General features: G+C 48.2%; 2 protein-coding genes across 2 annotated transcripts; both read right to left on the bottom strand.

Annotated features, from left to right (window-relative positions):
- Positions 1-94,493: 94,493 nt before the first annotated feature.
- LOC144491338 (uncharacterized) lies at positions 94,494-99,633 on the bottom strand. The gene is made up of 3 exons (XM_078209006.1): positions 99,166-99,633; positions 96,662-96,754; positions 94,494-95,743 (listed from the first exon to the last, which is right to left on the bottom strand). The coding sequence occupies exons 1-3, from the start codon at positions 99,434-99,436 to the stop codon at positions 95,454-95,456; spliced, it is 654 nt and encodes a 217-aa protein (XP_078065132.1). The 5' UTR covers positions 99,437-99,633; the 3' UTR covers positions 94,494-95,453.
- An 8,177-nt stretch (positions 99,634-107,810) lies between these two features.
- hat1 (histone acetyltransferase 1) lies at positions 107,811-143,853 on the bottom strand. The gene is made up of 11 exons (XM_078209008.1): positions 143,715-143,853; positions 138,632-138,703; positions 138,381-138,456; positions 134,751-134,871; positions 133,527-133,706; positions 120,300-120,421; positions 119,421-119,525; positions 118,914-119,020; positions 116,963-117,114; positions 110,384-110,500; positions 107,811-108,615 (listed from the first exon to the last, which is right to left on the bottom strand). Exons 1-11 carry the CDS (start codon positions 143,719-143,721, stop codon positions 108,451-108,453), a joined length of 1,224 nt encoding a protein of 407 aa, XP_078065134.1. The 5' UTR covers positions 143,722-143,853; the 3' UTR covers positions 107,811-108,450.
- Between the last annotated feature and the right edge of the window lie 326 nt (positions 143,854-144,179).

The following is a 144,179-nucleotide window of genomic DNA, read 5'->3' as shown; positions in this document are numbered from 1 at the left end:
TGTTCTTGCTGTCGAGGGAGTGCAGCGAAGGTTTACCAGGCTGATTCCGGGGATGGCGGGATTGATGTATGAGGAGAGATTAAGTAGGTTAGGATTGTTTTCGCTGGAGTTCAGACGAATGCGGGAGGAACTCATCGAGACTTATAAAATTCTAACAGGACGAGACAGGGTAGATGCAGGGAGGATGTTCCCGATGGTGGGGGAGTCCTGAACCAGGGGTCACAGTCTGAGGATTCAGGGTAGACCATTTAGGACGGAGATGAGGAGACATTTCTTCACCCAAGGAGTGGTGAGCCTGTGGAATTCATTACCACAGGAAGTAGTTGATGCCAAAACATTGAATGTATTCAAGGGGCGGTTCGATATAGCACTTGGGGCGAATGGATCAAAGGTTCTGGAGAAAAAGCAGGATTAGGCTATGGAGTTGGACGATCAGCCATGATTGTAATGAATGGTGGAGCAGGCTCGAAGGGCCGAATGGCCTCCTCCTGCTCCTGTCTCTGTCACTGTCTCTCTTTCTCTCTGACTCTCTCTCTCTCTGACAGTCTCTCTCTCTCTCTGACTGTGTGTCTCTTTCTCTTTCTCTACCGCTGACTGTCTCCCTCTCTCTGGCCAATTCTCTCCTTCTATCCCTATCACGGTCTCTGTGTCTATGCCTCTATAGAGTGAGATGCTCTTTCGGAGCGTTGGTGCAGACTCGATGGGCTGAATGGCCTCTTTCTGCACTGCAGTGAATCTGTGGTTCTGGGGCTATACGGTCTTCACCTCTGTCATTCTGCTTGGAATTCCCAACGAGTGACCAGACTCTGTCTCCAGATCTCAGACATAACCTTACCTTTCACTAGTTTAACCAGGTGTTGTCTGTTAATCTTTCCATCTTATTTATGATCTCAGATATTTCCACCTGATCAGCAATCCCGCAACTCATATTTCCAATCCTCTCCAATCAACTGCAAACCCGACTCCTAAGGATCAATCTGGTGACTCTTCCCCACACCTCTTCCGGGAATGAACTTCTCGCCTGAGTCTCATTGTCCAGAATGGGACATAGTCCTCAAGCTGTGGTCTATCCAGAACTCAATCCCTGCTCCCCCGGGCTTGTACCCTACTGTCCTGACTATGGAGTTCAACATTCATAGAATCAGAGAATCTCTACATTGCAGACGAAGGCCTTTCGGCCCATCGAGCCTGAACCGACAACAATCCCATTCAGACCCTATCCCTATCGTATTTTCCCTACTATTCCCCCGACACTCGGGGACAATTTAGCATGGCCAATCCTCCTAAGCTGCAGAACTTTGGGTACCAATGGGTAATTCTGCATGGCCAATTCATCTAAGCAGCATATCTTTGCACATTGGGCAAATGAGTAGGACCCAGTACTCACTATTCTGCAAAACTTTGGACATAAGGGGCAATTTAGCATGGCCAATCCACCGAACCTGCACCTCTTTGGACATTGAAGGGCAGTTTAGCATGGCCAATCCATCGAACCTGCACCTCTTTGGACATTGAGTTGCAGTTTTGCATGGCCAATCCACCAAAATTGCACATTTTTGGGCACAAAGGAGCAATTTAACACGGCCAATCCACCTAACGGGATATTTCCTGGGCACTAAGGGGCAATTTAGCATGGCCAATCCACCTAACCTGCACATCTTTGGGCACTAAGGGGCAATTTAGCATGGCCAATCCACCTAACCTGCACATCTTTGGGCACTAAGGGGCAATTTAGCATGGCCAATCCACCTAACCTGCACATCTTTGGGCACTAAGGGGCAATTTAGCATGGCCAATCCACCTAACCTGCATATTGCATCAACCCCCAAGCTATCGAGTTGTTCGTTTGAAGATAGACAGGGGTAAGGACATGAAAAAAAGGGAAAGATATTTAATTATAAGAATCAATCAAACTGAGAATTTGGGAGAAGGGATCAGCAATGTGAGAGAGAAAGACAGGTGACAGAGAATACACTGAGTCAGCATTACTCTCTGTGCGACAGAATCTACCTGGTGTCTGGCACCTGATAAAACATTTACCTGTTTCTAGCTGGGAGAGTGTTCAATGTTCTCGAGTCCTTCTCCGTGATGCTGGATACTGGTCCAATGTTCCCAGCTCCCGGTGACTGGTGTTCCAGCCCAATGGTGTTCGGAACAGACACAGCACTCCACACAACTTTCAGAAGTTGGGGAGCATTTATATCTCAGATTAAGTGGTGAAACGTCAGGAAGTGTTGGTAAAAGATGTCAGAGGAATGGATCAGGCAGAGTCAGAGTTGCAGATGGGCAGAAATGGAAACCTACCTGAGGGTAGAGTTGAGCTGATATTCGCTCAGATAGACGGACAGCGAATGAACAGGTTCGGATTTGCATCCAAGCGCAATGATAATAAAATCACAATGATAGTCGTATAAACCCGAATGGCAAAGACAATATTCGACAGCTAGCTGGACACAGGAAACCCACATCACAAAACGTCCCACACGTAGATATATGGACAATTACAAACTCGATCCCAATACGTGGAACAAAACAACTTCTAAAATCCCAAATGGGGAATTATCTGCCATCGAGTGATTTTGATATTTGGGGAGAATAGAGTCAAGTTCCTTTTGGACAAGTGAGGGTGACACAAAGTCACCACCTCCATCCATGTCTCCAACAGTGACTTCATCTGCAGTATTTGCAATTGGTTATGCAAATCGAGACTTGACTTAAAGTCACACTTGAGATGAATCATAGAATCCCTACAGTTGGGCGTGCAGCTACAACAATCCCACCCAGGCCCTATCCATGTAACCCCACGCATTTAGCCTCGTAACCCTGAGGGCAATTTAGCAAGGCCAATCTTCCTAACCTGCACATCATTGGGCACGAAGGGGCAATTTAGCATGGCAATCAAGCTAACCAGCACATTGCATCAACCTCCAAAGTATCAAGCTGTTCGTGCCAAGATACAGTAAGAAGTCTCACAATACCAGGTTAAAGTCCAACAAACGCGTTTGCTACAAATAAACCTGTTGGACTTTAACCTGGTGTTGTGAGACTTCTTACTGTGTTTACCCCAGTCCAACGCCGGCATCTCCACATCAGTGCAAAGATAGTCAGGGATAAGGATGGGAGAGAACAAAGAACAATACAGCATAGGAACAGGCCCTTCGGCCCTCCAAGCCTGCGCCGCTCATGTGCCCAACTAGACCATTCGTTTGTATCCCTCTATTCCCAGTCTATTCATGTGGCTATCGATATAAGTCTTTAAACGATCCCAGCGTGTCCGCCTCAATCAACTTGCTTGGCAGTGCATTCCAGGCCTCCACCACCCTCTGTGTAAAAAACGTCCCCCTGACATCTATGTTGAACCTTGCCCCCCTCACCTTGAACCTGTGACCCCTTGTGTTTGTCACCTCAGAGCAGGGAAAATGCTTCCCGCCGTTCGCCCTATCCATGCCCCTCATAATTTTATACACCTCGATTAGGTCGCCCCTCATCCTCCGTCTTTCCAGGGAGAACAGCCCCAGTTTACCCAATCTCTCCTCATAGCTAAGACCCTCCATACCAGGCAACATCCTGGTAAACCTTCTCTGTACTCTCTCCAAAGCCTCCACGTCCTTCTGGTAGTGCGGCGACCAGAACTGGACGCAGTATTCCAAATGTGGCCTAACCAACGTTCTATACAGCTGCAACATCATATGCCAACTTTTATATTCTATGCCCCGTCCAATAAAGTAAGAAGTTTAACAACACCAGGTTAAAGTCCAACAGGTTTATTTGGTAGCAAAAGCCACACAAGCTTTCGAGGCTCTGAGCCCCTTCTTCAGGTGAGTGGGAATTCTGTTCACAAACAGAACTTATAAGACACAGACTCAATTTACATGAATAATGGTTGGAATGCGAATACTTACAACTAATCCAGTCTTTAAGAAACAAAACAATGGGAGTGGAGAGAGCATCAAGACAGGCTAAAAAGATGTGTATTGTCTCCAGACAAGACAGCCAGTGAAACTCTGCAGGTCCACGCAACTGTGGGAGTTACAAATAGTGTGACATAAATTCTGATTCTAGGATCGCATGATAAAGACTCAGGAGGACTCATGGTGAACAATCACTGAAACAACTCTATGATGACATCAACAAGTTCCATCCCACCATCAGGCTCACCATAGACTACTCTCCGGAATCGGTTGCATTCTTGGACACGCGCATCTCCATTAAGGACGGTCACCTCAGCACCTCACTGTACCGCAAGCCCACGGATAACCTCACGATGCTCCACTTCTCCAGCTTCCACCCTAAACACGTTAAAGAAGCCATCCCCTACGGACAAGCCCTCCGTATACACAGGATCTGCTCGGATGAGGAGGATCGCAACAGACACCTCCAGACGCTGAAAGATGCCCTCATAAGAACAGGATATGGCGCTAGACTCATTGATCAACAGTTCCAACGCGCCACAGCGAAAAACCGCACCGACCTCCTCAGAAGACAAACACGGGACACAGTGGACAGAGTACCCTTCGTTGTCCAGTACTTCCCCGGAGCGGAGAAGCTACGGCATCTCCTCCGGAGCCTTCAACATGTCATTGATGAAGACGAACATCTCGCCAAGGCCATCCCCACACCCCCACTTCTTGCCTTCAAACAACCGCACAACCTCAAACAGACCATTGTCCGCAGCAAACTACCCAGCCTTCAGGAGAACAGTGACCAAGACACCACACAACCCTGCCACAGCAACCTCTGCAAGACGTGCCGGATCATCGACACAGATGCCATCATCTCACGTGAGAACACCATCCACCAGGTACACGGTACATACTCTTGCAACTCGGCCAACGTTGTCTACCTGATACGCTGCAAGAAAGGATGTCCCGAGGCATGGTACATTGGGGAAACTATGCAGACGCTGCGACAACGGATGAATGAACACCGCTCGACAATCACCAGGCAAGACTGTTCTCTTCCTGTTGGGGAGCACTTCAGCGGTCACGGGCATTCGGCCTCTGATATTCGGGTAAGCGTTCTCCAAGGCGGCCTTCGCGACACACGACAGCGCAGAGTCGCGGAGCAGAAACTGATAGCCAGGTTCCGCACACACAAGGACGGCCTCAACCGGGATATTGGGTTTATGTCACACTATTTCACATAAATATTTCTGCTTTTTTCCTCCTGAGTCTTTATCATGCGATCCTAGAATCAGAATTTATGTCACACTATTTGTAACTCCCACAGTTGCGTGGACCTGCAGAGTTTCACTGGCTGTCTTGTCTGGAGACAATACACATCTTTTTAGCCTGTCTTGATGCTCTCTCCACTCCCATTGTTTTGTTTCTTAAAGACTGGATTAGTTGTAAGTATTCGCATTCCAACCATTATTCATGTAAATTGAGTCTGTGTCTTATAAGTTCTGTTTGTGAACAGAATTCCCACTCACCTGAAGAAGGGGCTCAGAGCCTCGAAAGCTTGTGTGGCTTTTGCTACCAAATAAACCTGTTGGACTTTAACCTGGTGTTGTTAAACTTCTTACTGTGTTTACCCCAGTCCAACGCCGGCATCTCCACATCATGCCGTCCAATAAAGGCAAGCATGCCATATGCCTTGTTCACCATCCTCTCCACCTGTGCTGCCACCTTTAAGGATCTGTGGACTTGTACACCCAGGTCCCTCTGTGTGTCTATACTCCTGATGGTTCTACCATTTATTGTATATCTCCCCCTTACATTAGATCTACCGAAATGAATCACTTCGCATTTATCTGGATTAAATTCCATACGCCATTTCTCCGCCCAATGTTCCAGCCTATCTATATCCTGCTGTATTCTCTGACAATGTTTATCACTATCCACAACTCCAGCAATCACAAACAGCAGAGGTCCCAGTACAGAGCCCTGCGGAACACCACTAGTAACAGACCTCCAACCGGAAAAGGACCCCTCCACTGCTACCCTCTGTCTTCTATGGTTAAGTTAATGCTCCACCCATCTAACTAGCTCACCTTTTATCCCGTGAGATTTAACCTTTTGCACCAGCCTGCCATGAGGGACCTTGTCAAACGCTTTACTAAAATCCATATAGACGACATCCACGGCCCTTCCCGCGTCAATTGTTTTTGTCACCTCCTCAAAAAACTCAACCAAATTTGTGAGGCATGACCTCCCTCGTGCAAAACCATGCTATCTATCGCTCATGAGATTATTCAGTTCTAAATGCGCATATATCCTATCTGTAAGGATCTTCTCCAACAATTTCCCTACCACGGACGTCATGCTCACCAGCTCAAAAATACCCTGCTATCCTTGCTACCCTTCTTAAATGACGGGACCACATTTGCTATCCTCCAATCCTCTGGGACCTCACCTGTGTTCAGTGAAGAGAAAAACATTTCTGTTAGAGGCCCAGCAATTTCATCTCTTGCCTCCCTGAGGAGTCTAGGATAGATGCCATCTGGCCCCGGGGAATTTGTCTGTCTGAATGTTTCCTAAAAAACCTAACACTTCCTCCCTTGTAATTGAGATTTTTTCTAACGGGTCAACACATCTCTCTGAGACGATACCAGTCAACATGTCCCTCTCCTTCGTGAATACTGATGCAAAGTATCCGATTAGGATCTCACCTATTTCCTTTGGTTCTAAGCATAATTCCCCTCCTTTGTCCCCGAGAGGTCCGATTCTCTCCCAAGCAACCCTCTTGTTCCTAACCTATTTATAAACTGCCTTAGGATTCTCCTTAATCCTGTCTGCCAAGGACATTTCATGACCCCTTTTTGCCCTTCTAATTCCCTGTTTGAGTTCTTTTCTACTTTCTCTGTATTCCTCCAGTCCTCCATCTGTTTTTAGCTGCCTGGACCTCATGTATGCCTCTTTTTTTTTTTGATCAGACCCACAATTTCACTGGTTATCCACGGCTCTCGAATCCTACCTTTCCTATCCTTCCTCTTTACAGGCACATGCCTGTCCTGCAGTCCTATCAACTGCTCCTTAAAAGACTCCCACATGCCAGATGTGGATTTACCCTCGAACAGTTTCTCCCAATCAACAACCATCAAATCCTGTCTAATCCGACTGTAGTTAGCCTTCCCCCAATTCAGCACCTTACCCATAGGACAACACTCATCTTTTTCCATTACTATCCTAAAGTTTACAGAATTGTGGTCACTATTTGCCACATGTTTCCCCACTGAAACTTTGGTGACCTGGCCGGGCTCATTCCCCAATACTAGGTCCCGTATAGCCCCCTCTCTAGTTGGACTGTCAACATATTGTTCCAAGGAACCTTCCTGTACGCATTTTATAAACTCTTCCCAGTCCAGGCCCCCAGCCCTAAGCGATTTCCAGTCTATACAAGGGAAATTAAAGTCTCCCACTACAACAACCCTATTTTTTCTGCACCAGTCCAGAATCTCCTTACATATCCGTTCCTCAACTTCCCGTGGGCTGCTGGGAGGCCTGTAGTATACCCCCAGCATAGTGACTGCGCCCTTCCTATTTCTGAGCTCCACCCACAGTGACTCGTTACCTGACCCTTCCATATTGCCCACCCTCTGTACCGCTGTAATATGCTCCCTAACCAGCAGTGCTACTCCCCCACCTCTCCTCGCCCCTCCTCTGTCTCGCCTAAAACACTTATACTCCGGAATATTCAGCTGCCAGTCCTGTCCTTCTTTTAACCAGGTCTCCGTCACTGCAACCACATCCAAGTTCCGTGCAAGCATTAAGGCTCTAAGCTCGTCTGTCTTGCCCGTGCCACTCCTTGCATTGAGGCAGATGCACTCCAGACCTCCAGGCCCACTGCGGTCATCCTCCCCCAGAATGCCCTTCCTCTTAGGTAGCCTTGTCTTGGCCCCAACCTCGTCCCCAGCCTCTATGCTTATTGACCTATTGTTCTGATCCCCACCCGCCTGCCACATTAGTTTAAACCCACCCGAACCACACTAGCAAAACTCCCAGCTAGGATATTCGTGCCCTTCCAATTTAGGTGTAACCCATCCTTCTTGTACAGGTGCCATCCTCTCTTGAAGACTTCCCAGTGATCCACGGATTTGAAGCCCTCCCTCCTGCAGCAGTCCTTTAGCCACGCGTTCAGCTGTACAATCTCCCTGTTCCTAGCCTCACTAGCACGTGGCACCGGGAGTAGTCCAGAGATCGCTATCCTGGAGAGTTTGGACATTTAAAATAATGAGAGAGATTTATTGGTAAGGATTAATCAAACTGAGAATCTGGAAGATGGGATCAGCAATGTGAGAGAGAAAGAATGCACTGTCTCAGCATTGCTCTCTATGCTACAGAATCTACCTGGTGTCTGGCACCCGATAAAACATTTACCTGTTGCTAGCTGGGAGAGTGTTCAATGTTCCCGCATCCTTCTCCATGATGCTGGATAGTGATCCAATGTTCCCAGCTCCCGGTGACTTGCTCTCTCTCTCTGTCTTTGACTGTCCCTCTCTCTGTCTCTGACTGTCTCCCTCTCTCTGGCCATTTCTCTTCTACTATCTCTATCACTATCTCTGTGTCTATGTCTCTATATGGATGGGATGCTCTTTTGGAGCATCGGTACAGAATCAATGGGCTGAATGGCCTCTCTCTGCATTGCTGGGGTTCTGTTGTCCTGGAGTTATACTATCTTCACCTCTGTCACCTCTTGGAATTCCCAACGAGTGACCAGACTCTGTCTCCAGATCTCAGACGTAACCTTACCTTTCTCTACTTTAACCATGTGTTGTCTGTTAATCTTTCCATGTTATTTATGATCTCAGATATTTCCATCTGATCAGCAATTGTGCAGTTGCATCAGTGTCTAAACATATTTTAGAATTCCGCAATCATAGAAACCAAGCTTTTAATGTTTCATTGGCTACAATTATTCCAGTGGCCAAGGAAATTGCTTCCTTTTTAAAAATTCTGATATTTCTCATTACCATGAATCCAATTCATTGACAACCGTAATAATCATTTGCTGTCACCTGTGCTGGTAATCTGTTCCAATTCTTTACCACCCTTTTTCATGAAAAAGTTCCTCCTTCAATTTTCCATTTAAAATGTTCATTGTAAACATATTAGAATTTTTTTTGCAAGAGCCCACTTTTTAAGTATAGGTATTTTGTGGAGCTGCATCAGTGTGTAAACATATTTTAAAATTCCACAATCATAGAAACGAAGCTTTTAATGTTTCATCGGCTACAATTATTCAAGTAGCCAAGGAAATTGCTTCCTTTTTAAAAATTCTGATATTTTGATGGAATTAGTGAAGCATAATGACCTGACATTCCATTAAAAATGCAGGTAATGGATTCAGGCCTAAGTAAATACTTGAGCAGAGTTCTGAAATCTAAGTTTGGGGTATTTAGTTGTTGGTCCGACACAATTCTTAAGTCCTGCCATCGACTCAGCTGACTCATCTATTTTCCTGATTATTTTGGTGCTTTTTTTTCAGTTCTGCCCGAAGATTATTCTCAATCTTTGCCTGAAAAGTTGACATATTTTGTATTGTTTCTGCCACCATGTCTCAGCAATTTAAGTGCAGTTAAGTTCGAACAGAGTGCTGAAGGAGAGTCGTTTAATTCTACACCAGTAGCAGGCCCAAGCAAACCTCCAAAAAAGAAAGTTTGTCGACAATATATGGATAGCTATCTGAGTTTCGGTTTCACATGGACTGGAGGTGAAAACGTACCTCGGCCTATGTGTTTGATCTGTGGTGAGAAGCTTTCCAATTCCAATATGGTCCCAAGCAAGATGAAAAGACATCTGTTGTCAAAACATGGAAATCTGGCAAACAAGGATGTTCAATATTTTGAAAGGCTTTTGGAACAGCAGAAATGCCAACGATCATATTTCTAAAAACGAATGACAGTCTCAGATAAGATGCAGATTGTATCTTACCAAGTGGCTGAATTGATTGCTCAACAGTCAAAACCACATACAATAGCTGAAAAATGGATCCAGCCTGCCTGCAGCTTGATTGTGAAAACTTTGTTTGGTGATGATGCTGAGCGAGAAGTTATGGAAATTCCTTTGTCTGATAATACAATTCGCAGAAGAACAGTTGATATGTCAGCTAATATTGAGAAGCGTGTTTCCGAAAGTATGAAGAATTCTAAATTTGCCATTCATGTTGATGAATCGACCGACATTAGAGGAAAAGAACAGTTGCTTGCCTATATCAGATTCATTCACAATGACGAAATAATCACACAGTTTCTATTTTGCAAGGAACTTGAAAAATATACCAGAGGACAAGATATTTTCCAAACCTTGTCTGAGTATTTGGAAAAAGTTGAGATTTCATGGGATTCTTGTATTGGAATTTGTACGGATGGAGCGCCATGTATGATAGGGAATGTGAGAGGCTTGGTGGCACTCATCAAACAGAAAAATCCAGATGTAATATCAACTCACTGTTTTTTACACAGAGAGGCATTAATCACCAAGACCCTTGTAGCTGATTTGAATTTGGTTCTAGATCAGACTGTGCGCATTGTGAACTTCATCAAAGCAAAACCACTAAAGGCGCGGTTATTTGCTCAACTCTGCAAAGACATGGAATCAAAACATCAAATCCTAATTCTGCACTCGGAGGTTCGCTGGATATCCCGCGGAAAAGTTTTAAATCGGGTGTTGGAACTGAAGAACGAATTAAGAGAATTCTTGGCACAAGAAGGGAACCCATTGTACCACCAACTGGATGACAGTGACTGGTGTGCAAAGCTGGCATATTTGGCCGATATCTTTTCCCGGCTGAATGTGCTCAATGCCAGTATGCAAGGCCGCGATGACAATATCCTCACAACTACAGACAAACTAACTGCATTCAAAAAAAAGCTTCAGCTCTGGCTCGGAAGAGCGATGCAACATAACCTCGAAATGTTCCCACTGGGAAAAAGGTTTAAAACGAGCAATGAATTGTGCGGCCTCAGACAGGAACATCTTGCAACACTGGTAGAAAAGATTGATCATTACTTCCCATCATTGTCTGCAGAAAATTCGAATGGGTTAGAGACCCCTTTGCGAATTCCAGCTGTTCAGGTCTGACATTGGATGAGGAGGAGGAAATGGCCTGCATTTCGAGTGATTGCACCTTGAAAATGAAACACGGGAGTATGCCACTGGACTCTTTTTGTATATACAACCAGAAACAGTATCCACGCATCTCTTCAAGAGCATTAGCTATTCTTCTACAGTTCTCCACGACACATTGTTGTGAACAGGGATTTTCAGCTCTGACAAATACCAAAGACCAGAAAAGAGAAAAGCTTCATTGTGTTGATGAGGAGATGAGAGTTTGTTTGTCTCAAATTAGACCTAATATAAATGAGATTACCCGACAAAAACAAGCTCACACCTCTCATTGAGTTTGTATACTTACTTAAGGTTACATCTGTCAGAGGCTCGTCTATAAGTATATTTTGGGAATGAATCATGCTTTTATGTAGCTGCATTGTTTTATACTTTCTGGATGTCCCATGATCATCTTATAAAGTGGTTGTGTTCTATGTTATGAATCAATCACTGCTAGGAGTTGTTTTCTTTTTGTTTTTGAATGTATTTCTTATCAATAAAAAATCTGGTGTGGCGTGAGCAAATTTTTATTCCGAAAGTGCGACCCAGTGAAAAAGTTTTGGGAACCACTGTACTAAACTACACACAGGTTCAGTCACCAGAAGTCATTCCAGTTCCAATGACTTCTGCTGCAAAGTATACATGTGTGGATGTAACAAAGTGTTATAATGTAACCAATGATAACATTGGTTATATGCAGTGAGGGTCAGCTGACCAGGTAGACAATGTAACCAATGGCAAAATGTGATGGTCAGCTGGCCTGGTGTAAATAGAAAGTAGATGGGAATTGTGGGGAGGTTCTGTGGCCTGAGTGTTGGTGTAATGAAGTTTCTTTATTAAACTTTTTCTTTGACTTACTTTCTGAAGTTTGTTCTTTTATTGCTTGCAACAGAAGCCTCTTACTGTCGGATGAACACTAAGGACATGATCAGGTCTGGCTGTGATGATGAAATAGCCTCCTGCCATTCATACAAGAATAGCAGTTTGCAGGGTAAGACTTTCGGAATCCAAGGAACCCTACGTCTGTAACAGTCTGCACATTTTGGGAAGGGGGAGGTTTCACACAGGGAAAAGCTGGAAAAAATAAATTTTGGACTATTCACTGGAAGCACAGATGATTCATTGAGACAATAAGAAATGGAGAATCATTGCACAGGTTATAGGAATCAAATATATCCCAGATCGCTTTAATTTGCATCAAAGGAAAGATTGGAGTTATGATCTCAGTGGAGAGGAGTAACTTTTAAAAATAAATTTGAACGCCAGTAATTGAAAGAATTACCTCACAAGGCTTCACATTTTAAACAAAAAAAAATTACTGTACAAGTACTAGGCAAAGCAAGTTTTACGAACTTAAAGAATAAGTGTTTACAAAATTGGTGTTAAGGCCCAACATCTCAACAGGACACTCCCCATTTTACTTTTATTTATTTCTATCCAAGAATTCCCCATTACTTCACAGCACCCTGCGGGTTCCTTCACTTCTTCTGGGACCAAACCAAGGAATACCACAGCAATCAGGAATTCATCTTGAATTGACTCAGTGAACCCGAGTTATGAGATTTCTTGGGGTCCTTCCACAAGACAACCCTCCAATTTTCTTTTGAGCACCTGACAATTATGGACTCCTCAGTTCAAGCATGAACTTCACTCGTAATTCCTGAGCAGTGACTCCACATCAGAAAATACTCTTGGCTCCTGATATTCCCCTGCTCCTGTTCCATGCACCAGGTACAAACTGTCTGTTTCAAAACTTCTTCCAAGGTGACTGTCTGTTTTTGTGTGAAATCACAGAGATAAAAACTAAAAACGAAATAAATACTTTTCTGTAACTATCCCCATGACAACATAGCATATTTAGGATGCCCCAGATAGAAATTTAAACGAATTAACTTACAACTTTAAACCTGCCCTTTGATTTGAAAAATGTATACTTTCGTACCCTTGGCTTTCAAACCCTTCTCTGATCTGGGGAAATATGAATAATGTATACCTATAATAGGGATATCTGCAATCCTACCAGACTCACTGGTTCCATTACAAAGCTAAGACAGGACAGAGTTGATGAAGAATCTAACGAGTCATGTTACACTCAAAACATTAACTCTGTTTCCCACTCCACAGATGCTGATCCTGCTGAGTTTTACCAGCATTTTCTGTTTTTCTTTCAATTCTACCACTAACTGGGTACAAAGACAAAAGGGACACCATTATTCTGCTAGTTAAGTCCGAAACAGAAGCCTGTACAAAACAAGGAAAAACACACGATCAGCGCTGGCCACGTTCAGACAAATGATCATTAAAAGCTAAACAAGCCCGCTAATTGAGATAGTGTTGCATATTGATATTTTCCTTGTCATCAAGTTCCGTAGTCAGTTGAACCAAAATGAGTTTCGATTACATTCTTTACTCTGTGTATTCATTAATTTCGACAAAATAAAGTAACCGTTTATTTGTATTTCCTCTCATTCCACTAAGTGTTTCTGTCAATCGTGGAAAAGGTTGGAGAAATGCACACTATGCATGCGAAAGAAACATATCCAATTGTGGGATGGTTCAGCGAACTGTGCGATTGCAAGATATTTCCAGTCAGTTTCACAGTCAATCATTCACAAAAGTAAATGTCACTACAATCACAATACACTAAAAGTACTGTTCAACTCCACTCACAGGCAGCTTCCCTCATCATCCTTCTTTTAAAATCACTTTTACATATTTACAGAGCTATGGAAAATAGCAGGTTATCAACAAAAATGACGATACCCACAGGGCCAGCCAACCTGATCCCCAGCACTGATTCACCAAAATACAAATAGCCGCATCTACATGTGCACATTATGCTGCACCACTTCACCTGTTTCAGTAGCTATCAGAATTTAGATAGACATGGTAGAGCACTACTAAGTGCTTTCTGCTAATTATAGTCTGCTGGTTATTAATTAAATGGAGAGCCATTCCTGGATGAAGCATTACTGTTTGCTGAAAAACAAAAGTTGAGAAATAAGTGCAATATTTTAAAGGTGTCCCAATTTCTCTCCCAAAACTTCCTGGTTTTCTTTTGAGAGTCAGTTACATCTGACTTGTTGAATAGGGCTTGGGATGCTGGGAGGTGAGTTCTGCTGACGTATCAGCCAAAAAAAGGTGTAATATTTTTTGAATTATCCAGCAACATGAATTAACAGATATCAAACATAGAAACATGTGTAAGCAGTTCTGTAGTTCCCAATAGAGTGTGACGAAGTAGATGCCGAGGTTAAAATCAAAGAGGCATTAAAACATTTTTTAAAACTGTTCGAATTTAGTAGATATTGTGAGGTGAACGCAAATTCTGTCAATTCTATCTCAGAGAGGTGGTTAAGTTTTAGGGAAGGGTTGCTTAGATGTGACATGCAGGTTTAATACTTTGATAATAACATACAAAAGATTTGAAACTGATGTATTTCATACTCAATGGGCAAAAACTTATAATCTGCAGATTCAGAAATCAACATTTGTTGGAAAGCAGAATACTGGAATAACTATAAATGCACTATTATATTTTTATGTTTGGAAATATGATGCTTGAAGTAACTTAAAGGCTACTGAAAGTCTGGTTTATTATAGAATTGTAGCTTCCATCTTAAATGGAGAGATTTGTAGCGCATACAGTCAAAATTATTCTTCACATCCAGACATCTGCAATGTCATCAAACAGCTACCATTACTTTACTACCAGAGCACTTCAGTAAATGCAACCGACCTTCCTTTAGGAAGAAGTAGCTTTTGTAAATTTTGAATTTGAAATTTGAATAGCAAAATGACAGTGGGGGATTCACTGATGGTTACACCATTGAATGTCAAGGGAGGGTGGTTAGAGTGTCTCTTATGAGTGATGGTCATTGCCTGGCATTTATGTGGCGCAAATGTTATTTGCCACTTGTCAGCCCAAGCCTGGATATTGTCCAGATCTTGTTGCATTTGAACAATGACTGCTTCAGTATCTGAGGAGTGGCGAATGGTGCTGAACATTGTGCAATCATCAGCGAACATCCCCACTTCTGACCTTATGATGGAAGGAAGGTCATTGATGAAGCAGCTGAAGATTGTTGGGCCTCGGAAGCTACCCTGAGGGACTCCTGCACAGATGTCGTGGAGCTGAGATGACTGACCCTCCACAACCACAACCATCTTCCTATGTACCAGGTATGACTCCAACCAGCGGAGTGTTTGCCCCCTGATACCCATTGATTCCAGTTTCGCTCGGGCTCCTTGGTGCCTTAATCGGTCGAATGCAGCCTTGATGTCAAATGCTGTCATTCTCACCTCACCTCTGGAATTCAACTCTTTTGTCCATGTTTGAACCAAGGCTGCAGTGGGCTCAAGATCTTTTCCAAGTGCTTTTCCATGATATTCTTTTGTTTGCTATTTTCATACAGATGTTAACCTCTGCATGGACCCAGGAATGTCTTCTTGTCGTCTAGTATTTCTGGGCTGATGTCTCTTTGGCGATTCCATGAAAAACAACGTATGAACATTTATCTTCCCTAGTCCTTACTTCTCTCTTAAAGATGATTTCTGCATATTTTCTCAGGGATTCTCCTCATTTAATAAATAGCCGGTGATGCCCGGATGCCGTAAATTAATTTTGAAAAACAGATTGGTGGAAGCCCCATTAACACATGTATCGGGGTATTGTCTAATGCTCTGTGGGGCAGGAGTATTTTGGAGGATATGCCCCGCATTTGCCTTATCTGGTATCCAATGTGCTTGATGTGCAAGGCAAAATATTCACACATCTGCATGCAGCTGGGCTCTGTCGCCACTTGCACTTTCCAGTAGAGGTCACTAGGTCATGAAAGGCTGAAGGATAACTGGTTGATTTCATTCCCAGTTCAGTGAAACTGAGGTCAATTTTCAAGCTTCTAACCTTTTAGACCTTGAAATCTCTGTAACCTTTTAAACCCATATACAAAACTGTCTGAAAAGCGGGGTAAATTTTTCATATTTTATCTTCTCTCATGCTTAGAAGCTTTGCAGCAGGAGATTTCTTCAGGATGTGTCTGATAAATATACCCTCCTTTTCTCCACTTTTAATACTGAAACCAGTCGCACCTACTTCAGCCACTGTGTTCACCAGCACTTCCACAACCTGTTCTTCCTGGAAAGAAACATGGGGGAAATACAAATCCCGGTGAATGGTGCAGATTCTGTGAACATTGCATTAAGTTGATCTTTCTCTACACCCTAGCTATGACTGTAACACTACATTCTGCACTCTCTCCTTTCCTTCTCTATGAACGATATGCTTTGTCTGTATAGCGCGCAAGAAACAATACTTTTCACTGTACATAGAACATAGGACATTACAGCGCAGTACAGGCCCTTCAGCCTTCGATGTTGCGCCGACCAGTGAAACCAATCTAAAGCCCCTCTAATCTACACTATTCCAATATCATCCATATGTTTATCCAATAACCATTTGAATGCTCTTAATGTTGACGAGTCCACTACTGCTGCAGGCAGGGCATTCCACGCACTTACTACTCTCTGAGTAAAGAACCTACCTCTGACATATGTCCTATATCTCTTACCCCTCAATTTTCAGCTATGTCCCCTCGTGTTAGCCATCACCATTCGAGGAAAAAGGCTCTCACTATCCACCCTATCTAATCCTCTGATCATCTTGTATGCCTCTATTAAGTCACCTCTTAACCTTCTTCTCTCTAACGAAAACAACCTCAAATCCCTCAGCCTTTCCTCATACGATTTTCCCACCATACCAGGCAACATCCTGGTAAATCTCCTCTGCACCCTTTCCAACACTTCCACATCTTTCCTATAATGCGGCGACCAGAACTGTACACAATATTCCAAGTGGGGCCGCACCAGAGTTTTGTACAGTTGCAGCATGACGTCATGGCTCCGAAACTCAATCCCTCTACCAATAAAAGCTCACACACCGTAAGCCTTCTTAACAACCCTATCAACCTGGGTGCCAAATTTCAGGGATCTATGCACATGGACACCCAGACCTCTCTGTTCATCCACACTACCAAGTATCTTACCATTAGCCCAGTACTCTGTATTCCTGTTACTCCTTCCAAAGTATGCTAACACATGTGGCAGTAATAAATCAAATCAAATCACTTTAGCTGCTCTCTTCCTTTATACGTACTTATAGAGGCTCTTACTGTTTTTACACTTCTTGCTGGATTACATTCCATTATAATTTCTCGCTTTTTAAAATTCATCCTTTGCTGATTTCTAAAATGTTCCCAATCATCTGACCTCCCACTAACCTTCGCAAAATTGTTTGCCTCTTCTTCCAATTTGACATCATCCTTGCTGAGTGCCTTGGATGGCACATCCTTCTAAATGAGTCTTTCTTTCACAATGGAATATATATTTGTAGAGTTGTGAAGTATCTTATTAAGTGTCTGCTACTGCTTCTCTACAATCTTATCTTTTAAAATATTTCCCATTCCACTTTAGTTAACTCTGTCTTCATGCCTTTGTAATTACATTTATTTAAGTTTATGAAATTACACTAGTTTCAGACCCAAGTTCCTCACCCTCAAGTTGAAGGTGAAATTCTATCATACTATCATGCTCATCACAGTGGGAGACAATTTGTGCACAGCATGCTTATATTCTTGCCCAGGGGATCATTTACTACGAGATCATTAATTAATTCTGTCTCATTACACATTGCTGGCTAACTCCAGAATGTATTGTTCAAAGAAATTGTCCCAAATATGAACTTTGTGTTCTGTCAATCATTATCTTCTCAATAGTAATTTCTAGTGCCCTCGGTCAGATTTTCTAATTACAACTGAATATATGGTGTGCAAATTCTATCATAATATTCTAAGAGCTAAATTAAAGGGTACATTGGAAAAATATGATAAAAGGATACCGTGTCACCAAGCGGAATTTATGGCTTGGACTTTTTCCATGAGCTTCAACTTTCTTCGCAAGCTTATTGTGACACTTTATCAAATGATTTTTGGAAGTCCACGTACGCTACGTCATCAACCACACTACCTCATCCATCTTCTATATTGCTACATCCAAAAACTCAATCAAGTTAGTTAATAACAATCTGCCTTTAATAAATCTATGTTTGCTTTCCTTATTTATGCCACACTTCTCCGTGAGACTGTTATTATTGTTTTGTGATTTTATCTGTGATACTGCCAGAGAAGTGGGCAGATGCATTTGGCACAGTAGCATAGCACTGCATTTACAAAATAATTGAATCTTCACCATTTTCATTACTAAATATGAGATAGAATGGTAGGATTTGTAACAAGTTGTGTCGTGTTCTGGAGCAGCCAGGGTTGACAGGTAAGAATAAAAGCAAATTACAGGAGATGCTGGAATCTGAAACCAAAAGAGAAAATAATGGAAAATCTCAGCAGTGTCTGACATCATCTGCAAGGAGAGAAAAGAGCTGACGTTTCGAGTCCAGAGGACCCTTTGTCAAAGCTCAAAGGGTCAAAGATGACCCTTTGTCAAAACTCAAAGGATGACAAAGGGTCATCTGGACTGGAAACGTCAGCTCTTTCCTCTCCTTACAGATGCTGCCAGACTTGCTGAGATTTTCCAGCATTTTCTCTTTTGACAGGTAAGATGATGTTCATTTCAGTTTGGGCTGTATTCTGCATTTACCTGTGACAACTGGGTGAAAATCATTAATAACCAGTGTGGAGAATTATGAATACTATTGATTTCATATCAAAGCTCAATCTGGAAATCACAAATTTGTCAGCCACTGAGATGGTTATGTTGGGTAAACACCAGCTGAACGATTAAATTCATTTCAATCAAATGTCTTATATTATCTCTATGCTTTTAATCCTTTTCCTGAATAGAAATACTTCCGTAAGGAACTCACGGGCACACTGATCAATGAAACTATTGTATTTAGTGAAATCTTGTACATTGTGAGTGAGATCTCCATCTCATGGAGCTGCCTCCGTCTTTGATTTTGGAAGAGTTTAAACCTGTGTTTTTTAACCTCTGTAGAGAATAAAGACACAAAGTCAACTTTAAATACTTAAACACAATTTCCTTTATTCTATAGCTACTTGAACAACAGTAAATACTTGTAATACATAAACCAAATACTCGTTATCTGTTACTTAACTTAAGTTTGATTTCCACATGCAATTAAAACCTGGCCAGGATTTTGTTGTTCAATGGAATCAGTTACTTGTTCTCTTCTCCTTCCAGATGTTGTCTCTCCTTGTGAGCTTGATTCCCGGATTCTCCACACTGCCTTTCCGAACAAGGTATTTGTGTTAGCGGAGTTAAAATTCCAAAAGTTCCTTGGTAACCAGCCAATTAATTGATCAGGACCCCAATTGCATCGTTGGATTAGGGCAATCATATCCAACCAGAATAGCATCACTGGTCACTTCAGGCCTCATCATCTCAGTGCGTATTGTTTGCATTCCAATGCCCATATAAGGAAGAGTGTCTCCTAAAAGTCTGTACAGACCTCATCCCTGCCAAGGACAAGCAGTTGAATCTGACACCTTCTGTCCTTTGTTAAATTCCAGTTTGGCCACAAGAAAATCCAGCATAGTGAAAAAACAACTTTAACCAAAATGTCAGGTTTGCTTGATTGAAGATCTTTCAGTATATTAAAAGTTAAAACTCCATTAAGCCACAGCAGCAATCAGAATAGATCTCTTTAACTCCAATTCACTGTGTTCTGTCGTTGTAGCCAACTTGTTGTCCACTCTGGTGCTTCTCCTCTTACTCCACTTGCTCTGAGATTACTCATGTCTCTGTTAAGTGTTAACTTACTTCAGAAATTTAGAAACCCAAGGTATCTGACACGAATCATATTAATCTCATCTATTGTTCCAGATTATTGCTCAAATAATTCAACAAAATTTGTCAAGAATTATGTTAATTTTGGAATATGTGCTAAGTACTCTTTATCACAGCCTGTGTTACTTGATTTTCTTTACTCTTTTGGAGTTGGTTCAATTATTCATGTTCAGACTGTTGAGGTTGTGACTGGATGATTGGTCTTTGGAATTTTGTTTATTTCCTGATTTAAACACAATAACAACATAAACCATCTATTGCTTTCCAATCCTGTGGTTAACTTCTGATGACCAGGTGGCTAAGAAGGCAGACATGACAGTTGTCTTTATTAGCCAAGGTGTACAAAATAGGAGAAGGGAGGTTCTGATGGAGCAGTATAAAACCCTCATTAAGCCTCAGCCAGAGTACTGTGAGGAGTTCCGGTGGCCTCACGAGAAGATGGATGTGATTGCTCTGCAAGGGACGGAAGAGGGATTCACCGGGATGTTTCCTGGGCTGGAGTGTTTCTGCAGTGAAGACAGGCTGGTGAGGCTGGGGTTCCTTTCTTCAGAACAGTGAAAGTGGAGCGTGGACGTCATTGTCGTGTACAAAATAGTTAGGGACAAAGATACGAGAGTTAAGAAGAAACTTTTTCCCCTTAGCAGAGGGGTCAATATCCGGGCTGCATAGAATTAAGGCAAGGAGCAGCGGATTCAGAGGGGATTTGAGGGGAAAATTAACCTTCCATAGTCATGTCAGGAATTGTGCTGGCCCATGGGCGGCACGGTATCACAGTGGTTAGCACTGCTGCTTCACAGCTCCAGGGTCCCGGGTTCGATTCCCGGCTCGGGTCACTGTCTGTGTGGAGTTTGCACATTCTCCTCGTGTCTGCGTGGGTTTCCTCCGGGTGCTCCGGTTTCCTCCCAAAGTCCAAAGATGTGCGGGTTAGGTTGATTGGCCGGGTTAAAAAATTGCCCCTTTGAGTCCTGGGATGTGTAGGTTAGAGAGATTAGTGGGTAAAATATGTGGGGGTAGGGCCTGGGTGGGATTGTGGTCGGTGCAGACTCGATGGGCCGAATGGCCTCCTTCTGCACTGGAGGGTTTCTATGATTTCTATGATTTCTATGATTTCTATGGGTTATCACACTGTCCTTTGACACTGCGGGAGTGGGTATAGTGGGTCATCGCACTGTCCTTGCACCCTCTGGATTTGGGTACAGCGGGTTATCACACTGTCCTTTCACACTCTGGACTGGGTACAGTGGGTTATCACACTGTCCTTTCACACTCTGGGACTGGGTACAGTGGGTTATCACACTGTCCTTTCACACTCTGGGACTGGGTACAGTGGGTTATCACACTGTCCTTTCACACTCTGGACTGGGTACAGTGGGTTATCACACTGTCCTTTCACACTCTGGGACTGGGTACAGTGGGTTATCACACTGCCCTTCCACACTCTGGGACAGGGTACAGGGCATTATCACCCTGTTCTTGCACACTCTCGGCCTTGGTACAGTGTGTTATCAAACTGTCCTTTTGCACTCTGGGGCGGGTTACGGTGTTTTATCACACTGCTCTTCCACACTCTGGGGCTGGGTGGTATGCTGGGTGGTATACTGGGTTATCACACTCTCCTATCACATCTGGGGAAGGATACAGTGGGTGATAACACTGTCCTTTCGCACTCCGGGACCTGGTACGGTGGTTTAACACACTGTCCATTCACACTCTGGGACTGGGTACAGTGGGTTATCACACTGTCCATTCACACTCTGGGACTGGGTACAGTGGGTTATCGCACTGTCCATTCACACTCTGGGACTGGGTACAGTGGGTTCTCACACTGTCCTTTCACACTCTGGGACTGGGTACAGTGGGTTATCGCACTGTCCATTCACACTCTGGGACTGGGTACAGTGGGTTATCACACTGTCCTTTCACACTCTGGGACTGGGTACAGTGGGTTATCACACTGTCCCTTCACACTCTGGGACTGGGTACAGTGGGTTATCACACTGTCCCTTCACACTCTGGGACTGGGTACAGTGGGTTATCACACTGTCCTTTCACACTCTGGGACTGGGTACAGTGGGTTATCACACTGTCCCTTCACACTCTGGGACTGGGTACAGTGGGTTATCACACTGTCCTTTCACACTCTGGGACTGGGTACAGTGGGTTATCACACTGTCCTTTCACACTCTGGGACTGGGTACAGTGGGTTATTACACTGTCCTTTCACACTCTGGGACTGGGGACAGTGGTTAATCACACTGTCCTTTCACACTCTGGGACTGGGTACAGTGGGTTATCACACTGTCCTTTCACACTCTGGGACTGGGTACAGTGGGTTATCACACTGTCCTTTCACACTCTGGGACTGGGTACAGTGGGTTATTACACTGTCCTTTCACACTCTGGGACTGGGTACAGTGGGTTATTACACTGTCCTTTCACACTCTGGGACTGGGGACAGTGGTTAATCACACTGTCCTTTCACACTCTGGGACTGGGTACAGTGGGTTATCACACTGTCCTTTCACACTCTGGGACTGGGTACAGTGGGTTATCACACTGTCCTTTCTCACTCTGGGACTGGGTACAGTGGGTTATCACACTGTCCTTTCACACTCTGGGACTGGGTACAGTGGGTTATCACACTATCCTTTCACACTCTGGGACTGGGTACAGTGGGTTATCACACTGTCCTTTCACACTCTGGGACTGGGTACAGTGGGTTATCACACTGTCCTTTCACACTCTGGGACTGGGTACAGTGGGTTATCACACTATCCTTTCACACTCTGGGACTGGATACAGTGGGTTAATCACACTGTCCTTTCACACTCTGGGACTTGGTACAGTGGGTTATCACACTGTCCTTTCACACTCTGGGACTGGGTACAGTGGGTTATCACACTGTCCTTTCACACTCTGGGACTCGGAACAGTGGGTTATTACACTGTCCTTTCACACTCTGGGACTTGGTACAGTGGGTTATCACACTGTCCTTTCACACTCTGGGACTGGGTACAGTGGGTTATTACACTGTCCTTTCACACTCTGGGACTGGGGACAGTGGTTAATCACACTGTCCTTTCACACTCTGGGACTGGGTACAGTGGGTTATCACACTGTCCTTTCACACTCTGGGACTGGGTACAGTGGGTTATCACACTGTCCTTTCACACTCTGGGACTGGGTACAGTGGGTTATTACACTGTCCTTTCACACTCTGGGACTGGGTACAGTGGGTTATTACACTGTCCTTTCACACTCTGGGACTGGGGACAGTGGTTAATCACACTGTCCTTTCACACTCTGGGACTGGGTACAGTGGGTTATCACACTGTCCTTTCACACTCTGGGACTGGGTACAGTGGGTTATCACACTGTCCTTTCTCACTCTGGGACTGGGTACAGTGGGTTATCACACTGTCCTTTCACACTCTGGGACTGGGTACAGTGGGTTATCACACTATCCTTTCACACTCTGGGACTGGGTACAGTGGGTTATCACACTGTCCTTTCACACTCTGGGACTGGGTACAGTGGGTTATCACACTGTCCTTTCACACTCTGGGACTGGGTACAGTGGGTTATCACACTATCCTTTCACACTCTGGGACTGGATACAGTGGGTTAATCACACTGTCCTTTCACACTCTGGGACTTGGTACAGTGGGTTATCACACTGTCCTTTCACACTCTGGGACTGGATACAGTGGGTTATCACACCGTCCTTTCACACTCTGGGACTCGGAACAGTGGGTTATTACACTGTCCTTTCACACTCTGGGACTTGGTACAGTGGGTTATCACACTGTCCTTTCACACTCTGGGACTGGGTACAGTGGGTTATTACACTGTCCTTTCACACTCTGGGACTGGGGACAGTGGTTAATCACACTGTCCCTTCACACTCTGGGACTGGGTACAGTGGGTTATCACACTGTCCTTTCACACTCTGGGACTGGGTACAGTGGGTTATCACACTGTCCTTTCACACTCTGGGACTGGGTACAGTGAGTTATCACACTGTCCTTTCACACTCTGGGACTGGGTACAGTGGGTTATCACACTGTCCTTTCACACTCTGGGACTGGGTACAGTGGGTTATCACACTGTCCTTTCACACTCTGGGACTGGGTACAGTGGGTTATTACACTGTCCTTTCACACTCTGGGACTGGGTACAGTGGCTTATCACACTGTCCTTTCACACTCTGGGACTGGGTACAGTGGGTTCTCACACTGTCCTTTCACACTCTGGGACTGGGTACAGTGGGTTATCACACTGTCCTTTCACACTCTGGGACTGGATACAGTGGGTTATCACACTGTCCTTTCACACTCTGGGACTCGGAACAGTGGGTTATCACACTGTCCTTTCACACTCTGGGACTGGGTACAGTGGGTTATTACACTGTCCTTTCACACTCTGGGACTGGGGACAGTGGTTAATCACACTGTCCTTTCACACTCTGGGACTGGGTACAGTGGGTTATCACACTGTCCTTTCACACTCTGGGACTGGGTACAGTGGGTTATCACACTGTCCTTTCACACTCTGGGACTGGGTACAGTGGGTTATCACACTGTCCTTTCACACTCTGGGACTGGGTACAGTGGGTTATCACACTGTCCTTTCACACTCTGGGACTGGGTACAGTGGGTTATCACACTGTCCTTTCACACTCTGGGACTGGGCACAGTGGGTTATCACACTGTCCTTTCACACTCTGGGACTGGGTACAGTGGGTTATTACACTGTCCTTTCACACTCTGGGACTGGGTACAGTGGCTTATCACACTGTCCTTTCACACTCTGGGACTGGGTACAGTGGGTTCTCACACTGTCCTTTCACACTCTGGGACTGGGTACAGTGGGTTATCACACTGTCCTTTCACACTCTGGGACTGAATACAGTGGGTTATCACACTGTCCTTTCACACTCTGGGACTCGGAACAGTGGGTTATCACACTGTCCTTTCACACTCTGGGACTGGGTACAGTGGGTTATTACACTGTCCTTTCACACTCTGGGACTGGGGACAGTGGTTAATCACACTGTCCTTTCACACTCTGGGACTGGGTACAGTGGGTTATCACACTGTCCTTTCACACTCTGGGACTGGGTACAGTGGGTTATCACACTATCCTTTCACACTCTGGGACTGGGTACAGTGGGTTATCACACTGTCCTTTCACACTCTGGGACTGGGTACAGTGGGTTATCACACTGTCCTTTCACACTCTGGGACTGGGTACAGTGGGTTATCACGCTATCCTTTCACACTCTGGGACTGGATACAGTGGGTTAATCACACTGTCCTTTCACACTCTGGGACTTGGTACAGTGGGTTATCACACTGTCCTTTCACACTCTGGGACTGGATACAGTGGGTTATCACACCGTCCTTTCACACTCTGGGACTCGGAACAGTGGGTTATTACACTGTCCTTTCACACTCTGGGACTTGGTACAGTGGGTTATCACACTGTCCTTTCACACTCTGGGACTGGGTACAGTGGGTTATTACACTGTCCTTTCACACTCTGGGACTGGGGACAGTGGTTAATCACACTGTCCTTTCACACTCTGGGACTGGGTACAGTGGGTTCTCACACTGTCCTTTCACACTCTGGGACTGGGTACAGTGGGTTATCACACTGTCCTTTCACACTCTGGGACTGGATACAGTGGGTTAATCACACTGTCCTTTCACACTCTGGGACTTGGTACAGTGGGTTATCACACTGTCCTTTCACACTCTGGGACTGGGTACAGTGGGTTATCACACTGTCCTTTCACACTCTGGGACTGGGTACAGTGGGTTATCACACTGTCCTTTCACACTCTGGGACTGGGTACAGTGGGTTCTCACACTGTCCTTTCACACTCTGGGACTGGGTACAGTGGGTTATCACACTGTCCTTTCACACTCTGGGACTGGATACAGTGGGTTAATCACACTGTCCTTTCACACTCTGGGACTTGGTACAGTGGGTTATCACACTGTCCTTTCACACTCTGGGACTGGATACAGTGGGTTATCACACTGTCCTTTCACACTCTGGGACTTGGTACAGTGGGTTATCACACTGTCCTTTCACACTCTGGGACTGGGTACAGTGGGTTATCACACTGTCCTTTCACAGTCTGGGACTGGGTACAGTGGGTTATCACACTGTCCTTTCACACTCTGGGACTGGGTACAGTGGGTTATCACACTGTCCTTTCACACTCTGGGACAGGGTACAGGGCATTATCACCCTATTCTTGCACACTCTAGGCCTTGGTACAGTGTGTTATCACACTGTCCTTTTGCACTCTGGGGCGGGTTACGGTGTTTTATCACACTGCTCTTCCACACTCTGGGGCTGGGTGGTATACTGGGTTATCACACTATCCTATCGCATCAGGGGAAGGATACAGTGGGTTATCAGACTGTCCTTTCACACTCTGGGACTGGGTACTGTGGGTTATCACACTGTCCTCTCACACTCTGGGACTGGGTACAGTGGGTTATCACACTGTCCTTTCACACTCTGGGACTGGGTACAGTGGGTTATCACACTGTCCTTTCGCACTCCGGGAGTGGGTACTGTGGGTTATCACACTGTCCTTTCACACTCTGGGACTGGGTACAGTGCGTTATCACACTGTCCTCTCACACTCTGGGACTGGGTACAGTGGGTTATCACACTGTCCTTTCACACTCTGGGACTGGGTACAGTGCGTTATCACACTGTCCTTTCGCACTCCGGGAGTGGGTACTGTGGGTTATCACAGTGTCCTTTCACACTCTGGGACTGGATACAGTGGGTTATCACACCGTCCTTTCACACTCTGGGACTGGGTACAGTGGGTTATCACACTGTCCTTTCACATTCTGGGACTGGGTACAGTGGGTTATCACACTGTCCTTCCATTCTCTGGGACTGGGTACAGTGCGTTATCACACTGTCCTTTCGCACTCCGGGAGTGGGTACTGTGGGTTATCACACCGTCCTTTCACACTCTGGGACTGGATACAGTGGGTTATCACACTGTCCTTTCACACTCTGGGACTGGGTACAGTGGGTTATCACACTGTCCTTCCATTCTCTGGGACTGGGTTCCGTGGGTTATCACACTGTCCTTTCACACTCTGGGACTGGGCACAGTGGGTTATCACACTGTCCTTTCACACTCTGGGACGGGGTACGGTGGGTTATCACACTGTCCTTTCACACTGCGGGATTGGGTATAGTTGGTCATCGCACTGTCCTTCCACCCTCTGGAGCTGGGTCGAGTGGGTATCACACTGTCCTTTCACACTCTGGAACTGGGTACAGTGGGTTATCACACTGTCCCTTTACACTCTGGGACTGCGTACAGTGGGTTATCACACTGTCCTTTCACACTCTGGGACTGGGTACAGTGGGTTATCACACTGTCCTCTCACACTCTGGGACTGGATACAGTGGGTTATCACACTGTCGTTTCAAACTCTGGGACTTGGTACAGTGGGTTATCACACTGTCCTTTCACACACTGGGACTGGGTACAGCGGGTTGTCACACTGTCCTTTCACACACTGGGACTGGTACAGTGGGTTATCACAGTGTCCTTTCACACGCTGGGACTGGGTACAGTGGGTTATCACACTGTCCTTTCATGCTCTGGGACTGGATGCAGTGGGTTATCACACTGTCCTTTCACACCTTGGGACTGGGTACAGTGGGTTATCACACTGTCCCTTTACACTCTGGGACTGGGTACAGTGGGTTATCACACTGTCCTTTCACACTCTGGGACTGGGTACAGTGGGTTATCACACTGTCCTCTCACACTCTGGGACTGGGTACAGTGGGTTATCACACTGTCCTTTCACACTCTGGGACTGGGTACAGTGGGTTATCACACTGTCGTTTCATACTCTGGGACTTGGTACAGTGGGTTATCACACTGTCCTTCCACACACTGGGACTGGGTACAGCGGGTTGTCACACTGTCCTTTCACACACTGGGACTGGTACAGTGGGTTATCGCACTGTCCTTACACACACTGGGACTGGGTACAGTGGGTTATCACACTGTCCTTTCACACTCTGGGACTGGGTACAGTGGGTTATCACACTGTCCTTTCACACTCTGGGACTGGGTACAGTGGGTTATCGCACTGTCCTTTCACACTCTGGGACTAGGTACAGTGGGTTATCACACTGTCCTTTCACACTCTGGGACTGGGTACAGTGCGTTATCACACTGTCATTTCACACTCTGGGACAGGTTACAGTGGGTTATCACACTGTCCTCTCACACTCTGGGACTGGATACAGTGGGTTATCACACTGTCCTTTCACACTCTGGGACTGGGTACAGTGGGTTCTCACACTGTCCTTTCACACTCTGGGACTGGGTACAGTGGGTTATCACACTGTCCTTTCACACTCTGGGACTGGATACAGTGGGTTAATCACACTGTCCTTTCACACTCTGGGACTTGGTACAGTGGGTTATCACACTGTCCTTTCACACTCTGGGACTGGATACAGTGGGTTATCACACTGTCCTTTCACACTCTGGGACTTGGTACAGTGGGTTATCACACTGTCCTTTCACACTCTGGGACTGGGTACAGTGGGTTATCACACTGTCCTTTCACAGTCTGGGACTGGGTACAGTGGGTTATCACACTGTCCTTTCACACTCTGGGACTGGGTACAGTGGGTTATCACACTGTCCTTTCACACTCTGGGACAGGGTACAGGGCATTATCACCCTATTCTTGCACACTCTAGGCCTTGGTACAGTGTGTTATCACACTGTCCTTTTGCACTCTGGGGCGGGTTACGGTGTTTTATCACACTGCTCTTCCACACTCTGGGGCTGGGTGGTATACTGGGTTATCACACTATCCTATCGCATCAGGGGAAGGATACAGTGGGTTATCAGACTGTCCTTTCACACTCTGGGACTGGGTACTGTGGGTTATCACACTGTCTTCTCACACTCTGGGACTGGGTACAGTGGGTTATCACACTGTCCTTTCACACTCTGGGACTGGGTACAGTGGGTTATCACACTGTCCTTTCGCACTCCGGGAGTGGGTACTGTGGGTTATCACACTGTCCTTTCACACTCTGGGACTGGGTACAGTGCGTTATCACACTGTCCTCTCACACTCTGGGACTGGGTACAGTGGGTTATCACACTGTCCTTTCACACTCTGGGACTGGATACAGTGGGTTATCACACTGTCCTTTCACACTCTGGGACTGGGTACAGTGCGTTATCACACTGTCATTTCACACTCTGGGACAGGTTACAGTGGGTTATCACACTGTCCTCTCACACTCTCGGACTGGATACAGTGGGTTATCACACTGTCCTTTCACACTCTGGGACTGGGTACAGTGGGTTATCACACTGTCCTTCCATTCTCTGGGACTGGGTTCCGTGGGTTATCACACTGTCCTTTCACACTCTGGGACTGGGCACAGTGGGTTATCACACTGTCCTTTCACACTCTGGGACTGGGTACGGTGGGTTATCACACTGTCCTTTCACACTGCGGGATTGGGTACAGTGGGTTATCACACTGTCCTTACACACTCTGGAGCTGGGTCGAGTGGGTATCACACTGTCCTTTCACACTCTGGGACTGGGTACAGTGGGTTATCACACTGTCCTCTCACACTCTGGGACTGGGTACAGTGGGTTATCACACTGTCCCTTTACACTCTGGGACTGGGTACAGTGGGTTATCACACTGTCCTTTCACACTCTGGGACTGGGTACAGTGGGTTATCACACTGTCCTTTCACACTCTGGGACTGGGTACAGTGGGTTATCACACTGTCCTTTCACACTCTGGGACTGGGTACAGTGGGTTATCACACTGTCCTTTCACACTCTGGGACTGGGTACAGTGGGTTATCACACTGTCCTTTCACACTCTGGGACTGGGTACAGTGGGTTATCACACTGTCCTCTCACACTCTGGGACTGGGTACAGTGGGTTATCACACTGTCGTTTCAAACTCTGGGACTTGGTACAGTGGGTTATCACACTGTCCTTTCACACACTGGGACTGGGTACAGCGGGTTGTCACACTGTCCTTTCACACACTGGGACTGGTACAGTGGGTTATCAGACTGTCCTTTCACACGCTGGGACTGGGTACAGTGGGTTATCACACTGTCCTTTCATGCTCTGGGACTGGATGCAGTGGGTTATCACACTGTCCTTTCACACCTTGGGACTGGGTACAGTGGGTTATCGCACTGTCCCTTTACACTCTGGGACTGGGTACAGTGGGTTATCACACTGTCCTTTCACACTCTGGGACTGGGTACAGTGGGTTATCACACTGTCCTCTCACACTCTGGGACTGGGTACAGTGGGTTATCACACTGTCCTTTCACACTCTGGGACTGGGTACAGTGGGTTATCACACTGTCGTTTCAAACTCTGGGACTTGGTACAGTGGGTTATCACACTGTCCTTTCACACACTGGGACTGGGTACAGCGGGTTGTCACACTGTCCTTTCACACACTGGGACTGGTACAGTGGGTTATCGCACTGTCCTTACACACTCTGGGACTGGGTACAGTGGGTTATCACACTGACTTTTCACCCTCTGGGACTGGGTACAGTGCGTTATCACACTGTCATTTCACACTCTGGGACAGGGTACAGTGGGTTATCACACTGTCCTCTCACACTCTGGGACTGGGTACAGTGGGTTATCACACTGTTCATTCACATTCTGGGACTGGGTGCAGTGGGTTATCACACTGTCCTTTCACATTCTGGGACTGGGTACAGTGGGTTATCACACTGTCCTTTCACACTCGGGAATGGGTACAGTGGATTATCACACTGTCTTTTCACACTCTGGGACGGGGTAACATGGGTTATCACACTGTCCTTTCACACTCTGGGACTGGGCACAGTGTGTTATCACACTGTCCTTTCACACTCTGGGACTGGGTGCAGTGGGGTATCACACTGTCCTTTCACACTCTGGGACTGGGTACAGTGGATTATCACACTGTCTTTTCACACTCTGGGACGGGGTAACATGGGTTATCACACTGTCCTTTCACACTCTGGGACTGGGTACAGTGGGTTATCACACTGTCCTTTCACACTCTGGGACTGGGTACAGTGGGTTCTCACACTGTCCTTTCACACTCTGGGACTGGGTACAGTGGGTTATCACACTGTCCATTCACACTCTGGGACTGGGTACAGTGGGTTATCACACTGTCCTTTCACACTCTGGGACTGGGTACAGTGGTTTATCACACTGTCCTTTCACACTCTGGGACTGGGTACAGTGGGTTATCACACTGTCCATTCACACTCTGGGACTGGGTACAGTGGGTTCTCACACTGTCCTTTCACACTCTGGGACTGGGTACAGTGGGTTATCACACTGTCCTTTCACACTCTGGGACTGGGTGCAGTGAGTTATCACACTGTCCTTTCACACTCTGGGACTGGGTACAGTGGGTTATCACACTGTCCTTTCACACTCTGGGACTGGGTACAGTGGGTTCTCACACTGTCCTTTCACACTCTGGGACTGGGTACAGTGGGTTCTCACACTGTCCTTTCACACTCTGGGACTGGGTACAGTGGGTTATCACACTGTCCTTTCACACTCTGGGACTGGGTACAGTGGGTTATCACACTGTCCTTTCACACTCTGGGACTGGGTACAGTGGGTTCTCACACTGTCCTTTCACACTCTGGGACTGGGTACAGTGGGTTCTCACACTGTCCTTTCACACTCTGGGACTGGGTACAGTGGGTTATCACACTGTCCTTTCACACTCTGGGACTGGGTACAGTGGGTTCTCACACTGTCCTTTCACACTCTGGGACTGGGTACAATGGTTTATCACACTGTCCTTTCACACTCTGGGACTGGGTACAGTGGGTTAGCACACTGTCCTTTCACACTCTGGGACTGGATGGTACAGTGGGTTATCACACTGTCCTTTCACACTCTGGGACTGGATACAGTGGTTTTTCACACTGTCCTTTCACACACTGGGACTGGGTACAGTGGGAGATCACACTGTCCCCTCACACTCTGGGACTGGGTACAGTGGGTGATCACACTGTCCTTTCACTCACTGGGACTGGGTATAGTGGGTTATCACACTGTCCTTTTACACTCTGGGACTGGGTACAGTGGGTTATCACACTGTCCTTTCACACTCTGGGACTGGGTACAGTGGGTTATCACACTGTCGTTTCACACTCTGGGACAGGGGACAGTGGGTTATCACACTGTCCTTTCACTCACTGGGACTGTGTATAGTGGGTTATCACACTGTCCTTTTACACTCTGGGACTGGGTGGTACAGTGGGTTATCACACTGTCCTTTCACACTCTGGGACTGGGTACAGTGCGTTATCACACTGTCCTTTCACACTCTGGGACTGGGTACAGTGGGTTATCACACTGTCCTTTTACACTCTGGGACTGGGTGGTACAGTGGGTTATCACACTGTCCTTTCACACTCTGGGACTGGGTACAGTGCGTTATCACACTGTCCTTTCACACTCTGGGACTGGGTACAGTGGGTTATCACACTGTCCTTTCACACTCTGGGACTGGGTACATTGGGTTATCACACTGTCCTTTCACACTCTGGGACTGGGTACAGTGGGTTATCACACTGTCCTTTCACACTCTGGGACTGGGTACATTGGGTTATCACACTGTCCTTTCACACTCTGGGACTGGGTACAGTGGGTTATCACACTGTCCTTTCACACTCTGGGACTGGGTACAGTGGGTTATCACACTGTCCTTTCAAACTCTTCGACTGGGTATAGTGGGTTATCACACTGTCCTTTCACACTCTGGGACTGGGTACAGTGGGTTATCACACTGTCCTTTCACACTCTGGGACTGGGTACAGTGCGTTATCACACTGTCCTTTCACACTCAGGGACTGGGTACAGTGCGTTATCACACTGTCCTTTCACACTCTGGGACTGGGTACAGTGGGATATCACACTCACTTTCCACACTCTGGGACAGGGTACAGTGGGTTATCACACTGTCCTTTCACACTCTGGGACAGGGTACAGGGCATTATCACCCTGTTCTTGCACACTCTAGGCCTTGGTACAGTGTGTTATCACACTGACCTTTTGCACTCTGGGACAGGGTACAGGGCATTATCACCCTGTTCTTGCACACTCTAGGCCTTGGTACAGTGTGTTATCACACTGTCCTTTTGCACTCTGGGGCGGGTTACGGTGTTTTATCACACTGCTCTTCCACACTCTGGGGCTGGGTGGTATACTGGGTTATCACATTATCCGATCACATCAGAGGAAGGATACAGTGGGTGATAACACTGTCCTTTCGCACTCCGGGACTGGGTACTGTGGGTTATCAGACTGTCCTTTCACACTCTGGGACTGGGTACAGTGGGTTATCACACTGTCCTTTCACACTCTGGGACTGGGTACTGTGGGTTATCAGACTGTCCTTTCACACTCTGGGACTGGGTACAGTGGGTTATCACACTGTCCTTTCACACTCTGGGACTGGGTACAGTGGGGTATCACACTGTCCTTTCACACTCTGGGACTGGGTGGTACAGTGGGTTATCACACTGTCCTTTCACACTCTGGGACTGTGTACAGTGGGTTATCACACTGTCCTTTCACACTCTGGGACTGGGTACAGTGGGTTATCACACTGTCCTTTCACACTCTGGGACTGGGTACAGTGGGTTATCACACTGTCCTTTCACACTCTGGGACTGGGTACAGTGGGTTATCACACTGTCCTTTCACACTCTGGGACTGGGTACAGTGCGTTATCACACTGTCCTTTCGCACTCCGGGAGTGGGTACAGTGGGTTATCACACTGTCCTTTCACACACTGGGACTGGGTACAGTGCGTTATCACACTGTCCTTTCGCACTCCGGGAGTGGGTACAGTGGGTTATCACACTGTCCTTTCACATTCTGGGACTGGGTACAGTGGGTTATCACACTGTCCTTTCACACTCTGGGACTGGGTACAGTGGGTTATCACACTGTCCTTTCACACTCTAGGACAGGGTACAGTGGGTTATCACACTGTCCTTTCACACTCTGGGACTGGGTACAGTGGGTTATCACACTGTCCTTTCACACTCTGGGACTGGGTACAGTGGGTTATCACACTGTCCTTTCACACTCTGGGACTGGGTACAGTGGGTTCTCACACTGTCCTTTCACACTCTGGGACTGGGTACAGTGGGTTCTCACACTGTCCTTTCACACTCTGGGACTGGGTACAGTGGGTTATCACACTGTCCTTTCACACTCTGGGACTGGGTACAGTGGGTTATCACACTGTCCTTTCACACTCTGGGACTGGGTACAGTGGGTTCTCACACTGTCCTTTCACACTCTGGGACTGGGTACAGTGGGTTATCACACTGTCCATTCACACTCTGGGACTGGGTACAGTGGGTTATCACACTGTCCTTTCACACTCTGGGACTGGGTACAGTGGTTTATCACACTGTCCTTTCACACTCTGGGACTGGGTACAGTGGGTTATCACACTGTCCATTCACACTCTGGGACTGGGTACAGTGGGTTCTCACACTGTCCTTTCACACTCTGGGACTGGGTACAGTGGGTTATCACACTGTCCTTTCACACTCTGGGACTGGGTGCAGTGAGTTATCACACTGTCCTTTCACACTCTGGGACTGGGTACAGTGGGTTATCACACTGTCCTTTCACACTCTGGGACTGGGTACAGTGGGTTCTCACACTGTCCTTTCACACTCTGGGACTGGGTACAGTGGGTTCTCACACTGTCCTTTCACACTCTGGGACTGGGTACAGTGGGTTATCACACTGTCCTTTCACACTCTGGGACTGGGTACAGTGGGTTATCACACTGTCCTTTCACACTCTGGGACTGGGTACAGTGGGTTCTCACACTGTCCTTTCACACTCTGGGACTGGGTACAGTGGGTTCTCACACTGTCCTTTCACACTCTGGGACTGGGTACAGTGGGTTATCACACTGTCCTTTCACACTCTGGGACTGGGTACAGTGGGTTCTCACACTGTCCTTTCACACTCTGGGACTGGGTACAATGGTTTATCACACTGTCCTTTCACACTCTGGGACTGGGTACAGTGGGTTAGCACACTGTCCTTTCACACTCTGGGACTGGATGGTACAGTGGGTTATCACACTGTCCTTTCACACTCTGGGACTGGATACAGTGGTTTTTCACACTGTCCTTTCACACACTGGGACTGGGTACAGTGGGAGATCACACTGTCCCCTCACACTCTGGGACTGGGTACAGTGGGTGATCACACTGTCCTTTCACTCACTGGGACTGGGTATAGTGGGTTATCACACTGTCCTTTTACACTCTGGGACTGGGTACAGTGGGTTATCACACTGTCCTTTCACACTCTGGGACTGGGTACAGTGGGTTATCACACTGTCGTTTCACACTCTGGGACAGGGGACAGTGGGTTATCACACTGTCCTTTCACTCACTGGGACTGTGTATAGTGGGTTATCACACTGTCCTTTTACACTCTGGGACTGGGTGGTACAGTGGGTTATCACACTGTCCTTTCACACTCTGGGACTGGGTACAGTGCGTTATCACACTGTCCTTTCACACTCTGGGACTGGGTACAGTGGGTTATCACACTGTCCTTTTACACTCTGGGACTGGGTGGTACAGTGGGTTATCACACTGTCCTTTCACACTCTGGGACTGGGTACAGTGCGTTATCACACTGTCCTTTCACACTCTGGGACTGGGTACAGTGGGTTATCACACTGTCCTTTCACACTCTGGGACTGGGTACATTGGGTTATCACACTGTCCTTTCACACTCTGGGACTGGGTACAGTGGGTTATCACACTGTCCTTTCACACTCTGGGACTGGGTACATTGGGTTATCACACTGTCCTTTCACACTCTGGGACTGGGTACAGTGGGTTATCACACTGTCCTTTCACACTCTGGGACTGGGTACAGTGGGTTATCACACTGTCCTTTCAAACTCTTCGACTGGGTATAGTGGGTTATCACACTGTCCTTTCACTCACTGGGACTGGGTACAGTGGGTTATCACACTGTCCTTTCACACTCAGGGACTGGGTACAGTGCGTTATCACACTGTCCTTTCACACTCTGGGACTGGGTACAGTGGGATATCACACTCACTTTCCACACTCTGGGACAGGGTACAGTGGGTTATCACACTGTCCTTTCACACTCTGGGACAGGGTACAGGGCATTATCACCCTGTTCTTGCACACTCTAGGCCTTGGTACAGTGTGTTATCACACTGACCTTTTGCACTCTGGGACAGGGTACAGGGCATTATCACCCTGTTCTTGCACACTCTAGGCCTTGGTACAGTGTGTTATCACACTGTCCTTTTGCACTCTGGGGCGGGTTACGGTGTTTTATCACACTGCTCTTCCACACTCTGGGGCTGGGTGGTATACTGGGTTATCACATTATCCGATCACATCAGAGGAAGGATACAGTGGGTGATAACACTGTCCTTTCGCACTCCGGGACTGGGTACTGTGGGTTATCAGACTGTCCTTTCACACTCTGGGACTGGGTACAGTGGGTTATCACACTGTCCTTTCACACTCTGGGACTGGGTACTGTGGGTTATCAGACTGTCCTTTCACACTCTGGGACTGGGTACAGTGGGTTATCACACTGTCCTTTCACACTCTGGGACTGGGTACAGTGGGGTATCACACTGTCCTTTCACACTCTGGGACTGGGTGGTACAGTGGGTTATCACACTGTCCTTTCACACTCTGGGACTGTGTACAGTGGGTTATCACACTGTCCTTTCACACTCTGGGACTGGGTACAGTGGGTTATCACACTGTCCTTTCACACTCTGGGACTGGGTACAGTGGGTTATCACACTGTCCTTTCACACTCTGGGACTGGGTACAGTGGGTTATCACACTGTCCTTTCACACTCTGGGACTGGGTACAGTGGGTTATCACACTGTCCTTTCACACTCTGGGACTGGGTACAGTGCGTTATCACACTGTCCTTTCGCACTCCGGGAGTGGGTACAGTGGGTTATCACACTGTCCTTTCACACACTGGGACTGGGTACAGTGCGTTATCACACTGTCCTTTCGCACTCCGGGAGTGGGTACAGTGGGTTATCACACTGTCCTTTCACATTCTGGGACTGGGTACAGTGGGTTATCACACTGTCCTTTCACACTCTGGGACTGGGTACAGTGGGTTATCACACTGTCCTTTCACACTCTAGGACAGGGTACAGTGGGTTATCACACTGTCCTTTCACACTCTGGGACTGGGTACAGTGGGTTATCACACTGTCCTTTCACACTCTGGGACTGGGTACAGTGGGTTATCACACTGTCCTTTCACACTCTGGGACTGGGTACAGTGGGTTATCACACTGTCCTTTCACACTCTGGGACTGGGTACAGTGGGTTATCGCACTGTCCTTTCACACTCTGGGACTGGGTACAGTGGATTATCACACTGTCCTTTCACACTCTGGGACTGGGTACAGTGGGTTATCACACTGTCCTTTCACACTCTGGGACTGGGTACGGTGGGTTATCACACTGCCCTTTCACACTCTGGGACTGGGTACAGTGGATTATCACACTGTCCTTTCACACTCTGGGACTGGGTACAGTGGGTTATCACACTGTCCTTTCACACTCTGGGACTGCGCACAGTGCGTTATCACTCTGTCCTTTCACACTCTGGGACTGGGTACAGTGGGTTATCACACTGTCCGTTCACTCACTGGGACTGGGTATCGTGGGTTATCACACTGTCCTTTCACACTCTGGGACTGGGTACAGTGGGTTATCACACTGTCCTTTCACACTCTGGGACTGGGCATAGTGGGTTATCACACTGTCCTTTCACACTCTGGGACTGGGTACAGTGGGTTATCACACTGTCCTTTCACACTCTGGGACTGGGCATAGTGGGTTATCACACTGTCCTTTCACACTCTGGGACTGGGTACAGTGGGTTATCACACTGTCCTTTCACACTCTGGGGCTGGGTACAGTGGCTTATCACACTGTCCGTTCACTCACTGGGCTGGGTATAGTGGGTTATCACACTGTCCTTTCACACTCTGGGGCTGGGTACAGTGGGTTATCACACTGTCCATTCACACTCTGGGACTGGGTACAGTGGGTTATCACACTGTCCTTTCACACTCTGGGTCTGGGTACAGTGGGTTATCACACTGTCCTTTCACATTCTGGGACTGGGCACAGTGGGTTATCACACTGTCCTTTCACACTCTGGGACCTGGTACAGTGGGTGATCACACTGTCCTTTCACACTCTTTGACTGGGTACAGTGGGTTTTCACACTGTCCTTTCACACTCTGGGACTGGGTACAGTGGGTTATCACACTGTCCTTTCTCACTCTGGGACTGGATACAGTGGGTTATCACACTGTCCTTTCACACTCTGGGACTGGGTACAGTGGATTATCACACTGTCCTTTCACACTCTGGGAATGGGTACAGTGGGTTTTCACACTGTCCTTTCACACTCTGGGACTGGGTACAGTGGGTTATCACACTGTCCTTTCACACTCTTCGACTGGGTACTGTGGGTTATCACACTGTCCATTCACACTCTGGGACTGTGTACATTGGGTGATCACACTGTCCATTCACACTCTGGGACTGGGTACAGTGGGTTATCACACACAGACACTTCCCACACTCTGGGACTGGGTACAGTGGGTTATCACACTGTCCTTGCACACTCTGGGTCTGGGTATAGTGGGTTATCGCACTGTCCTTACACCCTCTGGAGCTGGGTGCATTGGGTGAGAGCACTGTCCTTGCACGCTCTGGGACAGGGTACAGTGGGTTATACCACTGTCCTTGCCCTCTCTGGTACTGGACACAGTGTGTTATCGCACTGTCCTTTCACACTCTGGGACAGGGTACAGGGCATTATCACCCTGTTCTTGCACACTGTAGGCTTTGGTACAGTGTGTTATCACACTGTCCTTTTGCACTCTGGGGCGGGTTACGGTGTTTTATCACACTGCTCTTCCACACTCTGGGGCTGGGTGGTTTACTGGGTTATCACACTATCCTATCACATCAGAGGAAGGATACAGTGGGTGATAACACAGTCCTTTCGCACTCCGGGACTGGGTACTGTGGGTTATCAGACTGTCCTTTCACACTTGGGACTGGGTACAGTGGGTTCTCACATTGTCCTTTCACACTCTGGGACTGCGTACAGTGGGTTATCACACTGTCCTTTCATGCTCTGGGACTGGATACAGTGGGTTATCACACTGTCGTTTCAAACTCTGGGACTTGGTACAGTGGGTTATCACACTGTCCTCTCACACGTTGGGACTGGGTACAGTGGGTTATCACACTGTCCCTTTACACTCTGGGACTGGGTACAGTGGGTTATCACACTGTCCTTTCACACTCTGGGACTGGGTACAGTGGGTTATCACACTGTCCTTTCACACTCTGGGACTGGGTGGTACAGTGGGTTATCACACTGTCGTTTCAAACTCTGGGACTTGGTACAGTGGGTTATCACACTGTCCTTTCACACTCTGGGACTGGGTACAGTGGGTTATCACACTGTCCCTTTACACTCTGGGACTGGGTACAGTGGGTTATCTCACTGTCCTTTCACACTCTGGGACTGGGTACAGTGGGTTATCACACTGTCGTTTCAAACTCTGGGACTTGGTACAGTGGGTTATCACACTGTCCTTTCACACTCTGGGACTGGGTACAGTGGGTTATCACACTGTCCTTTCACACTCTGGGACTGGTTACAGTGGGTTATCACACTGTCCTTTCACACACTGGAACTGGGTACAGAGGGTTATCACACTGTCCTTACACACACTGGGACTGGGTACTTGGGGTTATCACACTGACCTTTCACCCTCTGGGACTGGGTACAGTCGGTTATCACACTGTCCTTTCACACTCTGGGACTGGGTACAGTGGGTTTTCACACTGTTCTTTCACATTCTGGGACTGGGTACAGTGGGTTATCACACTGTCCTTTCACACTCTGGGACTGGGTACAGTGGGTTATCACACTGTCCTTTCACACTCTGGGACTGGGTACAGTGGGTTATCACACAGTCCTTTCACATTCTGGGACTGTGTACAGTGGGTTATCGCACTGTCCTTTCACACTCTGGGACGGGGTAACATGAGTTATCACACTGTCCTTTCACACACTGGGACTGGGTACAGTGGGTTATCACACTGTCCTTTCACACTCTGGGACTGGGTACTGTGGGCTATCACACTGTCCTTTCACACTCAGGGACTGGGTACAGTGGGTTATCACACTGTCCTTTCACACTCAGGGACTGGGTACAGTGGGTTATCACACTGACCTTTCACCCTCTGGGACTGGGTACAGTGGGTTATCACACTGTCCTTTCACACTCTGGGACTGGGTACAGTGTGTTATCACACTGTCCTTTCACACTGTGGGACTGGGTACAGTGGGTTATCACACTGTCCTTTCACACTCTGGGACTGGGTACAGTGGGTTATCACACTGTTCTTTCACATTCTGGGACTGGGTGCAGTGGGTTATCACACTGTCCTTTCACACTCTGGGACTGGATACAGTGGGTTATCGCACCGTCCTTTCACACTCTGGGACTGGGTACAGTGGGTTATCGCACTGTCCTTTCACACTCTGGGACTGGGTACAGTGGGTTATCACACTGTCCTTTCACATTCTGGGACTGGGGTACAGTGGGTTATCACACTGACCTTTCACACTCTGGGACTGGGTACAGTGGATTATCACACTATCTTTTCACACTCTGGGACGGGGTAAGATGGGTTATCACACTGTCCTTTCACACTCTGGGACTGGGTACAGTGGGTTAACACACTGTCCTTTCACAATCTGGGACTGGGTACAGTGGGTTATCATCCTGTTCTTTCACATTCTGGGACTGGGTACAGTGGGTCATCACACTGTCCTTTCACATTCTGGTGCTGAGTACTTGGGGTTATCACAGTGTCCTTTCACACTCTGGAACGGGATAACATGGGTTATCAAACTGTCCTTTGACACTGCGGGACTGGGTATAGTGGGTCATCGCACTGTCCTTGCACCCTCTGGATTTGGGTACTGTGGGTTATCACACTGTCCTTTCACACTCTGGGACTGGGTACTGTGGGTTATCACACTGTCCTTTCACACTCTGGGACTGGGTACAGTGGGTTATCACACTGTCCTTTCACACTCTGGGACTGGGTACAGTGGGTTATCACACTGTCCTTTCACACTCTGGGACTGGGTACAGTGGGTTATCACACTGTCCTTTCACACTCTGGGACTGGGTACAGTGGGTTATCACACTGTCCTTTCACACTCTGGGACTGGATACAGTGGGTTACCACACTGTCCTTTCACACTCTAGGACAGGGTACAGTGTGTTATCACACTGTCCTTTCACACTCTAGGACAGGGTACAGTGGGTTATCACACTGTCCTTTCACACTCTGGGACTGGGTACAGTGGGTTGTCACACTGTCCTTTCACACTCTGGGACTGGGTACAGTGGGTGATCACACTGTCCCTTCACACTCTGGGACTGGGTACAGTGGGTTATCACACCGTCGTTTCACACTCTGGGACTCGGTACAGTGGGTTATCACACTGTTAGCGCGAGTGAACAGATACCACACCACTCGCACCCAGAGCCAAGATTGATAGCAGCACAGTTTATTATAGTGTTTTACGTCGACGGAGGTACAATCAGGACACAGACAAGACAGTCCCGAAAAGTACTCTGCTTGCCTGCCAAAACGGAGTACAGTTATAGTAACGATCTGTTTTGATATGTAAATGGTTTGTGAGTGGTTTCCTGATATAATCATCCTGTTTCAATAGGTTTGTGGGTGTGGAGTTTGATGTGTAAATGGTTTTCTTTTATAGTTATCCCGTTAATGGGTTTTCTGGTCTAGAGTTTTAATATGTAAAGTTTGGTTTAAGAGTGTGATAATTGCTTTATGTCTCTGAATTCCTTTGGACAATGGGTGTTTGATGGGATGTCAGGAAGTTTTCCAGGTCTCATGGTATTTTCTGAATAGCATATTGATGCGAGTTCCTGAGTCTTTGTCAACCTGGTTTCTGTGTTTAAAAGATGTCTGCTTGCCTTACTCACACCTTTCTTGCTGAATGCTGTCCTGTTTTGCTTCATTTATCGAGTTATAGTTTAAGAAATATTCTAATCCTAATACCCACAAAATTTATGCCCGCCTACAGTCCCCCCTGTCGGTCAAAAGTGAATTTTTGTTGTTTATTTCCTTTTCACTTTTCTAACCGATCTTTCTCCCCTTTATTATATTTTGTGTCCGGTGCTTCCTGCCTCCGTACGCTGCAGTCGTACAGTTTAGGGAAGTCCCGGAGTTTGTCAAATCATGTGTAGGCGGGAGTAATCATCCCGCTTGGTTACCTGCCCCATCATACCAATTGTTCTAACTAAGTTCTTATGTGCTTTCATTCTCTTCCGCTGGCGGTAGGTGTAACATGTAGCCAATCCCCAGGAAAGGGCTAAGATGAGTTGGATGACCACCAGTGTGTGCGATGTAATTCGGACCCAGGGGTGGATGTTTACATTTAGACCCCAGTCCCACACCTTCTGTACCCATGTTTGACTTCGTAACGCCGTCTCGGTATCTTGTTCCAAGGTTTTGATGTGTGACTGTAACCGGTGGTATAATCGGACGGAGTGTCCTACTTTAAGTCGGAGCTCCCTTAGGACTTCGGTCAGGTGTGGGATGGGGGCTTGCTCGGGTTCTTGGTAGTCTCTTAGGTTGTCTTTTAGGGGGTCTGTGGCATTAAAGGCTATGGTCTGCCTATTTCGGATATTGGTGATGTGAGCTTGACCTATAGTGACTGGCTTGCGAGGGGTAAAACAGAAGTTAGGGTCGGGGATTGGGCATGTTAATCCGTTATATGTGAATGATGTACGTGTGGTGGCTACACAGTATCTACCCCGCCCCCCGTATCCTGCCCGGGCGAAATGTGGGTCTACGGGTATAATCTCTAAGGTGCAGTCCTGTGTTCGGTTAAACCCACATTCTGCTGCCTCTCCCTGTCTCAGTGGGTGAGGACAGATGGTGACCTCTCCCCTCTGCTTGCACCCTGCGAGAGAAACACTGGACATTATGCCATGTTTGGAGATGGCCATGTTTTCGGTTATGTGGTAGCGGAGGGAAGCATTGCCCCTAACAACACCAATATTTTCAATTCGGAAGATGGGGAATGGTCCAGCGTCCTGTGTGACCGTTGGAATTAGCAGAACCATTCCTATCCCGGTGCCCTCAGTAACCTCGCAGTCGGGGATTACTGGATATACTCGTGTCATCCCCTTCAGGGTCCGGTCATCCAGCACCCCCTTCTGATCTGCGAGTTGCGCTAGTTGGGCGCTGTCGATCCAATCAGGCACTTCCCCCCTGTGTACCTGGTCCAAATTGTGTCGTATTTGTGCCACCATCCACTGACCATATGCATGGCATAACTGTCCCTGTTGTACCCGGGCAGTGTCTTCCCTTTCCCTGTCTATGAGGCGATTGATAGTTCGGGCATGTGCTTCTAACACTGCAATCCCATCTAGTTGGATATGGGCGCCCGCTTCCCCTAAGAATGCTTGTTCCACCTGCTGGTCTAATGACCGCTGTAATATGTTTTTCATTACCCCTTTCAGCTGTTCAATTTTACTGTTGAGGCCCTGGATGTCAATGGAGTTAATCATTGTGTCTCCTGTATTCAGCCCTGTGAGCATATCATTGATAATACCCCGTTTGCTTCGGTATGTGTTGGTGTTTATGTTTCCCCTGTAGTGTGTGGCCCCCATTGCGTCAATGGCCCGTTTTATGGTCTCTCTCTCTAACATCTGATACAAGTTCTGTACCCGTTCTGAGCAATGCCTGGGTACCTGGATTCCTGAAATGTCGATCAGGACAGGTACCACCTCATGTTTTACGTTGTCGTACACAATTTCCCCCTCGTTCCACAATACCAGTCCTCCCTCCGGTCCCCTGCTTTGCAAGGGACAGGGTAAGATTTCGGGCCTTGTGGTCGTGGGGGCCCGCGTTGGAAGCGGTGCAAAACATACATACAATGAGACTGCGGGAGCCTCAACAAGTCCGTAATAGCCGCAAATGTCCATGTTTGAATTCAAAGTGTCCTGTGGTCGGGCCTCTTGTGGGTTGTCGGGGAGGGCGCAGAGAGTCCCAAAAACGCACTGGTCTCTGTTCTGGAGGTCCCGCTGTTGAATGCATGTTCGGAGTCCTTCTAAAGTGCAAGTGAAGCAGATCTCGTTGATACCCGGGTAAACTTGTAGCCATGCGTTAAGATAAGTTCTACTGTTCATAGGGTCCGGTCCAGCTGGCACACAGAGTGCCTCGGATGTGTTGAAGGCTACCCCGTGGAATCGCGGGTAGATGGGGTGTTCTTCGGGTGCCACACTCGTCAGGAAGGTCGCCGCGAGGATCATCCTCCAAGTGGTCCACATGGTTCTGGAGAGGGGTTGGGGGAGGATATATAAAACCTGGTGGCCGCCAGTCGTTAGGTTCATATTAGGTGATGAACTTGTCTTACTTATCTTATTCTTATTTCTATCTACATATATACATTCATGCCTCGGTTGGCATATAGTTCCTTTAGTGTTGGAAAATAAAGGTTGTTATTTCGATTTCCGCTGTAAGGACAAAGATGGTTAAGGGCCAATACGTGGAGTGGACGGAGCATCCTCTGTCCTTTCAGTCAGTCTGCTCTGTCCTCTTTCCCCGTGGTGATAGGATTTTAATTGCGACCAATGTTTCCATCGGCCTTTTCCTTTCACATCGACACACGCACATGTATCGCTGGTAAGGATAACCTCGTGGGGTCCCATCCATTTCGGTGCAAACCCGGGTCGGTCTGGGGCAATCCGAATCAAAACCCTATCCCCTACTCGAGGGAGGGTGGGGGTATGACTGACATTTTCCTTTTTAGCCTGGTCTCTAATGGCTTGCTGGTCCCTGGCTGTGTGGTGCAGGTCTCGGAGTTGTGAATCTAAGTGTTGCACATATCGTTTGAGCTTGTCCCGGAGGGGTGTCATTTCTTCCCCTCCCACGGCGATGTTTTCGGGGAGTCGCATTGCTCTCCCGGTCATTAGTTCGAACGGGGTGAGCCCTATGGTTCGACCTGGGGTGGCCCGTAGGCGCATCAGGATACAGGGAAGGACATCTACCCACCCCTGACCTGTTTCTGCGATAGTTTTTGCTATCGTGTTCTTGAGGGTGCGATTCATTCTCTCTACCATTCCAGCACTCTGGGGGTGGTATGGTATATGGAACCGCTGTCGGATCCCTAAGGTTTTACATGCGTGTTTCATTACCTTGCCTGTGAAGTGTGTCCCCCCGCTGCGGTAATGAATCCGCGCCTATTCCATGCTATCATATAGTCGTGAACCACCCCGAACGCATATTGACTGTCCGTGTATATGTTTACCCTTTTGTCCCTTCCTGCGCTAAGGGCCTTTGTTAATGCTATAAGCTCGGCCACTTGAGCAGAGGTCTCCCCCCTTTTACCAATCGCTGGATAGGTTCTGCTATGGATGCAAACTGATCGATGAAATTCCGACAGTAATTAAAGAGTCCCATTACCCTACGCACCCCCCTAACTGTGTTCGGACGGGTCATGTTGGCAATTGCTGTTTTTCGGTCCGTGGGAAGGGTTTTCTTTCCCTGACTTATGTAATGCCCCAGATATCGGACCTCTGGTTTTGCGAGTTGTGCTTTGGTTGGGTTAACCTTAAATCCTGCTGTTTGTAAGCCCCGCAGGATTACTGACAGGGCTCCCAAATGCCCCGTCGGGTTAGTGGAGGCGATCAAGATGTCATCCACATATTGGAGAAAAGCGCTCTCATAGGGGGATAAGTTACAATTTTCGAGGGCTTTGCTCATAACCCGGTGGAATATGTCGGGGCTATTGTGGAATCCCTGGGGGAGACGGGTCCAGGTGTACTGTCTACCTCCACAGGTGAAGGCAAACTTCTCCTGGGAGTCCGGGTGGAGTGGAATTGACCAGAATCCGTTTGCTATGTCTAGCACGGAGAAGATACAATATTCAGGTCGCAGTCCGTTAAATATAGTGGCCGGGCTCGCAACGATAGGGTGTTCCTTTGGGGTGACCTTATTCAGGGCGGTATAGTCGATGGTTAGTCGGTAGTTCCCGTCTGGCTTACGGACGGGCCACATCGGGGAATTTGTGTGGGACACGGTGGGTCTCAGGATGCCCCGTTTAACCAAAGCCTGGACGATTGTTTCGGTTGCCTGTAACGCCTCGGGTTTTATGGGATATTGTTTATGAGGGGCATGGGCTGGTCCTTGTATTTGTAAAGGAAGGATTGTGACGAGACCGCAGTCTTGCTTGCCTGTAGCCCAGACCCGGGGTAGTGCTTGACATAAGAGTCCCACTAGTCCCTCCTTCTTCCAGTCTCGGGCCGTCGGAGCCGGAGCCCCCATGCCTATGGCTGCTACGTTCTTATTAGGGACCCAGTATCCTTGGATCCCGCTCTTGTGTTCTCTCCTTGCCGTCCACAGCAGGCGCTTATTGAAAGCGTCCACCACTGCTCCTAACTCTCCCAGGAGGTCTATTCCCAAAATTGTCCCTTCTTCATTTGGGCCCACCCAGAAGTGTACGGGGAGTATGATCCCCTCTACCTCAAGTAACACTGCTTCGCTCTGATATGCTATAGTCCTATCCCCCCCTATTCCTACTACTACTATGGAACGGTGGGTGGTGGGTAGTGCCATGTTGGTGAGGGATATCGAAGCCCCCGTATCTATTAATATTTTGCATCGCCGGCCCCCTAACGATGCATTCACCCAGATACGGGGGTCCGTTCCCGGGGCGGGGGCCGATGCCACTCATGCAAATTTTTGTGCCGCCAAGGTTTGTATAATGTCCAGCAGCTGCTGGTGGCTGAGGTGCGCTGGGTCCGAAACCACCTCATTCTCCCTTATATCTGGGGCGCTTGCCGGGGTTTTCTCCAGTCTCTTCGGGGGCGCTCTCTCTCTCCTTGGGATCCTTCTGTCTTTGCAGGTAGATTCGGTGTGTCCGATTCTGCCGCACTTATTACATGTATTAGGAGGGTGCGGGATTATAGCTCGGCATTCCCTTTTGAAATGGCCTAATTCCCCGCACCTGTAGCAATTTCCTCCTTCAGTTCCTACCGCTGATATCCCTGCTCTGGCTCCCTGTGTTTTCCTTTGCTGGTTGTCTACAGTGACAGCCCAGTTTTCTAATTCATTGAAGGTGTTAAAGTTTACCAATCCTGTCTTTAGGATAGCTTGGTGTGCTGGGCTCAGCCCATCCCTATATAACCGGAGGAATGCCGGGTTCTGTCTATCTGCATCTGGCATTCCTCCGTGGGCTACAAAGGCATCGAATTTTCGTCGCCCGTATTCCTGAGCCCCTTCCTCCTTTTTCTGCGTTACTCCTACTATTACACTCCAACTCACGGGGACCTCCCCCATGGTCAGGATGATATCGTTTTTAAAGCCTGTCAGAGCCTGTTCCTGCTCCCGGCGGCTCCCGTCTAGGTCTGCACACCAAGTCCCATTCTGGTGTTCTGCCCGGAGCCGAGCCCAGTGATTCTCGGGCATCTTGGCTCTTACTAACCCTGCTATATCTCGGTTGTGTAAGTTGTGGCACAGTTGCATCCCTTTCATCTTTTGCCAAAAAATTACGTTACTGTGCCTGGGCTGCAGGGTTGGGAGCTTTTCTAGTAATTTCATAGTGTCCCCTGGCGAGAGTGACACATAAGTCATTTTAATTTGGGCCTGCCTTCCTCGCCCGTCTCTCCCTTGTCCCCCTGGGATACATTCGATCTTAAGAGGTGCTGCTTTGGCGTTTGGGGGATCGGTGGTTACCGGGGGACTCCCCCCTGTTTTAATCATGCTTTTAATTAGGTTCTTGTTTTTATCTGCTAGATAGCGGGTGAGGGACCCTTCCGGCCCCCATTCAAAAATGGTCTCAATGCTATCCATGTCGAATCTCTTATCTAAGATCAGTGGTGTACTAATCCTGGTTTGGTGCTTCCCACAGATACTTGTGTAGGTATCCCTGGGGTTCCTGGTTTGGTGTTTCCACTGTCAGTACCTTTAAACCTTCAGCAGTAACACGCAGAGCCCGTCCTGCATGTAACGGGGAGATCACCGCTCACAGAGACAGGGGGGGCTCTGACCACGACTACAGGGGCCGGGGGCCACTCTTTCCTGACCAAATCCTACCGCTAAATCAATCCACAGAGGCTCGCCGTTTCCCTATCTCCCCGGGAATCACCCTGACCTGGGTGCGGACAAGCGTGGGATTGACCGCAGGTAGGAGTTCCCCCGGCGTGTAGCCGTTCTTTGGCGCTACCAGAGGTCTCCTGCTTGTAGTGCCCGAAGCACTCACAGAGGCTCCAGACTTAGTAGCGCCCGGACATGTAGCAGACTCCTCGCGGATCTGTTTCCAGTGGCCCAGACTTTCGCGCCTGCAGAGGTCCTACCCGACTTGCAGCGCCCGGACTTAAACCGAACTTCGTGAGTCCGCGTTCATTGGCCCTAACCCTGGACGTCCTCCCGGCCTCCCGGCCACTTAACCCTTGTCTTCCTTAGGTACCTTTTGGGTCAGCTAATGTCTGGTCGGGTCCGCTGTCAGGGATACACGGAATGCAACAGTACACAATCAATTACAATTCGCGACCCCGCTCACCCGCCCAAAGAAGAACCTACCCCGCTGTGCAGCTCTCGATCGGGCTCTGTTCACAAGTTCAGATCGCGGCAGCCGTGGAACACCGCTGGCACTGGGAATTCCCGCGGACTTTAAATGAGTAAAGATACTCACCCAGTGTTTGAGAGGCGATGTTCCAGCGGCGGTCACGATCCCGGACGAGCCCCCAATTGTTAGCGCGAGTGAACAGATACCACACCACTCGCACCCAGAGCCAAGATTGATAGCAGCACAGTTTATTATAGTGTTTTACGTCGACGGAGGTACAATCAGGACACAGACAAGACAGTCCCGAAAAGTACTCTGCTTGCCTGCCAAAACGGAGTACAGTTATAGTAACGATCTGTTTTGATATGTAAATGGTTTGTGAGTGGTTTCCTGATATAATCATCCTGTTTCAATAGGTTTGTGGGTGTGGAGTTTGATGTGTAAATGGTTTTCTTTTATAGTTATCCCGTTAATGGGTTTTCTGGTCTAGAGTTTTAATATGTAAAGTTTGGTTTAAGAGTGTGATAATTGCTTTATGTCTCTGAATTCCTTTGGACAATGGGTGTTTGATGGGATGTCAGGAAGTTTTCCAGGTCTCAAGATATTTTCTGAATAGCATATTGATGCGAGTTCCTGAGTCTTTGTCAACCTGGTTTCTGTGTTTAAAATATGTCTGCTTACCTTACTCACACCTTTCTGGCTGAATGCTGTCCTGTTTTGCTTCATTTATCGAGTTACAGTTTAAGAAATATTCTAATCCTAATACCCACAAAATTTATGCCCGCCTACACTGTCCTTTCACACTCTGGGACTGGGTACAGTGGGTTATCTCACTGTCCTTTCACACTCTGGTACTGGCTACATGGGTTATCACACTGTCCTTTCAAACGCTGGGGCTGGGTACAGTGGGTTATCACACTGTCCTTTCACACTCCAGGACTGGGTACAGTGGGTTATCACACTGTCCTTTCACACTCTGGGACTGGGTACAGTGGGTTATCACACTGTCCTTTCAAACTCTGGGACTGGGTACAGTGGGTTATCACACTGTCCTTTCACACTCCTGGACTGGGTACAGTGGGTTATCACACTGTCCTTTCACACTCTGGGACTGAGTACAGTGGGTTATCACACTGTCCTTTCACACTCTGGGACTGGGTACAGTGGGTTATCACACTGTCCGTTCACACCCCTGGGACTGAGTACAGTGTGTAATCACACTGTCCTTTCACACTCTGGTACTGGGTACAGTGGGTTATCACACTGTCCTTTCACACTCTGGGACTGGGTACAGTGGGTTATCACACTGTCCTTTCACACTCTGGGACTGGGTGGTACAGTGGGTTATCACACTGTCCTTTCACACTCTGGGACTGGGTACAGTGGGTTATCACACTGTCCTTTCACACTCTGGGACTGGGTACAGTGGGTTATCACACTGTCCTTTCACACTCTGGGACTGGGTACAGTGGGTTATCACACTGTCCTTTCACGCTCTGGTACTGGCTACATGGGTTATCACACTGTCCCTTCACACTCTGGGACTGGGTACAGTGGGTTATCACACTGTCCTTTCAAACTCTGGGACTGGGTACAGTGGGTTATCACACTGTCCTTTCACTCACTGGGACTGTGTACAGTGGATTATCACACTGTCCTTTCACACTCTGGGACTGGGTACAGTGGGTTATCACACTGTCCTTTCACATTCTGGGACTGGGCACAGTGTGTAATCACACTGTCCTATCACACTCTGGGACTGGGTACAGTGGGTTATCACACTGTCCTTTCACACTCTGGGACAGGGTACAGTGGGTTATCACACTGTCCTATCACACTCTGGGACTGGGTACAGTGGGTTATCACACTGTCCTTTCACACTCTGGGACAGGGTACAGTGGGTTATCACACTGTCCTTTCACACTCTGGGACTGGGTACAGTGGGTTATCACACTGTCCTTTCACACTCTGGGGCTGGGTACAGTGGGTTATCACACTGTCCTTTCACACTCTGGGACTGGGTACAGTGGGTTATCACACTGTCCTTTCACACTCTGGGACTGAGTACAGTGGGTTATCACACTGTCCGTTCACACTCTGGGACTGGGTACAGTGGGTTATCACACTGTCCTTTCACACTCTGGGACTGGGTACAGTGGGTTATCACACTGTCCTTTCACACTCTGGTACTGGCTACATGGGTTATCACACTGTCCCTTCACACTCTGGGACTGGGTACAGTGGGTTATAACACTGTCCTTTCACACACTGGGAATAGGTACAGAGGGTTATAACACTGTCCTTTCACACTCTGGGACTGGGTACAGTGAGTTATCACACTGTCCTTTCACACTCTGAGACTGGATACAGTGGGTGATCACGCTGTCCTATCACACTCTGGGACTGGTTACAGTTGGTTATCACACTGTCCTTTCACACTCTGGGACTGGGCACAGTTGGTTATCACACTGTCCTTTCACACTCTGGGACTGGGTCCAGTGAGTTATCAAACTGTCCTTTCACACTCTGGGACTGGGTACAGTGGGTTATCACACTGTCCTTTCGCACTCTGGGACTGGGTACAGTGGGTTATCACACTGTCCTTTCACACTCCGGGGCTGGATACAGTGGGTTATCACACTGTCCTTACACACTCCGGGACAGGGTACAGTGGATTATCACACTGTCCTTTCACACTCTGGGGCTGGATACAGTGGGTTATCACACTGTCCTTACACACTCCGGGACTGGGTACAGTGGGTTATCACCCCGTCCCTTCACACTCTAGGACTGGGTACAGTGGGTTATCACACTGTCCTTTCACACTCTGGACTGGGTACAGTGGGTTATCACACTGTCCTTTCACACTCTGGACTGGGTAACTTGGGTTATAACACTGTCCTTTCACACTCTGGGACTGTGTACGGTGGGTTATCACACTGTCCTTTCACACACTGGGAATAGGTACAGAGGGTTATCACACTTTCCTTTCACACTCTGGGACTGGGTACAGTGAGTTATCACACTGCCCTTTCACACTCTGGGACTGGGTGCAGCGGGTTATCACACTGTCCTTTCACACTCTGAGACTGGATACAGTGGGTGATCACGCTGTCCTTTCACACTCTGGGACTGGCTACAGTTGGTTATCACACTGTCCTTCCACACTCTGTGACTCGGTACAGTGGGTTATCACACTTTCCCTTCACACTCTAGTGCTGGGTACAGTGGGTTATCACACCATCCTTTCACACTCGGGGACTCGGTCGAGTGGGTTATCACACTGTCCTTTCACACTCTGGGACTCGGTACAGTGCGTTATCACACTGTCCTTTCACACTCTGGGACTGGGTACAGTGGGTTATCGCACTGTCCTTTCACACTCTGGGACTGGGTACAGTGGGTTATCACACTGTCCTTTCACACTCTGGGACTCGGTACAGTGGGTTATCACACTGTCCCATCACACTCTGGGACTGCGTATAGTCGGGTATCACACTGTCCTTTCACACTCTGGGACTGGATACAGTGTTTATCACACTCACTTTCCACACTTTGGGACTGGGTAGAGTGGGTTATCATTCCGTCTTTTCACACTCTATGACTCGGTACAGTGGGTTATCACACTGTCCTTTCACACTCTGGGACTGGGTACAGTGTGTTATCACGCTGTCCTATCACACTCTAGTACTGGGTACAGTGGGTTATCACACTTTCCCTTCACACTCTAGGACTGGGTACAGTGGGTTATCACACTGTCCTTTCACACTCTGGGACTCGGTAGAGTGGGTTATCACACTGTCCTTTCACACTCTGGGACTGGGTACAGTGTGTTATCACGCTGTCCTATCACACTCTAGTACTTGGTACAGTGGGTTATCACACTGTCCCTTCACAGTCTCGGACTGGGTACAGTGCGTTATCACACTGTCCTTTCACCCTCTGCGACTCGGTAGAGTGGGTTATCACACTGTCCTTTCGCACTCTGGGACTGGGTGCAGTGGGTTATCACACTGTCCTTTCACACTCTGGGACTCGGAATAGTGGGTTATCACATTGTCCTTTCACACTCTGGGACTGGGTACAGTGGGTTATCACACTGTCCTTTCACACTGTGGGACTGGGTACAGTGGGTTATCACACTGTCCTTTCACACTGTGGGACCGGGCACAGTGGGTTATCACATTGTCCTTTCACACTCTGGGACTGGGTACAGTGGGTTATCACACTGTCCTTTCACACTGTGGGACCGGGCACAGTGGGTTATCGCACTGTCCTTTCACACTCTGGGACTGGGTACAGTGGGTTATCACACTGTCCTTTCACACTGTGGGACTGGGTACAGTGGGTTATCACACTGTCCTTTCACACTGTGGGACCGGGCACAGTGGGTTATCACATTGTCCTTTCACACTCTGGGACTGGGTACAGTGGGTTATCACATTGTCCTTTCACACTCTGGGACTGGGTACAGTGGGTTATCACACTGTCCTTTCACACTCTGGGACTGGGTACAGTGGGTTATCACACTGTCCTTTCACACTCTGGGACTGGATACCGTGGGTTATCACACTGTCCTTTCACACTCTGGGACTGGGTACAGTGGGTTATCACACTGTCCTTTCACACTCTGGGTCTGGGTACAGTGGGTTATCACACTGTCCTTTCTCACTCTGGGACTGGGTACAGTGGGTTATCACACTGTCCTTTCACACTCTGGGACTGGGTACAGTGGGTTATCACACTGTCCTTTCACACTCTGGGACTGGGTACAGTGGGTTATCACACTGTCCTTTCACACTCTGGGACTGGGTACAGTGGGTTATCACACTGTCCTTTCACACTCTGGACTGGGTCCAGTGGGTTATCACACTGTCCTTTCACACTGTGGGACCGGGCACAGTGGGTTATCACACTGTCCTTTCACTCACTGGGACTGTGTACAGTGGATTATCACACTGTCCTTTCACATTCTGGGACTGGGCACAGTGTGTAATCACACTGTCCTATCACACTCTGGGACTGGGTACAGTGGGTTATCACACTGTCCTTTCACACTCTGGGACTGGGTACAGTGGGTTATCACACTGTCCTTTCACACTCTGGGACTGGGTACAGTGGGTTATCACACTGTCCTTTCACACTCTTGGGCTGGGTACAGTGGGTTATCACACTGTCCTTTCACAGTCTGGGACTGGGTACAGTGGGTTATCACACTGTCCTTTCACACTCTGGGACTGGGTACAGTGGGTTATCACACTGTCCTTTCACACTCTGGGACTGAGTACAGTGGGTTATCACACTGTCCTTTCACACTCTGGGACTGGGTACAGTGGGTTATCACACTGTCCTTTCACACTCTGGGACTGGGTACAGTGGGTTATCACACTGTCCTTTCACACTCTGGTACTGGCTACATGGGTTATCACACTGTCCCTTCACACTCTGGGACTGGGTACAGTGGGTTATCACACTGTCCTTTCAAACTCTGGGACTGGGTACAGTGGGTTATCACACTGTCCTTTCACACTCCTGGACTGGGTACAGTGAGTTATCACACTGTCCTTTCACACTCTGGGACTGAGTACAGTGGGTTATCACACTGTCCTTTCACACTCTGGGACTGGGTACAGTGGGTTATCACACTGTCCTTTCACACTCTGGGACTGGGTACAGTGGGTTATCTCACTGTCCTTTCACACTCTGGTACTGGCTACATGGGTTATCACACTGTCCTTTCAAACTCTGGGACTGGGTACAGTGGGTTATCACACTGTCCTTTCACACTCCTGGACTGGGTACAGTGGGTTATCACACTGTCCTTTCACACTCTGGGACTGGGTACAGTGTGTTATCACACTGTCCTTTCAAACTCTGGGACTGGGTACAGTGGGTTATCACACTGTCCTTTCACACTCCTGGACTGGGTACAGTGGGTTATCACACTGTCCTTTCACACTCTGGGACTGAGTACAGTGTGTTATCACACTGTCCTTTCACACTCTGGGACTGGGTACAGTGGGTTATCACACTGTCCTTTCACACTATGGGACTGGGTGGTACAGTGGGTTATCACACTGTCCTTTCACACTCTGGGACTGGGCACAGTGGGTTATCAAACTGCCCTTTCACACCCTGGGAATGGGTAGAGTGGGTTATCACACTGTCCTTTCAAACTCTGGGACATGGTAGAGTGGGTTATCACACTGTCCTTACACACTCCGGGACTGGGTACAGTGGGTTATCACACTGTCCTTTCACACTCTGGGACTGAGTACAGTGTGTTAACACACAGTCCTTTCACACTCTGGGACTGGCTGCAGTGGGTTATCACACTGTCCCTTCACACTCGGGGACTGCGTACAGTGGGTTATCACACTGTCCTTTCACACTCTTGGACTGGGTACAGTGGGTTATCACACTGTCCTTTCACACTCTGGGACTGGGTACAGTGGGTTATCACACTGTCCTTTCACACTCTGGGGCTGGATACAGATGGTTATCACACTGTCCTTTCACACTCTGGGACTGGGTACAGTGAGTTATCACACTGTCCTTTCACACTCTGGGACTCGGTACACTGGGTTATCACACAGTCCTTTCACCCTCTGGGATTGGGTGGTACAGTGGGTTATCACACTGTCCTTTCTCAAACTGGGACTGGGTACAGTGGGTTATCACACTGTCCTTTCACACTCTGGGACTGGGTACAGTGGGTTATCACACTGTCCTTTCACACTCTGGGACTGGGTACAGTGGGTTATCACACTGTCCTTTCACACTCTGGGACTGGGTACAGTGGGTTATCACACTGTCCTTTCACACTCTGGGGCTGGATACAGTGGGTTATCACACTGTCCTTACACACTCCGGGACTGGGTACAGTGTGCTTTCACACTGTCCTTTCACACTCTGGGGCTGGATACAGTGGGTTATCACACTGTCCTTACACACTCCGGGACTGGGTACAGTGGGTTATCACCCCGTCCCTTCACACTCTAGGACTGGGTACAGTGGGTTATCACACTGTCCTTTCACAGTCTGGGACTGGGTGCATTGGGTTATCACACTGTCCTTTCACACTCTGGACTGGGTCCAGTGGGTTATCACACTGTCCTTTCACACTCTTGGAGTGGATACAGTGAGTTATCACACTGTTTTATCACACTCTGGCACTGGGTACAGTGGGTGATCACACTGTCCCTTCACACTCTGGGACTGGGTACAGTGGGTTATCACACTGTCCCTTTCACACTCTGGGACTGGGTACAGTGGGTTATCACACTGTCCTTTCACACTCTGGGACTGGATACAGTGTTTATCACACTCACTTTCCACACTTTGGGACTGGGTAGAGTGGGTTATCATACCGTCTTTTCACACTCTATGACTCGGTACAGTGGGTTATCACACTGTTCTTTCACACTCTGGGACTGGGTACAGTGTGTTATCACGCTGTCCTATCACACTCGAGTACTGGGTACAGTGGGTTATCACACTGTCCCTTCACACTCTAGGACTGGGTACAGTGGGTTATCACACTGTCCTTTCACACTCTGGGACTCGGTAGAGTGGGTTATCACACTGTCCTTTCACACTCTGGGACTGGGTACAGTGTGTTATCACGCTGTCCTATCACACTCTAGTACTGGGTACAGTGGGTTATCACACTGTCCTTTCACACTCTGGGACTGAGTACAGTGTGTTAACACACAGTCCTTTCACACTCTGGGACTGGCTGCAGTGGGTTATCACACTGTCCCTTCACACTCGGGGACTGCGTACAGTGGGTTATCACACTGTCCTTTCTCACTCTTGGACTGGGTACAGTGGGTTATCACACTGTCCTTTCACACTCTGGGACTGGGTACAGTGGGTTATCACACTGTCCTTTCACACTCTGGGGCTGGATACAGTGGGTTATCACACTGTCCTTACACACTCCGGGACTGGGTACAGTGGGTTATCACACTGTCCTTTCACACTCTGGGGCTGGATACAGATGGTTATCACACTGTCCTTTCACACTCTGGGACTGGGTACAGTGAGTTATCACACTGTCCTTTCACACTCTGGGACTCGGTACACTGGGTTATCACACAGTCCTTTCACCCTCTGGGATTGGGTGGTACAGTGGGTTATCACACTGTCCTTTCTCAAACTGGGACTGGGTACAGTGGGTTATCACACTGTCCTTTCACACTCTGGGACTGGGTACAGTGGGTTATCACACTGTCCTTTCACACTCTGGATTTGGGTACTGTGGGTTATCACACTGTCCTTTCACACTCTGGGACTGGGTACAGTGGGTTATCACACTGTCCTTTCACACTCTGGGACTGGGTACAGTGGGTTATCACACTGTCCTTTCACACTCTGGGACTGGGTACAGTGGGTTATCACACTGTCCTTTCACACTCTGGGACTGGGTACAGTGGGTTATCACACTGTCCTTTCACACTCTGGGACTGGATACAGTGGGTTACCACACTGTCCTTTCACACTCTAGGACAGGGTACAGTGTGTTATCACACTGTCCTTTCACACTCTAGGACAGGGTACAGTGGGTTATCACACTGTCCTTTCACACTCTGGGACTGGGTACAGTGGGTTGTCACACTGTCCTTTCACACTCTGGGACTGGGTACAGTGGGTGATCACACTGTCCCTTCACACTCTGGGACTGGGTACAGTGGGTTATCACACCGTCGTTTCACACTCTGGGACTCGGTACAGTGGGTTATCACACTGTTAGCGCGAGTGAACAGATACCACACCACTCGCACCCAGAGCCAAGATTGATAGCAGCACAGTTTATTATAGTGTTTTACGTCGACGGAGGTACAATCAGGACACAGACAAGACAGTCCCGAAAAGTACTCTGCTTGCCTGCCAAAACGGAGTACAGTTATAGTAACGATCTGTTTTGATATGTAAATGGTTTGTGAGTGGTTTCCTGATATAATCATCCTGTTTCAATAGGTTTGTGGGTGTGGAGTTTGATGTGTAAATGGTTTTCTTTTATAGTTATCCCGTTAATGGGTTTTCTGGTCTAGAGTTTTAATATGTAAAGTTTGGTTTAAGAGTGTGATAATTGCTTTATGTCTCTGAATTCCTTTGGACAATGGGTGTTTGATGGGATGTCAGGAAGTTTTCCAGGTCTCAAGATATTTTCTGAATAGCATATTGATGCGAGTTCCTGAGTCTTTGTCAACCTGGTTTCTGTGTTTAAAATATGTCTGCTTACCTTACTCACACCTTTCTGGCTGAATGCTGTCCTGTTTTGCTTCATTTATCGAGTTACAGTTTAAGAAATATTCTAATCCTAATACCCACAAAATTTATGCCCGCCTACACTGTCCTTTCACACTCTGGGACTGGGTACAGTGGGTTATCTCACTGTCCTTTCACACTCTGGTACTGGCTACATGGGTTATCACACTGTCCTTTCAAACGCTGGGGCTGGGTACAGTGGGTTATCACACTGTCCTTTCACACTCCAGGACTGGGTACAGTGGGTTATCACACTGTCCTTTCACACTCTGGGACTGGGTACAGTGGGTTATCACACTGTCCTTTCAAACTCTGGGACTGGGTACAGTGGGTTATCACACTGTCCTTTCACACTCCTGGACTGGGTACAGTGGGTTATCACACTGTCCTTTCACACTCTGGGACTGAGTACAGTGGGTTATCACACTGTCCTTTCACACTCTGGGACTGGGTACAGTGGGTTATCACACTGTCCGTTCACACCCCTGGGACTGAGTACAGTGTGTAATCACACTGTCCTTTCACACTCTGGTACTGGGTACAGTGGGTTATCACACTGTCCTTTCACACTCTGGGACTGGGTACAGTGGGTTATCACACTGTCCTTTCACACTCTGGGACTGGGTGGTACAGTGGGTTATCACACTGTCCTTTCACACTCTGGGACTGGGTACAGTGGGTTATCACACTGTCCTTTCACACTCTGGGACTGGGTACAGTGGGTTATCACACTGTCCTTTCACACTCTGGGACTGGGTACAGTGGGTTATCACACTGTCCTTTCACGCTCTGGTACTGGCTACATGGGTTATCACACTGTCCCTTCACACTCTGGGACTGGGTACAGTGGGTTATCACACTGTCCTTTCAAACTCTGGGACTGGGTACAGTGGGTTATCACACTGTCCTTTCACTCACTGGGACTGTGTACAGTGGATTATCACACTGTCCTTTCACACTCTGGGACTGGGTACAGTGGGTTATCACACTGTCCTTTCACATTCTGGGACTGGGCACAGTGTGTAATCACACTGTCCTATCACACTCTGGGACTGGGTACAGTGGGTTATCACACTGTCCTTTCACACTCTGGGACAGGGTACAGTGGGTTATCACACTGTCCTTTCACACTCTGGGACTGGGTACAGTGGGTTATCACACTGTCCTTTCACACTCTGGGGCTGGGTACAGTGGGTTATCACACTGTCCTTTCACACTCTGGGACTGGGTACAGTGGGTTATCACACTGTCCTTTCACACTCTGGGACTGAGTACAGTGGGTTATCACACTGTCCGTTCACACTCTGGGACTGGGTACAGTGGGTTATCACACTGTCCTTTCACACTCTGGGACTGGGTACAGTGGGTTATCACACTGTCCTTTCACACTCTGGTACTGGCTACATGGGTTATCACACTGTCCCTTCACACTCTGGGACTGGGTACAGTGGGTTATAACACTGTCCTTTCACACACTGGGAATAGGTACAGAGGGTTATAACACTGTCCTTTCACACTCTGGGACTGGGTACAGTGAGTTATCACACTGTCCTTTCACACTCTGAGACTGGATACAGTGGGTGATCACGCTGTCCTATCACACTCTGGGACTGGTTACAGTTGGTTATCACACTGTCCTTTCACACTCTGGGACTGGGCACAGTTGGTTATCACACTGTCCTTTCACACTCTGGGACTGGGTCCAGTGAGTTATCAAACTGTCCTTTCACACTCTGGGACTGGGTACAGTGGGTTATCACACTGTCCTTTCGCACTCTGGGACTGGGTACAGTGGGTTATCACACTGTCCTTTCACACTCCGGGGCTGGATACAGTGGGTTATCACACTGTCCTTACACACTCCGGGACAGGGTACAGTGGATTATCACACTGTCCTTTCACACTCTGGGGCTGGATACAGTGGGTTATCACACTGTCCTTACACACTCCGGGACTGGGTACAGTGGGTTATCACCCCGTCCCTTCACACTCTAGGACTGGGTACAGTGGGTTATCACACTGTCCTTTCACACTCTGGACTGGGTACAGTGGGTTATCACACTGTCCTTTCACACTCTGGACTGGGTAACTTGGGTTATAACACTGTCCTTTCACACTCTGGGACTGTGTACGGTGGGTTATCACACTGTCCTTTCACACACTGGGAATAGGTACAGAGGGTTATCACACTTTCCTTTCACACTCTGGGACTGGGTACAGTGAGTTATCACACTGCCCTTTCACACTCTGGGACTGGGTGCAGCGGGTTATCACACTGTCCTTTCACACTCTGAGACTGGATACAGTGGGTGATCACGCTGTCCTTTCACACTCTGGGACTGGCTACAGTTGGTTATCACACTGTCCTTCCACACTCTGTGACTCGGTACAGTGGGTTATCACACTTTCCCTTCACACTCTAGTGCTGGGTACAGTGGGTTATCACACCATCCTTTCACACTCGGGGACTCGGTCGAGTGGGTTATCACACTGTCCTTTCACACTCTGGGACTCGGTACAGTGCGTTATCACACTGTCCTTTCACACTCTGGGACTGGGTACAGTGGGTTATCGCACTGTCCTTTCACACTCTGGGACTGGGTACAGTGGGTTATCACACTGTCCTTTCACACTCTGGGACTCGGTACAGTGGGTTATCACACTGTCCCATCACACTCTGGGACTGCGTATAGTCGGGTATCACACTGTCCTTTCACACTCTGGGACTGGATACAGTGTTTATCACACTCACTTTCCACACTTTGGGACTGGGTAGAGTGGGTTATCATTCCGTCTTTTCACACTCTATGACTCGGTACAGTGGGTTATCACACTGTCCTTTCACACTCTGGGACTGGGTACAGTGTGTTATCACGCTGTCCTATCACACTCTAGTACTGGGTACAGTGGGTTATCACACTTTCCCTTCACACTCTAGGACTGGGTACAGTGGGTTATCACACTGTCCTTTCACACTCTGGGACTCGGTAGAGTGGGTTATCACACTGTCCTTTCACACTCTGGGACTGGGTACAGTGTGTTATCACGCTGTCCTATCACACTCTAGTACTTGGTACAGTGGGTTATCACACTGTCCCTTCACAGTCTCGGACTGGGTACAGTGCGTTATCACACTGTCCTTTCACCCTCTGCGACTCGGTAGAGTGGGTTATCACACTGTCCTTTCGCACTCTGGGACTGGGTGCAGTGGGTTATCACACTGTCCTTTCACACTCTGGGACTCGGAATAGTGGGTTATCACATTGTCCTTTCACACTCTGGGACTGGGTACAGTGGGTTATCACACTGTCCTTTCACACTGTGGGACTGGGTACAGTGGGTTATCACACTGTCCTTTCACACTGTGGGACCGGGCACAGTGGGTTATCACATTGTCCTTTCACACTCTGGGACTGGGTACAGTGGGTTATCACACTGTCCTTTCACACTGTGGGACCGGGCACAGTGGGTTATCGCACTGTCCTTTCACACTCTGGGACTGGGTACAGTGGGTTATCACACTGTCCTTTCACACTGTGGGACTGGGTACAGTGGGTTATCACACTGTCCTTTCACACTGTGGGACCGGGCACAGTGGGTTATCACATTGTCCTTTCACACTCTGGGACTGGGTACAGTGGGTTATCACATTGTCCTTTCACACTCTGGGACTGGGTACAGTGGGTTATCACACTGTCCTTTCACACTCTGGGACTGGGTACAGTGGGTTATCACACTGTCCTTTCACACTCTGGGACTGGATACCGTGGGTTATCACACTGTCCTTTCACACTCTGGGACTGGGTACAGTGGGTTATCACACTGTCCTTTCACACTCTGGGTCTGGGTACAGTGGGTTATCACACTGTCCTTTCTCACTCTGGGACTGGGTACAGTGGGTTATCACACTGTCCTTTCACACTCTGGGACTGGGTACAGTGGGTTATCACACTGTCCTTTCACACTCTGGGACTGGGTACAGTGGGTTATCACACTGTCCTTTCACACTCTGGGACTGGGTACAGTGGGTTATCACACTGTCCTTTCACACTCTGGACTGGGTCCAGTGGGTTATCACACTGTCCTTTCACACTGTGGGACCGGGCACAGTGGGTTATCACACTGTCCTTTCACTCACTGGGACTGTGTACAGTGGATTATCACACTGTCCTTTCACATTCTGGGACTGGGCACAGTGTGTAATCACACTGTCCTATCACACTCTGGGACTGGGTACAGTGGGTTATCACACTGTCCTTTCACACTCTGGGACTGGGTACAGTGGGTTATCACACTGTCCTTTCACACTCTGGGACTGGGTACAGTGGGTTATCACACTGTCCTTTCACACTCTTGGGCTGGGTACAGTGGGTTATCACACTGTCCTTTCACAGTCTGGGACTGGGTACAGTGGGTTATCACACTGTCCTTTCACACTCTGGGACTGGGTACAGTGGGTTATCACACTGTCCTTTCACACTCTGGGACTGAGTACAGTGGGTTATCACACTGTCCTTTCACACTCTGGGACTGGGTACAGTGGGTTATCACACTGTCCTTTCACACTCTGGGACTGGGTACAGTGGGTTATCACACTGTCCTTTCACACTCTGGTACTGGCTACATGGGTTATCACACTGTCCCTTCACACTCTGGGACTGGGTACAGTGGGTTATCACACTGTCCTTTCAAACTCTGGGACTGGGTACAGTGGGTTATCACACTGTCCTTTCACACTCCTGGACTGGGTACAGTGAGTTATCACACTGTCCTTTCACACTCTGGGACTGAGTACAGTGGGTTATCACACTGTCCTTTCACACTCTGGGACTGGGTACAGTGGGTTATCACACTGTCCTTTCACACTCTGGGACTGGGTACAGTGGGTTATCTCACTGTCCTTTCACACTCTGGTACTGGCTACATGGGTTATCACACTGTCCTTTCAAACTCTGGGACTGGGTACAGTGGGTTATCACACTGTCCTTTCACACTCCTGGACTGGGTACAGTGGGTTATCACACTGTCCTTTCACACTCTGGGACTGGGTACAGTGTGTTATCACACTGTCCTTTCAAACTCTGGGACTGGGTACAGTGGGTTATCACACTGTCCTTTCACACTCCTGGACTGGGTACAGTGGGTTATCACACTGTCCTTTCACACTCTGGGACTGAGTACAGTGTGTTATCACACTGTCCTTTCACACTCTGGGACTGGGTACAGTGGGTTATCACACTGTCCTTTCACACTATGGGACTGGGTGGTACAGTGGGTTATCACACTGTCCTTTCACACTCTGGGACTGGGCACAGTGGGTTATCAAACTGCCCTTTCACACCCTGGGAATGGGTAGAGTGGGTTATCACACTGTCCTTTCAAACTCTGGGACATGGTAGAGTGGGTTATCACACTGTCCTTACACACTCCGGGACTGGGTACAGTGGGTTATCACACTGTCCTTTCACACTCTGGGACTGAGTACAGTGTGTTAACACACAGTCCTTTCACACTCTGGGACTGGCTGCAGTGGGTTATCACACTGTCCCTTCACACTCGGGGACTGCGTACAGTGGGTTATCACACTGTCCTTTCACACTCTTGGACTGGGTACAGTGGGTTATCACACTGTCCTTTCACACTCTGGGACTGGGTACAGTGGGTTATCACACTGTCCTTTCACACTCTGGGGCTGGATACAGATGGTTATCACACTGTCCTTTCACACTCTGGGACTGGGTACAGTGAGTTATCACACTGTCCTTTCACACTCTGGGACTCGGTACACTGGGTTATCACACAGTCCTTTCACCCTCTGGGATTGGGTGGTACAGTGGGTTATCACACTGTCCTTTCTCAAACTGGGACTGGGTACAGTGGGTTATCACACTGTCCTTTCACACTCTGGGACTGGGTACAGTGGGTTATCACACTGTCCTTTCACACTCTGGGACTGGGTACAGTGGGTTATCACACTGTCCTTTCACACTCTGGGACTGGGTACAGTGGGTTATCACACTGTCCTTTCACACTCTGGGGCTGGATACAGTGGGTTATCACACTGTCCTTACACACTCCGGGACTGGGTACAGTGTGCTTTCACACTGTCCTTTCACACTCTGGGGCTGGATACAGTGGGTTATCACACTGTCCTTACACACTCCGGGACTGGGTACAGTGGGTTATCACCCCGTCCCTTCACACTCTAGGACTGGGTACAGTGGGTTATCACACTGTCCTTTCACAGTCTGGGACTGGGTGCATTGGGTTATCACACTGTCCTTTCACACTCTGGACTGGGTCCAGTGGGTTATCACACTGTCCTTTCACACTCTTGGAGTGGATACAGTGAGTTATCACACTGTTTTATCACACTCTGGCACTGGGTACAGTGGGTGATCACACTGTCCCTTCACACTCTGGGACTGGGTACAGTGGGTTATCACACTGTCCCTTTCACACTCTGGGACTGGGTACAGTGGGTTATCACACTGTCCTTTCACACTCTGGGACTGGATACAGTGTTTATCACACTCACTTTCCACACTTTGGGACTGGGTAGAGTGGGTTATCATACCGTCTTTTCACACTCTATGACTCGGTACAGTGGGTTATCACACTGTTCTTTCACACTCTGGGACTGGGTACAGTGTGTTATCACGCTGTCCTATCACACTCGAGTACTGGGTACAGTGGGTTATCACACTGTCCCTTCACACTCTAGGACTGGGTACAGTGGGTTATCACACTGTCCTTTCACACTCTGGGACTCGGTAGAGTGGGTTATCACACTGTCCTTTCACACTCTGGGACTGGGTACAGTGTGTTATCACGCTGTCCTATCACACTCTAGTACTGGGTACAGTGGGTTATCACACTGTCCTTTCACACTCTGGGACTGAGTACAGTGTGTTAACACACAGTCCTTTCACACTCTGGGACTGGCTGCAGTGGGTTATCACACTGTCCCTTCACACTCGGGGACTGCGTACAGTGGGTTATCACACTGTCCTTTCTCACTCTTGGACTGGGTACAGTGGGTTATCACACTGTCCTTTCACACTCTGGGACTGGGTACAGTGGGTTATCACACTGTCCTTTCACACTCTGGGGCTGGATACAGTGGGTTATCACACTGTCCTTACACACTCCGGGACTGGGTACAGTGGGTTATCACACTGTCCTTTCACACTCTGGGGCTGGATACAGATGGTTATCACACTGTCCTTTCACACTCTGGGACTGGGTACAGTGAGTTATCACACTGTCCTTTCACACTCTGGGACTCGGTACACTGGGTTATCACACAGTCCTTTCACCCTCTGGGATTGGGTGGTACAGTGGGTTATCACACTGTCCTTTCTCAAACTGGGACTGGGTACAGTGGGTTATCACACTGTCCTTTCACACTCTGGGACTGGGTACAGTGGGTTATCACACTGTCCTTTCACACTCTGGGACTGGGTACAGTGGGTTATCACACTGTCCTTTCACACTCTGGGACTGGGTACAGTGGGTTATCACACTGTCCTTTCACACTCTGGGGCTGGATACAGTGGGTTATCACACTGTCCTTACACACTCCGGGACTGGGTACAGTGTGCTTTCACACTGTCCTTTCACACTCTGGGGCTGGATACAGTGGGTTATCACACTGTCCTTACACACTCCGGGACTGGGTACAGTGGGTTATCACCCCGTCCCTTCACACTCTAGGACTGGGTACAGTGGGTTATCACACTGTCCTTTCACAGTCTGGGACTGGGTGCATTGGGTTATCACACTGTCCTTTCACACTCTGGACTGGGTCCAGTGGGTTATCACACTGTCCTTTCACACTCTTGGAGTGGATACAGTGAGTTATCACACTGTTTTATCACACTCTGGCACTGGGTACAGTGGGTGATCACACTGTCCCTTCACACTCTGGGACTGGGTACAGTGGGTTATCACACTGTCCCTTTCACACTCTGGGACTGGGTACAGTGGGTTATCACACTGTCCTTTCACACTCTGGGACTGGATACAGTGTTTATCACACTCACTTTCCACACTTTGGGACTGGGTAGAGTGGGTTATCATACCGTCTTTTCACACTCTATGACTCGGTACAGTGGGTTATCACACTGTTCTTTCACACTCTGGGACTGGGTACAGTGTGTTATCACGCTGTCCTATCACACTCGAGTACTGGGTACAGTGGGTTATCACACTGTCCCTTCACACTCTAGGACTGGGTACAGTGGGTTATCACACTGTCCTTTCACACTCTGGGACTCGGTAGAGTGGGTTATCACACTGTCCTTTCACACTCTGGGACTGGGTACAGTGTGTTATCACGCTGTCCTATCACACTCTAGTACTGGGTACAGTGGGTTATCACACTGTCCTTTCACACTCTGGGACTGAGTACAGTGTGTTAACACACAGTCCTTTCACACTCTGGGACTGGCTGCAGTGGGTTATCACACTGTCCCTTCACACTCGGGGACTGCGTACAGTGGGTTATCACACTGTCCTTTCTCACTCTTGGACTGGGTACAGTGGGTTATCACACTGTCCTTTCACACTCTGGGACTGGGTACAGTGGGTTATCACACTGTCCTTTCACACTCTGGGGCTGGATACAGTGGGTTATCACACTGTCCTTACACACTCCGGGACTGGGTACAGTGGGTTATCACACTGTCCTTTCACACTCTGGACTGGGTACAGTGGGTTATCACACTGTCCTTTCACACTCTGGACTGGGTACAGTGGGTTATAACACTGTCCTTTCACACTCTGGGACTGTGTACGGTGGGTTATCACACTGTCCTTTCACACACTGGGAATAGGTACAGAGGGTTATAACACTGTCCTTTCACACTCTGGGACTGGGTACAGTGAGTTATCACACTGTCCTTTCACACTCTGAGACTGGATACAGTGGGTGATCACGCTGTCCTATCACACTCTGGGACTGGTTACAGTTGGTTATCACACTGTCCTTTCACACTCTGGGACTGGGCACAGTTGGTTATCACACTGTCCTTTCACACTCTGGGACTGGGTCCAGTGAGTTATCAAACTGTCCTTTCACACTCTGGGACTGGGTACAGTGGGTTATCACCCTGTCCTTTCGCACTCTGGGACTGGGTACAGTGGGTTATCACACTGTCCTTTCACACTCCGGGGCTGGATACAGTGGGTTATCACACTGTCCTTACACACTCCGGGACAGGGTACAGTGGGTTATCACACTGTCCTTTCACACTCTGGGGCTGGATACAGTGGGTTATCACACTGTCCTTACACACTCCGGGACTGGGTACAGTGGGTTATCACCCCGTCCCTTCACACTCTAGGACTGGGTACAGTGGGTTATCACACTGTCCTTTCACACTCTGGACTGGGTACAGTGGGTTATCACACTGTCCTTTCACACTCTGGACTGGGTAGCTTGGGTTATAACACTGTCCTTTCACACTCTGGACTGGGTACAGTGGGTTATCACACTGTCCTTTCACACTCTGGACTGGGTAGCTTGGGTTATAACACTGTCCTTTCACACTCTGGGACTGGGTACAGTGGGTTATCACACTGTCCTTTCACACTCTGGGACTGGGTACAGTGGGTTATCACACTGTCCTTTCACACTCTGGGACTGGGTACAGTGGGTTATCACACTGTCCTTTCACACTCTGGGACTGGGCACAGTGGGTTATCACACTGTCCTTTCACACACTGGGACTGGGTGCATTGGGTTATCACACTGTCCTTTCACACTCTGGACTGGGTCCAGTGGGTTATCACACTGTCCTTTCACACTGTGGGACCGGGCACAGTGGGTTATCACACTGTCCTTTCACTCACTGGGACTGTGTACAGTGGATTATCACACTGTCCTTTCACATTCTGGGACTGGGCACAGTGGGTTATCACACTGTCCTTTCACACTCTGGTACTGGGTACTGTGGGTTATCACACTGTCCTTTCACACTCTGGGACTGGGTACTGTGGGTTATCACACTGTCCTTTCACACTCTGGTACTGGCTACATGGGTTATCACACTGTCCCTTCGCACTCTGGGACTGGGTACAGTGGGTTATCACACTGTCCTTTCAAACTCTGGGACTGGGTACAGTGGGTTATCACACTGTCCTTTCACACTCCTGGACTGGGTACAGTGGGTTATCACACTGTCCTTTCACAGTCTGGGACTGGGTACAGTGGGTTATCACACTGTCCTTTCACACTCTGGTACTGGCTACGTGGGTTATCACACTGTCCCTTCACACTCTGGGACTGGGTACAGTGGGTTATCACACTGTCCTTTCAAACTCTGGGACTGGGTACAGTGGGTTATCACACTGTCCTTTCACACTCCTGGACTGGGTACAGTGAGTTATCACACTGTCCTTTCACACTCTGGGACTGAGTACAGTGGGTTATCACACTGTCCTTTCACACTCTGGGACTGGGTACAGTGGGTTATCACACTGTCCTTTCACACTCTGGGACTGGGTACAGTGGGTTATCTCACTGTCCTTTCACACTCTGGTACTGGCTACATGGGTTATCACACTGTCCTTTCAAACTCTGGGACTGGGTACAGTGGGTTATCACACTGTCCTTTCACACTCCTGGACTGGGTACAGTGGGTTATCACACTGTCCTTTCACACTCTGGGACTGGGTACAGTGGGTTATCACACTGTCCTTTCAAACTCTGGGACTGGGTACAGTGGGTTATCACACTGTCCTTTCACACTCTGGGACTGAGTACAGTGTGTTATCACACTGTCCTTTCACACTCTGGGACTGGGTACAGTGGGTTATCACACTGTCCTTTCACACTATGGGACTGGGTGGTACAGTGGGTTATCACACTGTCCTTTCACACTCAGGGAAAGGATACAGTGGCTTATGACACCCACGTATCACACTCTGGGACTGAGCACAGTGTGTTATCAGACTGTCCTTTCACACTCTGGGACTGGGTACAGTGTGTTATCACGCTGTCCTATCACACTCTGGGACTGGGTACAGTGGGTTTTCACACTGTCCCTTCACACTCTAGGACTGGGTACAGTGGGTTATCACACTGTCCTTTCACACTCTGGGACTGGGTACAGTGGGTTATCACACTGTCCTTTCACAATCTGGGACTGGGTACAGTGGTTATCACACTCACTTTCCTCACTTTGGGACTAGTTACAGTGGGTTATCATACCGTCTTTTCACACTCTATGAGTCGGTACAGTTGGTTATCACACTGTCCTTTCACACCCTGGGACTGGTTACAGTGTGTTATCACGCTGTCCTATCACACTCTAGTACTGGGTAAAGTGGGTTATCACACTGTCCCTTCACACTCTGGTACTGGGTACAGTGGGTTATCACACTGTCCTTTCACACTCCGGGACCTGGTACAGTGGGTTTTCACACTGTCCTTTCACACTCTGGGACTGGGCACAGTGGGTTATCGCACTGTCCTTTCACACTCTGGGACTGGGCACAGTGGGTTATCACACTGTCCTTTCACACTCCGGGACCTGGTACAGTGGGTTTTCACACTGTCCTTTCACACTCTGGGACTGGGTACAGTGGGTTATCACACTGTCCTTTCACACTCTGGTACTGGGTACATTGCGTTATCACACTGTCCTTTCACACTCTGGGACTGGGTACAGTGGGTTTTCACACTGTCCTTTCACACTCTGGGACTGGGTACAGTGGGTTATCACACTGTCCTTTCACACTCTGGGACTGGGCACAGTGGGTTATCACACTGTCCTTTCACACTCTGGGACTGGGTACGGTGCGTTATCACACTGTCCTTTCACACTCTGGGACTGGGTACAGTGGGTTATCACACTGTCCTTTCACACTCTGGGACTGGGTACAGTGGGTTATCACACTGTCCTTTCACACTCTGGGACTGGGTGCAGTGGGTTATCACACTGTCCTTTCACACTCTGGGACTGGGTACAGTGGGTTATCACACTGTCCTTTCACACTCTGGGACTGGGTACAGTGGGTTTTCACACTGTCCTTTCACACTCTGGGACTGGGTACAGTGGGTTATCACACTGTCCTTTCACACTCCGGGACTGGGTACAGTGGGTTATCACACTGTCCTTTCACACTCTGGGACTGGGTACAGTGGGTTATCACACTGTCCTTTCACACTCTGGGACTGGGTACAGTGGGTTATCACACTGTCCTTTCACAATCTGGGACTGGGTACAGTGGTTATCACACTCACTTTCCTCACTTTGGGACTAGTTACAGTGGGTTATCACACCGTCCTTTCACACTCAGGGACTGGATACACTGGTTACAACACTCACTTTCCACACTTTGGGACAGGGTAGAGTGGGTTATCATACCGTCTTTTCACACTCTGGGACTGGGAACAGTGTGTTATCACGCTGTCCTATCACACTCTAGTACTGGGTACAGTGGGTTATCACACTATCCTTTCACACTCGAGGACTGGTACAGTGGGTGATCACACTGTCCTTTCACACTCTGGGACTGGGTACAGTGGGTTATCACACTGTCCTTTCACACTCGAGGACTGGTACAGTGGGTGATCACACTGTCCTTTCACACTCTGGGACTGGGTACAGTGGGTTATCACACTGTCCTTTCACACTCGAGGACTGGTACAGTGGATTATCACACTGTCCTATCACACTCTGGGACTGGGTACAGTGGGTTATCACGCTGTCCTATCACACTCTAGGACTGGGTACAGTGGGTTATCACACTGTCCCTTCACACTCGAGGACTGGTACAGTGGGTGATCACTCTGTCGTTTCACACTCTAGTACTGGGTACAGTGGGTTATCACACTGTCCTTTCACACTCTGGGACTGGGTGGTACAGTGGGTTATCACACTGTCCTTTCACACTCTGGGACTGGGTACAGTGGGTTATCACACTGTCCTTTCACACTCCGGGACTGGGTACAGTGGGTTATCACACTGTCCTTTCACACTCTGGGACTGGGTACAGTGGTTATCACACTCGCTTTCCTCACTTTGGGACTAGTTACAGTGCGTTATCACACCGTCCTTTCACACTCTGGGACTGGATACACTGGTTATCACCCTCACTTTCCACACTTTGGGACTGGGTAGAGTGGGTTATCATACCGTCTTTTCACACTCTATGACTCGGTACAGTGGGTTATCACACTGTCCTTTCACACTCTGGGACTGGGGACAGTGTGTTATCACGCTGTCCTATCACACTCTAGTACTGGGTACAGTGGGTTATCACACTGTCCTTTCACACTGGAGGACTGGTACAGTGGGTTATCACACTGTCCTTTCACACTCTGGGACTGGGTACAGTGGGTTATCACACTGTCCTTTCACACTCTGGGACTGGGTACAGTGGGTTATCACACTGTCCTTTCACACTCTGGGACTGGGTACAGTGGGTTATCACACTGTCCTTTCGCACTCTGGGACTGGGTACAGTGGGTGATCACACTGTCCTTTCACACTCTGGGACTGGATACAGTGGGTTACCACACTGTCCTTTCACACTCTGGGACTGGGTACAGTGGGTTATCAAACTGTCCTTTCACACTCGAGGACTGGTACAGTGGATTATCACACTGTCCTTTCACACTCTGGGACTGGGTACAGTGGGTTATCACACTGTCCTGTCACACTCTGGGACTGGTTACAGTGGGTTATCACACTGTCCTTTCACACTCTGGGACTGGTACAGTGGGTTATCACACTGTCCTTTCACACTCTGGGACTGGTACAGTGGGTTATCACGCAGTCCTTTCACACTCTGGGACTGGGGACAGTGGGTTATCACACTGTCCCTTCACACTCTTGTACTGAGTACAGTGGGTTATCACACTGTCATTTCACAATCCGGGACCTGGTACAGTGGGTTTTCACACTGTCCTTTCACACTCTGGGACTGGGTACAGTGGGTTATCACACTGTCCTTTCACATTCTGGGACTGGGTACAGTGGGTTATCACACTGTCCTTTCACACTCTGGGACTGGGCACAGTGGGTTTTCACACTGTCCTTTCACACTCTGGGACTGGGTACAGTGGGTTTTCACACTGTCCTTTCACACTCTGGGACTGGGTACAGTGGGTTATCACACTATCCTTTCACACTCTGGGACTGGGTACAGTGGGTTATCACACTGTCCTTTCACACTCTGGGACTGGGCACAGTGGGTTGTCACACTGTCCTTTCACACTCTGGGACTGGGTACAGTGGGTTTTCACACTGTCCTTTCACACTCTGGGACTGGGTACAGTGGGTTATCACACTGTCCTTTCACACTCCGGGACTGGGTACAGTGCGTTATCACACTGTCCTTTCACACTCTGGGACTGGGTACAGTGGGTTATCACACTGTCCTTTCACACTCTGGGACTGGGTACAGTGGGTTATCACACTGTCCTTTCACACTCTGGGACTGGGTACAGTGGTTATCACACTCACTTTCCTCACTTTGGGACTAGTTACAGTGGGTTATCACACCGTCCTTTCACACTCTGGGACTGGATACACTGGTTATCACACTCACCTTCCACACTCGGGACTGGGTAGAGTGGGTTATCATACCGTCTTTTCACACTCTGGGACTAGGTACAGTGTGTTATCACGCTGTCCTATCACACTCTAGTACTGGGAACAGTGGGTTATCACACTGTCCTTTCACACTCGAGGACTGGTACAGTGGGTTATCACACTGTCCTTTCACACTCTGGGACTGGGTACAGTGGGTTATCACACTGTCCTTTCACACTCTGGGACTGGGTACAGTGGGTTATCATACTGTCCTTTCGCACTCTGGGACTGGGTACAGTGGGTGATCACACTGTCCTTTCACACTCTGGGACTGGATACAGTGGGTTACCACACTGTCCTTTCACACTCTGGGACTGGGTACAGTGGGTTACCACACTGTCCCTTCACACTCTGGGACTGGATACAGTGGGTTACCACACTGTCCTTTCACACTCTGGGACTGGGTACAGTGGGTTACCACACTGTCCCTTCACACTCTGGGACTGGATACAGTGGGTTACCACACTGTCCTTTCACACTCTGGGACTGGGTACAGTGGGTTATCACACTGTCCTTTCACACTCGAGGACTGGTACAGTGGGTTATCACACTGTCCTTTCACACTCGAGGACTGGTACAGTGGGTTATCACACTGTCCTTTCACACTCTGGGACTTGTTACAGTGGGTTAGCACACTGTCCTTTCACACTCTGGGACTGGGGACAGTGGGTTATCACACTGTCCTTTCACACTCTGGGACTGGGTACAGTGGGTTAGCACACTGTCCTTTCACACTCTAGTACTGAGTCCAGTGGGTTATCACACTGTCATTTCACAATCCGGGACCTGGTACAGTGGGTTATCACACTGTCCTTTCACACTCTGGGACTGGGCACAGTGGGTTTTCACACTGTCCTTTCACACTCTGGGACTGGGTACAGTGGGTTTTCACACTGTCCTTTCACACTCTGGGACTGGGTACAGTGGGTTATCACACTGTCCTTTTTCACTCCGGGACTGGGTACAGTGCGTTATCACACTGTCCTTTCACACTCTGGGACGGGGTACAGTGGGTTTTCACACTGTCCTTTCACACTCTGGGACTGGGTACAGTGGGTTATCACACTGTCCTTTCACACTCTGGGACTGGGTACAGTGGGTTATCACACTGTCCTTTCACACTCTGGGACTGGGTACAGTGGGTTATCACACTGTCCTTTCACACTCTGGGACTGGGTACAGTGGTTATCACACTCACTTTCCTCACTTTGGGACTAGTTACAGTGGGTTATCAGACCGTCCTTTCACACTCTGGGACTGGATACACTGGTTATCACACTCACCTTCCACACTCGGGACTGGGTAGAGTGGGTTATCATACCGTCTTTTCACACTCTGGGACTAGGTACAGTGTGTTATCACGCTGTCCTATCACACTCTAGTACTGGGTACAGTGGGTTATCACACTGTCCTTTCACACTCGAGGACTGGTACAGTGGGTGATCACACTGTCCTTTCACACTCTGGGACTGGGTACAGTGGGTTATCACACTGTCCTTTCACACTCGAGGACTGGTACAGTGGATTATCACACTGTCCTATCACACTCTGGGACTGGGTACAGTGGGTTATCACGCTGTCCTATCACACTGTAGGACTGGGTACAGTGGGTTATCACACTGTCCCTTCACATTCGAGGACTGGTACAGTGGGTGATCACTCTGTCGTTTCACACTCTAGTACTGGGTACAGTGGGTTATCACACTGTCCTTTCACACTCTGGGACTGGGTGGTACAGTGGGTTATCACACTGTCCTTTCACACGCTGGGACTGGGTACACTGTGTTATCACACTGTCCTTTCACACTCCGGGACTGGGTACAGTGGGTTATCACACTGTCCTTTCACACTCTGGGACTGGGTACAGTGGTTATCACACTCACTTTCCTCACTTTGGGACTAGTTACAGTGGGTTATCACACCGTCCTTTCACACTCTGAGACTCGGGACAGTGGGTTATCACACTGTCCCTTCACATTCGAGGACTGGTATAGTGGGTGATCACTCTGTCGTTTCACACTCTAGTACTGGGTACAGTTGGTTATCACACTCACCTTCCACACTTTGGGACTGGGTAGAGTGGGTTATCATACCGTCCTTTCACACTCTGGGACTGGGTACAGTGTGTTATCACGCTGTCCTATCACACTCTAGTACTGGGTACAGTGGGTTATCACACTGTCCTTTCACACTCGAGGACTGGTACAGTGGGTGATCACACTGTCCTTTCACACTCTGGGACTGGGTACAGTGGGTTATCACACTGTCCTTTCACACTCGAGGACTGGTACAGTGGATTATCACACTGTCCTATCACACTCTGGGACTGGGTACAGTGGGTTATCACGCTGTCCTATCACACTCTAGGACTGGGTACAGTGGGTTATCACACTGTCCCTTCACATTCGAGGACTGGTACAGTGGGTGATCACTCTGTCGTTTCACACTCTAGTACTGGGTACAGTGGGTTATCACACTGTCCTTTCACACTCTGGGACTGGGTGGTACAGTGGGTTATCACACTGTCCTTTCACATGCTGGGACTGGGTACAGTGTGTTTTCACACTGTCCTTTCACACTCCGGGACTGGGTACAGTGGGTTATCACACTGTCCTTTCACACTCTGGGACTGGGTACAGTGGTTATCACACTCACTTTCCTCACTTTGGGACTAGTTACAGTGGGTTATCACACCGTCCTTTCACACTCTGAGACTCGGGACAGTGTATTATCACACTGTCCTTTCATACTCTGGGACTGGGCACAGTGGGTTATCACACTGTCCTTTCACACTCTGGGACTGGGTACAGTGGGTTATCACACTGTCCTTTCACACTCTGGGACTGGGTACAGTGGGTTATCACACTGTCCTTTCACAATCTGGGACTGGATACACTGGTTATCACACTCACTTTCCACACTTTGGGACTGGGGAGAGTGGGTTATCATACCGTCTTTTCACACTCTATGACTCGGTACAGAGGGTTATCACACTGTCCTTTCACACTCTGGGACTGGGTACAGTGTGTTATCACGCTGTCCTATCACACTCTAGTACTGGGTACAGTGGGTTATCACACTGTCCTTTCACACTCTGGGACTGGGTACAGTGGGTTATCACACTTACTTTCCTCACTTTGGTACTAGGTACAGTGGGTTATCACACCGTCCTTTCACACTCTGAGAATTGGTACAGTGGGTTATCACACTGTCCTTTCACACTCTGGGACTGGGTACAGTGGGTTACAACACTGTCCTTTCACACTCTGGGACTGGGTGCAGTGGGTTATCACACTGTCCCGACACACTCTGGGACTGGGCACAGTGTGTTCTCACACAGTCCTTTCACACACTGTGACTGGGTGCAGTGGGTTAACACACTGTCCTTTCACACTCTGGGACTGGGTACAGTGGGTTATCACACTGTCCTTTCACACTCTGGGACTGGGTACAGTGGGTTATCACACTGTCCTTTCACACTCTGGGACTGGGTACAGTGGGTTAACACACTGTCCTTTCACACTCTGGGACTGGGTACAGTGGGTTCTCACACTGCGCCTTTCACACTCTGGGACTGGGTACAGTGGGTTATCACACTGTCCTTTCACACTCTGGGACTGGGTACAGTGGGTTATCACACTGTCCTTTCACACTCTGGGACTGGGCACAGTGGGTTATCACACTGTCCTTTCACACTCTGGGACTGGGCACAGTGGGTTATCACACTGTCCTTTCACACTCTGGACTGGGTACAGTGGGTTTTCACACTGTCCTTTCACACTCTGGGACTGGGTACAGTGGGTAATCACACTGTCCTTTCACATTCTGGGACTGGGTACAGTGGGTTATCACACTGTCCTTTTACACTCTGGGACTGGGTACAGTGGGTTATCACACTGTCCTTTCACACTCTGGGACTGGGTACAGTGGGTTATCACACTGTCCTTTCACACTCTGGGACTGGGTACAGTGGGTTACCACACTGTCCTTTCACAATCTCGGACTGGGCACAGTGGGCTATCACAACAGTCCTTTCACACTCTGGGAATGGGTACAGTAGGTTATCACACTGTCCTTTCACACTCTGGGACTGGGTACAGTGGGGTATCACACTGTCCTTTCACACTCTGGGACTGGGTACAATGTGTTATCACACTGTCCTTTCAAACTCTGGGACTGGGTACAGTGGGTTATCACACTGTCTTTTCACACTCCGGGACTGGCTACAGTGGGTTATCACACTGTCCTTTCACACCCTGGAACTGAGTACAGTGTGTTATCACACTGTCCTTTCACACTCTGGGACTGGGTACAGTGGGTTATCACACTGTCCTTTCACACTCTGGGACTGGGTACAGTGGGTTATTGAACCGTACTTACACACTCTGGGACTGGGTACAGTGGGTTATCACACAGTCCTTTCACACTCTGGGACTGGCTACAGTGGGTTATCACACTGTCCCTGCACACTCTGGGACTGCGTACAGTGGGTTAACACACTGTCCTTTCACACTCTGGGACTGGGTACAGTGGGTTATCACACTGTCCTTTCACACTCTGGGACTGAGTACAGTGGGTTATCGCACTGTCCTTTCACACTCTGGGACTGGGTACAGTGGGTTATCACACTGTCCTTTCACACTCTGGGACTGAGTACAGTGGGTTATCACACTGTCCTTTCACACTCTGGGACTGAGTACAGTGGGTTATCACACTGTCCTTTCACACTCTGGGACTGAGTACAGTGGGTTATCACACTGTCCTTTCACACTCTGGGACTGGGTACAGTGTGTTATCACACTGTCCTTTCACACTCTGGGACTGGGTACAGTGGGTAATCACACTGTCCTTTCACACTCTGGGACTTTGTACAGTGGGTTATCACACTATCCTTTCACACTCTGGGACTGGGTACAGTGGGTTATCACACTGTCCTTTCACACTCGAGGACTGGGTACAGTGCGTTATCACATTGTCCTTTCACACTCTGGGACTCGGTACAGTGGTTCATCACACTGTCCTTTCACACTCTGGGACTGGGTACAGTGGGTTATCACACTGTCCTTTCACACTGTGGGACTGGGCATAGTGGGTAATCACACTGTCCTTTCACACTCTGGGACTGGATACAGTGGGTTATCACACTGTCCTTTCACACTGTGGGACTGGGTACAGTGGGTTATCACACTGTCCTTTCACACTCTGGGACTGGGTGGTACAGTGGGTTATCACACTGTCCTTTCACACTCTGGGACTGGGTACAGTGGGTTATCACACTGTCCTTTCACACTCTGGGACTGGGTGGTACAGTGGGTTATCACACTGTCCTTTCACACTCTGGGACTGGGTACAGTGGGTTATCACACTGTCCTTTCACACTCTGGGACTGGGTACAGTGGCTTATGACACCCACGTATCACACTCTGGGACTGCGTACAGTGGGTTAACACACTGTCCTTTCACACTCTGGGACTGAGTACAGTGGGTTATCACACTGTCCTTTCACACTCTTGGACTGGGTACAGTGCGTTATCACATTGTCCTTTCACACTCTGGGACTCGGTACAGTGGTTCATCACACTGTCCTTTCACACTCTGGGACTGGGTACAGTGGGTTATCACACTGTCCTTTCACACTGTGGGACTGGGCATAGTGGGTTATCACACTGTCCTTTCACACTCTGGGACTGGATACAGTGGGTTATCACACTGTCCTTTCACACTGTGGGACTGGGTACAGTGGGTTATCACACTGTCCTTTCACACTCTGGGACTGGGTACAGTGGGTTATCACACTGTCCTTTCACACTCTGGGACTGGGTACAGTGGGTTATCACACTGTCCTTTCACACTCTGGGACTGGGTACAGTGGGTTATCACACTGTCCTTTCACACTCTGGGACTGGGTGGCACAGTGTGTTATCACACTGTCCTTTCCCACTCTGGGTCTGGGTCCAGTGCGTTATCACACTGTCCTTTCAGACTCTGGGACTGGGTACAGTCGGTTATCAGACTGTGCTTTCACACTCTGGGACTGGGTACAGTGGGTTATCACACTGTCCTTTCACACTCTGGGACTGGGTACAGTAGGTTATCACACTGTCCCATCACACTCTGGGACTGGGCAAAGTGGGTTATCACACTGTCCTTTCTCACTCTGGGACTGGGTACAGTCGGTTATCTCACTGTCCTTTCACACTCTGGGACTGGGTACAGTCGGTTATCACACTGTCCTTTCACACTCTGGGACTGGGTACAGTGCGTTATCACACTGTCCTTTCACCCTCTGGGAATGGGTACAGAGGGTTATCACACTGTCCTTTCACACTCTGGGACTGGGTACCGTGAGTTATCACACTGTCCTTTCACACGCTGGGATTGGATACAGTGGGTTATCACACTGTCCTTTCCCACGCTGGGACTGGGTACAGTGGGTGATCACACTGTCCTTTCACACTCTGGGACTTGGTACAGTTGGTTATCACACTGTCCTTTCACACTCTGGGACTGGGTACAGTGCGTTATCACACTGTCCATTCACACTCTGGGACTGGGTACAGTGGGTTTTCACACTGTCCTTTCACACTCTGGGACTGGGTACAGTGGTTATCACACTGTCCTTTCACACTCTGGGACTGGGTACAGTGCGTTATCACACTGTCCATTCACACTCTGGGACTGGGTACAGTGAGTTATCACACTGTCCATTCACACTCTGGGACTGGGTACAGTGCGTTATCACACTGTCCATTCACACTCTGGGACTGGGTACAGTGGGTTACCACACTGTCCTTTCACGCTCTGGGACTGGGTACAGTGGTTATAACACTGTCCTACGGGCAGGGTGCTAAATTGGGGGAAGGCTCACTATATCCGGATTCGGCAGGAATTGGTGGCCGTTGATTGGAAGAGGATGTTCGAGGGTAAGTCCGCGTCTGGCATGTGCGAGTCTTTTAAGGAACTATTGATAAGGCTGCAGGATAGGCATGTGCCTGTAAAAAGGAAAAATAGGAAAGGTAGTATTCGAGAGCCGTGGATAACCAGGGAAACTGAGGATCTGATTAAAATGAAAAGGGAGGCATACGATAAGTCCAGGCAACTGAAAACAGATGGAGCTCTGAAGGAATACAGAGAGCGTAGGAAAGATCTCAAACGGGGAGCTGGAAGGACAAAAAGAGGTCACGAGATGTTCTTGGCAGGCAGGATTAAGGAGAATCCTAAGGCATTCTATTCATACGTTAGGAATAAAAGAGTTGTCAGGGAGAAAATCGGACCTCTCAGGGACAAAGGAGGGGAATTATGCTTAGAACCCAAGGGAATAGGGGAGATCCTCAATGAATACTTTGCATCGGTATTCACGAAGGAGAGGGACTTGTTAACCGGGAGTGTCTCGGAGGGAGGTGTTGACCCGTTAGAGAAAATCTCCATTACAAGAGAGGAAGTGTTAGGTTTTTTAGGGAACATTAAAACTGACAAAGCCCCAGTGCCTGATGGCATTTATCCTCGACTGCTCAGGGAGACGAGAGATGAAATTGCTGGGCCTCTGATAGAAATCTTTGTCGCTTCTTTGGACACGGGTGAGGTCCCTGAGATTGGAGGATCGCGAATGTGGTCCCGTTGTTTCAGAAGGGTAGCAGGGATAACCCAGGAAATTATACGCCGGTGAGCTTGACGTCCGTGGTAGGGAAGTTGTTGGAGAGGATTCTTAGAGACAGGATGTATGTGCATTTAGAACGGAACAATCTCATTAGTGACAGACAGCATGGTTTTGTAAGAGGGAGGTCGTGCCTTACAAATTTGGTGGAGTTTTTTGAGGAAGTGACAAAAGCGGTTGATGAAGGAAGGGCCGTGGATGTCGTCTAAATGGATTTCAGTAAGGCATTTGACAAAGTCCCACATGGCAGGTTGGTTAAGAAGGTTAAGGCTCATGGGATACAAGGAAAAGTGGGTAGATGGGTGGAGAACTGGCTTGGTCATAGGAGACAGAGGGTAGTGGTCGAAGGGTCTTTTTCCGGCTGGAGGTCTGTGACCAGTGGTGTTCCGCAGGGCTCTGTACTGGGGCCTCTGCTATTTGTGATATATATAAATGATTTGGAAGAAGGTGTAACTGGTGTAATCAGCAACTTTGCGGATGACACGAAGGTGGCTGGACTTGCGGATAGCGAAGAGCATTGTCGGGCTATACAGCAGGATATAGATAGGCTGGAAAATTGGGCGGAGAGGTGGCAGATGGAGTTTAATCCGGATCAATGCGAAGTGATGCATTTTGGAAGAAATAATGTCGGGAGGAGTTATACAATAAATGGCAGAGTCATCAGGAGTATAGAAACACAGAGGGATCGAGGTGTGCAAGTCCACAAATCCTTAAAGGTGGCAACACAGGTGGAGAAGGTGGTGAAGAAGGCATATGGTATGCTTGCCTTTATAGGACGGGGTATAGAGTATAAAAGCTGGAGTCTGATGATGCAGCTGTATAGAACGCTGGTTTGGCCACATTTGGAGTACTGCGTCCAGTTCTGGTCGCCGCACTACCAGAAGGACGTGGAGGCGTTAGAGAGAGTGCAGAGAAGGTTTACCAGGATGTTGCCAGGTATGGAGGGTCTTAGCTATGAGGAGAGATTGGGTAAACTGGGGTTGTTCTCCCTGGAAAGACGGAGAATGAGGGGAGATCTAATAGAGGTGTACAAGACTATGAAGGGTATAGATAGGGTGAACAGTGGGAAGCTTTTTCCCAGGTCGGAGGTGACGATCACGAGGGGTCACGGGCTCAAGGTGAGAGGGGCGAAGTATAACTCAGATATCAGAGGGACGTTTTTTACACAGAGGGTGGTGGGGGCCTGGAATGCGCTGCCAAGTAGGGTGGTGGAGGCAGGCACGCTGACATCGTTTAAGACTTACCTGGATAGTCACATGAGCAGCCTGGGAATGGAGGGATACAAACGATTGGTCTAGTTGGACCAAGGAGTGGCACAGGCTTGGAGGGCCGAAGGGCCTGTTTCCTGTGCTGTACTGTTCTTTGTTCGTTGTCCCTTCACACTCTGGGACTGGGTACAGTGGGTTATCACACTGTCCCTTCACACTCTGGGACTGGGTACAGTGGGTTATCACACTGTCCCTTTGCACTCTGGGACTGGGTACAGTGGGTTATCACACTGTCCTTTCACACTCTGGGACTGGGTGCAGTGGGTTATCACACTGTCCTTTGACACTCTGGGACTGGGTACAGTGGGTTATCACACTGTCCTTTCACACTCTGGGACTGGGTACAGTGGGTTATCACACTGTCCTTTCACACTCTGGGACTGGGTACAGTGGGTTATCACACTGTCCCTTCACACTCTGGGACTGGGTACAGTGGGTTATCACACTGTCCCTTTGCACTCTGGGACTGGGTACAGTGGGTTATCACACTGTCCTTTCACACTCTGGGACTGGGTGCAGTGGGTTATCACACTGTCCTTTGACACTCTGGGACTGGGTACAGTGGGTTATCACACTGTCCTTTCACACTCTGGGACTGGGTACAGTGGGTTATCTCACTGTCCTTTCACACTCTTGGACTGGGTACAGTGCGTTATCACACTGTCCTTTCACAATCTGGGACTGGGTACAGTGGGTTATTACACTGTCCTTTCACACTCTGGGACTGGGTGGTATAGAACATAGAACATAGAACAGTACAGCACAGAACAGGCCCTGCGGCCCACGATGTTGTGCTGAGCTTTGTCTGAAACCCAGATCAAGCTATTTCCTCCCTATCATCCCGAAGTGCTCCATGTGCCTATCCAATAGCTTCTAAAATGTTCCTCAAGTTTCACTATCCCTGCAGGCAGTCCATTCCACACCCGAACCACTCTCTGAATAAAAAACCTACCTCGGACATCCTTCCTATATCTCCCACCATAAACCCTATAGTTATGCCCCCTAGTTACCGCTCCATTCACCCGAGGAAATAGTCTTTGAACGTTCACTCTATCTATCCCCCTCATCATCTTATAAACCTCTATCAAGTCTCCTCTCAACCTCCTCCGCTCCAAAGAGAAAAGCCCAAGTTCCCTCAACCTTTCCTCATAAGACCTACCCTCCAAACCAGGCAGCATCCTGGTAAATCTCCTTTGCACTCTTTCCAGTGCTTCCACATCCTTCTTATAGTGAGGTGACCAGAACTGCACACAATATTCCAAATGTGGTCTCACCAAGGTCCTGTACATTTGCAGCATTACCCCACGGCTCTTAAACTCAAACCCCCTGTTAATGAACGCCAACACACTATAGGCCTTCTTCACGGCTCTATCCACTTGAGTGGCAACCTTCAGAGATCTATGGATATGAACCCCAAGATCTCTCTGTTCCTCCACAGTCTTCAGAACCCTACCTTTGACCCTGTAATCCACATTTAAATTAGCCCTACCAAAATGAATCACCTCACATTTGTCAGGGTTAAACTCCATTTGCCATTTTTCAGCCCAGCTCTGCATCCTATCTATATCTCTTTGCAGCCTACAACAGCCCTCCACCTCATCCACTACTCCACCAATCTTGGTGTCATCAGCAAATTTACTGATCCACCCTTCAGCCCCCTCCTCCAAGTCATTTATAAAAATTACAAAGAGCAGAGGACCAAGCACTGATCCCTGCGGCACTCCGCTGGTAACCGGTTTCCAGTCCGAAAATTTTCCATCCACCGCCACCCTCTGTCTTCTGTTACATTGTAAGAAGTCTCACAACACCAGGTTAAAGTCCAACAGGTTTATTTGGTAGCAAATACCATAAGCTTTCGGAGCACTGCTCCTTCGTCAGATGGAGTGGATATCTGCTCTCAAACAGTGCAAACAGACACAGAAATCAAATTACAGAATACTGATTAGAATGCAAATCTCTACAGCCAGCCAGGTCTTAAAGGTACAGACAATGTGGGTGGAGGGAGCATTCAACACAGGTTAAAGAGATGTGTATTGTCTCCAGACAGAACAGCTTGTGAAATTGTGCAAGTCCAGGAGGCAAGCTGTGGGGTTCCTGATAATGTGACATAAATCCAATATCCCGGTTTAGGCCGTCCTCATGTGTGCGGAACTTGGCTATCAGTTTCTGCTCAGTGACTCTGCGCTGTCATGTGTCGTGAAGGCCGCCTTGGAGAACACTTACCTGAAGATTCAAGGCTGAATGCCCGTGACCGCTGAAGTGCTCCCCCACAGGAAGAGAACAGTCTTGCCTGGCGATTGTCGAGCGGTGTTCATTCATCCGTTGTCGTCGCGTCTGCATGGTTTCCCCAATGTACCATGCCTCGGGACATCCTTTCCTGCAGCGTATCAGGTCGACAACGTTGGCCGAGTTGCAAGAGTAGGTATCGTGTACCTGGTAGATGGTGTTCTCACGTGAGATGATGGCATCCGTGTCGATGATCCGGCACGTCTTGCAGAGGTTGCTGTGGCAGGGTTGTGTGGTGTCGTGGTCACTGTTCTCCTGAAGGCTGGGTAGTTTGCTGCGGACAATGGTCTGTTTGAGGTTGCGTGGTTGTTTGAAGGCAAGAAGTGGGGGTGGGGGGATGGCCTTGGTGAGTTACCTATCCAGTTACCTATCCAGTTACCTAGCCAGTTACCTATCCAATCGGCCAAACTTCCCTCTATCCCACACATCCTTACTTTCTTCATAAGCCAACCGTGGGGGACTTTAACAAACGCCTTATTAAAATCCATGTACATGACGGGACTCGGTACAGTGGGTTATCACACTGTCCGTTCACACTCTGGGACTGGGTACAGTGGGTTATCACACTGTCCTTTCACACTCTGGGACTCGGTACAGTGGGTTATCACACTGTCCTTTCACACTCTGGGACTGGGTACAGTGGGTTATCACACTGTCCTTTCACACTCTGGGACTGGGCACAGTGGGTTATCACACTGTCCATTCACACTCTGGGACTAGGTACAGTGGGTTATCACACTGTCCTTTCACACTCTGGGATGGGGTAACATGGGTTATCACACTGTCCTTTCACACTCTGGGACTGGGTACAGTGGGTTATCACACTGTCCTTTCACCCACTGGGACTGGGTACAGTGGGTTATCACACTGTCCTTTCACACTCTGGGACTGGGTACAGTGGGTTATCACACTGTCCTTTCACACTCTGGGACTGGGCACAGTGGGTTATCACACTGTCCATTCACACTCTGGGACTAGGTACAGTGGGTTATCACACTGTCCTTTCACACTCTGGGACTGGATACAGTGGGTTATCACACTGTCCTTTCACACTCTGGGACTGGGCACAGTGGGTTATCACACTGTCCATTCACACTCTGGGACTGGGTACAGTGGGTTATCACACTGTCCTTTCACACTCTGGGACGGGGTAACATGGGTTAACACACTGTCCTTTCACACTCTGGGACTGGGTACAGTGGGTTATCACACTGTCCTTTCACACTCTGGGACTGGGGTACAGTGGGTTATCACACTGTCCTTTCACACTCTGGGACTGGGTACAGTGGGTTGTCACACTGTCCTTTCACACTCTGGGACTGGGGTACAGTGGGTTATCACACTGTCCTTTCACACTCTGGGATTCGGGTACAGTGGGTTATCACAATGTCCTTTCACACTCTGGGACTGGGTACAGTGGGTTATCACACTGTCCTTACACACTCTGGGACTGGGTACAATGGGTTATCACACTGTCCTTTCACACTCTGGGACTGGGTACAGTGGGTTATCACACTGTCCTTTCACACTCTGGGACTGGGTACAGTGGGTTATCACACTGTCCTTTCACACGCGAGGTGTTGGGTACAGTGTGCATTTCTTTGTGTCATGATTGTGAAATTAAACTCTTTCTGTTTCACAGTAAACAGTCAATGAACAACGCTGGATGTGATAACATGTTTCGCCAAAAGCAGCTGTGTGGAAATAGAACATAGAACATAGAAAAACTACAGCACAAACAGGCCCTTCGGCCCAGAAGTTGCCGGTCATGTCCCTACCCACCTAGGCTTATATATAGGCTTACCTATAACCCTCAATCCTATTAAGTCCCATGTACTCATCCAGAAGTCTCTTAAAAGACCCTATCGGGTTTACCTCCACCACCACTGACGGCAGCCGATTCCACTCACCCACCACCCTCTGAGTGGAAAACCTACCCCTAACATCTCCCCTGTACTTACTCCCCAGCACCTTAAACCTGTGTCCTCTCGTAGCAGCCATTTCAGCCCTGGGAAAAAGCCTCTGAGAGTCCACCCGATCTATACCTCTCAACATCTTGTACACCTCTATCAGGTCACCTCTCATCCTTCGTCTCTCCAAGGAGAAAAGACCGAGCTCCCTCAGCCTATCCTCATAAGGCATGCCAACCAATCCAGGCAACATCCTTGTAAATCTTCTCTGCACCCTTTCAATCATTTCCACATCCCTCCTGTAATAAGGCGACTAGAACTGAGCACAGTACTCCAAGTGGGGTCTGACGAGGGTCTTTATAAAGCTGCATCATTATCTCCCGACTCCGAAACTCAATCCCTCGATTGATGAAGGCCAGCACACCATACGCCTTCTTAACCACCTCCTCCACCTGCAAGGCCGATTTAAGAGTCCTATGGACCCGGACCCCAAGGTCCTTCTGATCCTCTACACTGCTAAGAGCCTTACCCTTGATATTATACTCCTTCATCCCATTTGACCTGCCAAAATGGACCACTACACATTTATCCGGGTTGAAGTCCGTCTGCCACTTCTCCGCCCAGTCTTGCATCCTATCTATGTCACGCTGCAGCATCTGACATCCCTCCAACCTATCCACAACACCACCAACCTTTGATTCGTCGGCAAACTTACCAACCCATCCCTCCACTTCCTCATCCAGGTCATTTATAAAAATGACAAACAGCAAGGGTCCCAATCTGGGGCACTCCACTGGTGACCGACCTCCATGCAGAAAAAGACCCATCTACAACCACTCTCTGCCTTCTGCAGGTAAGCCAGTTCTGAATCCACAAGGCAACAGCCCCTTGGATCCCATGCCCTCTCACTTTCTCGAGAAGTCTTGCACGGGGGACCTTATCAAACGCCTTGCTGAAGTCCATGTAAACCACATCTACCGCTTTTCCTTCGTCAATGTGTTTAGTCACATTTTCAAAGAACTCCACCAGGCTCGTAAGGCACGATTTGCCTTTGACAAAGCCGTGCTGACTACTTTTGAGCAAAATAAACTTCTCTAAATGTTCATAAATTCTGTCCCTCAGGATCTTCTCCATCAACTTACCAACCACTAAGGTTAGACTCACCGGTCGGTAATTTCCAGGGCTGTCCCTATTCCCTTTCTTGAATATAGGAACCACATCCGCAATCCTCCAATCCTCCGGAACCTCTCCCGTCTCCATCGACGGCACAAAAATCATCGCCAGAGGCTCTGCAATCTCTTCCCTCGCCTCCCACAGTAATCTGGGGTACATCCCATCCAGTCCCGGCGACTTATCTATCTTGATGCTATTCAAAATTTCCAACACATCCTCTTTCTTAATGTCCACATACTCAATCTGTTCAGTCCGCCTCAATCCTGTGGTACAACCTCCCAGGTCTTTTTCCACCGTGAATACCGAGGTAAAATATTCATTAAACACCTCTGCTATTTCTTCCGGTTCTGTACAGACTTTCTCACCTTCACCTTTTATAGGTCCTATTCCTTCACATCTCATCCTTTTACTCTTCACATATTTATAGAACGCCTTAGGGTTCTCCTTAATCTTACCTGCCAAAACCTTCTCGTGACCCCTTCTGGCTCTCCTAATTTCTTTCTTAAGTCTCTTCCTACAAGCCGTATACTCATCTAGATCCCTATCATCGCCTGGCTCTCTGAACCTTTTGTACGCTTTCCTTTTCTTTCTGACTAGGTTCAGCGCAGCTTTCGTGCACCACGGTTCCCGTAACCTACCAACACCTCCCTGTCTCATCAGAACGTTGTCATGCAGAACTCCAGACAAACATTCCTTAAAAATCTGCCACTTTACTTCAGTACTTTTCCTCGAGAATGCCTCCTTCCAATTTACGCCTCTAATCTCCTGCCTAATGGCTTCATATTTCCCCTTACTCCAGATAAACACTTTCCTAGCTTGCCTGATCCTATCTCTTTCCAATGCTAGCGTAAAGGAGATAGAGTTATGATCACTATCCCCAAGATGCTCCCCCACTGAGAGATCCGACACCTGTCCAGGCTCATTTGCCGGTACCAGATCGAGTACAGCCTCTCCTCTTTTGGCTTATCCACATGCTGTGTCAGGAAACCCTCCTGAACACACCTAACAAACTCCTCCCCACCCAAACCCCTTCCCCCAGGGATATTCCAATCGATGTTTGGGAAATTAAAGTCTCCCATCACGACAACCCTGTTATTCCTACATCTCTCCAGGATCTGTTTCCCTATCTGCTCCTCAACATCCCTGTTACTATTGGGCGGCCTGTAGAAAACACCCAGCAAAGTTATCGACCCCTTCCCACTCCGAACTTCCACCCACAGAGACTCCGTAGACAATCCCTCCACAGCTTCCTCCTTCTCTACAGCTGTGACACTATCGCTGATCAGCAGTGCCACTCCTCCCCCCTCTTTTGCCTCCCTCTCTGTCCTTTCTGAAACCCGGCACCTGAAGTATCCAGTCCTGTCCCTGTCCCCAAGTCTCCCTAATGGCCACCACATCACACTTCCAAGCATCGATCCACACTCTAAGCTCATCCACTTTATTCACTACACTCACTCCTAGCGTTAAAATAGACACATCTCAAACCTTTGGTCTGAGCTCTCCCCTTCTCCATCACCCGTCTATTCTCCCTCTTACACAGTGTACAATCCTTCTCGATTTGCGGGCTAACCTCCTCGCTCTCAGTCACCTCATCTCGATTCCCACCCCAACCTTTCTAGTTTCAAGTCTCCCCAGTAGCCTTAGCCAACCTTCCTGCCAGGATATTGGTCCCTCTGGGATTCAAGTGCCACCCGTCCTTTTTGTACAGGTCACACCTGCCCCTAAAGAGGTCCCAATGATCCAGGAACCTGAATCCCTGCTTCCTGCTCCAGTCCCTCAGCCACGCATTCATCCTCCACCTCACTCCATTCCTGCTCTCACTTTCCCGTGGCACAGGCAGCAATCCTGAGATTACTACCTTTGCATTCCTCTTTCCCAACTGTCTACCTAACTCCCTATATTCTCTTTTCATAGAAATCATAGAAACCCTAGAGTACAGAAAGAGGCCATTTGGCCCATCGAGTCTGCACCGACCACAATCCCACCCAGGCCCTACCCCCATATCCCTACATATTTTACCCACTAATCCCTCTAATCTACGCATCCCAGGACACTAAGGAGCAATTTTAGCATGGCCAATCAACCTAACCCGCACATCTTTGGACTGTGGGAGGAAACCGGAGCACCCGGAGGAAACCCACGCAGACACAAGGAGAATGTGCAAACTTTTCATGACCCCTTCCGTCTTCCTACCTATGTCAGCGGTACCAATATGTACCACGACCTCTGGCTCCTCTCCCTCCCCGCTCAGGATTTTTGGGACGCGACCAGAGACATCCCAGATCCCGGCACCAGGAGGCAGACCACCATCCGAGACTCCCGTCTGCCTCCGCAAAAACACCTGTCCGACCCCCTTACTGTTGAGTCCCCGATTAATACTGCCTTCCTCCTCCTTTCCTTAGCCCTCTGAGTTACAGGGCCGGACTCTGCTCCAGAGACACGGCCACTGCTGCTTCCCCCAGATGGGCTGTCCCCTCAGCAGTACTCAGACAGGAGTACTTATTGTGAAGGGGCACATCCACCGGGGTGCTCTCTATCACCCGAGCTTTCCCCTTCCTGGACGTTACCCACTTGTCTGCCTCCCGTGGCCCTGGTGTGACCACCTGCTGATAGCTCCTGTCTATCACCTCCTCATTTTCCCAAACCAGACGAAGATCCTCGAGCTGCAGTTCTAGTTCTCTAACATGGTCCCTTAGGAACCGCAGCTCGACACACCCATCACAGATATGGACGTCCGGGAGGCTAGGAGCCTCCAGGACCTCCCACATCCTACATTGGGAACAACAGACTGGCCTCACACTCATAATTTCCCTTCTTATTTCAAGGAACACAGAGAAACATACTTAGGAATTAAACTTTCCCCGCCTCGCCCTTTACGCCTAAACACTTAGAGCCAAACCCTTCAGCTCTCACTCTGCACCCTTCTCACTCCGATGCCCGCTCTCAACGCTGCCCGCTGGATACTGCGGACTGCTTTTTAAACCTCCCGCGCACTTAAAATAAAACTAAATGCCATCCCAGGTCGCCCCACGGGCAGCCTACTTCTGCTTTTCAAATTTAAACTATTACAACAAGAAACCCCGCGATAAAGTAAGTAAAAATAATCAATTTAGAACATAGAACATTACAGCGCAGTACAGGCCCTTCGGCCCTCAATGTTGCGCCGACCAGTGAAACCAATCTAAAGCCCCTCTAATCTACACTATTCCAATATCATCCATATGTTTATCCAATAACCATTTGAATGCTCTTAATGTTGGCGAGTCCACTACTGCTGCAGGCAGGACATTCCACACCCTTTAGCTGAACTCACAAATCGCTCCTCTCTCCTTCCGTAAAACTTGATGCTTCATCGAAGTGAAGGGCAGGTCTCGCCCCTCAGCCCATCCACACTGAATGTGAACCTCCTCATCCCAGGAACCTCTTCACCCCAGCTGTCAAAACCAAGATTGCACATTCTTGTTTCCAACATAAAAGTTAATTTGGTCGGATTGGTTGAAATACTGTTGCCGATGTGTGCTGTTATTTTTATTTTGTGAATTGGAGTTTTTAAAAATGTTATGAAATGAAATTACTGGGTTGGGAAACCTCTGAGCTTTAGGAAAACAAGCAAGTTCAGTGAATTACAGTAAAATGAACCAATTATTGTGGGGTTTCAGATGTTTCATGGGGATAATGTGCAGACTGAGCACAGACAGTGACCCAAGCCGGGAATCAAACTCGGGTCCCTGGCAGTGTAAGGCAGCAATGCTAACAACTGCACCACCACTGTGCCACCCATATGATGATGGTGGGGTGGGGGGGGGGGAGGGGTGAATAGTATAAGGATGGCTTGCCTGGTGGGGGATAATGCCCCTCTGTGGGTGAGGGTTTGGAATGTCCCCATGTCCACTGGGGGTCCCAATGTTTATTGCGGGGGGAGCAGGTCTTTAACCTTACTTTAACCTGGTAATCCTTGCCTGGTAATCCTTGCTAGGACTTTGAAATTGCACAGAGTGCTGTTTGATCAGGCTAGGAAAGGCAGCTATGAAACCGACAAGTTTCAAACAGCTTGCCCTGCCTACCCCAGCACTCTGTGCAATTTTGGGAAAATTCCGCTCATGAAGCCTACAGGTATCTCAGGTGGTGATTTAAATTGTTTGTATAATTGTCAGGTAAAAATAAGCTAAAACAGTTTGTAAACAAGGGGGTTTGGGGGGGGGGGGGGGGGGGGGGGGGGGGTTGGGGAGTCTTGGTGGAACCAGTAAGTCCGGAAAATAAAGGACAATTATGTCCTTCAGAGAAAACAAAATTCATGTGGATTCACTGAATCAAAGAGTTGCTTGAAAGGTAAAATATAGTTTATTTGCATTTCTGTTTGGAACATCCAAAAGCATGCTGTGTTGCCACATGGAGATAGGTTGCAGGGGTTAAAGGGGTTTAATTTATGCACGTAAGACAAGTGTGTGTTCGTCTGGAGAGTAGCCGGAATACTGAAGGAGAAATAAAGTGAATTCTCGGGAGCTGTGGAATACCTGTGGCTTGGTCCCAGGAAAAAAAATGAAGGAACCTTCAAGCTTCGTGGAAAATATAAAGGAGAAAGTAAATCATAAAACTGGATTTTGTAAGAAAAAAGAGTTTTAACATTCTTGTTTTTAGAATATCATTGCCATATTGTATATAGTGGAAATTAAGCTTATTGGGGTGTGACTGATTTAATGGGATTAGCGGCAGACAGCCTGCAAAGGTCAAAACATCAGTAAGAAAGGTGTGAAGGCAAGTGGTTTAATACATTGATGAACTGAGGGTGCGAGGAGAATTTACATAAGGTAAAGAAAGAGGTACAAAGAACAACAAAGAACAGTACAGCACAGGAAACAGGCCCTTCGGCCCTCCAAGCCTGTGCCGCTCCTTGGTCCAACTAGACCAATCGTTTGTATCCCTCCATTCCCAGGCTGCTCATGTGACTATCCAGGTAAGTCTTAAACGATGTCAGCGTGCCTGCCTCCACCACCCTACTTGGCAGCGCATTCCAGGCCCCCACCACCCTCTGTGTAAAAAACATCCCTCTGATATCTGAGTTATACTTCGCCCCTCTCACCTTGAGCCCGTGACCCCTCGTGATCGTCACCTCCGACCTGGGAAAAAGCTTCCCACTGTTCACCCTATCTATACCCTTCATAATCTTGTACACCTCTATTAGATCTCCCCTCATTCTCCGTCTTTCCAGGGAGAACAACCCCAGTCTACCCAAGCTCTCCTCATAGCTAAGACCCTCCATACCAGGCAACATCCTGGGAAACCTTCTCTGCACTCTCTCTAACGCCTCCACGTCCTTCTGGTAGTGCGGCGACCAGAACTGGACGCAGTACTCCAAATGTGGCCTAACCAGCGTTCTATACAGCTGCATCATCAGACTCCAGCTTTTATACTCTATACCCCGTCCTATAAAGGCAAGCATACCATATGCCTTCTTCACCACCTTCTCCACCTGTGTTGCCACCTTCAAGGATTTGTGGACTTGCACACCTCGGTCCCTCTGTGTTTCTATACTCCTGATGACTCTGCCATTTATTGTATAACTCCTCCCTACATTATTTCTTCCAAAATGCATCACTTCGCATTGATCCGGATTAAATTCCATCTGCCACCTCTCCGCCCAATTTTCCAGCCTATCTATATCCTGCTGTATTGCCCGACAATGCTCTTTGCTATCCGCAAGTCCAGCCATCTTCGTGTCATCCGCAAACTTGCTGATTACACCAGTTATACCTTCTTCCAAATCATTTATATATATCACAAAAAGCAGAGGTCCCAGTACAGAGCCCTGCGGAACACCACTGGTCACAGACCTCCAGTCGGAAAAAGACCCTTCGACCACTACCCTCTGTCTCCTCTGGCCAAGCCAGTTCTCCACCCATCTAGCCACTTCTCCTTGTATCCCATGAGCCTTAACATTCTTAACCAACCTGCCATGTGGGACTTTGTCAAATGCCTTACTGAAATCCATATAGACGACATCCACGGCCCTTCCTTCATCAACCGTTTTTGTCACTTCCTCAAAAACTCCACCAAATTTGTAAGGCACGACCTCCCTCTTACAAAACCATGCTGTCTGTCACTAATGAGATTGTTCCGTTCTAAATGCACATACATCCTGTCTCTAAGAATCCTCTCCAACAACTTCCCTACCACGGACATCAAGCTCACCGGCCTATAATTTCCTGGGTTATCCCTGCAACCCTTCTTAAACAACGGGACCACATTCGCTATCCTCCAATCCTCAGGGACCTCACCCGTGTCCAAAGAAGCGACAAAGATTTCTGTCAGAGGCCTAGCAATTTCATCTCTCGTCTCCCTGAGCAGTCGAGGATAGATGCCATCAGGCCCTGGGGCTTTGTCAGTTTTAATGTTCCCTAAAAAACCTAACACTTCCTCTCTTGTAATGGTTTGAAGTGGCTGTTATATATCAAAAGGGGGTGGGCTTGGGTAAGATTCTCTGTCAGATAATTGGTTCAGTCGTTAGCACTGCTGCCTTACAGCTCCAGGGACCCAGGTTTGATTCCAGCCTTGGGTGACTGTGTGGAGTTTGCACATTCTCCCCATATAAAAGGGCCCAGAGGGGCAGTTTTTTCTTGCAGAGGCTGGTGAGTGTCTGAAACGAGCTGCCCAAGGTAGTCGTAGAGGCGGGTGGGCTGAAGGGCCTGTTTCCATGCTGTAAACCTCTATGACTCTATCTGTGTGGGTTTCCTCCGGGTGCTCCGGTCTCCCCCCACAGTCCAAAGATGTGCAAGTTAGGTGGATTGGCCATGCTAAATTGCCCTTTAGTTTCTAAAGATGTGTAGGTTCGGTGGATTGGCCATGCTAAATTTCTCCTTAGTGTCCAAACATGTGTAGGTTAGATGGATTGGTCATGCTAAATTACCCCTTAGTGTCCAAAGATGTGTCGGTGGATTGGTCATGTTAAATGTACAGCGTCACGGGGATAGGGCGGGTGTGGACCTGGGTAAGATGCTCTTTCAGAGATTTGGTGCAGACTCGATGGGATGAATGACCTCCTTCTGCACTGAAGGGAATCAGTGGCTCACACCTGGAGTCACTGTGAACAGTTCAGGGCGCCACAGCTGAGGAAGGATAGGTTGACCTGTGGAGGGGGTGCAGCGCTGATTGACCAGAATGATACATGGACAATAAGGGTTAAACTCTGAGGAGGCAGTCCACAAACTCGGGCACTCCCTGGAATTTAGGAGGTATGGGGTTGATTTTGATCAAAGTTTTCAAGGTATCAAGAGAACAGATGGGGAGAAACTATTCCCATTTGGCTGTGGAGTCCAGACTTGGGAATCTAGTCAAAACATTCAAGGCAGATCTTTCCGGCTTGGAACTAGGAAACTCTTCTACACACAGAACGCTGGTGGAAGTTTCAATGATTCGTTTTAAATTTAAAAAGTAGATTTCTGTTCATGATAAATGTGTTAAAGGATAATGGGACAAAGGTGGGTTGTTAAGGACCAGATTAGAAGCTCCAAGGTATATTATGAAGTTAGCCTAGATCCTAACTTTTACTTTTGATGTTGGCATCAGTGTGAGGTTAAGGTGTTTCACTCCAGGTGTGATTTGACTGACCCACTGGGAAGCTTTTATTAAAACAAACTTTATTTAACAATAGAGTCCAACTAGAACAAGGGAAAACAGTATACTTTTTGCCAATCTAACATACTTAGGGACCCGGGTTCAAATCCCGCCACTGCAGCTGGTGGAATTTGAATTCAATGAAAAATACCAGGAATTAAGAATCTACTGATGACCAGGAAACCATTGTTGATTGTCAGAAAAACCCATCTGGTTCACTAATGTCCTTTAGGGAAGGAAATCTGCCGTCCTTACCCGGTCTGGCCTACATGTGACTCCAGAGCCACAGCATTGTGGTTGACTCTCAACTGCCTTCCAAGGGCAACTAGGGATGGGCAATAAATGCTGGCCAGCCAGCGACGCCCATGTCCCACAAATGAATAATAAAAAACTCAACCACATTAACAAAGATTAAAACAAATATTCGAGCAATTATGCTTTTGCAGTATCAACAGGGAACATAGGAACAGGAGTAGGCCATTCAGCCACTTATGCCGCTCCGGAGCTGCCAATTACAAACAAAGCGGCACCAGTTAGTAGAACTGAATGAGAAAATAAATCCTGCACAAAAAACATGACACAAACGCATTTCTCGAAGTCACAGCATCATTACAGTTAGGCGAGAGATCAATCACAATCGCATTGAGTGGTGCAACAGGCTTGAGGGGCTGAATGGCCTCCTCCTCCTATGTTCATTTCACACAGAGCACTCCTAGATTGAAAATTAATTGTTAACAAAAAGATGGCTAGTGACTGATGGGGGGGTGGGAGGGAGGGGGCGAATAAAATAACTCCCCCCCCCCCCCCCCCCCGTTACAGAAAGATCCCACAGACTGACATACATAAAAATGTTGATCGGAAGTTCCAGTTACTTCTTCAAATCTACAGTTTAACGCAGAAAGATACCTGCATCAGTCATTGACAGTTCGACTACGTTTAAGTTTAAAAGACAGGGAGCATTCTTGTCTTCAGGTCAATGAATATCTTTGCGAAGACAATCGAGTTGTGCAGAACTGATTGGGCATTCCCTGTTGCTAAGGATGGAGTGGAGATTGTGGGCTGTGGCCTTCTCCTTTTCTCGGTTCCTCCAGCTTTTCAGCATTTCAAACCTTTGCATGACGACCGTCAGCTCCTGTGATTCGCACCGCTCGATTTCATAGCTTTGCAGCTCCAGGAACTGGATCCCAATCTGCTTCCAGCTGTGCCCCATTGCTTGCGCCAGTGCAATCAGTGTTTGGTCTGTCAGTATCTTTGGCTCTGCCTCTGTAAAGATCGAGATAAAACATTGCAATGAAACGTTGGCTATGGCTGTCCTTGCTGCCTCCCGGTGAGTGACGGCACTACCTGGTGTGGCGCCTTGGCTCTGAGCAAATCGGTCAACAATTGGCACAGCAGCTTGAAGCTCTCAGAGAAGTTGAGAGCAGGACAATTATTGTCACTGAGCTAAACAGAGACAGAAACACAAAATTCAAACCACCCCCGTCACTGATCAGTATCTAGAGGCCGGCAGGGTGGGTATGAGGGTAAGATGCTCACTAGTTAAATACACGGCGAAAGTATTCTCTTCAAAAGGTCAGGGGTGGGCGAGGGTAGTGGGTAGGGTGGCAATTCCCACACCCTCTCAACTCTGACCCATTTCCCTGACCGTAGTTCTGCAGGGTGCTTGCAGGGTAGGTCCCCAGCGACAGCATGTGGCCGTTCTTAATGGGATCATCCTCTGCAGTATCAGAGGCTTGGGAGGGAGGGGAGGTGGTTAGAGGACGATTCCACCAACGCAGCAGGCTCTGCCGTTACCTGCTCTCCCGCAATTCACTGCGAGGCAGCTGGGAAAGGCTCGCAGATGTCGACAGAGCCATCTTACCCAATAGGTCTGTCGATTTATCGCGAGGTGAAGTGTTCTGTATGGGAGGAAGCTGAAATGGAGACAACATTTCATCCATTCGTGGGACATGGGTGTCGCTGGCTGGCCAGCATTTATCGCCCATCCCTAGTTACCCTTGAGAGGGCAGTTAAGAGTCAACCACATTGCTGTGGCTCTTTAGTCACATGTAGACCCGCTAGGTAGGGCAGATTTGCTTCCTTAAAGGGACATTAGTGAACCAGACGGGTTTTTCCAACAATGATTTCATGTTCCATGAACATTTTCATTTTCAAAGAATGTTTAAGCATGATCTTACGTACTGCTTTTCTTTGATGGGGACTTCTCATTCTCTGAACAATCAGGCGCAATTCCTGACGAGTCCCGGCCCTCGGGTCTCTGTCTCTTCCTCCGTGCTAAGAAAAAGATGGAACAACATTAGAATTTAGGCCTAGTCAACTCCAAAGCCACTGAATGTCCAGCAAAGACTCACACGTGCCAGTAGAGCCCCCTGAGCCTGTGACACAGTAGAGCAATTGTTAGCACTGCTGCCTCACAGCACCAGGGACCCGGGTTCGATTCCCAGCTCGGGTCACTGTCTGTGTGGAGTTTGCACATTCTCCCCGTGTCTGCGTGGGTTTCCTCCGGGTGCTCTGGTTTCCTCCCACAGTCCGAAAGACGTGCTGGTTAGGTGCATTGGACATGCTAAATTCTCCCTCAGTGTACCCAAACAGGCACCGGAGTGTGGCGACTAGAGGATTTTCACAGTAACTTCATTACAGTGTTAATGTAAGCCTTACTTTATACCTGACAATAATAAATTAATAAAATGACCCCCCCCCCCCCCCCCGCCCCGCCCCCCCCACACACACACACACCACACCACAGATCTTGGCAGATTTGACAATGATTCTCTTGATAAGGACCCTTTGACAACATCAGCAAATTTAGGAGGGACAATTCACATTCTCTTCCATGCCAACACATTTTTGGGATATTAAGGGGGAGAGGGACTTGGGCTTTAATGCAGGAAAATGATTGAATCAGTGATTTAATCAAATTTTTCAAGACATGGAAGCAGAACCGATAGGTCGCAGAGACTAAAATCTAAATATTAAAGATAGACTCCTGAGGAGCAAAATGAGGGAACACTTCCACACACAGAGCACTCAATCTAGGAGCACTGTGAAACGAACATGAGCAGGAGGAGGCCATTCAGCCCCTCAAGCCTGTTCCGCCACCTAACTGTAGACATTTGGAACTCTCCACAAATAGCAATTGATCATTTTAAATCTGAGATTAAGAGAGTCATGGACCAAAGGCAGGAATGAAGCGTTGAAGAGAAGTCACAATCTTATTAAATGGCAGATCAGGCGCGAGGGACCAAATGGCCTCCTGTTCGTCCATTCCAGTATACTTTAATCAGAATCTGCACATCCGCCATGTCCAGAAAACTGCTGAGTGACAGCCAACTCTCAGGGTTAAAGGTCCACTATAAATATTCAGTAGTCGACATGCCCAGAGTATTCTTGTGTCAGCTGAATTGTGTGAGGTTGAACATTCTGAGTGGGTTTGATAGAGTGGATAGAGTAATTGTTCCCCCTGACTGGAGAATCTAAAACACAGTCTCAGGATGAGGAGAAATGTCTTCACTCAAAGGGTTGTGAATCTTGGGAATTCTCAGAGAAGTTATGTTGGAGTTGCATAGAACTTTGGTGAGGCCACAGCTGGAGCACTATGTGCAGTTCTGGTCGCCACATTATAGGAAGGATGTGATTGCACTGGAGGGGGTGCAGAGGAGATTCACCAGGATGCTGCCTGGGATGGAGCATTTAAGTTATGAAGAGAGGCTGGGTAGGCTTGGGTTGTTTTCGTTGGAGCAGAGAAGACTGAGGGGCGACCTGATCGAGGTGTACAAGAATGTGAGAGACATGGACAGAGTGGATAAGGAGCGGCTGTCCCCCTTAGTTGAATGGTCAGTCATGAGGGGACATAGGTTCACGTTGAGAGGCAGCAGGTTTAGGGGGGATGTGAGGAAAATCTTTTCTACCCAGAGGGTGGTGCCAGCCTGGAATGCACTGCCTGGGAGGGTGGTAGAGACGGGTTGCCTCACATCCCTTAAAAAATACCTGGATGAGCACTTGGCACATCATCACATTCAGGGCAATGGGCCAAGTGCTGGTACATGGAATTAGGTGGGTAGCCAGGTATTTCTCATGTGTCGGTGCAGATTTGATGGGCCAAAGGGCCTCTTCTGCACTGTATGATTCTATGATATCTCCATGGTAACAGTGTAAATCATGCACAGGCTTCAAATATTTCATTGGCAGCAATGTAGGTAAACACAGTAAGGAGTCTTACAACACCAGGTTAAAGTCCAACAGGTTTATTTGGAAATCTGCCTCTGCAGATTTTCACTCCATCTGACGAAGGAGCAGCGCTCCGAAAGCTAGTGGTGTTTGCTACCAAATAAACCTGTTGGACTTTAACCTGGTGTTGTTAGACTCCTTACTGTGTTTACCCCAGTCCAACGCCGGCATCTCCATATCAGCAATATAGGTACACAGCAGGGGAGGGGAGGGCGATACACAGTGGGAGAGGGGAAGGTGGTACACAGAGGGTACACAGCAGGGGAGGGGAGGGTGGTACACAGCAGGGGTGGGAGGTACACACAGAGGGTATACAGTGGGGAAGAGGAGTCATCATCCAGCCCATCTCCTGGTAACCCCCCCCCCCCCACTTCCTAGAGACGGGAGCTATGGGCTGTATTGTATGTGTCTCCCCCTCTTGTCATTTCCTGGGTGTAATTGACACGCTGTGCAGTTACCTTGAGAATGGCTGCTGTCTCCCTTCCCAAACATCCTCTCCAGCAGATCCTGCCTGGGCAGTTTGAGCAAGATATCTCTGCTGATTGTCCGAGCCTGCCGGCTGTAATGTTTCTGGAGTAAGAAAGCCACATCCACGCGAGCTTTCTTCTCCAGGAGACCTCTGGCTATCGGTTCGAAATCGTTGCTGTCCTCAAGGTGGAATTTAAAACGCTCAAACTCGTCTTCGCTCAGCTCATCCAGGACTTGGAGCAGAAACTGGGATGTTGTCATGATGCTGTTCTGTAAAATAATTGAATCGATTCCAAAGCCCGCTCTTCCCCCCCCCCCCCTCCCTCACCCCCCCAAACAGACCAGGGAACAGGACCACCGAGTTCAAAACATTTCCCAAAATTAATTCTCAAAATACAGCAACTCCCAGCTTTTGTCTAATAGAGTGAACCTGCCGCCACTCAGATTTCTATTGTACCAATGCAGCTACTTCCTGGAGAAGGGATCCACCCCTGTGGCTGCTTGCCAGCCCGCTCTTTCTCAATCATTACGGCCTTTGTAACCCGATCTCCATCTCAGCTCAACTCAGCTTCTTTCAGCTGTGCCCGCCACTTCCTACACAGACAACACACCCCAGTGTCAGTCACAACCTGTCTTTCTCAGTTCCCAGAGAATACCGAGACTGCAAAAAGAAACTATTCTGCCCATCGAGACTGCACCGACTTCTCCAAAAGAGGATCCACCGGCCCCTCCCCTTTAGCATGGCGAATCCACCTAATCTGCATAATTTTGGACACTAAGGGGCAATTTAGCATGGCCAATCCATAAGACGGTAAGACATAAGAGCAGAAATAGGCCACTCCCCCATTCAATCATGGCTGATTTTTTTTCTCATCCCCATTCTCCTGCCTTTTCCCCATAACCCCTGATCCCCTTATTAATCAAGAACCTATCTATCTCTGTCTTAAAGACACTCAATGAAAGACACTCAATGACCTGGCCTCCACAGCCTTCTGCGGCAAAGAGTTCCACAGATTCACCACTCTCTGGCTGAAGAAATTCCTCCTCATCTCTGTTTTAAAGGATCGTCCCTTTAGTCTGAGGTTGTGCCCTCTGGTTCTAGTTTTTCCTACGAGTGGAAACATCCTCTCCACGTCCACTCTATCCAGGCCTCGCAGTATCCTGTAAGTTTCAGTAAGATCCCCTCTCATCCTTCTAAGCTCCAACGAGTGCAGATCCAGAGTCCTCAACCATTCCTCATACAGCAAGCTCTTCATTCCAGGGATCATTCTTGTGAACCTCCTCTGGACCCTTTCCAAGGCCAGCACATCCTTCCTTAGATACGGGGCCCAAAACTGCTCACAATATTCCAAATGGGGTCTGACCAGAGCCTTATACAGCCTCAGAAGTACATCCCTGCTCTTGTATTCTAGCCCTCTCGACATGAATGCTAACGTTGCATTTGCCTTCCTAACTGCTGACTGAACCTGCACGTTAACCTTAAGAGAATCTTGAACAATGACTCCCAAGTCCCTTTGTGTTTCTGATTTCCTAAGCATTTCCCCATTTAGAAAATAGTCTATGCCTCCATTCCTCCTTCCAAAGCGCATACCTCGCACTTTTCCACATTGTATTCCATCTGCCACTTCTTTGCCCACTCTCCGAAACTGTCCAAGTCCTTCTGCAGCTCCCCTGCTTCCTCAATACGACCGGTCCTCTACAAATCTTTGTATCATCTGCCTAACTTTGCATCATCCACCTAACCTACACATCTTTGGACACTAAGGAGCAATTTAACATGGCTAATCCACCTAACCTACACATCTTTGGACATGCGGTGTAGGTACATCCACAGTGCTGTTAGGGAGAGAGTTCCAGGATTGTTATTGGACATCAGTCAGTCCATGTGGTGTAGGTACACCCACAGTGCTGTTAGGGAGGGAGTTCCAGGATTGTTATTGGACATCAGTCAGTCCATGTGGTGTAGGTACACCCACAGTGCTGTTAGGGAGGGAGTTCCAGGATTGTTATTGGACATCGGTCAGTCCATGTGGTGTAGGTACACGCACAGTGCTGTTAGGGAGGGAGTTCCAGGATTGTTATTGGACATCAGTCAGTCCATGTGGTGCAGGTACACCCACAGTGCTGTTAGGGAGGGAGTTATAGAGTCATAGTGGTTTACAGCATGGAAACAGGCCCTTCGGCCCAACTTGTCCATGCCACCCTCTTTTTTAAACAACTAAGCTAGTCCCAATTGCCTGCATTTGGCCCATATCCCTCTATACCCATCGTACCCATGTAACTGTCTAAATGCTTTTTAAAAGACAAAATTGTACCCGCCTCTACTACTACCTCTGGCAGCTTGTTCCAGACACTCACCACCCTCTGTATGGAAAAAAACTGCCCCTCTGGACACTTTTGTATCTCTCCCCTCTCACCTTAAACCTATGCCCTCTAGTTGTAGACTCCCCTACCTTTGGGAAAAGATATTGACTATCTAGCTGATCTGTGCCCCTCATTATTTTATAGACCTCTATAAGGTCACGCCGAAGTAGGGGAGTCTAAAACTAGAAGCCACAGATTTAAGGTGAGAGGGGAGCGATACAAAAGGGTCCAAAGGGATAATTTTTTCACACAGAGCAGGGTGAGTGTCTGGAACAAGCTGTCAGAGGTACTAGTACAGGCAGGTACAATTTTGTCTTTTAAAAAGTGTTGAGACAATTACATGGGTAGGATGGGTATAGAGGGATTTGGGCCAAATTCAGGCAATTAGCACTAGTTTAGGGTTTAAAAAAAAGGGCGGCATGGACAAGTTGGGCCGAAGGGCCTGTTTCGGGCAGCATGGTCGGTGCAGGCTTGGAGGGCCGAAGGGCCTGTTCCTGTGCTGTAATTTTCTTTGTTCTTTGTCTATGCTGTAAACCTCTATGACTCTAAGTCTCTACACTCCGGGGAAAAAGTCCCAGTCTATCCAGCCTCTCCTTATAACTCAAACCATCAAGTCCCGGGAGCATCCTAGTAAATCTTTTCTGCTCTCTTTCTAGTTTCAGTCAGTCATATGGTGTAGGTACACCCACAGTGCTGTTAGGGAGAGAGTTCCAGGATTGTTATTGGACATCAGTCAGTCCATGTGGTGTAGGTACACCCACAGTGCTTTTAGGGAGGGAGTTCCAGGATTGTTATTGGATATCAGTCAGTCCATATGGTGTAGGCACACCCACAGTGCTGTTAGGGAAGGAGTTCCAGATTGTGATTGAACATCAGTCAGTCCATGTGGTGTAGGTACACCCACAGTGCTGTTAGGAGGGAGTTCCAGGATTGTTATTGGACGTCAGTCAGTCCATGTGTTGTAGGTACACCCACAGTGCTGTTAGGGAGGGAGTTCCAGGATTGTTATTGGATATCAGTCAGTCCATGTGGTGTAGGTACACCCACAGTGCTGTTAGGGAGGGAGTTCCAGGATTGTTACTGGACGTCAGTCAGTCCATGTGTTGTAGGGACACCCACAGTGCTGTTAGGGAGGGAGTTCCAGGATTGTTATTGGACATCAGTCAGTCCATGTGTTGTAGGTACACCCACAGTGCTGTTAGGGAGGGAGTTCCAGGGTTGTTATTGGACATCAGTCAGTCCATGTGGTGTAGGTACACCCACAGTGCTGTTAGGGAGGGAGTTCCAGGATTGTTATTGGGCATCAGGCTAGTTAATGACCACTAAGGATCTTATCCCGCCCAGCCTCCATTTTCAGGCGAGGGTGGGAAAGTGACATTTACACTTTTCCCATCTTAGGCAAGAAGCAGAGGTTGTGGTTCCTCACTCCTCAGAGTTGGGACGCCCTCCACCTTGGTCCGGGAACCATACCCCCTGGCCTACCCGCAATGCCAATCCTTCCCCCTCCTGGGACTTGACTTTGCAATTGTCCTTGGACTTAGTCCCAGGCAGAGTGCTGCAGGACTGCTTCTGACTCCTGGAGCACTGTGCCTGGCTGGGTTGAAGGTGATTGGCCGACAGCTCGCACAGGTGGGTCTTCCTTCCAAAGTTGGATGGAAATCCCACCCATCAACGATCCAGTCAGTGTTCAATGGCAGAGGGAGTTGCAAAGTCAGTGGCTGCGCATTAACTTCTGGCTCTTGGATGGTGAACACTAATCACTCGCCACCCTCAAAATTCTATCCCTTGTGTCTGCTGCCATTCCCGATACATTTCCAAGTCAGGATGGTGAGTGACTTGGAGGGGAATCTCCAGGTGGGGGTGTTCCCAGGTATCTGCTGCTCTTGTCCTTCTAGATGGTAGAGGTCGTGGGTTTGGAAGGTGCTGTTGGAGGAGCCTCAGTGAGTTGCTGTAGTGCATCTTGTAGACAGTACACACTGCTGCTACTAAGCATCAGTGGTGGAGGGAGTGCATTTTTGTGGATGGGGGGGCCAATCAAGCGGGGCTGCTTTGTCCTGGATGGTGTTGAGCTTCTTGAGCGTTGTTGGAGCTGCACTCAGCCAGGCAAGTGGAGAGTATTCCCTCACACTCCTGACTTGTGCCTTGTAGATGGTGGACAGGCTTTGGGGGAGTCAGGAAGTGAGTTGCTTGCCGCAGGATTCCCAGCCTCTGACCTGGGGTCATAGAATTTATACGGCTGGGTCCAGTTCAGTTTCTGGTCAGTGGTAACCCCAGGATGTTGACAGTGGGGGATTCAGCGATTGTAATACTCTTGAATGTCATGGGGGAGATGGTTAGATTCTCTCTTGTTGGAGATGGTCATTACCTGGCATTGTATGGCACGAATGGTACTTGTCACTTGTCAACCCAATCCTGGATATTATTCAGGTTTTGCTGCATTTGGACATGAACTTCTTCAGTATCTGAAGTCGCGAATGGTATTGAACATATATATATATAGAAACATAGAAATTAGAAGGAGTAGGCCCTTCGAGCCTGCTCTGCCATTCATTTTGATCAGAGACGATCATCACATTCAATATCCTGATTTCCCCCCTTCCCCCTCATATCGCTCTTGGGGCTAAAGGGATCAAGGGATATCTAATTCCTTCCTGAAATTACAAAACGTTTTGGCCTCGACTACTTTCTGTGGGAGTGAATTCCACACATTCACCATCCTCTGGGTGAAGAAATTTCTCCTCACCTCAGTTCTAAAAGGTTTAGCCCTTATCCTCAAACTATGACCCCTAGTTCTGGACTCCTTCACCATCGGGAACATTCTTTCTGAATCTACCCTGTCTAACACTGTTAGAATTTTATAAGTTTCTGAGATCCCCTCACTCTTCTAAACTCCAGTGAATATAATCCTAACCGACTTAGTCTCTCTTCATATGACAGACCTGCCATCCCAGGAATTAGTCTTCACTGTACTCCCTCTATAGCAAAAACATCCTTCCTCAGAAAATGACACTAAAACAGCACACAATACCCAAGGTGTGGCCACAGCAACGCCCTCTACAATTGCAGCAAAACATCCCTCTCTCTATACTCAAATCCTTTCGCTATGAAGGCCAACATACCATTTGCCTTCTTTACTGCCTGCTGTACCTGCACGCTTACTTTCAGCGACTGATGCACAAGGACTCCAAGGTATCGTCGCGTATCCACCTCTCAATTTAGACCCATTCGAATAATAATGTCTTCCTTGTGCAGTTATCAGCGAAGATCCCCACTTCTGACCTGATAGAATCACAGAATTCCTGCAATGCAAGAGGCGGCCATTTGGCCCATCGAGTGTGTACCGCCCACAATGCCACCCAGGTCCTATCCCCATAACCCCATGCATTTATCCTAGCTAGTTCCCCTAATACCCAAGGGACAATTTATCATGGTCAATCCACCTAACCCACACATCAACCGGAGCACCCGGAGGAAACCCACGCAGACACAGGGAGAAAGTGCACACTCCACATAGACAGTGACCAGAGGCCAGAATTGAACCCTAGTCCCTGGTGCTGTGAGGCAATAGTGTTACCCACTGTACCACCCATGATGGAAGGAAGGTCATTTCTGAAGCAATGATGGACTCAGACTGTATCGGAGTTCACTTTATTTCTGGATATTCAATATTAAACATTTTTAATCTTGCAAGTGCAGTTTCTGATTTGCAAAAAAAAAGGAAATGGAATAGTCCAAGGGTTTTTTTTTCAATTTGAACTTTTGTACAGACAATAGTCTATTCTCTCTTTGGAAACACAAAAGGAAAATTAAAACTTTATTTTGGAACCAAAGCGAAACCCCTCAAATGCTCATTCAACAGATGCTGCAAGGAAAAAAAACCTTCGCATGAGTCATGCCAATATCATCGGTCACAATGACATTTCTAAGAGCAGCTATTGGAATCGCTGGGAGGGCTTGTGGCGCAATGGACAGCATCCATACCTCTTGACCAGAAGCTCTGAGTTCAAGTCTCATCACGGAACATGTGTTTACAAGTGTGGCCAAAGAGTTTGATGATCCGCCTGTAAATCCTTCCAATACCTCTGATGGCAAGTGGTATAAACAGCAGAGTTTCCTGGTTATGCCTCAATTGCCAACTACAGCTTTCCTTCTGGCCAGCCATGCTCCCTGCTACCAAGGGCAACTACTTACCAAGTGCCAGGACCTCTTTGCCCTCCTCAGTGGCCAGGGTGATGCCCTCGGCTGGCCAGACTGCACCCAGTCCCTTCAGTTTCTGAACTTCCCAGAAATTCGGCAACCCCCTCGAAGGCCCACCCTTCCCATCCTCAATATCCAGAACCACCCTCTCACCTTCAACATTCACACACTGCCCACTGCTGGCATTTTTGGGGCACCCATCCTTGGAGGGTACGACCCTCACCCCACCCCAGTCATCAAACACCCCCAGGACAGATATAACACAGGGTAATGTAATAGAGTAAAGCTCCTTCTGCACTGTCCCCATCAAATACTCCCAGGACAGGTACAGCACGGGGTGAGATACAGAGTAAAGCTCCCTCTACTCTGTCCCCATCAAACACTCCCAGGACAGGGACAGTATGGAGTTAGATACAGAGTAAAGCTCCCTCTGCACTGTCCCCCATCAAACACTCCCAGGACAGGTACAGCACGGGGTTAGATACAGAGTAAAGCTCTCTCTACACTGTCCCCCATCAAACACTCCCAGGACAGGTCCAGCACGGGGTCAGATACAGAGTAAAGCTCCCTCTACACTGTCCCCCATCAAACACTCCCAGAACAGGTACAGCACGGGGTTAGATACAGAGTAAAGTTCCCTCGACACTGTCCCCATCAAACACTCCCAAGACAGGTACAGCACGGGGTTAGATACAGAGTAAAGCTCCCTCTACACTGTCCCCATCAAACACTCCCAGGACAGGTACAGCACGGGGTTAGATACAGAGTAAAGCTCTCTCTACACTGTCCCCCATCAAACACTCCCAGGACAGGGACAGCACGGGGTTAGATACAGAGTAAAGCTCCCTCTACACTGTCCCCCATCAAACATTCCCAGGACAGGGACAGCACGGGGTTAGATACAGAGTAAAGCTCCCTCTACACTGTCCCCATCAAATACTCCCAGGACAGGTGCAGTACGGGGTTAGATACAGAGTAAAGCTCCCTCTCCACTATCCCCCATCAAACACTCCCAGGACAGGTACAGCACGGGGTTAGATACAGAGTAAAGCTCCCTCTACACTGTCCCCCATCAAACACTCCCAGGACAAGTACAGCACGGGGTTAGATACAGAGTAAAGCTCCCTCTCCACTATCCCCCATCAAACACTCCCAGGACAGGTACAGCACGGGGTTAGATACAGAGTAAAGCTCCCTCTACACTGTTCCCATCAAGCACTCCCAGAACAGGTACAGCACGGGGTTAGATACAGAGTAAAGCTCCCTCTCCACTATCCCCCATCAAACACTCCCAGGACAGGTACAGCACGGGGTTAGATACAGAGTAAAGCTCCCTCTACACTGTCCCCATCAAACACTCCCAGGACAGGTACAGCACAGGGTTAGATACAGAGTAAAGCTCCCTCTCCACTATCCCCCATCAAACACTCCCAGGACAGGTACAGCACGGGGTTAGATACAGAGTAAAGCTCCCTCTACACTGTCCCCATCAAACACTCCCAGGACAGGTACAGCACAGGGTTAGATACAGAGTAAAGCTCCCTCTCCACTATCCCCCATCAAACACTCCCAGGACAGGTACAGCATGGGGTTAGATACAGAGTAAAGCTCCCTCTACACTGTCCCCATCAAACACTCCCAGGACAGGTACAGCATGGGGTTAGATACAGAGTAAAGCTCCCTCTACACTGTCCCCATCAAACACTCCCAGGACAGGTACAGCACGGGGTTAGATACAGAGTAAAGGTCCCTCTACACTGTCCCCCATCAAACACTCCCAGGACAGGTACAGCACGGGGTTAGATACAGAGTAAAGCTCCCTCTACACTGTCCCCCATCAAACACACCCAGGGCAGGAATAGATGCAGAGTAAATGCTCTTTACAATGTTATCCTCAAAAGACCATTCGAAAACTGTTCCAATGTGACATTTCCCACCAGATGCACATCTGAAAGTTGCTAACTGCTGCCAAGAAAAACCGCACCCGCTAGCAACTGGGTCAAGACTGCCCGAATTCCTTTCATCCAGCATTGTTACAGCACAAAACAGAGACACAATAACTCTCCCCCACCAGTCTAGGTTGAAATGATATAGATTTTATTTTGCACATTGTTGGTGAATGAATTCCAATGTTGATGATTGTATCAGCAATGCCCAACGAGGATATTGCGGTGATTACAGATGATCGCGAGAAGAGCGTGGCAAATGTATCTTTCCGAGGGCCAAATAGTGAAACAAAACAAAGACTTGACCGAGTTATTTATTCTGGGAGCCGGAGAGTTCAGCGATTAGCTAAAACTGATGCTTCTGGTTGCTTTGATCCAATGTCAGGAGGAAGCATAACCAGTGGGCAGTGCCTTTCTCTGCTAAAGTGATCATCTTCAGAGAGTCGATTGACCTGAGCCTCCCACCAAGATCATTAATTATGGCTGAAGCTTCCAGAAGTAAAATTGAGTAAATGTCTTTAAAAAATATAGTACAGTGCTTCTATATACACATTTTAAAAAGATGTTGATGTTTGCAGTGGTGTCTGATTGATGTTAAGCAATAGCAGAGAAAGGCTTCACATTGATTGAAGTGCTCCAATTTCAATGGAAATCCATTTACTTGTGATTGGGAAGAGTTTCTTGACCATAGACTACAATGCAGCAATATTACAATCCACGGTCAACTAATCTAGATTCCTGCGTCAAGAGGAAGCTTTGCAAATGAATTCAGACTCGTGCTAAGCGCTCCAGGATGTGTCGGTACTGTTCCACTGTGCTCTGGTAGGTCTCCTCCAAGTACTCCTGCTCTTGGCTTACACTCATCTCTGCCTGCTGGGCAAGCCAATCTTCCGGCATCAAACGGGACAGACGCGTCGCTTCTTTCTTATTTTTCTGGCAGAATTTAAAAGAAAAGAAATGTAAGGAAACTCCGACAGAATGGGATCTCCATTCTCCAGGCACAGAAATGTAATTGTTTTGGTCCAGTAACACTTTATAGTTTTTTTTAAAAATAGCTCTTGTAGAAGAGGGAGCTTTGCCACAAACAGTGGCAAAGATTATTGCGGAATTGGGGGGGGGGGGGGGGGGGGGGGGGTGTCTACCCGGTCTGGCCTACATGCGACTCCAGAGCCACAGCAATGTGGTTGACTCTCAACTGCCCTCTGAAATGGCTGAGTGAGACACTCAGTTCAAGGGTCATTAGGGATGGACATTAAGAATCATAAGAACGAGGAGTGGGCAATTCAGCCCCTCCAGCCTGCTCCACCATTCAATACAATCATGGCTGATCTCATCCAGCCTCAACTCCACTTTCCTGCCCATTCACCATAACCCTTCAACCCATTAATCATTAAAAATTGGTCTATCTCCTCCTTACATTTACTCACTGTCCCAGCACCTGAGGTAGTGAATTCCACAGATTCACCATCCTTTGAGTTCTCCTCATCTGTTTTAAATCTGCTACCCCTTATCCTAAAACTATGACCTCTCATTCTAGATTGCCCCACATGAGGAAACATTCTCTCAATGTCTACCCTGTCAATCCCCTTCTACACCTCAATTCTTCGAAATTCCAGGGAGTATAGGCCTAAATACTGGCCTTGCCAGGAGCACCCACATCCCATGAAAGAATAAAGATATTTAGGAATCATGAGGTTCATGGTATCACAATGTTTGGGAGGAGGCTGGGCTGGAGCGTATCAAGGGAAGACTGCAGACAAATACAGCAGAAGCAGCAACCCCAGGGCAGACAACTGGATGTGGCAGTAACAACCAGATGTGGTTGCAGCCAGACACATCTTCACAACAATCAATGGCTGCTAATTAAAATCAATGAGCATACTAATTTCATCATCTGAGATAGAAGCCAGGGACCCAGGCTTGATTCCAGCCTTGGATGACAGTCAGTGTGGAGTTTGCATGTTCTCCCCGTGTTTGCGTTGGTTTCTTCGGTTTGCTCTGCTTTCCTCCCACAGTCCAGATGTGTGTAGGTTAGGTGGTTTGCCCAATGCTAAATTGCCCCTGAGTGTCCAAAGATATGTAGGTTTGATGGATTGGCCATGCTAAATGTGTGGGGTTGCAGGGATGGAGCCTGGGTAAGATATGCAGTCAAGAGAGTTTGTGCAGTCTCGATGGGCTGAATGGCCTCTATGAACAGTGCTGACGGTCGTGGACCATTAACAAGCAATTGAGCAAAATCTGGCGATTTACAAGCTCCACCAGGGGGGGAAATGACCAGGAAATCAATAGGATTATTATAAAAGCCCAGAGAATGTCCATCGAGGTGCCACCCTGACCCTGTTTGCGATAAACAGCATTAACTGCGTATTAACAACTGAGTGCGTCAAGGGCTGTTGAAGAAAGTATTCAGAGGAAAGTGATGATGAGATGGAGGAAATGCCACAAGAGATGTCAGCCCATCACAGACAGCCAGCAGTTCCACTCAAACTCCGTCAGGGACACGTAACTGAGCATCTGGGAATTTGCCCCCCCCCACCCCGACCCCCCAATAGGACCACCTCAACCCCCAAGCCAACTCCCCCGCGCCCCTACTCCCCCCACCTACCCCCCCCCCGCCCCTCACCCCACGTCGACTCTCCTTCCCACCCCACGCCGCCCCCTCCAGCACTGTTCCAGTCCAATTTCTCATTGTTCCAAATACCTTAAAAGGAATAGCAAGCCTGCGTTTCACATCCAGTCGATAGTCGCTACTCTGTGCTGGATCGCTCATGTTGGTCACTCGCAGCCGTAGGATCTCATACACTCGCCTCGAGTGATGCTGAAGAGTTTTTAAACAAAAATTAAAATAACTATCTCAAATGAGGGATAAAAAAAGCCACATTTTAACACAACAGCTGGTGCAACAGGTAATTTGGTGAGCTGTGTACCTGCCAGTCCAGCATACCTCCTGGCCGAACAAGTGCTTTAAAACAACCCTCAGTGATACCAATGAAGGCTGCTCAATAAAAGATGAGTTTGAAAATTCTAGTCACAAACAGGATGTCGCTGGAGAGATAGGACATTGGCTCAGAGTGAAGCCAAAGGTTGGTAGGAGTTGTTGGGGAAAGGGTGGCATAGTGGTTAGCACTGCAGCCTCACAATGCCAGGGACCCGGGTTCGATTCCCGGCTCGGGTGACTCTGTGTGGAGTCTGCACGTTCTCCCAGTGTCTGCGTGGGTTTCCTCCGGGTGCTCCGGTTTCCTCCCTCAGTCTGAAAGATGTGCAGGTTAGGTGGATTGGCCGTGCTAAATGCACAGGGTTAGAGATGTGGTTGGGGGGGGGATGTTCTTTTAGAGAGTTGGCGCAGGTGCGATGGGCGTCCTTCTGCACTGTAGGGATTCTATGGTCACAAAAGGTGCTATATAAATGCAAATTCTCTCTTCTTAAAATGCTAGTGCTGAACTGAAAAAGTGCATTTGTAGGAGCCCATGGGCGTCCAGGCTGTTTAGTGCTCAGAACCTACTAGGTGTCACAAGCATTGCGATAGTGTCCCGCAATAGACATAGGCACACACTTGTAAAATCAGAGTATTGTCCTTCTGTGATGCTGCACAAAGCTTACAGCAAAGTGAGCTCAAACTGCAATGAAATGTGATAATGTCAATCAGGAATTTTCTTTTGATTTTATTGGAAAATTGCATCCTTCAAATGGACAGCTTTTTGCCCCTTTATCGGCACTGAAATGGATCACGAGTCTCAGTTCAATATTCAAGGAATTTTAAATAACACAAATGCGTGGAAGATGGGGATTTTTATTGAATATCTGCTTTGCTGCTCCACTGTTAAAACCGATAATGAGGAAACGTCACTATTCCACATTACACTGGGAAGTTTGACTCGTAGTTTAGCTTTAAAGGTGACAAGGAAAAATGCAATTTAGGTTATTTGGAGAAATGTGGAAATGTGACGTTCACGAGGGGTCACGGGCTCAAGGTGAGAGGGGCGAAGTATAACTCAGATATTAGAGGGATGTTTTTTACACAGAGGGTGGTGGGGGCCTGGAATGCGCTGCCAAGTAGGGTGGTGGAGGCAGGCACGCTGACATCGTTTAAGACTTACCTGGATCGTCACATGAGCAGCCTGGGAATGGAGGGATACAAACGATTGGTCTAGTTGGACCAAGGAGCGGCACAGGCTTGGAGGGCCGAAGGGCCTGTTTCCTGTGCTGTACTGTTCTTTGTTCTTTGTATTAAGGGAAGTCAGCACAGGTTTGTTGAAGTTAAATCATGCTTAACTAACTTGCTGGAGTTGTTTTGAGGGGGTAGATGAGGTGTATATGGACTTCTAAGAGGAGTTTGGTAAAGTACCATAAGACCATGCAAGGCTTGCTGGCAAAGTCAAAGCTCCTGGAATAAAAAGGGGCAGAGGCAGTATGGATACAAAACTATCTGACTGATGTGAAATATAAGACCATAGACCATAAGACATAGGAGCGGAAGTAAGGCCATTCGGCCCATCGAGTCCACTCCACCATTCAATCATGGTTGATTTCAACTCCATTTACCCGCTCTCTCCCCATAGCCCTTAATTCCTCGAGAAATCAAGAATTTATCAATTTCTGTCTTGAAGACGCTCAACGTCTCGGCCTCCACAGCCCTCTGTGGCAATGAATTCCACAGACCTACCACTCTCTGGCTGAAGAAATTTCTCCTCATCTCTGTTCTAAAGTGACTCCCTTTTATTCTAAGGCTGTGCCCCCGCGTCCTAGTCTCCCCTGTTAATGGAAACAACTTCCCTACGTCCATCCTATCTAAGCCGTTCATTATCTTGTAAGTTTCTATCAGATCTCCCCTCAACCTCCTAAACTCCAATGAATATAATCCCACGATCCTCAGACGTTCATCGTATGTCAGGCCTAGCATTCCTGGGATCATCCGTGTGAATCTCCGCTGGACCCGCTCCAGTGCCAGTATGTCCTTCCTGAGGTGTGGGGCCCAAAATTGCTCACAGTACTCCAAATGGGGCCTAACCAGTGCTTTATAAAGCCTCAGAAGTACATCCCTGCTTTTGTATTCCAAGCCTCTTGAGAGAAATGACAACATTACATTTGCTTTCTTAATTACGGACTCAACCTGCAAGTTTACCTTTAGAGAATCCTGGACTAGGACTCCCAAGTCCCTTTGCACTTTAGCATTATGAATTTTGTCACCGTTTAGAAAATATAGTGGAGACCAGTTGTTTTTTGGACTGAAGGGAAGGATACAGTTGGGTTCCGCAGGGGTGTGTGTTAGGATCACTGATTTCCTCGATACATATTAACAACCTAAACCCAGGTGCAAGGGCACAACAAAATCTGCAGACGACACAATATTTGCAAGCATGGAATCTGTGAGGAAGGAAGTGAGAGAATTCAAGAGAACGGGACAAGCTGCTGGGATGGAAAGGCACACGGCAAATTAAATGACACGCTGATAGGTATGAAGTGATGTACTTTTGTGGGAGAGACAATATAAAAGGTGCAATTCTATAAAGGATGCATGGCAAAGGGGCCTGATGGGTAAATGTAAACAAATCATTGACACATTCTGATCTCTTACTGTGCCAGTCAGCACTCTCCTTAGCCATGATCATCACCATTTACATTCCCTTTGTCTCTTTCTCCATGACATCTTTGTCAATCTCTCCCTTGTCTCCACTGGGGCCTGGATAGGATGCTCTTTTGGAAAGTTGGTGCAGACTTGATGAGCTGAATGGCCTCTGTCTGCACTGTAGGGATTCTATGGAACCTGGCCGCAAACAACATCCTGGACAGCGATTCTGGCCATTATTCCATTCTGAAACGGCTATTTAAGTTTTACAGCTCTGAGGACACCTAACATTTCACAACACCGCTCTTTTTGCTGTGTCAAAGGCCTTTGTCAGGTCAACAATGGCACAGTAGAATCCTGTCTGTCATTCACAACATTTCTCTTGTATTTGTCCATGGATGAAGATCATGCAGCAAGTGCCTCCATCTTTCCTGAAGCCACTTTGACGTTCTGATAGTGTACAATCTATATGACTTGCCAGTCTGATGCAGCAGATTAAACAAAATAGCAGCTTTCATTAATTTACAAGAACGCAGTGCATGGGATTGCCAAGGCTGTCATCCAAGACCTATTAAAATCGTGTCATCTTAAAGTCATGCCACGTTTAACAGAAGTAATACTAGTTTTGGAGGAACTGACAAGGTTCAGACTACACTCACACAGACTACATTGGGTGGGAGAGTGAGCTCTGAGGAGGATGCAGAGATGCTTCAGTGTGATTTGGACAGGTTGAGTGTGCATATGCATGGCAGATGCAGTTTAATGTAGATAAACGTGAGGTTATCCACTTTGGAAACAATAATAGGAAGGCAGATCATTATTTGAATGGGTGTAAATTGAGAGAGGTGGATACTCAATGAGACCTTGGAGTCGTCATGCATCAGTCGCTGAAAGTAAGCAGTAAAGGCGGCAAATGGTATGTTGGCCTTCATAATGGATACAGAACTGGTTCAGTCATAGAAGACAGAGGGTAGCAGTGGAAGGGTGCGTTTCTGAATGGAGGGCTGTGACAAGTGCCGTTCCTCAGGGATCAGTGCTGGGACCTTTGCTGTTTGTAATATATATAAATGATTTGGAGGAAAATGTTACTGGTTTGATTAGTACGTTTGCGGACGACACAAAGGTTGGTGGATTTGCGGATAGTGATGAGGACCATCAGAGGGTACAGCAGGATATAGACCAGTTGGAGACTTGGGCGGAGAGATGGCAGATGGAGTTTAATCCGGACAAATGTGAGGTAATGCATTTTGGAAGGTCTAATACAGATAGGAAATATACAGTAAATGGCGGAACCCTTAAGAGTATTAATAGGCAGAGGGATCTGGGTGTACAGGTACACAGATCACCGAAAGTGGCAACACAGGTGAAGGTGGTAGTCAAGAAGGCATACGGCATGCTTGCCTTCATCGGTCGGGGCATTGAGTTTAAAAATTGGCAAGTCATGTTTCAGCTTTATAGAACCTTAGTTAGACCGCACTTGGAATATAGTGTTCAATTCTGGTCGCCACACTACCAGAAGGATGTGGAGGCTTTGGAGAGGATACAGAAAAGATTTACCAGGATGTTGCCTGGTATGGAGGGCATTAACTATCAGGAGAAGTTGGAGAAACTTGGTTTGTTCTCACTGGAACGACGGAGGTTGAGGGGCGACCTGATAGAAGTCTACAAGATTATGAGGGGCATGGACAGAGTGGGTGGTCAGAAGCTTTTTCCCAGGTGGAAGAGTCAATTACTAGGGGGCATAGGTTTAAGGTACGAGGGGCAAGGTTTAAAGGAGATGTACGAGGCAGGTTTTGTACACAGGGTGGTGGGTGCCTGAAACTCGCTGCCAGGGGAGGTAGTGGAAGCAGATACGGTAGTGACTTCAAGTATATGAATAGGATAGGAATGGAGGGATATGATCCCCGGAAGGGTAGGGGGCTTTAGTTCAGTTGGGCAGCATGGTCAGTGCAGGCTTGGAGGGCCGAAGGGCCTCTTCCTGTGCTGTAATTTTCTTTGTTCTTATAATGAGAGGATTTGAGTATAGGGATAGGGATGTTTTGCTACAATTGTATCGGGTGTCAGTGAAGCCACATCTCTAGTATTGTGTGCAGTTTTGGTCTCCTTATCGGAGGAAGGATGTCCTTGCTATAGAGGGAGCGCAGCGAAGGTTTACCAGCCTGATTCCTGGGATGGCAGGTCTGTCATATGAGGAGAGACTGAGTCGGTTAGGATTATATTCACTGGAGTTTAGAAAAGTGAGAAGGGATCTCATAGAAACTTATAAAATTCTAACAGCGTTAGACAGGGTAGATTCAGAAAGAATGTTCCCAATGGTGGGGAAGTCCAGAACTATGGGGGTCATAGTTTGAGGATAAGCGGTAAACCTTTTAGAACTGTGATGAGGAGAAATTTCTTGATTTGATTTATTGTCACATGTATTGGGATACAGTGAAAAGTATTATTTCTTGCGCGTTATACAGACAAAACATACCGTTCATAGAGTACATAGGGGAGAAGGAAAGGAGAGGGTGCAGAATGTAACATCGCATTTACAGGTAGGGTGTAGACAAAGATCAACTTAATCTAAGGTGGGTCCATTCAAAAGTCTGATGGCAGCAGGGAAGAAGCTGTTCTTGAGTCGGTTGGTACGTGATCTCACTTTTGTATCATTTTCCTGACAGAAGAAGGTGGAAGAGAGAATGTCTGGTGAAACTGGAATTCACTACCACAGGAAGTAGTTGAGACCAAAATGTTGTGCGATTTCAAGAAGAAATTAGATATAGCTCTTGGGCTAAAGGGATCAAGGGATTGGGGGAAGGTTGGGGGCGGGGGGGGTGGAAATCAAGATATTGAATTTGATGATCATCCATGATCATAATGAATGGTGGAGCAGGCTCGAAGGGCTGATTCCTGCTTCTATTTTCTCTCTGTACTCCTTGTGTATCAGTATTCCAGTTGTAATTGAACAGAAAATTGATGAGAAAAGGACCAAGTCTGCCCTGTTGCAAATTATGTCTCGAACATATTGACAAGACATTATTAATAGATGCAATCTACCTGGATTTTCAGAATATCTTGCCAAATATATAGCCAAACATCCGGCATGTGGTACAAAAGGTTCACTAATGTACTTTAGGGAAGGAAATCTGCTGCCCTTCCCTGACTTGGCCTACATGACTCCAGAGTCACAGCAATGTGGTTGACTCTCAACTGCCCTTGGGCAATTAGGGATGGACAATAAATGCTGGCCAGCCCGCGACGCCCCAGGTCCCATGAATGATTTTTTCAAAAAATGATGGACATGAAAGAAGAGTTTTTGGGTCAAAATGGGTGTTTCTGGAACTGGAGTCCACGGACCTTGCATTTATTAGAGAGTCTTTCACATCCACCAGACATGCAAAAACATCTTGCAGCCAATCCGGCACTTTCCAAAGTGCAGAGACTGTTGTAATGTCGGCAGCCAATTTGTGCACAACAAGCTCCCACTAACAGCCATGTGATAAAGATCAGATAATTGATTATGATACTGATTGGAATGCTGGCCAGGGCATCAGGAAGACTGCCCATGCTCTTCCTCACAATAGACTACCACGTGATCTTTTATATCCCACCCGAGGGCAGACAGGTCTCAGTATAATCTGAAGTGACCATTGCCAGAGCACACAAAGACAACAAGGACGTATGATTCAGCAAGTCTGAAGGGGGTAAATGTTCTAAACTACAATTATTTACCTTGTTTATTTTCCAGGTGCTTCGTGCCTCTTCTATCATTTCTGCGCTGAATCCTTTCTTGAGTTTTTCAGGTGCAAAGGCATGGAGCTCCTGACAGAGCTTGGCAAGAACAAAATCCCGTAATTTCACAAAATCCTCCGATGGTTCTTCAGCTGAAATTCCAAAACAGACGTCCTTAAAAAGGATGCAGGATTTGGCACAGAAAAGACTAAGCTGCAACGGGGACGACAGGAACAGGGAAAGATCATTCCAGCAGACCAACTCCTTCACCGCTCAGGATTATGTTGCACTTTTTTTTTAAAATGTTGACCCTCCCTTAATAGTCCAGTAAACACCTAGACTATTAATCCTGATTGCAGTTACAGCTTCCATAGAACCATAGAATCCCTACAATGCAGAAAAAGGCCATTCAGCCCATCGGGTCTGCACTAACTCCTCTGAAAGAGCATCCCACCCAGGCCCATCACCATAACCTAGTGCATTTAGCATGGCCAATCCAGTTAACCTGCACATCTTTGGACTGTGGGAGGAACCCAGAGGAAACCAACACAGAACATGCAAACTCCACACTGCAGGCCGGAATCGAACCAGGGTTTCTGGCGCTTTGAGACAGCAGTGCTAACCACTGTGCCACCATACCACCCTTCCTAATTATTGAAACAGTTCATACCCAAATGCAGCAAGACCTGGACACCATTCAGACTTGGACTCAGACGTGGCAAGTAACATTTGGGTCACACAAGTGCCAGGCAGCGACCATCTCCAACAAGAGAGAATCTACCCATCGCCCTTTGACATTCAATGACATTACCATCACTGAATCCACCACTATCAGCACCCTGGGGGTTCCCACTGACCAGAAACTGAACTGGACTCGCCACACTCTCAGTGGCTACAAGAGCAGGTCAGAGCTGGGAATCCTGCAGTAAGTAACTCACCTCCTGACTCCCCAAAGCCTGACTGCAAGCTACAAGGTGCGAGTCAGGAGTGTGATGGAATACTCTCCAATTGCCTGGATGAATGCAGCTCCAATATTCAAGAAGCTCGACACCATCAAAACAGCCCCCTTGATCAGCACTCCACCCACTACCATAACCATTCGATCTCTCCAGCACCAATATATATTCGTCACAAGTAGGCTTACATTAACACTACAATGAAGTTTCTGTGAAAATCCCCTAGTCGCCACACCCTGGCACCTGTTCGGGTACACTGAGGGAGAATTTAGCAAGGCCAATGCACCCAACCAGCACGTCTTTCGGACTGTGGTAGGAAGCCGGAGCACCCGGAGGAAACCCACGCAGACACGGGGAGAACGTGCAGAGTCCACACAGTGATCCAAGTCGGGAATTGAACCCGGGTCCCTGCCGCCGTTGAGGCAGCAGTGCTAACCATTGTGCCACCCATATAGCAACAACGAAGTCTATCATATACTGCAGCATATTGCCAAGACTTGACACAGACTGCAGCAACTCATCTTGGCCCAAAGTGCTCTGTCCACAAGGTTGTCACTAACAAGTGGGTGGTTGACAGAAAACAGGTTTAAATCAGACTTTCCCATCCCACGCCTCCTTGGCCATATGAGTTAGGCTAGAAATTCCAAGACCCATGTTCCCAGTGCAGGGGAGAGGGTATCAAAATTCTACTGGCAACCTATAGGCCTGATGTGGAGATGCCGGCGTTGGACTGGGGTAAACACAGTAAGAAGTCTCACAACACCAGGTTAAAGTCCAACAGGTTTATTTGGCAGCACTAGCTTTCGGAGTCTCAAGCTCCTTCATCAGGTGAGTGAGGACTTGTGTTCACAAACAGGGCATATAAAGACACAAACTCAATTTACAATCTTGTAAAGATTTGGCAGCTCAAAATTCAAGTTTCCTCAACCACATTGCACTATTCATTTTGTTCGTTTGGAAATGGCTGCTGAACAGTTTTCAATGGAGACACTAACCAGTAATATCCAGTATGGAAGGGTTTGCTGTGTAAAACTTCTGGACTGTCTCCAACAGCTGTGCACCATGTCCTTCACCCTGGAATGGAGGCAGCACCAGCATTTGGCTTGAAGATAAAACAAGAATTGACCAATAAATAGAAATCACAGTTCCGAGTGACAGGAAGGCTGAACAAGTTTTAAAGTTTATTTATTAGTCATAAGTAGGCTTACATTAACAAGGCAATGAAGTCAGTGAAAATCCCCTAGTCGCCACACTCCGGCGCCTGTTCCGGTACACTGAGGGAGAATTTAGCACGGCCAATGCACCCTAACCAGCACGTCTTTGGAGTGTGGGAGGAAACCGGAGCACCCGGAGGAAACCCACACAGACTGCCATCTGATCAGGCGGCTTTTATGGTTAGTGTTTTGGGACTTTTTTTTGGAAAACTGCAGTGAGTGGTTAGAATAGAGTCCATTTATCTTAGACTAAATCATTCTTTGTCCGGGATATTGCTGGTTACCTACCCTATTCGCGGTCGCATTTTGTCAGGATATGCATAGAAATTATATACAGTCATATAACCCACGGTTGCATAGCGTGGTGAGCCATCTTCAAGGTACTTCTCAAACCTGCAGAAAACAGAAATTAACAGAATCACAATTGCTTCTCGATTTCTTTTTCTCAAGCCCTCCACTGGAGATAGTGGCTGGGATTCTCCGGTCTAACATACCCCGACCCCGCTGCCGGTGGGAATGGAGAATTTGGCCATCAGCAGCAGGACTGGAGAATCTCAGCCGGACGCGAGGTCAGAGAATCCGGCCCATTGTGTCGAGCTCCTAACCATCAACTCTCAATGCACAGTGACCCTCTATATCTGGAGGGTATATCTATATCTGGAAATAAACTACAGATTGCTATTAGTGGGGTTCAATGTGATGACTATATTGTGCATCACTTTTTTTCATAGAATCCCTACAGTGCAGAAGGAGGCCATTCGGCCCATCAGGCCTGCACTGACAATCCCGCCCAAGCCATATCCCCATAACCACACATATTTACCCTAGCTAGTACCCCGATACTAAGGGGCAATTTAGCATGGCCAATCAACCTAAACTGCACATCTTTGGACTGTGGAAGGAAACTGGAGCATCTGGAGGAAACCGAGGCAGACACGGGAAGAACGTACAAACTCCAGACGGACAGTGACCAAGGCTGGAATTGAACGCGGATCCCTGGCACCTTGAGGCAGCAGTGCTAACATCCCCCCCCCAGCGCAACCCATGGGCCGTAAATAATCTCAGCCATAGCTGACCACATCTCTCACATTCTAACTTCAGGCAGGGGTAGCAAGTAATACAAGCTCTGCTAGAAGCCTCCGGGCAATGCGTCAGATATATACTTACACCAGGAAGAACTGCCATTTATCATCATCCACATCGATGAAGCTCGCCGTTTCAATGAACCAGATCAGGAAGGTCTGTAGCCTTTCGTGGTATTCTTTGAATCCTGGACAGCTAATGTCAGTCTGCACGAAAGAGGATGATCGTCACGACTGAACCGTGCCACAATTCAGCAGTAAATATTAGGACAATCAATGTGCCTAAAAATACTGTTAGTGTCAATGGAAACCTTACATCTCAACTGGTCGGTTGAAAAATGATTATTGTGCTTGGCAACTTGTATCAAACAGCTGAGTTTCCTCAATGCGGAGAAGCCTTAAGTGTAGGGATGGGTAACAAACAGTGGTGTGGAAAGTTTTACTCAATAGGATACGACACAACACAGGAGAGAGATCCGGGATACTGGTGGATAAAGACCTGGAGCCATCAGCAGAGTGCAGTAACAGTAGAGAACGCAAATCGGATTTGAACTTTATATCCACAAGGAGCAGGCAGCAACGATTTTGTACTGAACTCATCTGGATTACTAACAACAGCTCTGGACTCAATATCACAGAAGAGACAGAAAGGAGAAGCTCTGGATTCAGTGGGAGAGACAGCAAGGGGAAGCTCTGGGTTCAGTGGGAGAGACAGAAAGGGGAAGCTCTGGGTTCACGGGGAGAGACAGCAAGGGGAAGCTCTGGGTTCAGTGGGAGAGACAGCAAGGGGAAGCTCTGGGTTCAGTGGGAGAGACAGCAAGGGGAAGCTCTGGGTTCAGTGGGAGAGACAGCAAGGGGAAGCTCTGGGTTCAGTGGGAGAGACAGCAAGGGGAAGCTCTGGGTTCACGGGGAGAGACAGCAAGGAGAAGCTCTGGGTTCAGTGGGAGAGACAGCAAGGGGAAGCTCTGGGTTCAGTGGGAGAGACAGCAAGGGGAAGCTCTGGGTTCAGTGGGAGAGACAGCAAGGGGAAGCTCTGGGTTCAGTGGGAGAGACAGCAAGGGGAAGCTCTGGATTCAGTGGGAGAGACAGCAAGGGGAAGCTCTGGGTTCACGGGGAGAGACAGCAAGGGGAAGCTCTGGGTTCAGTGGGAGAGACAGCAAGGGGAAGCTCTGGGTTCACGGGGAGAGACAGCAAGGGGAAGCTCTGGGTTCACGGGGAGAGACAGCAAGGGGAAGCTCTGGGTTCAGTGGGAGAGACAGCAAGGGGAAGCTCTGGGTTCAGTGGGAGAGACAGCAAGGGGAAGCTCTGGGTTCACGGGGAGAGACAGCAAGGGGAAGCTCTGGGTTCAGTGGGAGAGACAGCAAGGGGAAGCTCTGGGTTCAGTGGGAGAGACAGCAAGGGGAAGCTCTGGGTTCACAGGGAGAGACAGCAAGGGGAAGCTCTGGGTTCAGTGGGAGAGACAGCAAGGAGACGCTCTGGGTTCACAGGGAGAGACAGCAAGGGGAAGCTCTGGGTTCAGTGGGAGAGACAGCAAGGGGAAGCTCTGGGTTCAGTGGGAGAGACAGCAAGGGGAAGCTCTGGGTTCAGTGGGAGAGACAGCAAGGGGAAGCTCTGGGTTCAGTGGGAGAGACAGCAAGGGGAAGCTCTGGGTTCAGTGGGAGAGACAGCAAGGGGAAGCTCTGGGTTCAGTGGGAGAGACAGCAAGGGGAAGCTCTGGGTTCACGAGGAGAGACAGCAAGGGGAAGCTCTGGGTTCAGTGGGAGAGACAACAAGGGGAAGCTCTGGGTTCAGTGGGAGAGACAGCAAGGGGAAGCTCTGGGTTCAGTGGGAGAGACAGCAAGGGGAAGCTCTGTGTTCAGTGGGAGAGACAGCAAGGGGAAGCTCTGGGTTCAGTGGGAGAGACAGCAAGGGGAAGCTCTGGGTTCAGTGGGAGAGACAGCAAGGGGAAGCTCTGGGTTCAGTGGGAGAGACAGCAAGGGGAAGCTCTGGGTTCACAGGGAGAGACAGCAAGGGGAAGCTCTGGGTTCAGTGGGAGAGACAGCAAGGAGACGCTCTGGGTTCACAGGGAGAGACAGCAAGGGGAAGCTCTGGGTTCAGTGGGAGAGACAGCAAGGGGAAGCTCTGGGTTCAGTGGGAGAGACAGCAAGGGGAAGCTCTGGGTTCAGTGGGAGAGACAGCAAGGGGAAGCTCTGGGTTCAGTGGGAGAGACAGCAAGGGGAAGCTCTGGGTTCAGTGGGAGAGACAGCAAGGGGAAGCTCTGGGTTCAGTGGGAGAGACAGCAAGGGGAAGCTCTGGGTTCAGTGGGAGAGACAGCAAGGGGAAGCTCTGGGTTCAGTGGGAGAGACAGCAAGGGGAAGCTCTGGGTTCACGGGGAGAGACAGCAAGGGGAAGCTCTGGGTTCAGTGGGAGAGACAGCAAGGGGAAGCTCTGGGTTCAGTGGGAGAGACAGCAAGGGGAAGCTCTGGGTTCAGTGGGAGAGACAGCAAGGGGAAGCTCTGGGTTCAGTGGGAGAGACAGCAAGGAGACGCTCTGGGTTCAGTGGGAGAGACAGCAAGGGGAAGCTCTGGGTTCAGTGGGAGAGACAGCAAGGGGAAGCTCTGGGTTCAGTGGGAGAGACAGCAAGGGGAAGCTCTGGGTTCACGGGGAGACATGATGTGGAGATGCCGGCGTTGGACTGGGGTAAGCACAGTAAGAAGTCTCACAACACCAGGTTAAAGTCCAACAGGTTTATTTGGTAGCAAATACCATAAGCTTTCGGAGCAATGCTCCTTCGTCAGCATTGACGAAGGAGCATTGCTCCGAAAGCTTATGGTATTTGCTACCAAATAAACCTGTTGGACTTTAACCTGGTGTTGTGAGACTTCTTTCAGTGGGAGAGACAGCATGGGGAAGCTCTGGGTTCACGGGGAGAGACAGCAAGGGGAAGCTCTGGGTTCAGTGGGAGACACAGTAAGAAGTTTAACAACACCAGGTTAAAGTCCAACAGGTTTATTTGGTAGCAAAAGCCACACAAGCTTTCGAGGCTCTCAGCCCCTTCTTCAGGTGAGTGGGAATTCTGTTCACAAACAGAATTTATAAAGACACAGACTCAATTTACATGAATAACGGTTGGAATGCAGTGGGAGAGACAGCAAGGGGAAGCTCTGGGTTCAGTGGGAGAGACAGCAAGGGGAAGCTCTGGGTTCAGTGGGAGAGACAGCAAGGGGAAACTCTGGGTTCAGTGGGAGAGACAGCAAGGGGAAGCTCTGGGTTCACGGGGAGAGACAGCAAGGGGAAGCTCTGGGTTCAGTGGGAGAGACAGCAAGGGGAAGCTCTGGGTTCAGTGGGAGAGACAGCAAGGGGAAGCTCTGGGTTCACGGGGAGAGACAGCAAGGGGAAGCTCTGGGTTCAGTGGGAGAGACAGCAAGGGGACAAACCAAAGAAGAACGTACAGCGTAAATGGTAGGACTCTGAAGAGTGCAGTTGAACAGAGGGATCTGGGAATACAGGTACAGAATTCCCTAAAAGTGACGTCACAGGTGGATAGGGTCGTAAAGAGTGCCTTTGGTACATTGGCCTTTATAAATCGGAGTATCGAGTATAAAAGTTGGAGTCTTATGGTAAGGTTATATAAGGCATTGGTGAGGCCGAATTTGGAGTATTGTGTACAGTTTTGGTCACCTAGTTACAGGAAGGATGTAAATAAGATTTAAAGAGTGCAGAGAAGGTTCACAAGGATGTTGCCAGGACTTGAGAAGCTGAGTTACAGAGAGAGATTGAATAGGTTGGGACTTTATTCCCTGGAGCGTAGAAGATTGAGGGGAGATTTGATAGAGGTGTATAAGATTTTGATGGGTATAGATAGAGTGAATGCAAGCAGGCTTTTTCCGCTGAGGCGAGGGGAGAAAAAAACCAGAGGGCATGGGTTAAGGGTGAAAGGAGAAAAGTTTAAAGGGAATATTAGGGGGGGCTTCTTCACGCAGAGAGTGGTGGGAGTGTGGAATGAGCTGCCGGATAAAGTGGTAAATGCATTTAACATTTAAGAAAAACTTGGACGGGTTCATGGATGAGAGGGGTGTGGAGGGATATGGTCCAAGTGCAGGTCAGTGGGACTAGGCAAAAAATGGTTCGGCACAGACAAGAAGGGCCAAAAGGCCTGTTTCTGAGCTGTAATTTTCTATGGTTCTATGGAAAGCTCTGGGTTCAGTGGGAGAGACAGCAAGGGGAAGGTCTGGGTTTACGGGGAGAGACAGCAAGGGGAAGCTCTGGGTTCAGTGGGAGAGACAGCAAGGGGAAGGACAATGGAATGGAGATTTAATATCAAGGGTAAGACTTATAATATCAAGGGCAAGACTCTTAGCAGTGTAGAGGATCAGAAGGACCTTGGGGCCCGGGTCCATAGGACTCTTAAATCGGCCTCGCAAGCAGAGGTGGTGGTTATGGCGGCGTATGGTGTGCTGGCCTTCATCAATCGAGGGATTGAGTTTAGGAGTCGGGAGATAATGATGCAGCTTTATAAGACCCTCGTCAGACCCCACTTGGAGTACTGTGCTCAGTTCTGGTCGCCTCATTACAGGAAGGATGTAGAAATTATTGAAGATTTACAAGGATGTTGCCTGGATTGGGTGGCATGCCTTATGAGGATAGGCTGAGGGAGCTCGGTCTTTTCTCCTTGGAGAGACGAAGGATGAGAGATGACCTGATAGAGGTGTACAAGATGTTGAGAGGTATAGATCGGGTGGATTCTCGGAGGCTTTTTCCCAGGGCTGAAATGGCTGCTACGAGAGGACACAGGTTTAAGGTGCTGGGGAGTAGATAGAGGAGATGGCAGGGGTAAGTGTTTCACTCAGAGGGTGGTGGGTGAGTGGAATCGGCTGCCGTCAATGGTGGTGGAGGCAAACTCGATAGGGTCTTTTAAGAGACTTCTGGATGAGTACATGGGACTTAATAGGCTTGAGGGTTATAGGTAAGCCTATATATAGGCTTAGGTAGGTAGGGACATGACCAGCGCAACTTGTGGGCCGAAGGGCCTGTTTGTGCTGTAGTTTTTCTATGTTCTAAGCCCCCGGGTTCAATCCATAGAATCCCTCCAATGCAGAAGAAAGCCATTTCGCCCATCGAGTCTGCACCAGCTCTCCGAAGGAGCATCTTACCCAGGCCGATCGCTTTGCAAACCCATGCATTTACCATGGCCAATCCACCTTACCCGCACATCTTTGCACTGTGGGAGGAAATGGGAGCACACAGAGGAAACCCACGCAGACATGGGGAGAACGTACAAACTTCACATCGTTACCCGAGGCTGGAATTGAACCCAGGTCCCTGGCGCTGTGAGGCAGCACTGCTAACCACTGTGCCACTGTTCTGCCCTTTATAAGTATAGGCTGCAGAAACCGAAATGTTCACACGAGAGAAGAGTGGCTCAGAATTTAAGTAAAGAACACAAGAGAAACAGCAATATATTCAACAGTCAAAGATTGTACAAGAGACGCAGCCTGGAACTTACAACATGGAGGGTGAAAGGAGAGTTTAGATTTGACTCCTGTACACAGAGGGAGGTGAAGGTATGGATCAGACTGCTTGGTGAGGCAGTGGGGCTGATTTATACTTCCTGATACAGAGTTGGACATGCATCCATCATTGGAAAAAAGAATAGAGGCATGGACTATTTTCTAAACGGTGACAAAATTCATAATGCTAAAGTGCAAAGGGACTTGGGAGTCCTAGTCCAGGATTCTCTAAAGGTAAACTTGCAGGTTGAGTCCGTAATTAAGAAAGCAAATGTAATGTTGTCATTTCTCTCAAGAGGCTTGGAATACAAAAGCAGGGATGTACTTCTGAGGCTTTATAAAGCACTGGTTAGGCCCCATTTGGAGTACTGTGAGCAATTTTGGGCCCCACACCTCAGGAAGGACATACTGGCACTGGAGCGGGTCCAGCGGAGATTCACACGGATGATCCCAGGAATGGTAGGCCTGACATACGATGAACGTCTGAGGATCGTGGGATTATATTCATTGGAGTTTAGGAGGTTGAGGGGAGATCTGATAGAAACTTACAAGATAATGAACGGCTTAGATAGGATGGACGTAGGGAAGTTGTTTCCATTAGCAGGGGAGACTAGGACGCGGGGGCACAGCCTTAGAATAAAAGGGAGTCACTTTAGAACAGAGATGAGGAGAAATTTCTTCAGCCAGAGAGTGGTGGGTCTGTGGAATTCATTGCCACAGAGGGCTGTGGAGGCCGAGACGTTGAGCGTCTTCAAGACAGAAATTGATAAATTCTTGATTTCTCGAGGAATTAAGGGCTATGGGGAGAGAGCAGGTAAATGGAGTTGAAATCAACCATGATTGAATGGTGGAGTGGACTCGATGGGCCGAATGGCCTCACTTCCGCTCCTATGTCTTATGGTCTTATCAGACAAATTCTTGTTTTTTTTCCTCCATCACACCTGGATTTCTGGGTCTGATCGCTCAAGAATTGGCGACCCTCCTGTGCTACTGGTCATTTCTTGTATGACCTGAGACAGTAAGAAGTCTCACAACACCAGGTTAAAGTCCAACAGGTTTATTTGGAATCACAAGCTTTCGGAGCACTGCTCCTTCATCAGGTGAGTGGAGGTTAGTTCACAAACAAGACTTGATTCCCTGTAAAGACTCTCCTTCCAACCATTCTTCACTTTCCAATCTGGAATTATCTTGCGATTGTGTCTCTGTCTATATATGCCGTGTTTGTGAATCTACCTCTCCCCTCACCTGATGAAGGAGCAGCGCTCCGAAAGCTCATGATTCCAAATAAACCTGTTGGACTTTAACCTGGTGTTGTGAGACTTCTTACTGTGTTTACCCCAGTCCAACGCCAGCATCTCCACATCATGACCTGAGACAGTGAGCATTGGTCGAATAATCAACCATCAAGGCAGGGAAAGAGAAATTTGAACATCATCCTGTCCCCACCCAAGTTCCCTGTGTACACACTGTTCAGCAGGGGTTACTAGGCAACAATGATAAGTTGGCCAATCCTTTCCCCTCTTCCAGTCCCCACCAGCCAAACTACACTGATAGCACCAGTGTGCTACTGGATATTAGTTCAGCGATACGTTGTAATGCGGACTCTGAGAAACATCATTTGTGGTTGCATCCTCTACGAAAGATTTGGACGTCCGGGGTGGTCGCCTCAAAGAGAGTCAGGGGCCAATCACTTCTGGCCCTCCTCCTTATATTAGGCAGCACACGTGACCATCCTGAGAGTCAGTAACCGGACACGGAATGTGTCGGAAGGATTTACTGTGAATCTCCGTTTAAGATTTGCTGTGTGACAACAGGTCCCAGCCTGTATATTTGCCATGCTCGTTTATTAACAGTCAAATGGCAGCAAGGTTTTTGTTTCAAACAAAGAAGCCTTGGCAGAGCAACCAACGCAAAAGCAGATCTGAAGAATCCACTGTGCTGTTGGAAACTGATGTTATAGAACAGTACAGCACAGAACAGGCCCTTCGGCCCACGATGTTGTGCCGAGCTTTATCTGAAACCAAGATCAAGCTATCCCACTCCCTATCATCCTGGTGTGCTCCATGTGCCTATCCAATAACCGCTTCAATGTTCCCAAAGTGTCTGACTCCACTATCACTGCAGGCAGTCCATTCCACACCCCAACCACTCTCTGCGTAAAGAACCTACCTCTGATATCCTTCCTATATCTCCCACCATGAACCCTATAGTTATGCCCCTTTGTAATAGCTCCATCCACCCGAGGAAATAGTCTTTGAACGTTCACTCTATCTATCCCCTTCATCATTTTATAAACCTCTATTAAGTCTCCCCTCAGCCTCCTCCGCTCCAGAGAGAACAGCCCTAGCTCCGTCAACCTTTCCTCATAAGACCTACCCTCCAAACGAGGCAGCATCCTGGAAAATCTCCTCTGCACTCTTTCCAGCGCTTCCACATCCTTCTTAGTGAGGTGACCAGAACTGCACACAATATTCCAAATGTGGTCTCACCAAGGTCCTGTACAGTTGCAGCATAACCCCACGGCTCTTAAACTCCAACCCCCTGTTAATAAAAGCTAACACACTATAGGCCTTCTTCACAGCTCTATCCACTTGAGTGGCAACCTTTAGAGATCTGTGGATATGAACCCCAAGATCTCTCTGTTCCTCCACAGTCTTCAGAACCCTACCTTTGACCCTGTAATCCACATTTAAATTAGCCCTACCAAAATGAATCACTTCACATTTATCAGGGTTAAACTCCATTTGCCATTTTTCAGCCCAGCTTTGCATCCTATCTATGTCTCTTTGCAGCCTACAACAGCCCTCCACCTCATCCACTACTCCATGTTTGTCGTGAAATTGCTGCATCGACACCCGTCACCACCTTCCATTGTTAATTCTCTGGGCATTGCAGAGAGTATTGACCAGTTCATTTATCAGAAATTGCAAATGGCTCTTCCCTTACGAGGGTGACCTGGAGTGACAATACTTTGCTTCACTGAATGCATCATAGGCTCAAGGGCACATCCTGTTCACAGCTCAGTTCTCTCAGCATACACCATAAGTTTAAAGTTGAAGTTTATTTATTAGTGTCACAAGTAGGCTTACATTAACACTGCAATGAAGTTACTGTGAAAATCCCCTCGTCGCCACACTCCGGTGCCTGTTCGGGTTACACTGAGGGAGAATTTAGCACGGCCAATGCACCTGACCAGCACGTCTTTTGGACTGTGGGAGGAAACCGGAGGAAACCCACGCAGACACAGGGAGAACATGCAGACTCCGCACAGACAGTGACCCAAGCCGAGAATCGAACCCGGGTCCCTGGTGCCGTGTGGCAGCAGCGCTAACCACCGTGCTGCCCAAGATGGAGCTTATAGCCTTAGTGTCATGCATGAATCACTACGCAAGGCACAGCACCTTTACCCTACAAAGCCACGGTAAAGCCTGGAACACTTCACACAGAATTATACATTCAGTATGCAAACAGCTGACTTGACCTTCGAAGATATTAAGCTGCTCTCTTAAAAATAGCATACAGTTCCACACGAGGGAACTGTGAGAAACCACAAGCATCAGCAGAAATAGAAAGGTTTAGACAGGCTCCTTCTCATAAACTGAAAATGCCACTTTCACCTGGAGCCAAAATGGAGACGTGCGAGACAGACAAGGCCATTGGAATGATGTGTTGTGAGCCTGGTCCTGAGACAGACTAGCAGCAACCAATGGCACGCATCGTGGTGCTAGTCAAGAGCTAGCGAGAAACGGAGAAGCAGACAGAAAGTACATGGAGGCCAGGAGAAAAAGAGACAAAGGCAGACCTGAAGAAAGATCATCCACCTGAAGTTTCACTCTCTCCAAGCGCTGTCTGACCTGCTGAGTATCTCTCGCAGTTTCAGCAGCATCTTGTTTTGGTAATAGCACACACATGCACACAAGCAAAGCAGAGAATGCAAGGAGGATGATCAATTTACAGACTGCACAGGGTGAAGAGGAGTGATCAGAGGGAGCCACATCCACCCCACTATTCCACTGGAAGGTGAACAAGACATTTTGGGGACTTTTTTATGCAGAAGAAACATTAGACACTTCAGAGAGATATAGTTAGACAAGACTGGGCAGCAAATGAGCCAGGCTGAGGCAACTCTGGAAACAGGCACAAAACCAGCTTACCAAAAACTCCAGAGGGAAAAGTTGAGATGCCCCAGAGAGAGTGGGGATGGATGGAACTTTGGAAGGACAACCAAGCCAAGCTTTCTTCACTGAGTGCAGCAGCTGGGTGGATGACTGGAGCCGAATTGTAGCTCCAGTTGCACAGATGGTATTCTGATGGGAGAAATGCTGTACACAGGGCAGTACTTCTACAATATTCCAGCACACATCAGTCAGTAAACAGCAGGGTGGGGAGGAGAACCCGGAAAGACTCTGCTCTTGAGCAGTGAGTAGGTTGACAGCAGAGAGATTTACAGCTGCAATGATACCAGCCATCCCAACAGGAGCCAACGAGCCTAATCACACTCTCGGAGCAGGCAATAAATGCTGGCATTGCCATCTGTGCCCACATTCCATGAAAAAATTGAAAAAGAGAGCTGGCAGACGGCATGTAGTGAGGTCTGATGCTGAACTTGTTTGGATAGCTCTCAGCTGAAAATAACATTTTCACATCACAATGTTCATTTTCTCAGACAGTCCCCAGAAAGATTTTTTTTCCACAATCATAGAATCCCTACAATACAGAAGGAGGCCGTTTCGCCCATCGAGTCTGTACCAGCCCCTATCCCCATAAGGCCACACATTAGGAGGAGACCGGAGCAACCGGAGGAAACCTATACAACACGGGGAGAACGTGCAGACTCCACACAGAGAGTGATCCGAGGCCGGAATCGAACCCGGATCCCTGACGCTGTGAGGCAGCAGTGCTAACCACTGTGTTGCCCCAGTTGTACTCCAGTCCCCAACATCTGGAATCTGTTGGGAGAGCGCGTGCTCACTGACCAGTCAAGCAGCAGTCTTATGTAAAGAGCTTGCATTTCTATGGCGCCATCCACAGCCTCATGACGTCCCTTAGTGGTTAGGTACTTATTAAAGTGTCGTCACTGTTTAAATGTGGAAAGTGCAGCAGCAAATTTGCGCACAGCAGAACGTCATAAGCAACAATGCAAGAGTCCAGAGAATCTGTTCTTTTGATTTTGATCCAAGGGGAGAAATATTGGTTATGAAAGCAGGAATAACTCCCCTGCTCGTCTCAATGCCATGGGATCCTACATGTAGACCTGAAAGGGCAAATCAGGCCTCGGTTCAACATTTCATCCAAAGGAAAATACCACTGGCAGTGCAGTATTCCCTCAGTACTGCACTGGAGTGTCAGCTTGGACTTGAACCTATTGACCCTCTCATTCAGAGGAGAGGGTGCTGTGATAGACTAGTCAAGCAACAGCCTGACAATAGTCACATGTCGCAACCATTGTCTCGGACTCCTCCATCACCATTCCTACGTATGTTGCCAGGTGCAGAGAGACGCTCCATTTCCTAACTTGAGGGAATGAAGGTGGAGGGTGACATATGGTAGAGTGGGAGAAAGTGAAGGTTACACTGAGGACAAGAGCATCCATGGTGGTCAGCAGCTGCAAAGCAATGCACTGGAAGAGGAAATCATTTGGACATATTCAAAACTCAAAGCTGTTAACCCGTCTGCTGTACAAGCCATCCAAACTGGCTTCCAGATATTTATTGACCTCAGCCTTTGAGTTTTATCCTGTATGTGATGACTTCAGCCAGGCTAATGAGGTTGGCTTGCGAGAGTATGAACGACCTGATGAGTCTTAAATTAATGGTTAAATCAGGGAGCCTCATGTTGCCTATTTAAAGCAGGTGTGTCAGACTCCCAGTCTGCATTCAGCAGGGAGCAACTGGAGAGCTGGCTGTGTACAGATGTATGGTGTAAATAAAGTGACTTGGTGACGGGACTGTCACCTCCGTGCAGTTATTACATTGTATTAAAGCAAAGTTCAGATGCTGAGTTAGGGATACATTTAAACTGCACTCAAAACTGTTGTGGAGATAAAGTGTATCATAGAAACATAGAAACTCGAAGGAGTAGGCCCTTCGAGCCTGCTCCACCATTCATTATCACGGCTGATCATCAAATTTTATATCCTGATCCTGCCTCCTCCTCCTCCCCCCCCCCCCCCCCCCCGCCTCCCCCCCCCCCCTGCCTCGCCCCTCCCCCCCCCCCCCCCCGCCTCGCCCCTCCCCCCCCCCCCCCCCCCCGCCTCGCCCCTCCCCCATATCCCTTGATCCCTTTAGCTCCAAGAGCTATATCTAATTTCTTCTTGAAATCAGGTAACGTTTTGGCCTCAACCACTTTCTATGGGAGTGAATTCCACACATTCACCACCCTCTGGGTGAAGGAATTTCTCCTCACCTCAGTCCTAAAAGGTTTACCCTTTATCCTCATGACCCTATGACCTCCTTATGACCCCTCGTTCTGGACACCACCACCCCCGCCCACCGTTGGGAACATTCTTTCTGAATCTACCCTGTCTAACCCTGTTAGAATTTTATAAGTTTCTAGGAGATCCCCTCTCACTCTTCTAAACTCCAGTGAATATAATCCGAACCGACTTAAGTCTCTCCTCATCTGACAGACCTGTCATCCCAGGTATCAGCCTGGTAAACCTTTGTTGTACTCCCTCTGTAGCAAGGACCTCAGATAAGGAGACCAAAACTGCACACAATACTCCAGGCATGGCCTCACCAACGCCCGATACAACTGCTACAAAACATCCCTGTCCCTATACTCACAGAGAACTGTGTCTATTATATTCTTTGTATTTGATTACATAATGGTATGTGTCACATCAGAGGTATTACTGAAGCAGCACTAGTTCCTGGAACTCCATACAACTCCGTCTTTGATGGCGAGAAGAGGTGATCTCACTCAGTGCTGTTTGGAGCTTCCTCGGTAGCAGGTTTGGTTTAGCTTTTAATACAATCCGTTCTGATTGGTTGGAGAGTTTAACTCAGGTCCTATCTCTCCAAATAAATCAGAAACAGACCATCAGCTTAAACACCTAATGCCCCTGTCCTAGGGGCGGCACGGTGACACAGTGGTGAGCACTGCTGCCTCATAGCACCAGGGGCACAGGTTCAATTCCGGCCTTGGCTCACTACGTGTGGAGTTTGCACATTCTCCCCGTCTCTGCGTGGGTTTCCTCCGGGTGCTCTGGTTTCCTCCCACACTCCAGAGATGTGCTGGTTAGATGGATTGGCCATGCTAAATTGCCCCTTAGTGTCAGGGGGACTGGCTAGGATAAATGCATGGGGCTATGGGGATAGGGCCTGGGTGGGATTGTGGTTGGTGCAGACTCAATGGGCTGAATGGCCTCCTTCTGCACTGTGGAATTCTATGAGTCCCTTTGATGTGGCTACCCTTCCAAAGAGGAACTACGATGGGGTTGTGGATTCACTGGATATTTAGTTAGTGGATAGATGCTGGCAGCAATAGAACTACGGAGGTAAAAATGAGGCAAAAATCACTGATATAAATTGTACCGATTCTGTGGCAGTACTAGGGCCATAGACTGTAACTGTACAGGCATTATAGATTAATTACACTCTCTAGATTTAAACATGAAGAAAAATCACCAGGAATCATTGCTGGGAGATGCAGAGCTGAACTGGACAATCACTACCTCAATAAAAACTAACAGATAGTGAAAGTCAGCATCAGTCAGCAGTGCAGAGCTGGCAATGACAAAAGTCTGTACCAAACGGGGATCACGGGTCCAAACAGCCCGAGAATATTCCAGCTTTGGGGAAGCTTTGTGTTTTTTCACTCACCTTGTAAATCTCATAGTTTAACTCCAGTCCCTCCTTCTCATCATACACGCTGTATGAGTGAATGAGCAATCCAAACGGTCGGAAGGAAGCGTCCTTTTCCAGCTGCACAATAAACTCATCAAGGTTGATGCAGTAACCAGCTGGGATAAATTCTAATACTTTACTTTCAACATCATCAACCTAGATAGGAACAAATTGTTGACAGTAAACTACAGGGCTGAATGCACACAGAAAGCAGCTTCTCTTTTCCCTCTCGCAGCATTGTGCGGTCTCGCATTGATTCTCAACATCCAAACACAGAAACGTTTCTGCCACAGCTGAGCACACCCCCAGTCAGCTGTCTATCCATACAGAAAACTCTCCTTGGCAATGCTGCCATATCTCTCAGCCCACTGAATCAATGGGGGTCATGAGCAGTGAAGCCAATATAGTTCCTTCAGAGGGCCAGGGTGAGGGATTGGGGCGGGGGCACACTTTTATCTTTCAGCCTGTTCCAGCAATTTTCTAGATGACAAATTGTTCCCTCTTCCATACCAGGAAAGGCCCTGCAGGATTTATTAAATGCTTGGAGAACAAACTCCTCCAAATACCATAAACACAATTAGTTCAGTTGAAGTTATTTAATTACTGACGTGGCTCTTCCGAAGTGTTTCTATCGGCGCATTATTCCTCAGTTTTTTTTTTAAGTGGATGAAATGCCTATCATTGACTCACAACTGCAGGAAAGGAAAGCAGTCTGTCCTAACATTCGCAAGCATGCATGGTCCTATTTCAGCTCTCTCTCTGTGAAGTCATGCTTTAGAAATCACTGTTCTGCCACCTTGGAAGACTGTGGTGCAGTTCCACAGGCAACAGCAGCCCTACCTTAGCAGCTCCTAATTGCCAGTCCAGACAGAGAACCAGTGGGGCACGTGACCAAGGGAAGGGCGAGAGAAGAGGGAAGGAATATCATAATCGAAGTCTGATCTTCACATGACATCCACAAGAGTACCTTCTGGTGGCGATCGGGGCTGGAAACCCTGCCCAATTTGCCCCTCCCTAACTCAGGAGGTCAATTCTAGCCTGTATTGATACCACTTGCCAGATGCAACCAGTGAAAAACGCATTACAGAACCTTGCTGTATGAACAGATGGCAGTGCTGTGACACAGTACATAATCTCAGCACTGTTCAGGTTAGTTAAAACCTTGCGAAGACAAGCAACCGATACATTTCAATAGCCTACCTCTACGTTGTCATATTTTTCTACAACTTTGCTGGAGTATTTGATATTGAAGAATGTAGTGAGGCTGCAGGTACTGTAGTACAATTGGATTTCAAGGTCCTTGTAGCCAAATACTGATTCTCTGCAGGCAAAGCAGAAATAACCACATGTTGATAGAGAATCTGCAGAAGTCAAGATTTATTTTCCCTCTACTTTAACCCAGGGCCATTTATAAATCTCAAATGAACATGTTTACTTGAAGATGTTTCGTTACACAGTGGTCATGTCTAGTGCTGATTTATATTTGAGCTGCCTCAGTAGAAACATTACTATTGGATCTGAACTAAGAGTCCATCTGTAACTTTGCTATTCCTCGTCTGGTTAAAAAAAAAACTTGCATTTGCATAGCGTTGTTTGCAATCGCAGGCCATCTCATAAAGTACTTTACAGCCAATGAAGTACTTCTGAAATATGGTCACGTAGGAAATGCAGAAGCCAATTTGCGCACAGCAAGATCCCATACACAGCAATGAGAGAATGACTGGATAACCTGCATTTTTTTAAAAGTGCACTGACATTTCTCGGCAGATTGAAACAATGCGGTTGCGACTTTGTAGCAAATGTTTGCGCAAATACTGTTGAGCAAATGAGGAGGGAGCTGTACGGTTAATATTGAGGGCTACTGATGAGCACTTCAAATCATGCAACAAAACAGCAAGGTTTACCCTATAGTTCAGCAGCCCTAGCAACTTAGTCAAGCAAAAAAAAAGGTGTCAGGACACAGCTGTTAGCACTTATATGGTGCCAAACAATGGAGGTGTCATGAAACTTAAAAATCAAAAGATTTTGATCTACTGTATTTTGAATTCAATGCATGCACGGGACACTCCACTGGATATATTCAATCTCTTTGAATGGGATGTCCCAATGTAAAAACAAACGCTTTTAGCTGTAATATCTGTTGGGAGTTTCTGGCATCGCACAATACCAGCTCTTTTTAGAGGGCTGGGGGTCTGTGCGCATTATCCAGCAGAATACAAATCAATGGAAGACATGGTTAAGTACAGTATGCTGGTCAGACCACATTTCACATACTGTTCGTTGAGAAATTGTTCAAGTAACAGAGTGAAGTTTCACAAGACGGACGAGGTGTCAGGTGGACAGAATTATGGGGAAGAACTGGAGAGACTCGGGATTTTCAGCCTTAAAGGTCAACAAGGTGGGACCTCTAGAGGAATATGTCAACTTGACTTAGGTGGTAGCACTCATCGGGTTCTGGATTGGAGTCCATAATCTGAGCTGCATCTGAATACAGTATTGAAGGAGTGTCCTTTTGCAGACATCAAACTGAAGAACCTAAACTGCCTGCCCAGATGGATGATAAAGATCCTGGGGCACAATTTGACTAACGTCAGTGAGTTTACCTGGTATCCTGGCCAACATTTCATCCCCACTCAATACAACCAGTGGAATTAGTGTGCGCTATCCTGGACATTTCACTGCAGAATACATTGAAGCATCAAGTCATGGCAAAGGGGTAATAACAATTCACTAGAATATCAGGCGTACAAGGCTACGGCTGAGGATGGGCCTTTGCGTACTGGAACAGAGGTGTCAAGTGGAATTTAATGGAGGTTTTTCAAAAGGTCTGGTCGATTTTGAGAGGGTTGAAAGTCAGAGTTATACAGCACAGAAAAAGTTTTTCCTTACAACCCCTCCAAACCTCCTATCCCTTACCTTAAATCTCTGCCCCCTCATCATCGATCCCTCCACCAAGGGGAAAAGTTTCTTCCTGTCTATCTATGCCCCTCAATTTTCTCCATCTCAATCATGTCCCTCCAAATTCCACCATCTGCCGTTGCAGATTCGAATCTGGGTCCCCAGAACATTAGCTGAGTTTCTGGATTAATAGTCTTGCAATAATACCACTTGGCCATCGCCTCCCCTACTGCTATAGGTATATTTATTGTTTTTTTATGTTTCCCCCTCTCTACTCTGTCCAGACCCTTCATTATTTTGAACACCTCGATCAAATCTCTCCATTTCGCTCAGCCTTCTCTTTAATCTGTCCTCATTACTGAAGTCCTTCATCCTAGGAAATCATTCTCATAAATCTATTTACATCCACTCTAAGGCCTTCCTAAACACGGTGCGCAAAATTGGACACGATACTCTAGTTGAGGCTGGGGCAGAAATAACCAAGTAAAATATGAGGCACGGGGATTGCTTGGAACAGCAACCTATAATGCCGTACCAGCAGTGATACACATGACAGCCTCACAAATGACTGAAATAGGCTTGAGGAACAGATACAGTTTTAGCCAGAAGTTCATAGGATTGTAGGGAATTCTTGGCATTTCAACCTCTGAACAGTTTTCCTCATCATTTGCTGTGTTCTGCATATCCTCTTGTTGCGCAACCTGTCCAGACATGTTGAATTTCAGCAGACAAACCACCTTTCTGGGCAACAGAAAAAAAACTACAAATGCAGGTTAGTTTGGTGCTCGGCTTCAAGTTGAGCAAGTTTACAGATCAAGTGCTAAGTGCACTGCTTAAAACCACACAGAAATCAACATGCGGTTAGATCCACAAGGATGGTTGACAGAAAAAAAAAAAGAGAAAAGAAAGATTTACATTTTTATAATGGGTGAAATTTTCCTGTCCTGCCTGCCACAGGAATCGTAGCAGGCAGGACAGGAACCATGCAAACGTCCATTGACCTTGGGCGGGATTTGGGGTGAGCATGGCCGGAAAATCCCACCCATTGTCTTTCACGTCCTCAGGATGTTCCAGTGCATTTTACAGCCAATTACATATTTCTTTTTTTAAAATTCATTCGTGGGACATGGGCATCGTTGGCTGGCCAGCATTTATTGCCCATCCCTAGTTGCCCTTGAGAAGGTGGTGGGAAGCTGCCTTCTTGAATTGCTGCAGTCCACGTGCTGTGGGTTGATCCACAATGCCGTTAGGGAGGGAATTCCAGGATTTGACCCAGCGACTGTGAAGGAACGGTGATATATTTCCAAGTCAGGATGGTGAGTGGCTTGGAGGGGAACTTGCAGGTGGTGGTGTTCCCATGTATCTGCGGCCCTTGACCTTCGAGATGGAAGTGGTCGTGGGTTTGGAAGGTGTTGTCTAAGGATCTTTGGTGAATTTCTGAAGTCAAACGTAATTGCAAGTTTGTGTACAAGGTTCCACAAACAGTAACGAGATATTGCAGATTATATTGTCATTTAAAAGTGTTGGTTGAGGGATGAATATTTGCCAGGATACGGAGGAGGATGCCTACACTTTAGTGTAATGGTATCTTTTGCGTTCACTTGAGAGCATGGACGGAATCTTGGCACAACATCTGACGCAGCCGTGCAGTGTTCCCTCGGTACTGCAGTGGGAACGGCAGCCCAGATTACGCACGCAAGTCTCTGGAGTAGGACATCAACTCTCAACCTTCTGAGTGCTACTCACTAAGCCACCGCTGATGCTGTGCTAAACCAAACAAGTTAGAATCACAAAAGAGCACAAGGCAAATCAGAAACAGCCAATTCCAGAACACGGGATGAAAACAGAAAAGCAGACTAAAAGCTTGCAACGTATTGTATATTCGATATAGGATCCCTGTCGACAGGATTCAATGTAACACAGATTACATACTCATCTCCAAACACTTGGTGACTGTATAGTGGACTGAAGCTTGTGGTCTCATCCTCCAGGTCTTCAGCAAAGCGAACTATTAATATGGAAAAAAAACACATAAAACTGACTCTGATTCGGAGAAAGAAATGACTGAACCAATCTCATTAAGGCAGAGCTAGGCAGGATTAATCCAGGGGGTAGGCAGGAAAGTGGGGCTGAGGTTAGGCAGTGTGCAAGTCACAAGAAGATTCAGTGCTTGAAGCACGTACCTAACTTTAGCCGAATAGCCTTGTTGGTATCGCACTTGTATTCTGTTAACTTCTTTTCCAGGTTCAAAATGTCTACAGAAAATAAATCAGACAAAAAAAATAGCAGAACAAATATCTAGATAGCCATTTTAATTTGATAAAGTCTAAGCAGCCCTGGTGAAGGCTCCAGCACGCGCACACAGGGAGGAGGTTTGAAGGGATCCAAGCACAGGGAAACCACGGGGAGACAGGAAGGTGGAAGCGAGTGGTATTGGGGAAAAGGAGGTTCAAGATTTCAAAGAGGTGGTGGTAGTTGAGGCATGGGGACAGATTATAGAGCTGGGAAACGTGACTAAGGTGTTTGTGTGCACTGAGAGCGAATTGCAAGATCTAGGAAAGGCCAGGAAGTCTGCTAACATCAGGGCCATTGCCCTACAGTAGTACTCAGTTCAGGAACTTGCAAATCGTTTCATTTTTATTCTTGACGTGACTGGATCAGACTATGTTGCTTCCACTCTAATTAAAATGAACTCCCAAATCAAGCTTACAAAGGACTCAGATCTTGCAGGAAGCCAGAACTATTAGCTCGACAGAATTGTGCTCGAACATTTCTTCCAGCGTTTCGGAGGAGTTGCTTAGTTTAGTTAGTGGAGAAAATAAGGTGCATTACAAACATCAAAAGGATGGCAAAGAATTTGAGGAGGATTACAGCAGGCAGAGAGATGGAAGAACAACAATTAAACTTGGAATCACCCACTTTCTGATTGGACAGAGAGGGAGTAAGTGGTGAAAGGGGATTTGAATCCCTGCAATGCGTACAGGACTCCTTCCTCAGGTGGTGGGTTAGTCAGCTGAAAAGGAAAGAGGTGTTGCTACATCGGGTTCTGAGGAATGAAACGGGGCAGATAGATGAATTAAATGCAGGTGAATACCTGGGGAGCAGCAGCCACAGTATAACAAGGCTTAAGATCCAACAGAAATGGACAGTCGGGACAAAAACCTAGAATGTCATATCAGATGAGGGCAGATTCTGCAAAGATTCTGCCCAGTCCATGTGTCTGGCCCAATCTCCACTGCTTCCCCTCACCACATTCCCCCTCCTCCTCTCTCTGCTCTCCCATTCCTCAAATTCCCTCACCCTCCTCCTCCTCCTCCTCCTCTTCCCCCCTCACCCTGCCTCTGTGTGGAGTCTTATTGAATGATGGAGCAGAATTGAGGGGTGAATTGCCTCACAAACCCCCACATTATTTTTTAAATAACATTTCTAAGAATCTTCAACTTCATATTCAATACGATATGCAACAAATTCCCAGGATTCAGCAAAGTGCAGAACGATCATCATTTCACACACGTGTACAGGGAGAAGACCAGCAAAGATCAATCCAAATAATTCAAAGAATCAGACACCACAATTCCCACCATTACAGTCAGCGACTCCTCCTGTACAGATATTAAAAGGACAATGGATGTATCACACAACCAAGATATGCAACCCACTAGGAGGGCACCCAAAAGAGGGCCCCTGGGCAGAGCACTCAATCCGTGCTGGGGAGCAGAATACTTCTTCCACATTTTCATTCACAAAAGCAGTCTTCATATTGGCGCTAATAACACCACCCAAGCACGGGCCTATTCACCAGCGACACCGCCGCTGCAAACCGTGCCTCACCCCAAGCCAGCTCTGACTGCGCCACACAAAAGAATTTCTTCAACTTAATTCGGCTCCCCGCAGTCAGAGAAGTTAACCAGGACCTTCCACCAACACTGCACAGATTATTTATCAGGTTCAACTCATTACAGGTTGTGCATCAGGATAAAGGAAAAGGTTAAAAGATGATTAGCGACAGAGTGTGCAAAAACACAGCCTTCCCTGCGCTCACATCAGGTGACCCCCAAACCCCACATTTTTAAAACATTTGTTCATGGGCTGTGGATGTCACTGGCTAGGATAGTATTTATTGCCCATCTTCAACTGAAGATGGTGGCGATCCACCTTTTTGAATCGGTGGTGTAGGTGCACCCAGAGTGCTGGGAGGGAGTTCCAGGATTGTTATTGGACATCAGTCAGTCCATGTGGTGTAGGTACACCCACAGTGCTGTTAGGGAGGGAGTTCCAGGATTGTTATTGGACATCAGTCAGTCCATGTGGTGTAGGTACACCCACAGTGCTGTTAGGGAGGGAGTTCCAGGATTGTTATTGGACATCAGTCAGTCCATGTGGTGTAGGTACACCCACAGTGCTGTTAGGGAGGGAGTTCCAGGATTGTTATTGGACATCAGTCAGTCCATGTGGTGTAGGTACACCCACAGTGCTGTTAGGGAGGCAGTTCCAGGATTGTTATTGGACATCAGTCAGTCCGTGTGGTGTAGGTACACCCACAGTGCTGTTAGGGAGGCAGTTCTAGGATTGTTATTGGACATCAGTCAGTCCATGTGGTGTAGGTACACCCACAGTGCTGTTAGGGAGGGAGATCCAGGATTGTTATTGGACATCAGTCAGTCCATGTGGTGTAGGTACACCCACAGTGCTGTTAGGGAGGGAGTGCCAGGATTGTTATTGGACATCAGTCAGTCCATGTGGTGTAGGTACACCCACAGTGCTGTTAGGGAGGGAGTTCCAGGATTGTTATTGGACATCAGTCAGTCCATGTGGTGTAGGTACACCCACAGTGCTGTTAGGCGGGGGAGTTCCAGGATTGTTATTGGACATCAGTCAGTCCATGTGGTGTAGGTACACCCACAGTGCTGTTAGGGAGAGAGTTCCAGGATTGTTATTGGACATCAGTCAGTCCATGTGGTGTAGGTACACCCGCAGTGCTGTTAGGGAGGGAGTTCCAGGATTATTATTGGACATCAGTCAGTCCATGTGGTGTAGGTACACCCACAGTGCTGTTAGGGGGGAGTTCCAGGATTGTTATTGGACATCAGTCAGTCCATGTGGTGTAGGTACACCCACAGTGCTGTTAGGGAGGGAGTGCCAGGATCTGCCACGTTCCTGCCCACCCACTTAACCTGTTCTATATCACTGTGCAGCCTGTGTCCACCTCACAGCTTACATTCCTACTTCCCACCAAGTTTTGTATCATCAGCAAACATAAAAGAGCAAACATATTCAGTTCCTTCATCTAAGTTATTACTATAAACTGCAAGTAGCTGAGGACCGAGCCCTGATACTTGCAAAACTTCACGAGTTGCAGCCTGCCAACCTGAAAATGACCCAATCATCCATAATGTATTTTCTGACAATTAACCAATCCTCTATGATGCTCATATATCACCCTCAACTCCATAAGCCCTTATCTTGTGCAACAACCTTTAATATTGCATCTTATTGAATGGCTGTGAAAGTCCATTGGTTTCTCTATTCTCAGTAGATAGAAACACTGAGATGTTGTGGATCAAAATGGACTAAAATAGTGGACTAATAAGAAAAGGGTTCATCAGAGCAGCGGAAGAGATCCTTGCAGCTGAGAGTTTGTAACAGCTTTGCCAGTTAAGTACAATATAATCTCCCAACCACAGTTCCTAAAAATGGCTATGATTGTGAGTGAGATGAGGAAAACCATTCAAAGAGGGAGTTTTCCCACTCAGTTAGAAAAGCTGGTTACGCTTCCAGGATAAAGATAATTTATGGATCCTGCAAGTTCAAGATTGGCTCATAACTATGTGCTCATACTGCTGTGGTCAGTGCTGGAGTATTAAATAAAGGCTAGATTGATATACGCTGAACCCACATTCTATTTACAGGCAGTACGTATGTATACTACACATTTATATGGCTAATAAGACCAGAGGAGTCAAACGGCAAGCTCAAGAATTTTTACCAGGACAAGCTCAGTGATTGAACAGTTATTTTCATCCTGAACTCGTGCTCTTTAACCGTAAACAGATCTTACACAGATAAAATAATTTAACAGTAGTTGTCACAAGAGAGGATCACAATTGTTGGGCAAGCTGGTCTTTCTTTCCTTGTCCATCAATCATGTACCAGGTTGTTTCCTGGGTCGGTGGGACTGATGAACGAGGAAGGATTGAGTTGGTTAGGATTATATTCGCTGGAATTTATAAAATGGTGTGGGGGATAATCAAAACCTATAAAATTCTAACAGGGCGAGGCAGGAAGGATGTTCCCAATGGTGAGGATGTCCAGAACCAGGGATCACAGTTAGAGGTTACATGGTAGACCATTTAGGATTGAAATGAGGAGAGATTTCTTCACCCAAAGAGTGGTCAGTCTGTGGAATTAGCTATCAAATAAAGTATTTCAGGTCAAAACGGTGACACGGTGATTAGAACGGTTGCCTCAGTGTCAGTGATCCGGGTTCAATTCCGGCCTTGGCTCACTACGTGTGGAGTTTGCACGTTCTCCCCGTCTGTGTGTGGGTTTCCTCCGGGTGCTCCGGTTTCCTCCCACACTCCAAAGATGTGCGGGTTAGGTTGATTGGCTATGCTAAATTGCCCCTTAGTGTCAGGAGGACTGGCTAGGGCAAGTGCATGGGGTTAGGGCCTGGGTGGGATTTTTGTCGGTGCAGACTTGATGGGCTAAAAGGCCTCCTCCTGCATGGTAGAGATTCTATGACTGCCTGTTTTCAAGGAGTTAGATTGAGCAGTTAGGGTTAAGGGGGACAGGGAAGGTTGCTGAGGTGGATGATCAGCTATGATCATATGGAATGGTGGAGCAGGCTCGAAGGGCCAAATGGCCTCCGTCTGCTATTTTCTAGATATCAGAAATCCCAAGGCAGTTTCCAGAGACATCAGCGCACACACAGGAATCGTTTGCTCCATTTGATGTGGTGTATTCTTGAAGAAAGTTGTTCCCAAGTGTCCTGGATAATATTATTCTGTGGACCAAGTTGTCTTCGTGCCTTGCCAGCTGCGATTCTAGCTGTATTTATGGGATCTTACTGTGTACAGACTGGCTGTGCTGTACTTTAGAATTACTTCAGGATCTGTTGGGGCGTCAGGGACCTGGTGGAAAGGCGGGATGTTCCAAACTGAGCGGGGCCAGGGTGGGGAAGGGGAGGCAGACACGGACATACTCACTCAGTGCCCCATCCGGCACACACACAGCAGCTCCAGCCTCCCTGTCGCCCGCTTCACTCACCCGCCATGTCAGTGCACCTCCCGCCCGCCGCCGCTCTCAGGCCCGAGCCGCAGCCTGATCCTGATCCCGCTCGATTACTGCCGCCTGCCCCGCGCACCCTCAGCTCCGAGCGCGGGAAAATCGAACCGGAAGCAGCAGACGGAAAAAAGCGAAACCAGCCCCTGCCCCCCTCTCCCCGTCCCCACCCCACCCCCACCCCCACCCCCACTCTCCCCGTCCCCACCCCCACCCCCACCCCCACATCCTCAACGCTGCCCACCGCACAGTGACATACACACAAAGCCCCTCCTTACCTCACTGCCCCCCCTCAATCACCCCCAACCCCTCACTCCCCCCCCCCCCAACCCTCACTCCCAACCCTCACTCCCCCCCCCCCCCAACCCTCACTCCCAACCCTCACTCCCCCCCCCCCAACCCTCACTCCTCCCCCCCCCCCAACCCTCACTCCCCCCCCCCCCCAACCCT

This window comes from Mustelus asterias, assembly GCF_964213995.1.
Source record: "Mustelus asterias chromosome X unlocalized genomic scaffold, sMusAst1.hap1.1 SUPER_X_unloc_8, whole genome shotgun sequence".
NCBI classification, from domain to species: domain Eukaryota; kingdom Metazoa; phylum Chordata; class Chondrichthyes; order Carcharhiniformes; family Triakidae; genus Mustelus; species Mustelus asterias.
This window is presented reverse-complemented; position numbering and strand designations above follow the sequence as displayed.

Bases quoted from the DNA above. Each gene is read 5' to 3' on its own strand.
- LOC144491338 (XM_078209006.1), bottom strand. From the start codon at position 99,436: ATGACAACATCCCAGTTTCTGCTCCAAGTCCTGGATGAGCTGAGCGAA. The intron at 96,755-99,165 runs GTAACTGCACAG...TCTTTTTCTTAG, and splicing joins AGACAGCAGCCATTCTCAAG to CACGGAGGAAGAGACAGAGA. The intron at 95,744-96,661 runs GTACGTAAGATC...CGATCTTTACAG, and splicing joins GTCCCCATCAAAGAAAAGCA to AGGCAGAGCCAAAGATACTG.
- hat1 (XM_078209008.1), bottom strand. The intron at 119,021-119,420 runs GTAGGTAACCAG...TTTATCTTCAAG, and splicing joins AAAATGCGACCGCGAATAGG to CCAAATGCTGGTGCTGCCTC. The intron at 108,616-110,383 runs GTATTTGGAACA...AAATTCTGCCAG, and splicing joins GGCTTGCTATTCCTTTTAAG to AAAAATAAGAAAGAAGCGAC.